This window comes from Heptranchias perlo, chromosome 21 (genome assembly GCF_035084215.1).
Source record: "Heptranchias perlo isolate sHepPer1 chromosome 21, sHepPer1.hap1, whole genome shotgun sequence".
Lineage (NCBI taxonomy): Eukaryota > Metazoa > Chordata > Chondrichthyes > Hexanchiformes > Hexanchidae > Heptranchias > Heptranchias perlo.
Genome location: NC_090345.1, coordinates 21,769,951 through 21,914,129, shown reverse-complemented (window position 1 = coordinate 21,914,129; position 144,179 = coordinate 21,769,951).

The window sequence follows — 144,179 nt, the reverse complement described above, 5'->3', positions numbered from 1 at the left end:
GGGGAGACAGGGAATGGGTGGAAAGATGAAATTGGAAAGTCTGGCAGCAGTGGGTTGTGAAAGGAGAATTAGTCCCATATCCCCCCTGCACCCCTTCACTCACTCGTACACGGGGAGATGGCAATGGCAAAGCCGCAGAAGTGGTGGTGATGGGTGGGAAGGAGGAAAGGAAGCAGAAAAAATGGGTGTCAGTGGGGGGAATACTAATGAGATGGTGTGGCAGGAACAACAGTGGAAGACAGTTGCAAAGGCTGGGAAGACCAAGGCTGGAGTTGATCACATGATTAACTCAGACAATCAAAGATTGTCAATAACCTCTAGAATTCTTTATATGCAGCAAAACTCTGTTAAAAATAACAGATCAGGGTGGACATAAATTCTTAAGTATAACAGATTTTGGCAGCAAAGTATTTGTCATGTGGCAATAACTTGAATCTATCTGAATTGTTTACAAATGTGAATTATGTTCGTCATGGGTGCCCCATCTGTGTGAGGTAACAACCAAAAATATATTTTTTAAGACTGTTCTGCTTTTTGAAAAGATACCTCTGATGACCTTTAGCCAGCATATGGATGGAAAAGTCATCTTCCCAAGAGACAGTGTACTTGGAAAACCATCAACAAAGATTGAAACAAGCCAGTTGTCTCTCTGATGAGAGTGACATTTCAAGGTCAGTGAACTCTTATTCATTCATGTTATTAATAAGGGCCAAGTCAATTGGTCTGTTGCAGGATAAAAATATCTGTAGATATCTTGTTATTTTCTGTGTTTCTTATTATTTCTTCATAGCGTAATAAATTTAAACACAAATATTGAAACTGGAGAAATACATTTATAGGTTTTAATTAGTGTGGGAAAATAGCCTTTATCTTTTTATAGTGAGAATGCAGCTACATTCCTTCGAACAACCTATATTAAGCTGTCATTGTGCTACGCAGTCACAAACATTTTGCATCTGTTTCATTTGGCATATTCTATGTCCAAATGATGTGCACAGATTAGTAAATATTTTAAAAACTAAACATTTAGCAGCACCAAATAACTAGTATAGTGGACTTTGTTTACCTTTCCTTCAGTTTTTCTGATTTTCCCATCTTACTCCTCCTTTTGTAAAGACAGGGACCCATTCTGAGGTACAATTTCACCAGCAGTGGCAGCCCTCTGGTATCTAAGTCAAGTGACCATTCTTCATGTACAGACTTGAACAGTGAATATTAGTGGGCTACTCACCCATCACCGGTGAATTTAATAGTACCCTCATCTGAAGTTTACGTACATGAATTTTTAAGTAGTAACTAGTGATGAGGAAGGGGAGCTCTGGCCAATTTTATTCTTCTTAGCTTGGTGACACTGTGGCCGACTGTTTACTGTTTTCTCACCTTTTCGAATTCCTTTACTTTGGCTTCCACACAGATTTAACTATTTGTATACTATTCTGATCCATGCTAATGTCCCCCCAATTGAATATTAGCAAAACTTTTGTATTGCTGAATACATCATTAGTTTTAATCTCTATTCATTTATCTTGAACAGAGGGCCGCATGAAATTTTCATCTCTGATTGTGCTGCTTCTATTGTAAACACTGTGAAGAATACAAGAATATAAACATTCTAGGAGTAAAGGCCATCTAAATAGTAATGGTCACACAGTATGAAAGAATGGAATATAGTAAATTCCTTTGAAAAATAATGGGGGGAATTTTAAGCCCCCAGGAAGGGCGGAAGAGGGGTTGGGGTGGGGGGTTAAATTGTTAAAAGTTGGAAACACAACCCCAACCCGCCTCCAACATGCCCACTTCCAGTTTTAATGGAGGAGGGTTGGGGGGCGGGCAGCTAACCTGCTCTCCAGAGGCAGGTCTATAATTTAAATATTTCAATGAGGCGGCGTGCCTCAAATTTTAGCAGGCTTTTAGATTTAACGCTTGCGGGCCGGGTTTCCCAGGGCTCAGGAAGCCTGACAGCTGGAGGGAGGCAAGAATGACTGGATCCAGCAGGTAAGTGCCTTTCCAGCACTGCTTGTGCGCCAGGAGCAGTGTTTCCTCCTGGCCAATCTAGCAAAGCTGCTTCCCTCCCCACGATTGGCCAGCCCCCTCCCCCCGCCACCATGATCCAATCTCATTCCTGACCCATGATCTCCCCCCGGCCTTCCCGATCTCCTGAAGGCATTTCTGATCACCCCCTCCCTCCACTTTCAGCCTTTCAGATCTTCCACCCCACCCCCCGGCCTTTCCGATCTACCCCCTGCACCCCCCCCAGCCTTTCTGAACTCCCCCCACCCCTCTGCTCCCTCCCCGCCTCCCAGTAAATATCAGGGCCAATGTGTCACTACTTGAATGCTAAATCATTTGGAAGTTTCCAAAACAAACAGCTGCAATTTTCACTCGGTGCGGGAATCGGGCGGGCGGGGATTGCACAGTCCCCAGCGCTCAGGTAACTTGTGGAGAGCAGGTTTTAGGAGGGTCGGACAATTGGGAAGGTAGGGAGCGCAGGGCAGGGGAGTCCTAAACTTTCCTTGTGGGGCCCATAGAAGCACTTTGCTCCTCCTGGTTCCACAAGGCAAGTAAAAAAGAGTTTTTAAAAAAAAACTTAGCTCTTTGGGCGTATTCTGACTTCAACTCATCTTCCCACTAGCTTCACCTAGCTGGAAAGCCATAACTTAGGCCGTCGGTTAAAATACTTATGACTGTCTATTCTTTTGCAGCAATTTTTGCCTTGTTCCTAAGCAATGCTTTTTTTGTATTCCTGACTTGTTTGCTACAGAGTTCATCTGTACAAGAATATTTTACCCTTGTTCACTTTTAGTGTACTGAAAGTGATTGAATCTAATATTCTAAATGCCTTACCAGACATTAAGGCAACTAATGATACATAATCCAAACCATTAAGGGTGGAATCTAAAGATGTAGTACACAAACTTCCAGTAATTCATTATTTGTTCTGAGTGTTAATCGGAATGATAAAGTAGATGTGACTATGGTAGTAAGCAAAAGCGATAATGGACTTTGCTTCTGTTATTTTCATTAGTTTCAGTTTTACTCACAGCCTCAACCCCCAAAGACCCTGCTTGTTTATGGCTGTGAAGGTCCTTTGTTAAGTAATGTGCATATTTGTGTCAGGGTAATAGAAGTGAAAAGTGAATTCCCATTCATAACGAAGGTAGCCATACAGATAGGCAAAAACAGCACAGCTATTGTTGAAAATAATCATTGGTGGATTTAGGGAATGATGCAAGTGAAACAGCTGCATTTCTGCCTTCTGACCTGATGTAACTTCAGAAGGTGGCCCTCCTGACCCCCCCTACCTACCTCAACTGGCTCAACTCTATATGGTAGCTCTTCTCATCTGATCCTATTCTTGGAGGTAGTATTCCCTCACCTGACTGACGCCTGAAGCCAGTCCTCCCCACTTATCCCATCACCTGATGGTCCCCTCCCCACATTACTTAACCTTGGATGTCAGTCCTCCTCACGTTTTCCGAGTCTAAGTTTGCCGATGACACAAAGATTGGTGGCATTGTAAGCAGTGTAGATGAAAACATAAAATTACAAAGCGATATTGATAGATTAGGTGAATGGGCAAAACTGTGGCAAATGGAATTCAATGTAGACAAATGTGAGGTCATCCACTTTGGATCAAAAAAGGATAGAACAGGGTACTTTCTAAATGGTAAAAAGTTAAAAACAGTGGATGTCCAAAGGGACTTAGGGGTTCAGGTACATAGATCATTGAAGTGTCATGAACAGGTGCAGAAAATAATCAAGAAGGCTAATGGAATGCTGGCCTTTATATCGAGAGGACTAGAGTACAAGGGGGCAGAAGTTATGATGCAGCTATACAAAACCCTGGTTAGACCGCACCTGGAGTACTGAGAGCAGTTCTGGGCACCGCACCTTCGGAAGGACATAATGGCCTTGGAGGGAGTGCAGCGTAGGTTTACTAGAATGATACCCGGACTTCAAGGGTTAAGTTACGAGGAGAGATTGCACAAATTGGGGTTGTATTCTCCAGAGTTTAGAAGGTTAAGGGGTGATCTGATCGAAGTTTATAAGATATTAAGGGGAACGGATAGGGTGGATAGAGAGAAACTATTTCCGCTGTTTGGGGATTTTAGGAGTAGGGGGCACAGTCTAAAAATTAGAGCCAGACCTTTCAGGAGCGAGATTAGAAAACATTTCTACACACAAAGGGTTGTAGAAGTTTGGAACTCTCTTGCGCAAACGGCAATTGATACTAGCTCAATTGCTAAATTTAAATGTGAGATAGATAGCTTTTTGGCAACCAAAGGTATTAAGGGATATGGGCCAAAGGCAGGTATATGGAGTTAGATCACAGATCAGCCATGATCTTATCAAATGGCGGAGCAGGCAGGAGGGGCTGAATGGCCTACTTCTGTTCCTATGTCAACTGGCTCCCAATGGAACCTCCTCACCCCACCTAAGTGCTGATGATAGCCCTCGTTTGATCAATTCCCAATGGAAGCCCGCTTCACCTGACCCAACTCCCGAAATTAATCCTTCTCACCCAGCCTAACCATCAATGGCACCTCTCTTCACCTGACCGGACTCCAGCTGGCAGCTTTCCCCACCCATCCGACTCTTGATAGCACTATTATTTAGCTAATCTGACTCCCAATGATAGCCCTCTTCATCAACTCGATTTTCACTGGCAATTCACACACTCCAACTAACGAACTTGCAGAAGACAAATCAGTGACAAGTTCATTCATTGCAGTGGATTAGTAATTCATTTATTTTATTCATATCTAGAAATTGCTGGCACTTATATTATTAACACTCGTAAATACCCAAACTTTCCATTTGAGAGTGATGGACTTGTCAGCTTTAAGCTCATTCAACTGTATCTGTAAGCTACCATTGGAAGTTGGGTCTAGTGAGGAGGGTTGCCTATGAGAGACAAGGCTATTGAGAAGACGGGCAGGAGTGGGGTTCAGGGAGGGGGCTGATATTGAGAGACAGACTGGATTCGGATGGCTAACAAGGGGAGGGGGGCTGGGTTAGATGTTCACGAAATATTATTTGTGCCAATTCCACTGACATCTGCTCACCTAAGAGTTGGATTAAAGACAATTTTTGTCAGGTGTCCTAATTAATTTAGGTGCTTTGGAGATGTTAAAATGGCTTTATTTAAAGTGTGTTGTGATTGGCTGGTTTTCTGTTACTACTATTAAATTCCCAAGTCATTAATTCACTGGAGAAAATAGGACATCATCAGTTATTTTGATAGCAAGTATTGATCGATTGAAATAATCATGTAAGTAAACTTTTCTTCCTAAAACAGGAAAGTATATCCCTTGGTAACCATGCATGGTTTCCAAGTACAGTTTGTGAATAGACTACACAATGCATAAATGTTAGAGGCAACTATTTATAGGCATATCTTTGTTTCCATCTAACTACAATATATTATGTACCAGAGTGGATTCACTTTGTTTGACAGGTTCTGTAAATTAAGTGCACATGACACATGAGAAGATCAAGTTCACAAACATATCTTTCAGTGTATAACATTCCTAACAGTTCTGAATATGAGGCTTCACTTAATATGTAATCAGGATGGGGCTGACTTTCCTCTGCATTACACCCTATGAGTGCAACCATTTCCATGGTGTAATGCAGAGGAAAATGGTGTGCAGAACCTTTGTGCCAGATCTCCACCCCATTTGCACTACATGTGCATTTCCGGTCATGAGTCGGGCAGTGATGGAATTATTGCACCTGAAATAAGTTTTACTGTTTGAATGAAGTTTAAAAGAGCTGCAAGTGACATTATTTGGGCCAGTGTGTCTGTGCCCTGCATTGTCATTGTCATTGCAGGCCATGTGCAGGCACACCCATTCTAGTTATCAATGTTGCATTTCAAATGCTCAGTAATTTAAAGAGATGAGCACCAGCTTCTATTCAAAGTGAGTAATCAATTTTTGGCCACTGAGGTCAGAACATTTCTAAAGGTTGCTGTTGCTGCAGAGCTGCACTGTCAGTAGAAGCTTCCAAGGAGAGCTTGGGAGTTCTGTGCTTCCACCATGGGTATCCCACATGGAGTCCATTTGTACATATGCTTCTTGGGAGAAGAGGAGGAGGAGGAGGAGGAGGAAGAAGAAGCATATTTGGATGAAAAGGGAGCAAAGCTTCATTGTAGGAGGAAGGTTCCTATCTGCTATCACTCTACCATCCAAATAAAATGGCCCTGTAAGAATTATCTGGACCTCTCAGAGGAGCAATGCCTTCAGAGTCTATGACTCATCAGCGAAGCAGTGATGGAGCTGTACACCAAACAGCTGAAGGATTTGCAGCCCAACTTCAGGCAGCAACGGCACTGGCAGTGGCAGTGAAGGTGACTGCACTCTGAATCTTTTCACCTTGTGCTCTTCCCAGGGAATCAATCAGTAACATGGTCAGTTTGCAGTGCATCATTGCATAAAGCAGGCGACTGATGCCTTGTTTGCCAGAGCATGCAGGTCCATAATTTTCCCCAGGGAACAACAGAGAGAAGCATAAGTTTTATTGAATGGAAGGATTCTCTGAAGTCCAGGGTGTCATTGATGGGACCAATATAGCTCTACATGGTAGGCCTCAGAGATCAGTATCCCTGCCCTCCTTAGCTGGTGATGGAGGTGACCTCACCCTCCAGCCAGCTGCTTCCTGCTCCTCTTGGACCACCTCCACTTGCTCCTGCATGGGCTTGATGGGCCGAATGGTCTCCTTCTGTGCTGTAACCATTCTATGATTCTATGATTCAATGTGTTCTGAGGATCATCCAGTGTGCATGCTCTCAAACCGATTTTCTAAATTCCCACAGGTAAATGGAACTGTGCCGGGCAGAGTGAGGTTAAGTGATAGTTTGTCAGGTGAGGTACTGGTTGAGTCCAAGTAAGGTTCTTAACCAACTTATTCTGCTATACCTGCAGAGATAGAAAGAGAAAAAGTATTAGGAGCACACCTTCATAACAAATTATTGACAAGCAGCCTTCATCAAACAGTTGGCTTGAAGCCGCTGATCTTTGCAAGCTTGTTTATTGGTGATTGTGTGACTGGATAGAATGGGGTGTAAAGAAAGGTTAAATGTTGTATTATCCCTGGCCTGGGATAATGCCGCCTTCTTCTCCAAGTCCCAGCTAAGAATTTTAAGGGCCTGTCTTTGGCTGGGGTCAGAGATTGCAAGATTGCTGCTCCCCAACCTCCCCCACCCCCCTCCCCCCCCACCAACCCTTGGTTGCCAACATCTGCCTTTTATGAGCTGCCTCCTCTTACAGAAGCAGAAGCATGCATTGGAAGCATGGCATCTCCCATCCCCATGTGTGAAGGTGGTCTCTGTAGGCATTATGATGTAGCATGAAGGAGTTGGCATGGGTTGTGCTGGGCAGCCTTCTGCTGAAGGAGGTGGTCCAAGGCAAGGGAGGTGCTGGAAAGTGCAGAGTACAATGTCATAGACACGCATGGGAAGGTGGAGAGAACGTGAAAGAATGCATTGGTCAGAAGGAAGAGCTCGGGATTGTCATCATTTATACAGAGCATAAATAGGAGCGGATGTTGCGGATACCTTGCTCCTCCTGGTGAGGTTGTTGAACTTTTTCTGACACTGTGGCGACATCCCCGGCTGATGTGGCTGGCAATATTCCTGTCCATCACCTCCTGCCATGCTCTTCATCCCATAGTTTTAGAGACCCTATGGCCATGACCAGAATATGCAAATGACCTGAACCTGGAATACAGGTAGGTTCAGGTCCGTAGCACATGCGTCACCCAAGTTGCACTCGGGTGGAGGGGAACGGCAAAATCAGCCCTGTTCTTTTTGAATTGCTCACTATACAGATGCTAGGTAAAACATGTTATTAAATATGTTCACAAACTAATTTCAAAATAAATATATTTTAAACGGTTCAATCTACTAATGTCTTTGGCAAAGAGATGGTTTGATAGACCAATTCGGAGATGTTGAGCAAATAAAAGAGAAAACCTTTTTTGAGCCATGCGATGGTAATGGAAGGCCAAAAAGTTCTATTATTCTCAGAATACATCTTAGGTTGGTTTGCTCTGCTTGGCCAACTGGAGGGAGATGCAGCCTTTGTTCCTGTGCAGTGGTTTATAAGAGAAAGCCACATGTAATTGAGGATACAGTTTCAGATTCTGCTTCTTTTCCCTTCCACATCAGCTCTGGGACAGAGTCCAGTGTTTTGCTGCTTGAGCTGCCAACGGCCCATGGCTTAGTCCTGGCACCCTGCCCATCAGCCATAGGGAAAATGGGTGTCTGTCATCCTTAACTTTTGTCAAGCTTCTTTAACAAAATAGCATATCTACCAGAAACTTAGGACGAACTATGTAAGAAGTATTTATTTGATTCAAATTGCCTTGCTTAACTCTTATAATGAGTGAAGCCTGCTAAAACTGCTCTGATCAGATATATTGTTGAGGTTATTTCCATCACCATCTGTCAGATTAATCTGCAGCATGGCATGTAGCCTGGATTATACTGAATGATAACCTGCTTTCACTGTCTTTCAATATATTGATTTTGTGCTTTTTATCTGACTTCTGTCTTGCACTCTTCTCAAACTTAGTAATAGACAGGGAGTCATTTTCCTTGCTCTTTAGCCCCGTTCCCGTCCAAAATGGGGATGAAAATTGGCCTCTAAATAAGCTGATATTCAGTGCAACATTATGGGAATGCTACATTGTTAGAGGTGCTGTGGTTTGAATGAGACATGGAGAGCGCCATTCTTTTGGATGGTCCAGTGATTTAGGTGGATGTCCCATGGGGCAATTTGAAGAAGACCAAACAGGTTGACTGATGAATGTTTTGCCCTTAATTGACATTGCCAAAAAGAGAATAACTGGTCATTTTTCTCATTTTTGTGGGACCTTGCTGTGTGCAGAACAGTTGCCATGTTGGATATAAAGCAAAAGGGGCTAAACTTCAAAGTAAATCATTACATGTGAAGTGTTTTAGGACATTTCTGAGAGATATTATAAGGCATTATATCGATGCAAGTTCATTCTTTCTTCTTTTCTTTCTCCACCTTGCAGCAGTCCAGCTCTTTGTGAAGTTGTGAAGGGCACAGCAGTCTATAATTATTCACGACACACAATCTGGAGCATACAGTAGATCCCTCCCTACATATCCAGACGATGAAAGTATGATTTTAACACTGCAATTGACCTCTCAATCACCAGACCAGTAGAGGCATATGCCTCATTGTAGCAGTACTTTGCAGCTGTTTGGCCATTCTTATTGGGGTCTTTATCCATGGGAGCAGGAGTTAGGCTTTGTCACCAGTAGCCATCTGTTGATTTGATCCTCTTCCCTGAAGAAGTCAGGCAGGGCTGAACTACAAACGATGAAGACATTATGGCAGCTTCCTGCATATTGGTTGTTGATGTACACAATCCTTTGATTGTTGTCAGATGCAATTTGGACATTCAGGGAGTGGAAGCCATTCTTGTTGAGGTATTTGAGACAGATGTTCTCTGGGCACCCTCAAAGCAATGTGGGTGCCATCAATTGTACCCTGGACCTTGGGGAAGCCAGAAGCCCCATAAAACTATATGGCCTTCTCTCACTGCTGCCTTGCTGTAATGCCAAAAGTGGTGAATTAGCCTATCTTCCTGTAAAGGACATCAGTGACCTGATGAATGCATCCTATGGCGGAGGTGGGGGGGTAATACTTTGAGGGCCGCATCCTCCTCAAATGGTACCTAACTGTACTTAGCTCCATGCTGTGTTGCTCCTCCACCCCCTCCATTATAACATCATACAATGGTTTGCCCATGGGAATACCATACCTGCTCCTGAAAAGCCCTGACTACTGGTGGGGGGGGATCCACAAAAATATGTTGATGGACTGACCCTGTCAGAAGTAAGTACAAGTATTTTTAGTTGGAAATCCAAAAAAGAAAACACTTTGAGAAGTGTTTCCCAGCGTTTGAACTCTCCAAACTCTTCAGGCACAAAGACTTCTCACTTCCACCTTGATCAGGTGATCCTGGCAGTTGCTGCACCTCATTTAGCTCAGTCTAATTTTCCCAGCATGCATTAGGAGTGCAAACCCAGGAAACTCGCAGCTGCTATGCCACTGACCCTCACTCTGACATATGCAAATAAGATCAGTAGGCAGGCGGATCGCAGGGATCGCTCAAAAAGCACGAAGAAATTCGCGGGTAATGTTTTAATAATGCAAAATAGGTGAAAACTTCTTCTACTTGAATTTCCTGCCTAAAAAAATTTCCTGCGCCATTTACGCGCTGCTAATGCAGTGAAAACGGTGAAGAAATTCCCCACCCCATAGTCTAGAAATGATTGTTGCTGATTTCAGTAGACAAATGCATTTGCATGCCAGCCCTCTGTCTGCTATTTTAGTGGAGGTGTAATACATTTAATGGGTTAGTGCCTCTGTTAAAATATTGTAAACAATTTTACAACACCAAGTTATAGTCCAGCAATTTTATTTTAAATTCACAAGCTTTCGGAGGCTACCTCCTTCCTCAGGTGAACGATGTGGAAATCGTTCCACATCATTCACCTGAGGAAGGAGGTAGCCTCCGAAAGCTTGTGAATTTAAAATAAAATTGCTGGACTATAACTTGGTGTTGTAAAATTGTTTACAATTGTCAACCCCAGTCCATCACCGGCATCTCCACATCTGTTAAAATAGTGGACAGAAGAATTTCATAGAAATGTATTAAGCATTCACTAATATCGTCAACGGTAAGTTCTAGTCAATTGAGTTTGGAGAAAAATCTAAGAGAATATCCTTTGTCAATTGCCACAAGTCTCTGTGACTGCTGAATCAACTGAACTTTGACTGTGGTAAGATTTTTAGGTAATGTTCAATGCAAATCTATAGTCATCCTGTTACTGGTTTCATCAGCTCCTTGCCTTTATCTAGCCCTTTTGAAGATCAGCGCTACAATTTATGAAACCACTTATTTTTCTAGGTATCTTTAATCCAGTTCATTAGTGGAAGGGACTGCGTAGATGTGATGGGCTAGATATTCCTATCATTGGTTAGGAATGATTGGAATTTTGCCTGATGACATTTGGGGACTCTTCTGTGTACTTTTTCAGAACAAGGAGGTGCGCTATTATCTTGACAGTACGACAAAGTCCAAGACAGATCTGTTTCATGAAACTTTTTAGAATCGCAAAGTTAGTAAAAATCAATAATAATCAATGATCAATGGGAGCTTTATCTCATTGCTTTGTGATAGGTCCAATTATTAAAAATCAGGCTAGTGTGCTTTATTAAGAAAAAATAATCTATTGGGAATTTGCCCTTATTTTTACTTTGTTTAGAGACAAGTATAAGGATCTTATTGGCATATGGTACCAATTTAATTAATATTTCATGACATTACTAGAGAACTACTTGAACGAACACCTGTATTGACATTGAACACATTTTGACAAGATATAGAATGCCTATAAAACACCTCCACCAGGAATTTCCTCAGGAGCTCTCCCGATCAGGTAATGAAACTTTGGCGGAAGAGCAGCAGAAACCCTGATTTCATGGTACATCTGTGGCTTCCACTGAAGTTACAGAGGCCAATCGAGAGAACCCCCCCCCTCCACCCCAGGAAATTCCTGGCATTTATTCGATGAATGTGATGCTGTTTAACTGTTTGACACTATTACTTTGTCCTGGTGTCATGGTCATATGTTCAAGCCTGGCCTGGGCCCTCAAGATCAGCCCACAACTGCCATTGAGGAGGCTGGCAGGCCTCTACCCACCGGGCATACTGGCTGTCGAAGGTATGCTGACTTTCTCTTGGGTCAAGGTCGCGAGGACTTTCAACGTAGGGAGTCTTCACCCATAGCCCCCACCCCCGCCACATAATTGGACTTGAAAGGGGTGGGCGGAGGCTCTGCTCCTTGCAAGGCCCTGCAGGAACTTCCAGAGCAGGGCAGGACCTGGCCTATTTTGCTGCTCTTCTGCCAAACTCTTCCCAGAGAACTTTTGAGCTGTGTATCTGCAATTGAGAGCAACTGGTTTTGAAGTGTAAGCTTCAGTTCACTGTAGGAAATAATGACAAGTATAGTTTTTTTAAAAGTAAAAGCTACTGTTTTATAAAACATACAGAAGTGCATATTTTATTAAAACAAAGATCTAACTCAAAGATTGTGCACTCACAAAATGCTAATTATGGACTACAAAATTCTTTTGAGTCCATTGTCTGCAAAAAATTATCAGTTCTTGGGGCTATACCATAAAATATTGCTCACAGCCCCTGCAGGCTTACTTGGACTGCCAAACCACATAAATACTGTATAGTGATGATGCAGCACATAGGGAAGCAGGAGGAACCCAGGCAAGTAGGGAGAACTGTTTTCCCAGTAACTCCAGCGAGACTCCCCGCAGAATTTTAGCTCCAACTACCTTCAGGAGAACATCAAGATAGGTATCTGTGGACAGCCACAGACTCTATAGTTACAGTGGACTTCACTGAACCATAATGACTCTGAAGTACGAAAAATAGCATAATATATAAAATGAGTTATATGAGATGAATTACTGAGTAACACAATTCCACATTCCCAATTTTAGCTTTGTCCTCATGGTTCACACCATCATATGAATCTCTTAATTATGTCACAGCCTTGTAATATATTCTAATCTGACTACTATTCTATGTATGTATTTATGCTTTGTTATTAATTATTGTTTTTTTGATTATAATTAAGGAGGTTCAAAGACCTTACAGCCATTTCTCAAAATGGAAGCATCAACTAGCAAGGATTCTTTTCAGTGTTTTATTCTGTAGCAAATCTCACATTTTTATGCTAATTTTTGTATCTGAATTTAACACATATGATTTGTAGGCCAACCTACATTTGGCAATACATGGTGCACTTTCCCATATGTGTTTCATTTCTCCCTTTCTCTCGTGTGTTTTTTTTCTTGCATTCTTTTCTCCCAATCCATAACTAAGATTCAAGAAACTGAGTACGGGATGGTGAAATGTAAAGGGAACTTAATAGGAACCATGCTTTGAGTAATCTAGTGTTTACCTTTAAAAAGGAAAGATTATGCTTTTGGTCTGAAGCATTTTGTAAGGAAAACTAATCTATTTTGATTGATTTGTTGATAATAAAAGCTATGGACCTCATCAAACTATCCCTGTTAGTGTGTAATGCCTTCACCTGTCTGCAATATGTTTTTTTCCCCCCACTATAAAGGAGTACAGGGTTAAAACATAAATTATTACAGCCCTTTATTATTGCTATGCCATTGCTAGCACAGGAGGCAGTTTGACATCAACTAGCCTCAATTTTATTTTATGCAAGCAGCCAATGGAATGAGATTTTCATCGTCTTCCCGTGAAGCTATCTTATGATAACTGATACAATTGAAACCCTAATGCACATCAATCTAAATTTCACACTGAAATATTTGTATTACCATCAATACCATATTTTACACTTTGGTCAGCTTTGCCAGAGTTTGTTGAGCGTGGTTAGGAATTTGTTGATAAAATGGGAAAGAGCTAGTTTGTGATGGTGATCGCTTGATAGCCAGAAGGGAGTACTTAGAATCATAGAAAAGTTACAGCACGGAAGGAGGCCATTCGGCCCATCGAGTCCGCGCCGGCTCTATGCAAGAGCAGTCCAGCTAGTCACACTCCCCCGCCCTATCCCTGTAGCCCTGCAAATTTTTTCCTTTCAAGTACTAGCCAGCTCCCCTTTGAAGTCATAATTGAATCTGCCTCCACCACCCCCCGGGCAGTGCATTCCAGATCCTAACCACTCGCTGTGTAAAAAAGTTTTTCCTCATGTCACCTTTGATTCTTTTGCCAATCACCTAAAATCTATGCCCTCTGGTTCTTGACCCTTCCACCAATGGGAACAGTTTCTCTCTATCTACTCTGTCTAGACTCTTCATGATTTTGAATACCTCTACCAAATCTCCTCGCAACCTTCTCTCCAAGGAAAACAACCCCAGCTTCTCCAGTCTATCCATGTAACTAAAGTCCCTCATCCCTGGAATCATTCTAGCAAAATTCTACTTTCACTTAGTTACATTGCCTTTCTGTGTTCAGGATAGAAATTGAGGGGAGGTGGGGTGGAACATGGTGAAACATATGGAAGCTCCAACACACTGCTCTATATGGAGTGAATTCATCACAGGGTGAGCCCCTAATCTCAATCATATCACTGTGACAAAACTACAAGGTTTGGTAATCATTACAAAAAGAGGAACACAGAAGTCCCGACATGTTATGACATTCACACACCCTTCCGAGCAGCTGGCTAAAAAATGACATAAGTAAAGGCCCTCTCATCCAATAAGGTTGTGACTTCAGGATACTCCATAGGAAAGACAAGAGAAAAAAAACAATGAAATAACGTCTCAAAAAATAATGAAGATAAAAAAATCCTTAGAACTTTGTAAATCATGTTCAGAAAATTAGTTGACATGAAGGAACATAGAACCAAAAATATATCAGACAGAGCAGATAAATTGTCTAGATACAAGGAAAATAAAAGTACCATATTTTCTCCATGGCAATTCAAAGGGTGATTTAAAACAAAATGAGAAAGAAATATTATAGGGTAGTGGATGAGAGTAGATATTGTCTACCTGGACTTTCAGAAAGCCTTTGATAAGGTACCGCATACTAGGTTACTTCACAAGATAAATGTAGTATCATGCATGTTGGTAGGGTCAACACAGAATACATGCATTATTTGCAGGGAACAATATTGAAAGAGGTTGAGAGAGAAAAAGATCTTGGTGTTATTGTGCAAAGATCACTAAAGGTTCATGACCAATGTAGAGAAACTACAGCTAAAGCTAACAAGGCATTGGGTTGTATTAATAGAACCATTCAGTATAAATCAAAGGACACTATTTTGACACTATACAGGTCGCTGGTCAGACCGCATCTAGAGTACTGTGCCCAGCTTTGCTCCCCCCACATGGTGGATGATATAGTGGCCTTGGAAAAGGTCCAGAGGAGAGCTACAAGAATGATTCCAAGCTTAAAGAACCTCAACTACTCAGATAGGCTCAAGGATTGTGGTCTACTTACTTTAGAGCAGCATAGACTTAGAGGTATGGAGTCATACAACACCAGGCTATAGTCCAACAGCTTTATTTGAAATCACAAGCTTTCGGAGCTTTGCTCCTTCCACCCCAGTCCATCACCAGCATCTCCACATCTAGACTTAGAGGTGACCTGATAGAGGTCTATAAAATAATTAAAGGGCTGGATAGCATCCCTATTGATAGATTATTCCAGTTTAACAGATTGGGGAGGACCAGAGGTCACGAGTTTAAACTATGGAAGATTAGGAATAGACTGGATGTTAGGCGGTTTTTCTTTTCCCAGAGAATTGTGAGCCTCTAGAATACATGGCTGGCTGGTGTGGTGGGTGCTGACTCTCTCTATGCCTTCAAGAGGGAGCTGAACCGGTTCCTGACTGGGGCAGAGATTGCATTATATAGAAGGTAAGTGTTTTTACACTTGGTCCATGTAATCTCCTGGGCTGGTTTCGATTGCCTGTGGGGGTCGGAGAGGAATTTTACAGAGTATTTTTTCGTTATTGGCCCTGGATTTTTTCTGTTTTTTTTTGCCTCTCCCAGGAAATTACATGGCTGCGGGTGTGGGTGTAACGGGGGGAGGTCGGGGTAGGGGAGAAGTGTTTTAGCCCTGATGATCTGGCCATCATGGTGTGGGGCAGGCGCGATGGACCAGCTGGTCTTTTACTGCCCGTCAATTTTGCGTGTTCGTATTACCAGCAGCTTTTTGTTTATTGCTAATCATGTATCTGAGAACTATGCACCCCTGGCAAATAATTCAAAGCTGGCAGTTATATGTATCACACATAATACAAGGCTGGAACAGTTGAGAGAAATGGAGCAACAGCAGTCTGATAGAGGTCAGGAGAACAGCTGTGTTTTAAGGACCCAGTAGTTCAAGATAATGGCGTCAGATCAACAAAGAAAGCTGGACTATCACGAAAACATGGCCCAGAGTTAAAAAAAAATCAGGCTGGTTGAATTCTCAGAAGGAGCAGAAGATTGGGATTCCTTTGGATTCGTAATCAAGACACTGTGTGACACTGCTTGAATTACTGCCAAGCGCAGGAATAAAACATGTTTAATATGTCTCATGCCTTATGCCCAGGCCCATGTGAAGACTCTTGGACTATTGCTATGAACTGCTTGAGATTTGTAGATAATCATGCAATTTTGGATGGGGCAAAGAGATTTGCCCAATGAGGTTCAGTACCGAGTTTACAGCGTTAAACATAAGTTGCATGTAGAGAATATTAAATATTCCATGTTAGCTGTAGTCCATCTGTAAATGGAAAATAAAATTAACCTTATAATAATAATGATGCGGATAAACTGCCACTACTTATATTTTCTGCTACTGGTTGGATTTGTGTCCATCAGTATTCTATTGTTATCTGAACATTGAAAAATCCTTGAGTTTGCTTCTATTTCTGAAGGATGTGATGGAGATCGGGTGATGGACCACGTACTGGATACTGCTATTGTGTTATTTTTCAGCTGGTTTCTCCCATATTATTGCTAGAAAGGCTAACACTTTTATGGTCATCTGGAAAAACAATTATATTTAATTGTAACTGATCTTTTTGAGCAAACGAGGATTATTTGAGACAAAGTTTTAGGTGTGCTGTGCAATCAGTACGGCAAGTGTTTTGGCATAGCATGATGTTACACAATTTGCTGCCTGAATACTGCAATTTTACACAAATCCTGAAGCAGTCAAAATGCTGGTCATACAACATTTTTATGTGTGTTTAAGTAGGACAGATTCCTACTTGGTCAATTTGAGTTGTCTCATACTTCAATCGCAATCAATTCCAACTAATAAGTGTTGAGCACCAGAGATAAATACATACATGTGCAAATCTTTCTCAGTCCATTTCCAGTGTGGAACTGTGGTTAATCAAAGCATTTCTATTTAATACCGAACTGCATGAGAATTCTACAGGCTGTTGTTGGAGATGGAAAAAGAACACTGTGAAATTATCATACTCTTTATGAAAACGTCATTGAGCCAGTGCATTATGATGCCATGTGGTAGCTTTCCTCAGAAGGAGGCTTTGGTCTTAATTGAATGAGGTATACACTAGGTGATGAAATTTGAAAGGAGGATATCTGGAATCCTTAAGCAACACTGTGACTTCCAGGACATGGTGGAAAAAGTGGGGAAATACAGGAAAAGAGCAAGGAAATGGGATTAGAGTAGATAGTTCCAGTTGAAGAACTATCATCAACACAGGTGCAATTGGCTTAATGGCCTCTTTCTGTGCTGTAATTTCTTTGATTCGATGACCCAGTGGGACTGCATCTATTTAGCATCAGTTTACTCTTTGATTCATTTTATGTCGGAACTGGTTAAACTGGAGGAACTCATTCTCTTTTCTTCCTTTGGTATTCTATGTTTTCTTGTAAGTACTGACTCATACTGGGGAATGATTCCACAGAAACCAACCAATCCCTATTGTACAAGTGCCACGCTTCATGTGTGAGCCCAGATATTGACAGTAAGAGTTATATTTTTCTCCACTGTGCCACCTGAAATCGTCGAGAAATTGGCAAAATCCAGCTACAAGGCCTATCACCACTTTTCAGCCTGATATTAAGTTTCCTCCCCCTGCCGGGAATGTTATTGCTTGTTCTTTCCCCACCTGCCACATGCAAACACCAACAGGGAGATTGGCGGGGGTGGGGGGGGGAATCAGGTTCCCAAAATATTTTCCTGCTATCTTTCCTTTTAACAGCTGCTCCCTAGGACAGCCAGAAGCCTGGTCATAGTCCTTGTGTGCTAGCGATGGGAAGGCCTAGAAGTGTCAGGATGGAGGGAGCTGGGCCTACAAGTGGTCTCCTCTCCCTCCAATTCAGCCCCAAACACTCGCCAAGGCTGACAAAAACTTTACTTAAATTCCTCTTTTGACTCGGCTGTCCCTCTAAGTGACCTCCCTTCCTCTTCTGATGCCGCAGCAGCACCCCCGCTACTATCTTACTGGAAAGAAGAAAATCCTGCCCCAAGTGTCAGTAAATTATTCAACTGAGGTGGCATCAACGCCAAGCTCTCACCAAGGTCCACGCAGATTTCAGAAAGTCAGGGAGGTAGCGACTGGGATCAGGAACCCTGGCTGAATTTTTCCCATGGCCAATTGTGACATTCTAATTGCTGTCTGACTGTGCCTTTCTGGTCCATATGGCATAATGCCCAAAGTACCACTATGCCATACAGGTGAGAAGGCATACTCACTAAGCTATCAGAGGAGCCTGCTCTTTTCTTTATGATCAGATTGTCAGCAATGACATTAGGTTAAGAACGTATCCTTGAATATTTTGCCTTTATATTTATAGAGATGGGATCTGACTACTGCCTACTTAAAATCCAAATATGTATAACATGTAAAATCCCACACTGTGAAATGAAATATTACTTATTCAATATTAATAACTTGCTAATAATATCTCTATGCACAACTTTAGTGCCACCATAATTTTATTGTTAGTCCATAATGTGTGTGCTGCTTAAAGCTTCTTACCACACGCTTTTCGTGGATGCAAGTGTGTGAAGTACAAACTCTTCAGCCTAATCTAGTGCTTCTCCTAAGTACCACCTGAGCAGGAGGAGTGCTTCAAATGGTTGTGTGTCAATATGAGCCTCTCAGGACTGAGGTGGCCCTCATCTCATGGTAGCTACGTCCGGCATTAAAATCCTGCAGCACCTTGCTCTTTCCTGCCCCCACGCAGATGAGCTTCTAGTAAGAGGCATTTCCAATACCTGCGATCATAGAATCATAGAATGATACAGCACAGGAGGAGGCCATTCAGCCCATCGTGCATCATCATTATTCAAATTATGCTGCCCTTAGAAACTACGGCGAGGTCAGAGCTCATGATATCAGGTAGGCCTATCACACTTCTGGAAAGATTACACCAATTTTTAGGTTTTGTCTACTAGATCAAAGAATGACCAGAGTGAGTAATTTAATGTATGGGGTCCTTGGAAAACAAATGGTTAAATAAACGTGACACACTTTTTATTATTTAGTCCAGCAGTGACAGATGTCTCTCGAGATAAAATTAGAATGATGCTACTTAAGATGATTTACCAGTTTAATATTTGCAATCAGTTAAACTTCAAAACTCACTGAGGCAACAGCAGCCGATCCACAGACATCAATCATGTCCCTCCGGATGGGATTTCAGGATTATATTTATGTTATGACATAATTTAATTAATTATTTGTGAAAAAATTGTATGTACCAAAACTACATAATATCACTAAAAATAATGTATTTAAATTTATTATCTGTATACATTTGTGATGGATGGTTCAATAAGTGACTAAAAATAGCCATAAAATAAATATAGTTACAAGCCTGGTCTCACAGCTTTCTACAGCTGTCATCCATTGTTTCTAAGTCCATTAGAGATAATGTTGCTCTTCAATGAACACCTAGTTTATTATGTAAAGATCATAACCTTCCTTCGTATGCTAGTATCATATGTGGTGAGGATATAGCTATCATGTGAGTATAGATACTTTGAGTTCATGCACTTTTGTAATGCGGGATAACAGCCCTGGAAAATAGCACCATTCTTCTCCATTTTTCACAGATTAAAAAATAGCCTATTTAAACTGTGTCATTATTAGTATTCCCCTAGGAACCTCCCTGACTGGCTCAGAATTAACTATCAATCTGTTATAAGCCAGCTGGAATATGGAGGAAGCATTAGGGTAACCATCCTCACTCATGATAAAAAAAATTACTGGCAGATACATTTAATAATACAACTATAAAAAACTTCTATAAAGAATACGGTTTTTTTGCTTTCTCTTTGGAACGTTCAGTGTTTTATTGGCAGTGAAAATCAACCCCGCTATCTTTAAACATGAGCTCATCTTCTCTAGTTTAAGCTTACGAAGCTAAGCTAGTCCTGACCTTTACAACCCACGGTGCTGCTATGAAAACACGGTCCACTCTATGTTTACAAAACGGAAAGGATATTGGTGAGGAGGTTAAATCCTGAATTGGTTAAAAGTGAGATGAGAGATGAGAGATATGCTAATAAATAAAAGGGAATTGTTAGAAATTAGTTAAGCTAAAGGAGGACAAGGTATTGGGACCTGAAGAAATGCATCCATGTATCCTGATGCATTTTGGGGGTTGAGGTTCACAAGACATTAAAATCTGCACGTCAAGTGGACAAGACTATAAAGAAAGCTAATGGAATACTGTGTTTTACAGCATGAGGTAAAGAATATAAAAGTGTAGATGTAATGGCGAATATATATAAAACCGTAGAAAGTTCACAGTTGGAAAATTGCATGTAGGAAGGATGTTGAAGCATTGGAGAGGATACAGCGCAGATTCACCAGGAAGCGGCCTGGTATGAGGAAGTACAAATATGAAAAAAGACTTAAAATTGGGGCAGTTTTGGTTAGAACGGAAAAGACTTGATAGAGGAGTTTAAAATTGAGAAGGGGTGGGACAGAGTAGAGAGTATAGAAAGAGACTGTTTCCAATGATTGATGGGTCCAAAATAAGGAAATGTAAATATAAGATTAAGTGTGAGAGATTTAGGACAGAGAGCAAGAGAAACTTTTTTACACAAAAGTTGTGAGGCTGTGGAATGCACTATTAGTGTGATTGAAGCATCATTTTAAAAGAAGGCTAGATATATAATTGATGGAAAGGGAATAAAGGGATATGGGAACAGAGCAGGAGCACGGGATTAGGACTACTGCTCATGAGGCAGAAAAACGGCCCCTTTTCAGTGTTATGATTCTATGTATGAGAGAAAGAGAGAGAGAGAGAGAGACAGCTCCTCTCAATCAACTCTCTCTGCCTTGCGTTTGTATGAAAATAATGGCCTGGAAATTTCTGGGGCCCCACTCTGCCAGTGTAAGTGCAGTAGATCCCAAATCCCAGGGACAGGATTATTTGCATAGCCGGGTTGGACTGGGCTGGCATGGGTGCCTGCAAAAGCTCATCAACACGCCCATGTCAGCTTGATCTGATTTGCCTCTTTAAGGTGGGGGTGTGCTTCACCATTCCACTTGAGGTCTCCCTGAGGCCCAAATGTGCCGAACAAAAAAAATCATTTTTAAAAGTCTTTAGCACACACAGGACCCATCATGTTATTAGAGAAGGTAATCAATCCCTTTTTGAATGATTATTTTATTCTAGTTAAGGTCTCAATTGGCATGAGTTTTGCTGACCCCTTTCAAGGGCATAAAGAGAGGAATTTCCCGGGGAAGTCCAGGAACTTTCCAACCTACCCCTTTGATGTGGGGAGGGAGAGTGGTGGGCAGAAGATCTGCTTGTGACCACCCTCCCCCCACCCCCATCCCCATCCCCATCTGAAATGTAAAGGTCCCATCTAAACAGATGTAAGGAATCTTACAACACCAGGTTATAGTCCAACAAATTTATTTTAAAATCACAAGCTTTCGGAGATTATCCCCTTCGTCAGGTGAACATTCACCTGAAGAAGGGGATAATCTCCGAAAGCTTGTGATTTTAAAATAAATTTGTTGGGCTATAACCTGGTGTTGTAAGATTCCTTACATTTGTCCACCCCAGTCCATCACCGGCATCTCCACATCATGCCATCTAAACAGGGCGGAGTCCCAGCAGAACTGGGTTCCAGCCTGTTCACCAGGCCTCCTGGGTGGAAATGTGACTTGCGCCCTCTTCCAACCCAGGAATGTGGGGGCCAATATACCTTTCATGATTTAATTAACCCACAAAGGATATTCCACCAATGTTGAATGAAGAAAAGGGCCAACTCTATTGATAGCCTGAGATGCTTATCAGCGATGTGAGAATTTCAGCAAAGCGGTCTTCCATTGTTCCAAAGCTGCATTAAATCAGCAGTGCTGGTGCCTTCATGTCTATGATGGGGCAGCCATGACAACCTTTTGCCCCTCCCTTACCTGCCTGCCCTGCCCTGCCCTGCGCAAAAACCTTGGGTTACATATTGAACCTTAGCAGTACAAAAATATTATAACTTAAAAAATCCAGCTCAGGCCACACAGGCAAAATCCAATTTGCCTCATTGCGGATAATAAAATTACTCTAAACATTTAAACATTGTTTGTAAAGAACAAGAGTGAACCGCAAAGAAATCCTCTTGTCCACCACCTTGATCCTCACTGTAACTGAAATATTACACCTCTTGGTTTATATATTAGTTTTGAGAGTGTGTACCTGTAACTATGCATATTCCTTGTTCATGATTTTCTGTTGCCAGTTATGCCCTCAAACCATGCATCTGAAAGAGACAATTGGGCAAGCAGGTGTTATGCTCCTTATCATCTTCTGTGCTACTTTTGTCCAGTTGCCAAGGGGTTCACAAGGGTGGTTGTTTTTGTATTTTCATCTCTCTTCCCTTGGAGAACTGTGTGAAATAATGGAAGGATTCGCAGGGTGATTAATAGTCTGACAGGCCACGGGTGTGAGCGCTCTTTCACCATAACCATCTTTATACCAGTCAATAGGGTAGTTATTCCTGTATGGCAGGAGAGTTTTATGGACTCCCACAACCCATAGTTTGAGAGTGGGGGATACCCACACCCACACCCACCAGACACGAGCATTTTGCTGAATGTCAAGCCAGAATTCAAAGCTGGTGCTCCAGTCTCCACTTCCTGGGACTGTCTGGAGCGGGGTTCGAACCCTGCACCTTCTGTCTCAGAGGCAGAAATGCTAGGGGTCATGAAGACTCCCTATGAAATACTTCCCTTTCCCTGAGGTGCCTATTTTTTTGACCAACACAACAGAGCCAACTCAGGAGTTTGGGGAATTGTACTTGAGCCATACCACCCTATTGCTCTATGCATTGTTGATCAGTGCCATGGGGCCACCCATCCTTTAGATTGGATTGAATTTCTCTCAAATGCTTGGAATAGACATTAGGCCACCAATATTAACGGGAAGGTGGGGATGGAGTGGGGTGGGGGGGTGTTATAGCAGCCAGGAAACCCTGAATTGCGGAGGTCCTGCCGGATTTAACATCAGGACCACATTTGAATTTTTTTCTCCGTTTACCGGCCGGCAGCCAGCCAGATTGAGAGGCTAGTTGGCTGTCGGGTGGGAAGGCCTGTACTAGAAGGCCGTAGCCAGGAAGCGGATAGGAGGGAGAAAGGGAGAGATCGTGGGTCGGGGGGAAGATGGGGTGAGAGACTTCGGTTCTTGGGTCGGGAGGGGCTTTGGATTGCGGGTCGGCCTGGAGATGGTGGGGGGGGGCTTTGGGATCATGGGTCAGTCTGGAGATAAGGTTGGGTGGGGGGGGGGGGGTTCTTCAGATTGCAGGGGAGTTGGCTGGTCACGGGGAAGGAGGCCGATTGTGGCAGGTTAGCTTGGGGGGCCGAAGGGAAGCACTCCTGCTCCTCCTGGCCCACAAGCAGCGCTGGAAAGGCATTTACCTGCTGGATTTGACCCTTCTCGCCCCCCTTCAGTAGCCGTTCAATGTGAAAGTCTTTTCAAATTTAAGGCACGCAGCCTCATTAACATATTTAAATAACTGACCCGCCTCTTGAGCAGGATAGTCGCCCACCCCCTAACCTGCCTTTGTTAAAACCAGAAGTGAGCGCATTCGAGGTGAGTTGGCGTCCGGTTTCAGATTTTTGAAATTTTAACCTACCCCCACCCCATTGTCCTGCCCGTCATGGGGGGATGGGTTAAAATTCCACCCCCTCAGTTCTATTCTAATGAGAGTCAAAATCTACTATCAACTGTCATACAAAATAAATGAACTAGGGCAAAATTGCTGCCAAAATCATCCTTCATCTTGTGATAGTACCTTAAGGGAACCTGAGAAATACCTCCTACAGGATAAAAGGAAATAATTTATCTAAATTATGAAACGCATTCAGATATTTAGAAACAGCTAAAGAATGACTAGATCACCCAGTGTTTAAGAATAGCACTAGACTGCATTACGTGCCAATAATGACCACTGACAGTAGGGTATTTGTTTGTTCGACTCTCTAGCACGGATGGTACAGCCTTATGGAGGATTACTCCAGAAGTGCGATGTTTGGCACAGCTCAGCAGCATCTGTACTCTTGGAATCCCGCTGGCCACAATTTTAACTGCTCACTGTAGTTAGGTGGCTGAGGCGCCTGCTGGAAACAGGCAGGAACTTCATGAATTAATGCAAATCGGGTTCTATTATGTCAATGGGACCCTGATTGCATTTTAACCTGGGCCTGAGCGAGAAAGCTGTTCTGGCTTTGCCGCCATTTGAAGGCAGGTCGGCAGCTGTCGGGAAAGAATAAAGAGGCCCTCCAGGATAAGTGGGAAAACTCTTCGTTGTGGGGCCAGGAGAAGCAGGAATGTTCCTCCAGTCCCCATAAGGAAAATCGTAGCCTTCAATGCCCCGGACTCCTCGCCCCACTTCTCTCTTGTGGGAACCTCTCGAAACCCCCTCCCCGCAAATTAACCTGCTCGCCGGAGAGCCTTACTTTGGCGCTGACTGGTGGCCTCCGGCTGCCTGAACTTCCTCTCTTGCCCGCCAGCCAGCTGCCCAATGCCATTTTTCGCCAATTTTGGGTGGGCAGCTGACCGGCAGCATACAACCGAGGCCCGGGAGTTAAAATAATCTGCATCTCAAACTTAAGCCTGTGAGTGCATTGTGCACTTGGCCTACCCCCCGATCACCTGAAACTCACTTGGGGGGTGGTGGGGGGGGGGGGTTAAAATTGACCCCCAAGGATTTAGATACGTTGTGCACTATAATTGCCCTGTGCTGTAAGCATGTGTTCTTGGTTTCAAGATATGCCTCTTCCTGTTTCATCAATTACTTCAATAAAGTTAACAATTCAATTTCCATGAAACTAGAGCTGGGTTGTGATTTTTCTTTAGATGCCATTTTCCACCGTCTGTCATCAAGGCAGTAGAACTATTTATTTGTACAGGTCAAACAACTGATTTCAACTGCTCAAGCAGTTTATTTAAATTATTTCAATCAACTTTGCATCAGATGGCAGTGGACCTGAACATTGAGCATTAGTGGCTGCGTATTCACACTCAGTTACCATTTAAAGAGGCTATACACCTGTAAATCTGAATTCAGGGTCTAATGTTTATTCCCCTTCACCTTTAAGGGATCGATGAGGAAAACCTGAAACTATTCGCAACTTTGAGAAACTACTTTAAATAAAAGCAAAACCTGGTTGGTATTATTGTCATAAATAGGACATTTTCCTCTGGGCTTGTGATTATTTAGCTGCTGCAAGCAGTGTGTAAACTGATAGCTGTTGCCTCAGAGAGTAATCAGGTATGAAGTCCACCCTTTGATCCTCTTAATTGATCAAATCGTTCTGTGCTTTCTTAATCCTCTTACACTTAAAAAGTGAAGTTTCTTGCACATTCAAAAGTAGGTTTCTTTGATGCTGTCCTGTACAGTGATATTTCCGTTGGTTGTAAACAGTAATTTTACTCTGTCTGGAGAGGATTAGAAGACTGACCATCTACAGCTGATGTTTCAGTAATTCTTTCCAATCTGGTAAACTTTGCTGAGTTCATTTGACATATGATGAGTGCATTGTTTTAATTGCTTCAGCAAATTAAATAAAGAAGTCTATTGTTTGTGGAAACCTGATGCACTTTGCTAAGACAATGAGGAACTAATATAAATGTAATCCATATTTATATGAGCATCTTCAGTTTTTAATTAGAGCTGATGACATGGTATGAACATTTATTGGCTGTTGTTTATCATTGAGATTCTAGTTTCAAATGTCAAATAGTGGAGTTTGAAGAAGTGATCAACAATATGAAATTTGTGTGACTTTTCAGGAAGATTCCTTGATTACAATTGGTTTGATGATTCCTGTGAGCAATCCCTTGTTCTGATCAATTTCTGACCAATGTTTCAAACTTGATTGAAGACACTTCATTATAACTGAAGGTACCTTATGAGAAATATTCCTAGCCAGGGCAAAACTGTTGTCATCCTATACACAAAAATATGGCTTGTTTCTTCATCAGATGAGAAAATTTCTTCAATAATTTGAAGCAATAATAAATAGCAAAAATATAGCTTCCATGTGCACTGCACCTGACAACGGAGGGCTGCCCAACTGATTAGCCACATTAGTACAGTAAACATATGTGTGCTATAGCTTAAGTGTTAAATTCTGTTGTGTTTCAGTGTGCTACTCGATAAGATGACGTTAATACCATAATTGCAACCAATTCTAGGTGAGCTTTAAAAGTTGGAATTGGAGGGAATCTTTACATCTTCATTTTTAACCTTTTTAATTTTGGTAAAGAGCCAACTCTTTGGATGGCACGTCCTAACATTGAGAATTTAGCCAGCATTTCTTTTCAAATTAATCAACTTAGACTTCTTCTCAAGTTAAAGCAAAGGCAGTCTGACAGCAATGTGATTTTATTCCTTTCAAGTTGGTTAAAAGCAGCCGGGCTGGTAGGCCCTAAATTAATGTGTATTTTTCAAGTTACTCTACATTTTACTGATCTTGAAAAGTGACCTAGTCCTGTTTTCAACCATTTTGGAACTGGCTAAAGTGGTTCTCATTCCTCTTGGAGTGAGCTGAGTCCCATTCAGCCACAATGGCTTGATGTTCCATAATGGGATTGTTTTTTTTCTTGGAAATGCACTAATAGGGGAACCTATTAAAATAAATCCCATAAACACACAGACATGAAGGTTTTAGATACATTGACTGTGATCTTTTTTATTTGTTCTTTGAGCCAAATCAGTAAATTGGTTAATTTATTTTAAAAAATGAAATGTGATAGAAAAGCTTGGAATTGGACTCAATTAATTTGACCCCGGACAAACTTTTAATGCCAACGACAAAGTGGAAACAGAATGCTGGTCTGTCAATATATCACAAATATTGCCAAAAAAAATCATAATAGTGACAGATGCCCAGTTATCAGCTTGAGCCAACTGTTTGCCAAACAAACTGAGAGTGCATTTAGCAACTTCAGGGGATGAATTTCTCTAGTCCCTATGTAGTGGAATTGTAAACATTTTCTTCTCTTATGCGTTTCAGATGTCACTACATATAGGAATCAGAATAATTCTTGGAACATCATAGAGATTGTTCCACTATCAAGTTAAGAAATGTCAGTCATTTCTTCTGTTGCAGGTACATGTCCATGATTTAGATCATGGGATGTCAATCAGCTCAGCTTAGGATATCCGCATCATCCTCTCACTGCTAGTGGAAGGGCTTCAGCCATTTTGTCCTACCATCCCGTTGAACAGATAGGGCTGCAGCCTTTTCCTATCATGTGCAAGTTGCCTTGGTGTCTTTCTCCATAGCTGGACACATTTTGATGAATGAAGCCAACTTCTCCTTGTTTCCTCTGAGATTCACTCCAGTGATTATTTTGGAAAGTGCTTCCATCTTGTTCTACATATGTCAAACCCATTTTATTCTTTACTTCTAGATCACAACTAATATGTTTCTAAATCAGCCTTGCTGTTGTTTTTTTGAAACCTGGGACGAGAAAACAGTTCTGAAAATGAATCCAAGGAAAAGAAAAAAAGGTTAGCCTTTTCAATGTTTATTCAATATTTTAAAAAATTGGTGAAACTTTCTGACCCTCTGCAATGTGAAGCATGGGAGATTCTAACTCCTGGGCCTCACCTGCACGGGTCGGTCAGTCTCCCGCCCGACATGGTGGGAAGCCCTAGCTGGCCAACGTCCAGCAGGAGGCCACCACCGGAGGCTGCCATCTGCACCTTGCAATGAGTTTATTGGTGAAGGAACTTTGCCAACTTGTAATGTTAACAGAGGGGCAGGTTGGACCATCTGCTTTCTTGTGACATTGAAAAGTAAAGTGCAGCTTCACACTGGCCTTAAGTTATACTGGACACAGAGTGAACTCCAAGTGGTGTGAGACCGCTACATATTTTAGTGCTCTCGGGATTCACATTGAGAACCTGACTCCCAAGTCATTCTGACATTGTTTTTTCTGATGGGTAGGTGAAACTGCTTTGTATCAATTAGAAAGTGCAGTATAATTGGACCCTTAGTTTGTAAGCCAGCTGCATATTATGATTTGAAATGTGTAGAGTGTGAAACTTTTCTTTGTAAAGTATCCCATCCTCCCAATGACATATTTCTAAAAAAAAATGCCATATGAAAGTAAAATCTGTTCATTTATGTTGTTTTGGCGCTGTGTTCTACTGAAATAAATAAAATAAATGATAAAATTGTACAACTTAAACAAGTTGTGTTAAAGCTTCAACTGGGTCAATATTTGCTTTATTAATGCCTAGTGAAAGGGAAAGATCTGCACAATTGTTTATATCTCAGTCACCCCTTGTGATTGTGCTTTTTGTCTTTAAACTGCTAATTTGAGATATCTTAGGAACAAACATATTATGTGGAACTGTGTAACATTCTGAAATTCCACTTCAGTATCATGAATGGGGAATGCTACCTATGGCCCATTGCCCACCATTTGTGGAATTACATTAATTAATCCAGCTGTCCCCTGGTAGATCTGTTCAAGATGTGCGTTTTCTTTGTGCAATCATTTAAATGACTAAAATCAAAGCATTTTTACAGATAAATGAGATGGGGTGTTTCTCTATAATGATTAATTTTGTGATGTGAACTTGTTTAATGGGAGTGTGGATCGAAGAACTGGAACACTGTGAATCAGCACATTGATCAACACAACTGATTCCACAATCTGTGTACCTGTCAGGGAAGGCTCCATGCTGGAACACAGCTTTGCAACATGTATCTTATGGTGTCAAACTAGGAGCTACCTGTAAGAATTGGGCTTTCTTCAAAGCCAATGTGCTGTTGGATTTGAAGCGGGTGGCCATTTACACCCATCAAAGCGTGTGTTGCTGATTCTTACACATTTTGTGGGCTCAGCTAATTTGAATATTGGCTGGGAGATTCCTGTCAGGCATTAGCCAGAAGCACAGTATTGGGCGGGGTGGGGCGGCAGGGGGTTGTGGACAGGAATTCATAACTGGATCCATGACTATTTAAGTGTTTGTGGGCAGAAGAACCAAAGCTGGCAGAGGAGCCAGATGGAGAATACGGCCAACCAAAAGAGAGGAGGACTGACTGTGAATTTTACTGAGGGTGAGCTGGAGGTAGTGCTGACAGGAGTATGGAGAGGCAGTGAGAAGTGGACAATTTGGTCAAAGGCAGCAGCAAAGTGGGAAGAGGAAGCTCTAGCCATTATTACAACCTCCTCCAACCCCTACATGGCAGTAAGAAATGTAATGATCTGGCAAGGATGGATATGTCAAATCCCTCTGCCAGGACACATCAGGCTCCTGCACTCCTATCAGACCGGATTGTTAAATCGATTTATGCTAGTCGGATCTTGCTCTTCGAATAGTGCCATGGGATCTTTTATGTCTACAGGAGATGGAAGACAGGATCTCATCCAAAAGACGGCACCTCCAACAGTGCAGTACTCCTTTAGTACTGCAATGAACAGTCAACCTACATTATGTGTTCGTATCTTTGGAACGGAGCTTCAACCCATGACCTTCTGACTCCAAGGCGAGAGAGCTACCACTGAAACAAGGCTGGAACAATATCTGCTTCTCATACCCCTCCCTGGAGGTGATATGGCTACTGGTGGTAGGGGAGAGTTGGTGGGGGGGTGGGGGGGGAGGGGGGGGCGACATGGAGGATCATGATGCTCAGTTGCACCATGATGGTATAAGTTACATAAGCATAGAACTAGGACTCCATTTGCTGGCCAAAGCTGTGCAGGGGTTGGGGCTGGGGGATGGGAGAGAGGGGTGCGAAGCTATTGCAAATGATATTATATGGATGTAAGAGCCTCATTTACATCCCTGTGACCTTGAATGGGCGAGTGCTCCTCTGTCATGGCAGAACGGAGAGAAGAAAACTTCAGTGGTGCATTCTGGAGCACTTCTCCGGGGCTGCACAATCCTACGCTGATTTGTGCACCTTCCCACCCACTTTCTCTTCTTCCCCAGCGTGAGAAGAGCAGAAGGCCTAGGCCATTACCTCCGCTACATGTTTGTACCTGACTGGGTACTGATAAAACATAAGAATATTTGCCTTCCAAAGCCTCAATCTTATCAGTATCACCTCTTTTCAGATTGATCAGTTCATTCATGGAACCGAGTTGTACACAAACAACACTCTTGGCCGTGCAGATTTTGAGGATAGACACCTGGTGCCCATTAGTGCTTCAGATGAAAAATCTGCCAAAATGAGTTCATGTGTGATTTTAACCAGTTTCTGCCTGCAGCAAGCTTTTTGCCTAAGTGGGTAGAGTTAAGAAATGAACCAGGGTCACAATGGTGAAAGGTATCCACCTTAGGCTATTCAAACTACAAAAAAAATAAGCAGGCAGGTGCAGTCTAGCTAACAGTGATGAATAGAGAATTATTCTGAAAAATATAAAGGGCTGACAAACACAACAAAAACATCTGCCAAACGTTCAATCCATCACTGTTTTAATTACTTCGACACTGTCTTACAGAAATAAAAAAAAATGCAACAAATATAACCAGCAGTGAAATGGTTAAATAGTCAGTGGGCCAGATTTTAACTCCAGGCATGTAATGGGCGGGCAGTTGCCAGACCGCCTGCTTGTTCCTGCCGGCGGGAGGCCTGGTCAATTTTGAGAGCCAGGCCTCATTACCACGCCACCAGTATAAACGACGTCGGTGTGGTAACGGGGCGGTATGTAGTGCAGAGCGATTTGAACTCACTACCACCCCGTTTCCTCAGGGCTGGCCGAGTTAAAATTAGCCCTGATGTCTTCATCAAGGAGGAAGAAGAGCCATGACATTATTATGCACAAGACACAAAAGCCGATTTTAAATTAGCCTGCCTGGCACAAATGGGGCAGTAGCCGCGCTAAAATATCTGTGCTGCACTTGCCACTTTGTTCCTATGTGGATCCCGCCTGCTGCCATATTTCGCGGGGCAGTCCACTGGGTTGCCTAGGCACCCTCCTGAATCATACTATATGATCAGGGTTCTATAGGACTCTGAATAAATTTTGAGGGACAACTGGACGGAGTGACGCTGTGCACGTTCTGCCCAGTTGAACCAGGCAGTGAAGCAGAAAAGTCTCCAAAAGGTAAGTACAGAATTATTTTTGTGGGGCCAAGAGCAGGACTGCTCCTCTGAGCTCCAGAAGAATACTGTGGACCGCTTCATGCCCCGAGCTCCCTCCCAGTTGCTGGACCTCCGGACAACTGGGCATTGTGATGGTCTGGAACCGTCAAGGTGCAGAGTGATGTCCATCCACAGCATGCAGCTTGCCAGCCGTATGGTAATGAGGCCCAGCCCTCGAAATGGATCGGACCTCCCGCCGGCAGGAACGGGCGAACAATCTACCAGCTGCCCGCCCGTTCCATGCCCGGTGTTAAAATATACCCGAAAGTGATGCATCTCAATACCATTTACATCGTTGGATCAAACGTCTGTAAAAAAAAATCCAATCAAATTTGAAGTTCTGTTCGTCTAGTTTCAGAACATTACAAACTAATAACACAGGAACACAGAAAAAATAAGAGACTACTCTGCCCATCTAGCTCATCCTATTAATTATAAATTTGCGCAGGACTCAAACCATTCTCAGCTTCCTCCTGTCTTGGGAGGAAGAATAGGATATCACAGGTAATTAAAGAGATGTTATTATATTTCTCCCTCACAAATGCATGTCATTCTAAGGCCTTTCCTTAATGTTCTGCAGAGTGTCATCGGCTAGAACTGGAGTTGTTTGTCTCCCAGCAGTTTTTTTCTTCCTTCTTGAACACTTGGGGAACCCCTGGTTTCTTCAGGGTATGTGCCTCATGAGCGCTCCTTGGAAAACAAATATTCAACAGCACTATTTTTTCTTCTGGTCACATAGCATTTTTACATTAAAGGAGCAGAGATACATTCTGTGGATAAATTAGAGGGCCCTGCCTATACACAAATGGTGCTATGAGTGCAATTATTGGCGCCTTATAGTCGAGGAATGCCACGTAACTGAAGCATTGGTTTTGCTTCTCCAGATGATGCCCAACAACAACAACAACTTGCATTTATAAAATACCATTAACTTAGAAAAATTTCCCAAAGTGCATCACAAAGATGCAATCAAAAAATTGAATGACAAGTCAAAGAAGGAGATAATAGGAGAGGTGGCGAAAAGCTTGTTTAAAGAGGTGGGTTTTAAACAGGGTCTTAAAGGCCGAGAGAGACAGGTGGAGAAGGCAGAGGGAGTTTGGAGAGTGCATTCCAACCATGGGGCCCAAGCAACTGAAGTCATGACGAGGAAGAGGGAGGGGATGCACAACAGGCCAGAGTCAGAAAAACAGAGTGTTTGGGGGTTGTTGGGCTGATGGAGGTTAGAGATAGGGATGTGCGAGGCTATGAACAAATTTAAACACCAGGATTAGAATTTTAAACTCGAGGCATTGGAGGACCAATGTAGGTCAGTGAGGACAAGGTGATGGGTGAGCAGGATTTGGTGTGGCTTAGGATTCGGGCAGCAGAGTTTTGGATGAGCCTAAGTTTACGGAGGGTGGAGGATGGGAGGCTGACCAGGACAGCGTTGGAAATAGTCACAGCCTTGGGCCAGCCCCGGGCATCCCACTCTCTATGCGGTGCCTATTTCAGGCCCAAAAACTGGCCTAAAGGAATTTCCGCTCCTAACAATCCTAATGCAATAATGCAGTGCTTAGGGCCCAGGCAGCTGAAGGCATGGCCGCCAATGGTGGAGCAATTAAAATCGGGGATACGCAAGAGGCTAGAATTGGAGGAGCGTAGAGAAATTGGAGGGTTGTAGGGCGGGAGGAGGTTACAAAATAGGGACTCAGTGCCAATTTTCTGCAGTGTTTATAAATGTATTTGCAGCAACAATTGAAACCTTTAAGAACACAAATAAATATATTTTTCCTTAACTGGCTTACACTTGTTCAATTCAGAGGAGGTGTTATGATGCCAGCATGACACTAGGGGTGTTTACACATTTGGGGAAGAGAGGCGAAGAGACATGAAACACCTTTGTTTCTCCACCTTTTCTCTTGGTGAGGGTTTTGCCAGCTTACGCACGCCCTGAGAATACAGCCAGGCAATCTGCTTCCTGATCTCTGCCACTGCAATTTATTTGTTGGCCCCAAAGAGTCGTGCAACGGCCTTCCCTCTGATTCTGTCTCTCACTCCTACTCATGGGGAAAGGACAATTGAACCAGCATCCCTCCAATTTGTGGTGGTCCAACATTGTAGGTAATAACTGTTTTGGCATGGATTTAACACTGTTCTGCCAGTCAGAATCCTTAGATGTAGTTATTAATCATAGATGTAACTGGCCTTGAATAATATGCTCCAGATACAATGCTCTTTAAACTGTTATTCACAATGGGGCATCTTTGATAAGAAAATAAGACATTAGGTTCTATTTTTGTTTTTGTCAATGTGTATAAAATGCACAGTCACATTTATGTATCCAAATATTTTGCATGTGGGCATGGTGCAGTTTGGAGGACACTGTATTTGCCAGTCAAAATTGCAATTGCAATGATTAGCTATATGCTTCTATGATGGACAGATGTAATGTCAAGGGCCTTAGAATATGTTACCACTTCAAACAGCCGAAGAAAGCAACAGCAGTTGTCAGAATGGGGTTATTGTCCTAATAAATATCCTAGGTTTGGTTTTACAGAAGTTAAAAACCTTAAGTAGACCAATTGGAATATTGTGTGCAGTTTCGGACAGCTCATCATAGGATCGATATGAAAACAACTAAAAAGATGCAGCAGAGATTCACTCGGATGTCATTCGAGATGAGATATTAGTTATGAAGAGCGACTTGAGAAGTTAGGGCTATTTCACTGCAACTGAGGAGGTTAAACGGTGAATTGTAGAGATTACTAAGATGAACTATGAAAGGGTAAGTAGTGATAGATCATTTCCATCGGGCAGCAATACAATAAGGAGATGGTTCAAAGTTAAGATAATGACAAAAGAATTTTTAAAAAATCTTTACACAGAGGATAGTTAGGATATTTAAAGTTGATTAAAGTTTAAGATGTCTATATTAAAACTGCATTGCAGTAATTTATCCTTGCACAAACTTCCCTGGTGGTTTGAGTGAGACTTTGGGGGTGATTTTAGGCAGCAATTGCAGGTGCGTTCGGGGTGGAGGGGGCCTCCGAAAATCGGGCAAATCCTGTTTGGGTTGAAGCCGGGTCCAACCCGCCGGCTTCCGAGTTTCCCAGGGACCCACCTGTGTGCGCGCGGGTGACCCGAAACCGGAAGTCCCACCGGCAATTAAAGCCGGCAGGATGACAATTAAAGATCCAAATGTACCTCATTGAGGTACTTAAGTCACTTTACCTGTGAAAGAGTAACGATTAGAAAGATTTTTAACTTACCTGGGCGACTTGTCCACCGCTTCTGATTCACGCCTGGTGAAACCAAACCTGAAGGGCCGGATCAGGCAAAAAGAAACTAAATAAATTAAATAAAAAAACATGCAATGATGTTAAAACACTAAATGCACACTCCTTTGAAACCTGCTCCGCGTCCGATGTCTCCCGCTCCGATGTCCCCCTCTTCACCATCCCGATGTCCCCCCAATCTTCCCCTCTCCTCCCCCACCCGGTCTTCCCCTCTCCTCCCCCCACCCCCCCCCCCCCCGGTCTTCCAGTCCAGCGCTGAATGATGTCTCGCTCTCTCTCTTTCTCTTACCCCCCACCTCGCGTTGCAGCTCCTGATGGCAGACAGCCTGTCAATCAGGCTAGCTGCCAGGCGCGAAACCCGGAGAGGATGTTAATCATCGGCAATCAGTGTGCGATCGCGTCGGAAACGGTAAGTTTGGTTCGTGCGGGTTTGCCACTCGCCCAATCGCCCCTCCTGCTGCCAACCCACCTCCCCGCTAATATCGGGGCCTTTGAGTTCAGAGGAAGCTGTTGTTGACCATTCCAGTAAATCAAGGCTGCTTCCAAATGATGATGCTACTTTATCGATGAAAAATTGGAACTGTTGAACAGAACACTTGTAGCCTACAGTATTGGCTGGAGACTGAATGCAATCTTTGAAGAGAGGAGTCAACAACCTTTGCACAGTGGGCTAACCCATAACAGAGGAAGAAAATTGTCCTATACTAAAAGAAGAGCTGCACGAACTTTTAGCGCAAAGGGGTATTTCTGCATCCATTTAACCCTCAAGGAAGACAGATCATGTCCCTTCTTGTGCCAGATATGTCAAAGGAATCCTGTTTTTAATCTTCATTCGTGAAATTCTATAATGGTCATTGGTGATGTGTTAAAAAGTAACAGTGCAAATCTAGCATATTCTGAATTGTAAAATTGTTTATTTTTAGTCTTTAATGTGATGCTGACTTTTATGGAGCCAGTGATCTCCTGTGATGTGGCCATATGCGCTGATTGCTGTGCCACATTGCCTGGTTTTTGGTGACCTTGAGACATGTACTGTATTCAATGGATCTCAGGCACTTTCACTGTACAATAAACAAAATCTTAAATCCTACAGAATGTTTTAGCGAGAGGAACAGGCTCCACCATAACAGGCAGTTATATTTCAAATTTGAATCAACACTGTTTATTATTTAATTACTTATTTTTCTGCTTGATACGTCCTGAATTGCATCTTTTGTTTCAGTCTAATTTCTTCCTGAATTGTCATTAATCTTTGTCAGACACGCATGAATGCCGCGATAGATGCCAATATACGTAAACACAAAGGAGCAGAAAATAAGTCTGTGTTTGTTTTGGAACATTAACCCTTTGAAACTGTAGCACTCTTTCTGCAACAAGACTACTGTACTAGGAATTGATGCTAGGATTTTCAGGACGTTGTTGCCTTATTACAATAGTTTTACCTGGTAGAAACAGTCATAACTCGATAAAACAATTTTCCTGGCACTGCCCACAGGGATAACTACCACATGGGTGGATTTGAGCAATCGAGGGGCGAGCTGGCAGAATTAGCAGCCAATCATTTTCAATCTTTCATTAAACACTGATGTTAGGGACAAATAGAAGGAACACCTATTTTTTAAAAATAAATAAAAGTTCTCATTTCCAAGACACAGCTGAAAATATGTCTTCAATAGGTCAAACTCCTGCAGTGTTCTTTTACACCATTTGATGTTGAGGTGTTTAAGAAGGAAGACTTTTTCCACCAGCAACAGGCCAGATGCTAATCTCTTCCATCACTTTATTTCATTTATTAAACTGGTGTTGAGAAAGTTCACTCCACTGGCAATAAAGATTAACAGTGATAGATAGTGGAACTGGGTCCTAATGGTGGCAAGCCCTCATCACTTGCTCACTGTAAATGAAATTTTCTGTGTCTACATTTGACACTATTATTTTACACTGGAGGAGAAATTCAACTCACGGCAGATTGTGCCTGAATGAAGGGCAGCCAGCAGTTGAAAATTTTGGAGGGTCGGGAGAGGCGGAGAGGTGGGAGGGGAGGGGCGGGGCGGGGGGGGGGGGCAGGGTGTCTTGGCTGCCTCATTGACCTCAAAAAAAGGTTTTGCTTTTATATTGTGGACCCAGGAGAAGCAGGCGTACTCCTCCTGGGCCCACAAAAAGACTTTAGCCCACTGCCGGCCCATTTGAGACCCTCCCCGGGAACGCTTTATCCTACCCTCCTGGACCCGACCTGCCAATTGGCTCAGCATAGGAGTTAGCTGATTTCCTGCCCTCCCTAACTGGCGAGCTGTAGAGGGGTGCCCCTATGGCACCTGCAGCTCGTTGGCGGCATTTAAATGAGGCCTCAATTTGACTCAGGCCTCAGACTGGCACATGGAGCTGTCTCTCTACGGACTTCGCTCCCATTTTGGGTATAAGTCGAGTTTTTCCCCCCATTCATTTGTAGATCTTGTGAAAACAAAAATGTTTGTATCATGAAAACTGAAAATGTTTTTCATTAATCCTAAGAGTTACCTCACCAAGTACTTTTGTCTAACTCATACATTGACATATGCAATTAACCGAAGGGAAGATTACTTTCTTTCACAGAAAATTATGGGTGTGTCTGAACCCACAGCATTTCTTTATTAATCATCAACACGTCTGAATATGGCAAGTCCTCTTGCAAGGCCCACAGTGAACACTATTACCAGGTAAATTGCTAGATAGTTTCAGGAGCCATTATGAGAAACAGTTCTGTTTCCTTGCCAGTTCTCTGCAAAGATCTTTGTATTCATTTACGGCAACATGATACTGGAAATCTACAGAGCCTTTGGCCAGCTTAAGAATCTATAATCTGTAATTCACTGCATAATAATTTTAATTTGTTATTTATGGTGTGTAATGTTTTCTGCACCTTCTGACAGTGAAATCTGTTTTTGCATATGATAGGGTTAATTAATTTACTTTATAATAATATCTTGGGGCCTAGTTTGTTATTCATTGGCTCTAGCATTAAATTAAGTGCCAAGTCAGTTGACTTTGTGACAGACTTGTATTGTGGCAACAAATCAATATTTTAAGTGTTTTGGCAAAACTCCATTCTAACTAGAAGCACTCTTGCACCACTCTAAAACAATCGGCAAAACAGCCATTTTGAAGTGAGAACATAAGAGAAATAGCTACAGTAAGTGAACTATTCTCCTGGAATTAATTCATTTATTTACTCTTTATTTTGTTTGAGTCTGTCACACTCTAACTTCCCTGTCACCCCCCCCCCCCCCTTATTCTTCCCTTTCTGATTTTACTGACCGATTCACCAGTTGCTGTTGAGAGTATGGCAGGTATGGCATCCACCGAATGCGCCGTAGCCAAACAGGAATATACTTTGTTTTTAAGGCATAAACATTCAATTATGCTAATCACTAGCACATCATGTAGCAAAGTACAGATTACCATGTATATTAGTGGAGCAAAGCAATGACAGGCGTATCATATAGTGCATTCAGTCTTTCCCCAGGAGACGAGTTTGCAAGTCTTAGTTGAGTTAGATACCACTTGAGTGTACCGACTGAGGAGTTGCTCAGGGATTGACGATGATGCTGTCCCAGCAGACAGGTCTGTCCTAACCTCCTAACTACGGAGGAAAATGTAAATATGGGGTGAAAAAGAAAGGAGAAAACAAGCCAATACAAGAGTATTGAAATATATAAAGCAAACCTGAGAAAGGAAAGTAATATTATGCAGAATCTTTGAATTTTTGGTAAACATTGTTTTGCTTAATAACTGTAAATGTGAAGAATGGTTATTTTTAAAATCATGTCATAAACAATAAATCACGTATATTAGAAATTATTCAGGGCAATGGAACACATCTTGAATTCAGTATGTCATTGAAATGTTTTTTGGTGTTAAGCATGGAAATTTTCAATCACCTCAGAGAAGTAGATGGCATTAACAAAATTTGATTATTATGGGATGTTATTTTCAAGATAAGATGAATCACACGCTTGCACAATTTATCAAAGAGACAGTTTTCCAAGAATGTTATTTGTAAAAGGATACATTTGTTGACTTATAAAGATCACTAAAGTAAAATTTGTGTTCCATTTGTACCTTGATATTGTGATTGATCAATTCAAAACCAATTAAAACTTAGCAATCACATCCGTTATGTGGTTTTATTAGGTTTTTCTAACATGGTATGACTAAATAGAAAATATTGAATGAAGAAAGAGCATTAGCAATAGATACTCTTTTATTTTATCCTAAGGTTTCAGATCCAACTTTTTCTTTCTCACATGTTTTCTCCTATTTCCTAAGTTTTCCTTTGCCATCCTTCACTTCCCAGTGGCAGGTAGCCTGTTGGCATAACTCTACCAATTTAGTTTGGCAGTTCGTCATCAGGACAGAGATGTCCAGAGCGACTTAGCTGCCAAGTGGAAAGTGGTGCTTTCATCCCTCATTTCTGCTTGGTGCCTCCTTGACAATCCTGCTAAGACTGGAACCCCACCATTTGGTGATTCAGAAGTTCATAATCCACATTCTACCAGTCCAGGAGGCAAAACATTATAGCACCAATGCACTGTACTGAATCCCCTGTAAATTCTACCTATTTGATTGCCAAGTATATCCAATAACTTGCCCTTTTATTAATACAGCAAAATACAGCATCTCTTGGGAAGCCATATTAAAAAGGCACATTATAAAGAGGGCATTTTTATACTTTATTATTTAGGCTGCGACAAGCATTTCTTGTTAGATGAGAAGCTGATATTAGACAATGTACTGACAAAATTAAGAAAAACATAGAAGCCATTCTAAGCAACTTTGATGAGTGACTAGACCATAAATTGAGTGGAAAAAAAATCAATCCACTTAATGTATGGGTTACACACACGCTGTCTGCTTATTTAAAACAAACTAGTTGATCTCTTGTGGTGTTGCCCATGATGAGTCGAAGGATTCTCTGCTTTATAACATAAGCGTGTTTATGCCATATAGACGGATAACGTCAGTGCCACTGATTTACAGTCACTGAATAAGTCAAATTCCATTTATATTAAATGGTATTTCTGAGATTTTTGTTGGTGCTCTGGCAATCAAATTCTACAACTTAATGCTTTATTTTATGAAAACAGTAAATAAGTGGTCTTCATTTTATATATATTCTTTACCTATTATTTAAGGGGTGAATTTCTACAAAGGTTCTCCCGCTCCTCTGCTGTAACTTCGGCAGACCAATCTGTATGGGCTTTACAGGTACCCAAACTAAAATCAGCTCACTCAGCACCAACCAGGGATTAAATTTTCGTTGACCAACTATTGATGATCTTATTCTGAGGCCATCCTTTTCCTGGTCTGGGCTAATGGGTTACCAATTCAATAATTACCAGCCATCCAGTTATTAGCTATCAGGGAATGGTAATGTTTACTGATATCATTGGAGGAAAGATGTTTCCCAGCTCCTCCTCGTGTGTGTGTGTGTGTGTGTGTGGGGTGGGGGGGGGGTGGGGGAGGGGGAGGGCGAGGGGGGAGGGGGTTTGGATGTATGTTGAGGATGGGGGTGGGACTGCATTCTCCGAGATAAAAAAGAAAGAACTTTCATTTATATAGCAGCTCATCACATCTCTCAGAAATATCCCAAAGCAGTTCACATCAAATGAATTACATTGTGCAGTGGGTAAACAGTAATTTAGCACACAGCTGCCAAGTGGAAGGTGGTGCTTCCATCCCATGAACAGCAATGAATTGAATGACCAGTTATTCTGTTTTTGATAGCATTGGTTGAGGGAGAATGTTGGCCAGGAGACAAGGAGAGCTCCCTACTCTTCAAGTAGTGCAATGGGATCTTTGATGTCCACCTGAACGACTGGAGCTCAGAACTGCATCACTATGGGAATCTTAATTAAAAGAAATTGACTTTCTTTCCTGTCCCCAACATTTGTCTCTGATTATCTCATCTTCCTTTCAAGATACACGACACTGTAAGTTCCTGATACACATACCTTTAAGCGCCTTGTCCTAGAACATCAGTTCATTTCATAAATAGTATGATTTCTAGCTTGCTGACCTAGTTTGAACAGACATTTCAGACAGGTGCATGGATTAGTTTGACGATAGATTATCTGTATTCATTCTGTAATCATTCATCTACTTTACTGGATAAAACACCGAATTCCTAGGAGATTACATCATAGAAGAGTGACAGATTACTGATCCTCCACTTGGCCCTCTACTGGTCCATGTGATTAAGGTTCTTTACGTCATAACTGTGGCTGAGTTCCCAACTCTGCGTCATAAATGCCTCAAATCAAACGTAAATATCAGGAAGTTAAAAGCACAATTGGAATGATCTTAAAATCCCTGCATAACTTACCCACTATTTTTACAGTTGATATTTATTGAAGATACATGCTTATTATACATTCCAAGCACTAATGGATCACCAATACTATATATGGGAATTATATTACAATTGGCGCTGTTCTCATACAGATGCTTAATGCACTTGCATCAAATTCCTCCCTGGGCGCTCGTTTATTTTAAATGGGTGAACACTTGCATTCAAATAACACAGAAAGGAATTTGGCACGATGGTAGAAATTATGAACAACACAGATCATAATTTCTACCGTCATATTACAATTTAATAACAGTTTCAGCCTCTGACATCTTGGAGGAGATACCTGGTTGAGACCCCAACACCTGTTATGAGCCTCTCGTAAGTAGGAAGACTTGTATTTATATCGCGCCTTTCATAACCTTATGATGTCTCAAAGCGCTTCACAGCCAGTGAAGTACTTTTGAAGTGTAGTCACTGTTATAATGTAAGGAAACGTAGCAGCCAATTTACACACAGCAAGGTCCACAACCAGCAATGAGATAAATGATAAGATAACCTATTTTAGCGGTGTTGGTTGAAAGATAAATGTGAGGCAGGCCACCTCCCCTGCTCTTCTTCAAATAGTGTCTTGGGAGCTTTTACACCCATCTAAGAAGGCAGGCAGGGCCTCAGTTTAACAGTCTCATCTGAAAGACAGCACTCCCTCAGTACTGTGCTGAAGTGTCAGCCTAGAGTATATGCTCAAATCCTGGAGAAGGGCTTGAACCAACAACATTCTGACTCAGAAACAAGAGTACTATCACTGAGCCAAGGATGATAACTAAGCATTTTATAGGCATATCCTTAATTGAGTATGACTGTGTTCAATGAAGTTTGAATGTGGAGCTTGCAACCAAGTAAAATGTTGCATTTTTCAACATTACAATTGCATCCTATTTATTTCTGAAGTATGTCCAATTTATTTAAAAGAAAACTTTAAGTTGCACAGGAGCTACTGTAGTCTTGGGAATTTTAAAAATGAAAGGGATCAGTCAGAACAAAGGATTATGTCGCGTGTCATTGTCACACACAGTAAGCTCCCATTATAGACTCCGTTATAATCAGAAGTACAGTTAGCCAGTTTATGCCATTCTGATGATCACTGTAAACATTCATACATTGATTTGACTTCTGCTTGCTTTTGATCAGGTGATATCACCTATCCCATCCTGGCTCTTGGAAATACAAGTTTTGAAACATTTGGGTAGATTTTTATCATCACCACTTGGGCAGTAATCTGGGGGGTGAATCATGCTCCCTTTATAAAACCCGTCTGACTTTCATTCCATCATGATTGGGAGAACCCCCATGGAAATTCAACCCATTCAAGTCAATGCAAAATGTATTTTTGTTTGGAAAATAGAATAGCAAAATAAAATTTTGCCACCATATTATTGTATTTAATGATTTGGTAGATGAATAGCAATGAAAAGAAAATCTAGAGTTGCCACAGTAGTCCTGTACTGAATATCATTATGGTCAAGACACAATGTAATAGAGTCTACTTAATTAAAATGTCTATTGTGTAAGAAGAGTTGAGAAGAATACATTTTAGAATTTTTCTTGAAGTTTTGAATATCCTATTTCTTAGTCCTTCATTTCTGGTGTATTCATGTTTGTTGTGTAGGTGAAGAAAACTGATTTCTTGATCACTGTTGCTTCACAAGTTAGTTGGAGGCAGATGTAGATTATCTCAAAGGCAATCTAATGCCAAGATGTCATTAGTTCTTGACACTTGGATGTCTCTTTATCAGCAATCTAAAACTGATGAAACACAGTTCACATGACAGGCAATGCTCAGTAACGTCAGGACATTATGCAATACCCAAAGAGGTAATATGAGGTGAGGGACTTACTATATTTTCAGTGGTCTTGTGATTTTTTAAAATCATACTTAGCTTTTTTGAGGGGTGGGGGGAGATGTGAACAAATATCCTCATCGAAGTGGAGATGTCCATATTAAAGAATATTTTTCCAATTTTTGTAATTAGTGTCAGCATCAAGCATTTGCAGGTGAAGTTTGATATAGGTTATATGCAAGATCAAGCTCCATCTAAATACCTGAGCTCCAACCACAAAGGAGCATCCCCTCCTGCACCAATGTAACATTTCCTATTTCCCACTTCAACCAATCTTATATTCTTTCTGAGACAGACTGGTAATTTCCTCTGGTAATGTACTAGATAACATATTTGCATATAATCCCCTTGTGCACTATGTGAATGGAGTTGTTAACGCATTAACCAGTGCACTACTGGAGGAAATTAAATCCCTTTGTAGAAAATTAGGAGCAGTTTTGTGCAGTGGTCTTGCACTTTCAATACTGCCTCAAATCCATTTCATAGAACTCTTGCACCAAAAGAGAAAGGAAACTTTATCCTCGTCAATCTGGGCTGCTTCAAATACAGACCCTAGAGATAAAAGGATTACCATGCACCTCTTTTGGTTCCATTTTTAATATTGTTTTTTTGCCCTCACTTTTTAGGTATCCCTAGACTATGCAATATTTATTTACTGGAAGTGCATACAACCTGTTCCCAGGCCTTTACCTATACCGTTCTTAATCTGGTCTTTATAGAGGATGGGAGGTAATTTTAACCCTTCCCACCCGACAGAAACCAGGCGGGTGGACAGTTAAAATTGCTCAGGCTAATTACCCATCCTGGATCTGCCAGAAGCTAACTATTCCTGATTTTAACCTGGTTTATTGAGTAGGTGACTAGAACAGCCACCCAAAGAAGGCAGGAGGATGGGGGGGGGGTCCTTCTTTATCTATGCATGTCAGGTTCCGATAATACCAGGTGAAGAGGATCGGGGCCAGAGGAAGCCTCCGGGCCCCACAAGGAAAGCCTAACCCTACCCCGCTGTGGACTGGTCCCCACCTTTCCAGTCGTGAGACTCCCAAGAGACTGTCCCAGCAGCCGATCCTGTCACCTGCCGACCTCCAGGCCATGCAATTTTCTGCCGTTTCCCGACGACTTCCTGCCCGGAGCTGGTGGGAAATCAATCGGCGGGATTTAACTGAGGTCCGGGAGTTAAAATACCAGGCTTTATTTCTGGAGCAGTGGGTGAGTTTCTAACTCACACCGCTACCCACCCGCCCAAAGCTCATCTGGAGTTGAAATCGGGCCTGACGTTTTCTGCTTTTATGTAAAACTTGGAAAGAAGCTGAAACCACATTTTCTTTCATTTTCTGCACTGTGTCCTGTTTTCTGCCCCACCTCCAAAAATGGGAGAGAAATTGGAAACTGCATTTTTACTTTAAAATCTACTGTTGCTTGTTACGGACGGTTAAGGCCTTGTTAATGAGCTTTCAGAGAAGGGAAAATAGAACAAACAGGAATTAGTTGAGCTGGAGTTAATTCAAGAATTGAGCAGCTAAACTGTTGGTCGGAGAATTTGTTCAACATGAATTTTGCTGCAATTGTTACATTCACTGGTTCAGTGATGCTGCTGGTAAGGGAGGAGTGCAGTCTGCACCGGATATTGAAAAGCTCAAGGTTTAGATGTTTAAATAAATCATTACAAGTGCAAAGAAGGCCAAAATTAATCAAAATTAATATAAATAAAATTTTCAATATAAACAGCACAGACAATGAACAATACAAAGTGCAGTTAACTTTTTGTTTCTGATATCATAACTCAGAGAATGATTACAAAAATAGAAGTAATTACTTTAGTTCTAATCTCATGGATCCATAAATCATTCTTTTAAAATCCAAAAATGGCTGTCTCAGTGAATTGGGTTGTACAAATTCTCTTCTCTGCTTAATTTCCTACAGTTTCTCACTCTCTGGGGCTGGATTGATGTGGAGATGCCGGTGATGGACTGGGGTGGACAAATTTACGGAGTCGTACAACACCAGGTTATAGTCCAATAGCTTTATTTGAAATCACAAGCTTTCGGAGCTTTGCTCCTTCGTCAGGTGACGAAGGAGCAAAGCTCCGAAAGCTTGTGATTTCAAATAAAGCTGTTGGACTATAACCTGGTGTTGTACGACTCCGTACATGGGGCTGGATTGACATCCTTGGATATAAATAAGTTAAAAGGCTGTTAATCCATTTGAGAGAGACAAAGTAAACATTATTGCAGGTGAATCGTAATAGAATCATAGAAAGGTTGCAGCACAGAAGGAGGCCATTCAGCCTGTCGAGTCCACGCTGGCTCTATGCAAGAGCAATCCAGCTAGTCCCATTCCTCCGCCCTATCCCCGTAGCCCTGCAGATTTTTTCCTTTCAAGTACTTATCCAGTTCCCTTTTGAAAGCCATGATTGAATCTGCCTCCACCATCCCCCCTGGCAGTGCATTCCAGATCCTAACCACTCGTTGTGTAAAAAAGTTTTCCCTCATGTCACCTTTGGTTCTTTTGCCAATCACCTTAAACCTATGCTCACTGGTTCTTGACCCTTCCGCCAATGGGAACAGTTTCTCTCTATCCATTCTGTCTAGACCCTTCATGATTTTAAATACCTCTATCAAATCTCCTCTCAATCTTCTCTGTTCCAAGGAGAACAACCCCAGCTTCTCCAGTCTATCCACGTAACTAAAGTCCCTCATCCCTGGAATCATTCTAGTAAATCTCTTCTACACCCCCTCTAAGGCCTTCACATCTTTCCTAAAGTGCGGTGCCCAGAACTGGTCACAGTGCTCCAGTTGTGGTCGAACCAGTGTTTTATAAAGGTTCATCATGACTTCCTTGCTTTTGCACTCTATGCCTTTGTTTGTAATTGGCCAATTTTCTGCTGGTAAGGCTAAAGAAATTCCATAGAATGAGTTCACACGGAGAAAAACTGAAATAATTCACATTTCTATACATTGCCGGTAAAATAAACTGTAGTGAAAGGCCTATCTTCCACTCCAAGAATTCCTCTCTTGATGAAATTGAAAAAATTAGGAACTCCCCTGGTGCAAAACATGAGTGTGAAGCCACTTTCAGTCATTGTGTAAAACTGAATATCTCTTTAACTGCTTTTCTCCTTTATTCCATCAAGGATTCTGATCTTTACCATATCACTTTCAGATATTGGATTGAGGGAATACACTTTACACTTCTTTGTAGTGTGGGTTTGTAATGTGGCCGCACCTCCCCCAGGCCTGGTCATCTCCCTGCCATTACTCGCCAGCTTGTCCTGCACAAAGAGTGGGACTGGATTAGTGTGTGCCCCTGTGAATGGGTTGTGAAGATTTGTAATGCAGCTTCATACAGTGTACATGCTGAGAGGGAGAAGCAGCAAGTTGTGTGCAAGAGGCGGAGGTGGTTGATCAAAAAGAAGTGCGTACAATGTGAAGTGTGAAACAAGTTACCAGAACAGTGTAACCAGATAGAAGTGGAATCCTGTTTGTGCTGATTTTGTGGGCTTTTTTTCATTTGTTCATGGGATGTGGGCGTCGCTGGCAAGGCCAGCATTTATTGCCCATCCCTAATTGCCCTTGAGAAGGTGGTGGTGAGCCGCCTTCTTAAACCACTGCAGTCCGTGAGATGAAGGTTCTTCCACAGTACTGTTAGGAAAGGAGTTCCAGGATTTTGACCCAGTGACAATGAAGGAATGGCGATATGTTTTCAAGTCGGGATGGGCAGGTGGTGTTGTGCCCTTGTCCTTTTAGGTGGTAGAGGTCACGGGTTTGGGAGGTGATGTCGGAGAAGCCTTGACGAGTTGCTGCAGTGCATCCTGTGGATAGTACACACTGCAGCCACAGTGTGCCGGTGGTGAAGGGAGTGAATGTTTAGGGTGGTGGATGGGGTGCTAATCAAGCAGGCTACTTTGTCCTGGATGGTGTCGAGCTTCTTGAATGTTGTTGAAGCTGCACTCATCCAGGCAAGTGGAGAGTATTCCATCACACTCCTGACTTGTGCCTTGTAGATGGTGGAAAGGCTTTGGGGAGTCAGGATGGGAGTCAGGAGTTGAGTCACTCACCGCAGAATACCCAGCCTCTGACCTGCTCTTGTAGCCACAGTATTTATGTGGCTGGTCCAGTTAAGTTTCTGGTCAATGGTGACCCCCCCAGGATGTTGATGGTGGGGGATTCGGCGATGGTAATGCCGTTGAATGTCAACGGGAGGTGGTTAGACTCTCTCTTGTTGGAGATGGTCATTGCCTGGCACTTGTCTGATGCGAATGTTACTTGCCACTTATCAGCCCAAGCCTGGTTGTTGTCCAGGTCTTGCTGCATGTGGACATGGACTGCTTCATTATCCGAGGGGTTGCGAATGGAACTGAACACTGTGCAATCGTCAGCGAACATCCCCATTTCTGACCTTATGATGGAGGGAAGGTCATTGATGAAGCAGCTGAAGATGGTTGAACCTAGGACACTGCCCTGAGGAACTCCTGCAGCAATGTCCGGGGCTGAGATGATTGGCCTCCAACAACCACTACCATCTTCCTTTGTGCTAGGTATGACTCCAGCCACTGTGAGAGTTTTCCCCCTGATTCCCACTGACTTCAATTTTACTAGGGCTCCTTGGTGCCACACTCGGTCAAATGCTGCCTTGATGTCAAGGGCAGTCACTCTCACCTCACCTCTGGAATTCAGCTCTTTTGTCCATGTTTGGACCAAGGCTGTAATGAGGTCTGGAGCCGAGTGGTCCTGGCGGAACCCAAACTGAGCATCGGTGAGCAGGTTATTGGTGAGTAAGTGCCGCTTGATAGCACTGTTGACGACACCTTCCATCACTTTGCTGACGATTGAGAGTAGGCTGATGGGGCGGTAATTGGCCGGATTGGATTTGTCCTGCTTTTTGTGGATAGGACATACCTGGGCAATTTTCCACATTGTTGGGTAGATGCCAGTGTTGTAGCTGTACTGGAACAGTTTGGCTAGAGGCGCGGCTAGTTCTGGAGCATAAGTTTTCAGCACTATAGCCGGGATGCTGTTGGGGCTCAAAGCATTTTCTGAATCCAGTGCACTCAATCATGTGGAGTGAATCAAATTGGCTGAAGACTGGCTGTAGCAGGCGCTGAGTGTGTGAGTGTGAGCAGGAGGAGGTTTTGCCGCAGTCTCGCGTGGTGATTGAAGGACAAGAATTTGCAGCTGGGGAAGTAAGATTTGGTGGTGTAACTGTGACCTAACCAATGGTTTGTACAAATTTGTTGTAACTTCTTGCCTCTTGTACTCTATGCCCCTATTTATAAAACTCAAAGAATTGTTTATCTTTTTCTTCTATTCCACAAGGTATAATAATACAAAGCATACACCAGTCTTAGTATTAGTTGATTTCATTACTCTACTCATTGATGCTCAGTACATCGTGACATTATTCCGAAATATACTTCGAATTCATTTCGTTCTCAGTATCTGAAATGAACATCCATTGAAGGCAGATGATTGCCATTACTGTAGTACAGAGGCGAAAATAAGCCCAAATGTGAATGCTTTCACAATGATCCATAAGCTTGGATCTCGATCATGGAATTTCCTAATTAGCAGCAAACTTGTTTATTGAAATGATACTTCTAGCTGGATACACTGTTTCATTGACTTTTTACGTGCCAAATATAATTATATGTGAGATATAACATATCACAGTGTGTTTGTGTTATCTCCTGTACAATTGATAACTAGCATTCTGTAGCCATGTGGTTTACTTTTAACAAGATACAAACGGAAGGGCTCAGAATCCAACTTTATCTTTAAAGTATTGTAGGTATCACTGCAATTACCCACTAGTCCAAGCTCCTTTCATCTTGTAAAATTACAGGACCAGATGATGGAAAAGTAAATCATAGACAAACGGAAATAACATTTCTGGCACCAGCAGGACCTAATTACAGAGATGATTAATGCCAACAAACAGTATTATTTGCCAAAACTCAATTTCCATTGTTAGGGATCTGATGAAAGTTTCATGGCATGCTTACTGTATTACGCAATGTGTATTATGAACATGTCCTGCAAAGACCTCTCAATGAGCAGATTCATGGAGTGTTCCATTTTGTATAGGCTTCCTGAATATGATGCGCTTAATCCAACAAAATGGAATAAAACAAATTTGAACAAAACTGGCCTTAACTGTGTGGGATAATTTTAACCTAACTCGCCCAGCGGGAAAGTGCCGGGATCAGATTGGCCACCCGTTTTACACCCTGTCGAAAGTAAATCAGGTGGGCTGTAAAACGGGCGACTGACCTGATCCCATCAGTTTCCCGCTGGGTGGGTTAGTTTAAAATCACCCCCAATTTATTTTATTCATTTTTTTGCACAAGACAATTGAGTATAGTCTTGATAAGAATTATATACTAACAGCAGTAATTGTTGCTGGTTCTGCTTTCACGCACATAATTAATAAAATTGTAATTGGATAAACCAGGCTGTACTGATTTATACAGACCAGAACGATGCCAGGTTCAATCCCCAATCTCTACTGATATCAGCCGGGTGTCACTGAGTTACAGAGGACACAAACTAAGTTTCCTACTCTTGATCACTGGCAAGTGAGCTGTGCTGGAAAATATGCTTGTGTGATCATCAGATGAGGACAGGATCACATTCAGCTGTGATGCTTCTCACCGTCAGGACTCACAATGGAAGACTGGCCAAAGACTGCCATTAGAGGACTGCTCACATCTGTATCCTAGCACTAATTAGAGCCTTTCAAGAGAGGAAAGAAAGAAAGAACTTGCATTTCTATAGCACCTTTCATGACCTCTGGACATCCCAAAGCACTTCACAGCCAATGAAGTACTTTTGAAGTGTAGTCACTGTTGTAATGTAGGAAACGTGGCAGCCAAGTTAGGGGGAAGGGGGAGGAAACCGGGTGGCGGGGTGAATTACAAAGATAAAAGAAAGAAATAATTATATTGTTCCTGCATTCTATCATTATTGTTAGGATGTTTGAATAAATGGATCATTGTTGCTTCTATGTGTTCATTCATTTTTGTGGAACAGGTTCTATGGGCACAATTTTAATAGGGAAAAATGGGGGGCAATCAAAATCACGGTTTTTGGGAGTGGGCTGGAACCTGCACATTTTTGAATCAGGCAAATCTGTGTGTGTGCATACAGCAGTCACCAGGAAGTCCCGTCCCCACTTAAATCCGGTGGGCTGATAATTAAAGGAGCAAATGTACCTCCTTGAGGTACTTAAGGTAGTTTATTTTTTTTGTGTATAGGATAGGTAAAAAGATTTTAACGTTACCTGGGCTTCCCATTCATGCCTGGATCAGTGAAAAAGAAACTAAATAAATTAAATAAAATTACATTTCCCATTGTAAACAAATTAAATAAACATACCTTAAAAACAATATTGCCTGGACCTCCCCCCCCCCCACAACACTGATCCCGATGTCTGCCCTCTGATCCCGATGTCCGATGTCTACACTCTAATCTTTGATTCCCCCCCCTCCCCAATCTCTATCCTAAATGCCGATGAGGTCTCTCTCTCTCTCTCTCTCTCTCTCTCTTTCTCCTTCCCCCTCCCCCCCTCGGCAGCCAGCCTGTCAACCCGGAAGCGGCTTTGATTGGCCTAATTAGAATTGCGATCGTCGCGACCCACCTACTTCCCTTCCGGGTTTGGCGCCCGCAAATCACCCCTCCCAGACTCTTCCCTCTGGCGTATTAAAATTATGCCCTATGTGTGGTCTTAGGATTCAAAACTGTTAGGGGAGCTATTGGCACAGCAATTTATTTGTAAAGAACATTAAAAGAAATTCTGATCAAGATTAATGTAACCTTACCTTTTATGTGCAGCACGGGTCCTCTTGTGAGCAAGGTGAAAATGACAGCCAGGAGTATGCACATCTCATATATTGACATATATTTTTCATGTTTCATTCTGTCTTGTTACTCCACCCCACCCCCATTTGCCTTGATCAAAATATGAAGCTAGTTGCCTTGGATTTTCTCCCAGTTTGCAGTCTAGGGTGCGCCAGGTTCAAAGGACTGAATGGCCTACTTCTGTTCCTACATTCCTATGTTCTGAATTGTTGATTGTCTGTCTGAATTCAAATTTTGGATTTGAAGATTGAAATTTGAATTCTGATTCGAGCCATACCTTTTGAACTGAATATAAATAAATCCACATGTTCATATTTATTATGCTGCATATAGATATTAAATAAACATTTCATCTTTAAAAGAGTTGAGTTTTACTTAAATATTTGCATAATTTCTTTAACGATATAATTGTGCAGCCTGTAAAAGGATGGGTTATTGTTGCAGTACTGCTCCTATCATTTTAGTCTCTGTTTATTTGGATTGCCATGAACTTTATCACAAGGCTAAGACAAATAAAAGAGAATATGTGTGGGTTGTGCCACAACATAAGGGCTCCTGTCTCTTGAAAGGCAATGCGGTTAATTTTATATTTATAAAATATGACCTGCGAAGGCCAGAGAACTCCAGCTCAAAAGGAAACATTGTGCAGATATTCACCCTCTTGAATTGAGATGCAGATTCTCCGACAAAGAAACCAGATGCTCTGCTCTATTCCCCTTCAGTTGAAACTTTCCCCTTAATCTTCAAGGCATGATAATCGTTTCTATAAGAAGATTAGGAGGGTCTCTGACACTGCAGAATGTTTCACAAAACTTGCCGAAAATGGCCTGGCAGATCAAAGCTCCCATTACTTCCTGACTGTTAACTGTGTCTTGTACAGCACATTTACTCTGAATATGGACAGATTGGTAACTACTAGAGACATTCTGTGATATTCTTATCACGTTGCCTGCTGACCTCTGTTAAACCAGATAGTTCTAACCATGTTCAGTGAGTACCAGTATGACAATACAATAATCTTTTTCCTTTAAGAAATGGCAAAATTAAAATGAACAATTAATTATGGATTGTAACTAATTTAGTTTAGACTACACAATTCTGATCTGTACAATTTTCATTGACTATTAACGTAAGTGGGATGTAAAAACAACTAGTTAAAAATTAACTAGTTTTATTAGGAATGGAATTAATATAATTTTTTAATGTTTGAATAGAGGTTAAATATTGCAAAAATATTTATTGCAAACCAAAGCTTAAAAGATCTATCCTTAACTATACTTGTTCCAATTCATTTTCTTTGGGACAGTGCAAATCATTTAGGTCAAAAATTGTTTGAATAGACTCTCCGAAGTTTTTTTAATGTATATAGATGTCTTTTTTTGACTAAAGTAAGAAAACTTCATTTGGAAGAAGCTCCAGTACAGGCCTTAATGGATTGAACCTTGTACAAAGTGAAACATATAAATAGTTTTAAGCGTATGTAGGTATTTGTTTTAAGAACATAAGAACGTAAGAAATAAGAGCAGGAGTTGGCCATTCGGCCCCTCGAGCCTGCTCCACCATTCAATAAGATCATGCCTGATCGTCTATCTCAACTCCACTTTCCCACCCTATCCCCATATCCCTTAATTCACTTCGAGTCCAAAGATCTCAGTCTTGAATATACTCAATGACTGAGCATCCACAGCCCTCTGGGATAGGGAATTCCAAAGATTCACAACCCTCTGTGTGAAGACATTTTTCCTCATCTCGGTCCTAAATGGCTGACGCCTTATCTTAAGACTATGACCCCTAGTTCTAGCCAGGGGAAACAGCCTCTCAGCGTCTACCCTGTCAAGCCCTCTCAGAATTTTATACGTTTCAATGAGATCATCTCTCATTTTTCTAAATGCCAGAGAATATACGCCCATTATACTGAATCTCTCCTCATAGGACAACCCTCTCATCCCAGGAATCAATCTAGTGAATCGTCATTGCACCCCCTCTAAGGCAAGTATATCCTTCCTCGGGTAAGGAGACTAAAACTGTACACAGTACTCCCAGTGTGGCCTCACCAAAACCCTATATAATTGCAGTAACATAGGAACATAGAACATAGGAACAGGAGTAGGCCATTTAGCCCTTTGAGCCTGTTCTGCCATTCAATGAGATCATGGCTGATCTGTGACCTAACTCCTTAGCCCCATATCCCTTAATACCTTTACTTAAAAAATATCTATCAATCTCAGATTTAAAATTAACAATTGAGCTAGCATCAACTGCCATTTACAGAAGAGAGTTCCAAACTTCAACCACCCTTTGCATGTAGAAGTGTTTCCTAACTTCACTCCGGAAAGAGCTGGCTTTAATTTTTTAGGCTATGTCCCCTAGTCCTAGACGCCCCAACCAGCGGAAATAATTTCTCTCTATCAACCCTATCAGTTCCCCTTAATATCTTGAAAACTTCGATCAAATCACCCCTTAATCTTCTAAATTCCAGGCAATACAACCCTAGTTTGTGTAATCTCGCCTTGTAATTTAGGGCAAATTATTGACTTGGTTAGGAAATTGGCTGAGCGGCAGGAGATAGAGAGTAGGGATAATGGGCAGGTACTCAAATTGGCAGGATGTGACTAGTGGTGTCCCACAAGGAGTCCAGGTATCATTCTAGTAAATCTACGCTGCCCTCCCTCCAAGGCCCCAGAACTGAACACAGTACTCCAGGTGTGGTCTAACCAGGGCTTTGTACAGCTGTAGCATAACTTTTACCCCCTTGTACTAGTCCTCCAGATGTAAAGGCTAGCATTCCAGTAGCCTTTTTGATTATTTTCTGTACCTGTCCATGACATTTTAATGATCTGTGTACATGGACCCCTAAGTCTCTTTGGACTTCCACTGTTTCGAGCTTTTCACCATTTAGAAAGTACTGTGATTTATCCTTTTTAGGTCCAAAGTGGATGACCTCACACTTGCCTACATTGAAATCTATTTGCCGCGGTTTTGCCCATTCACTTAATTTATTAATATCTCTCTTTAATTTTATGCTTCCATCTACACTGCTTACAATGCTGCCTATCTTTGTGTCATCAGCAAACTTGGATATGTAGCTCGCTATCCCATTATCTAAGTCGTTAATAAATAATGTGAATAGTTGAGGCCTCAACACAGATCCTTGTGGGACACCACTAGTCACATCCTGCCAATTTGAGTACCTGCCCATTATCCCTACTCTCTATCTCCTGCCGCTCAGCCAATTTCCTAACCAGGTCAATAATTTGCCCTCAATTCCATGAGCTTCAACTTTAGCTCATATTCTCTTATGAGGGATTTATCGAATGCCTTCTGGAAGTCCATATAAACAACATCCATAGATTTCCTTACTCTTATACTCCAAACCCCTTGCAATAAAGGCCAACATACCATATGCTTTCCTAATTGCTTGCTGTATCTGTATGTTAACTTTTTGTGATTCATGTACAAGAACACTCAAATTCCTTTGAATACCAATATTTACTAGTCTCTCACCTTTTAAAAAATATTCTGTTTTTTTACTCTTTCTGCCATAGTGGATAACTTTTACATTTTCCCACATACTCCATCTGCCATCACTTAACCTGTCTATATCCCTTTGCAGCCTCTTTGCGTCCTTGTCACAGCTTATTTTCCCACCTATCTTTGTATCGTCAGCAAACTTGGATACAATACACTCGGTCCCTTCATCTAAGTCATTGATAGAGATTGTAAATAGCTGAGGCCCAAGCTCTGAACCTTGCGGCACCCCACCTGCCAACCTGAAAATGACCCCTTTATTCCTACTCTCTGTTTTCTGTCCGTTAACCAATCCTCAATCCATGCTAATATATTACCCCCAATCCCATGAGCCCCATTCTTGTTTAACAACCTCTTGTGTGGCACTTTATTGAATGCCTTTTGAAAATCCAAATATACTACATCCACTGGTTCTCCTTTATCTACTCTGCTAGTTACACCATTAAAAAACCCTGATAGATTTGTCAAACACGATTTCCCTTTCATACAAGTGTTGACTCTGCCTAATCATATTTGGATCTTCTAAATGCCCTTTTACCACATCCCTAATAATAGATTATAGCATTTTCCCCACCAGTGACGTCACACCAACTGGCCTATAGATCCCTGTTTTCTCTCTCCCTCCTTTCTTGAATAGCAGGGTTACATTTGCTACTTTCCAATCCACGGGGACCTTCCTAGAATCTAGGGAATTCTGGAAGATCAAAACCAATGCATCCACTATCTTTGCAGCCATCTCTTTTAAAACCCTAGGATGTAGGCTATCAGGTCCAGGGGATTCGTTGGCTTTCAGTCCCATTAATTTCTCCAGTATTTTTTCTTTACTAATATTAATTACCTTAAGTTCCTCACTCTCATTAGACCCTTGGTTCCCCGCTATTTCCGGTATGTTTTTTGTGGCGTCTACTGTGAAGACAGATACAAAATGTCTCAGCCATTTCGTTATTCCCCATTATAATTTCTCCTGTCTCAGCCTCTAAGGGACCCACATTTACTTTCGTTACCCTCTTCCTTTTTATATAATTGTAAAAGCTCTTACAATCTGTTTTTATATTTCTTGCTAGTTTATTCTCATATTCAATTTTCTCCCTCTTTATCAATTCCTTGGTCATCCTTTGCTGATTTCTAAAACCTTCCCATCCTCAGGTTTACTACCCTTTTTGGCAACATTGTAAGTCTCTTTTAATCTAATGCTATCCTTAACCTCTCTAGTTAGCCATGGTTGGATCACTTTTCCCATGGTGTTTTTATTCCTCAAGGGAATGTATATTCGTTGAGAATAATGAATTATTTCTTTAAATGTTTGCCATTGCTTATCTACAATCATACCTTTTAATTTAATTTCCCAATCTACCTTAGCCAACTCGCCCCTCATACCTACCTAATTGGCCTTGTTTAAATTTAAGACCCTAGTTTCAGACTGAACGACATCACTCTCAAACTCAATATGAAATTCTATCATATTGTGATCACTGTCTCCCAGGGGATCCTTTACTATAATGTCTCATTACACATTACTAGATCTAAAATAACCTGCTTCCTAGTTGGTTCCTCGACATGTCATTATAGAAAACTTCCTCGAATGCATTCCATGAAATCGTCCTCCAAACTACTTTTGCCAATTTGGTTTGCCCAGTCTATATCAAGATTAAAGTCCCCCATGCTTATTGCATTACTCTTGTTACTTGCTCCTCTAATTTCCTGATTTATGCTCTGTCCAACACTATAACTACTGTTAGGGGGCCTACAAATTAGTCCCACCAGTGTTTTCTGCCCCTTGTTATTTCTTAGCTCCACCCATACTGATTCTACATCCTGATTTTCTGAGCTAAGATCCATTCTCACTACTGTCTTTATCTCATCCTTTATTATCAGGGCTACCGCCCCCCCACCCCAACCCCCCCTTTTTTCATTTTGTCTATCTTTTCTAAAAGTCAAGTACCCTGGAATGTATAATTCCCAACCTGGTCACCCTGCAACTACGTGTCAGTAATGGCTACTAAATCAAACACATTTATCACTATTTGTGCCATTAATTCTTCTATCTTGTTACGAATGCTTCATGCATTCAGATTTAGCACCTTTAATTTTAACCTTTTTATTATTTTTCCCTGATGTGACCGTAGTCATTAATGCCGTATTACCTTTGTTAAACTCTCTGTCCCTTCCTGAACATTGTTTATTTGAATAACTGTTGCACCCTTACTTTACATACAATTACACTATGCAAATATTAAGCTTAATAGCTGGTGAGTGAATGATATGATATCTTAAACTGTGGTGCAATGCAATGTGGAAGACAATAAACTGAGCTATAAATAATGGGTTTAAAAGTGCATTATCATTCTGAAAAGTGTCCTACAGCCACTGAAATCACACAATCATCATACAACATTCTCTTTGCAACACTAATTGCACTTGGCTACAAAATTTTTGAATAAAATTACACAGAGGTTCATTCTGCAGGGATAGGGCCAATTTTCCTGCCCCTTGCCCCCAGGGTACATCTAGGTACCCCGAGTACAAATGCCAGAAAAAAGGGGTGAAGACCTGTTTTGTCAGGTTTCCACCCTTTTATGTTGCCTGCTCACCTCTCAGCGCTCTGTCAAAGCAGTATGGGTGAGATTGGAAGCTCATCATGTGAGGAATCACAAGCACAAACCCACACCTTACCATTCCACGGTGTTGGGGCCCAAATGCACCATATCACTGCCCACACTTTCAAACGTACCTTCTGAGTTTTCTTATCAAAAATGTAAAGAATACATAACCCTTTCAAAATGTGCTCCACCTGACACATTACAAAGCAGTCTGTGGTTACAATGCCACTGGGATGCTAATGATATAGTTGAACCCCAATTTGCAAGTATTAACGAGGCTCCTGCCTGAGTCAGGCAGGCATCTCAACCGCCTAATAAAACGGCCTATTTAAAGCGGCGACAGGTGGCAATGGAGTGGGAACAAGGTAGTAAGTTTTCGGCTGTGATTTTAACTGTACGGCTACTGCATTACCACTGGATGGGTGAGTTGAAATCGCCATTGTATTCTACTGTTTTGGGTGTTTAGTTCATTCAACTTGCTTTGTTGATTGAGTGTGGAGTTTACTAATTCTTCTAGGTTTCTTTCAACTTCACCCATAGCTATTTTGGTATCTTTCATGGATTACTTGTGTCACCCAGTTTTTGTTCCTATGTGCAGTACTTTGCACTTGTTCATGTTAAATTTCATCTGCTGTTGTTGCCTATTTACTTATTTTGTGCAACTCATTTTATAGTTCCTGGGTTGCCACATTAGATTCAACTATCCTTCCTAGTTGGGTATTATCTAGGAATTTGACCAGTTTACAGTCTGTATCCAAGTTGTTAATGTAGGTTAGAATAAGTTGGGATCCCAACATTGATTCCTGGAACACTTGCCCCACCCTGACATAAGAACATAAGAACATAAGAACATAAGAAATTGGAGCAGGAGTAGGCCAATCGGCCCCTCGAGCCTGCTCCGCCATTCAATAAGATCATGGCTGATCTGATCCCAACCACAAATCTAAAGAACACAAGAAGTCGGAGCATGACCCGGCCACATAGCCCCTGGGCCCTCTCCGCCACCCACAGGGCATTGACCGATCCGAACTCAGCTTCATGTCCAATTTCCTGCCCGCTCCCCATAACCCCTAATTCCCTTTACTTCTAGGAAACTGTCTATTTCTGTTTTAAATTTATCTAATGATGTAGCTTCCACAGCTTCCTGGGGCAGCAAATTCCACAGACCTACCACCCTCTGAGTGAAGAAGTTTCTCCTCATCTCAGTTTTGAAAGAGCAGCCCCTTATTCTAAGATTATGCCCCCTAGTTCTAGTTTCACCCATCTTTGGGAACATCCTTACTGCATCCACCCGATCAAGACCCTTCACAATCTTATATGTTTCAATAAGATCGCCTCTCATTCTTCTGAACTCCAATGAGTAGAGTCCCAATCTACTCAACCTCTCCTCATATGTCCGCCCCCTCATCCCCGGGATTAACCGAGTGAACCTTCTTTGTACTGCCTCGAGAGCAAGTATGTCTTTTCTTAAGTATGGAGTATTCCAGGTGCGGTCTCACCAATACCTTATATAACTGCAGCAATACCTCCTTGTTTTTATATTCTATCCCCCTAGCAATAAAAGCCAACATTCCGTTGGCTTTCTTGATCACCTGCTGCACCTGCATACCAACTTTTTGATTTTCTTGCACTAGGACCCCCAGATCCCTTTGTACTGCAGTACTTTCCAGTCTCTCGCCATTAAGAAAATAACTTGCTCTCTGATTTTTCCTGCCAAAGTGCATAACCTCACATTTTCCAATATTATATTGCATCTGCCAAATCTCCGCCCACTCACCCAGCCTGTCTATATCCCCTTGCAGGTTTTTTATGTCCTCCTCACTCTCTACTTTCCCTCCCATCTTTGTATCATCTGCAAATTTTGATATGTTGCACTCGGTCCCCTCCTCCAAATCGTTAATATAGATTGTAAAGAGTTGGGGACCCAGCACCGACCCCTGTGGAACACCACTGGTTACTGGTTGCCAGTCCGAAAATGAACCATTTATCCCAACTCTCTGCTTCCTGTTTGATAACCAATCCTCCACCCATGCCAGAATATTACCCCCAATCCCGTGATTTTTTATCTTAAGTAATAATCTTTTATGTGGCACCTTGTCGAATGCCTTCTGGAAGTCTAAATACACTACGTCCACTGATTCCCCTTTATCCACCCTATACGTTATATCCTCGAAGAACTCAAGCAAATTTGTCAGACATGACTTCCCCTTCATAAAGCCATGCTGACTTTGTCCTATTAAATTATGCTTATCTAAATGTTCCGTTACTGTCTCCTTAATAATAGACTCCAAAATTTTACCCACCACAGAATTACTGCTTTTTACCCTTCAACCAATTTCTTATCCATTCCCAAGTTTTACCTCTAATTCCCAAAAACTTGAGCTTAAGATGCAGCCTTTCATGTGAAGTTTTGTCAAAGACATTTTGCAAGGTCGAGTGGCATCATGTTGTAAGGCTTTCCACAATTCAATTGTGATGTCACTGTGACAAAATGGAGCATTTTATCCGTTTGAACTTTTGTTCTGGTAGCTTGGGGTTAAAACCAGGTTTGCTCAAGTAAATAACCCAGCTGTAAATTTCATTACGATGGTTTATCCATTCTCTGAACATGTCACAAGCCCTTTCCTGATTCCCTAGACCTCATAATGTAAATTCTATCAGACTGTGGTTTAAACTATCAACTATGGAACAAGTTTATGAAACATAAGAGATAAACAGTTGCAAAGACATTACAGCAGATTACAATAGTTTACAGGATATATCTAGGCTTCCTCAAATATAGAAAATAATAAACCGACATAATCCTTCACATGTACTCTGATTAATCCAGAGCACGAGGTAGCATCTGGGATGACATTATTTAGCTTTTATATGTCAATAATGGTTCATTGCAAAATCATTTGTGTTGATATCATTTTGCTCGTGGGAGTGGGGGGAGGACTATTAAGATTAAAATAATTTGCAGTCAGGTGACATGGAGTTGAACATTTCAGAGATCCTTTGTGTCTTTAAGTATATGCTTGATTGGCAGCTTTATTTGATTCAATGATACACTTTTCATTTCCTTTGTTCCTGGTGAAACTTCAAAGGATACCAGTAGTATATTCTGGGATAATTGCTTCCATAATTTATAGTTTAAGCTGAAGTCTGAGGGAATGGTCTTAGGTACCAAGCATGAGATAAATATCTGTGTAAGAAGCCTAAAATTATAATAGTCAAATCCTCAAAAAAGTCAAGGAGGTTGGCCAGCAGGTTCTTCTCCTTTTCAATCCATGTTTCCTACTATTTATTCGGTTATCGTAATAAGGTCATCTTGAAGTTATTCCTCATATCTTTATTTTACTGATAATGATGTGAGAATGATGGATCTATGGTTGTCTGAATCGATTTTGTTATCTTTTTTGAAAATATACACCACATTAGCCAAATTGCAATCTAGTAGAACCTCCTTAGTGTTCATCAATACCTCACAAATCTCATTCTTTGTCTCTCTATAGTACATAGGAACAGGAGTAGGCCATTCAACCCCTCGAGCCTGTTCTGCCATTCAATTAGATCATGGCTGATCTGTATCTTAATTCCATATACCCACCTTGGTTCCATATCCCTTAATACCCTTACCTAACAAAAATCTAGCAAGCTCAGTTTTGACATTTTTAATTTTCAACTTTTTGAGGAAGAGTTCCAGATTTCTAATATCTTTTGTGCAAAGAAGTGCCTCCTGACATCACCCCTGAATGGCTTAGCTCTAATTTTAAGGTTATGCCCCCTTGTTCTGGACTCTGCCAACAGATGAAATAGTTTCTCTCTATCTACCCTATCAAATCCTTTAGTCATCTTGAACACCTCAATTAGATCATCCCTTAATCTGCTATACTCAAGGGACTACAAGCCTAGTCTATGCAACCTGTTCTCATAATGTAACCCTTTTAGCCCCGGTATCATTCTGGTGAATCTGCGTTGCACCCCCTCCTAGGCCTTCCTGAAATGCGGTGCCCAGGACTGAACACAGTACTCCAGATGCATCTAACCAGACCTCTGTACAACTGTAACATAACTTCCACCCCTTTGTATTCCAGCCCTCTTGAGATAAATGCTAATATTCCATTAACATTTTTAATTAATTTTGTACCTGTCGACTAGTTTTTCGTGATTTCTGTACATAGACTCATAAATCTCTCTGCTCCTCCACAGCTTCTAGCTTCTCACCATATAAAAAATACTCTGAATTATCTTTCTTTAGGTCCAAAGTGGATGATATCTTCAAACTTCCCCACTTTCCCCCATCTGCTACAGTTTTGTCCACTCACTTAATCTATCATTGTCCCATTGCAACCTTGTGCTCCCATCTACACTAAATGTGCCACCTAAGTTAGTGTTGTTAGTAAACTTGGATATATGGCTCTCTATTCCTTCATCTAAGTCATTGATAAATATAGTGAAAAGCTGAGGCCCCAGTACAGACACCACTAGTCACATCCCATCAATTGGAGTACATACCCATTATCCCTACTCTCTGTTGCCTACCTCCTAACCAATTCCCTACCCATGTCAATAGATTGTCTCCAATTCCATGCACTTTCATTTTTGCTAACCGTCTCTCTTGTAGAACCTAATCAAATGCCTTCTTTATATAAATAACATCCATAGACACTCCCTTATCTACCACATTAGTGAGCTCCTCAAAAAATTCAACTAGGTTAGTTAGACATGATGCACCCATTACAAATCCATGCTGACATATTTGTCCAAGTGCTCAGTCACTTTTTTTTTATTTGTTCATGGGACGTGGGCATTGCTGGCGAGGCCAGCATTTATTGCCCAGCCCTAATTGCCCTTGAGAAGGTGGTGGTGAGCCGCCTTCTTGAACCGCTGCAGTCCGTGTGGTGAAGGTTCTCCCACAGTGCTGTTGGTGAGTTCCAGGATTTTGACCCAGTGACGATGAAGGAACAGCAGGTGGTGTTGTTCCCATGTGCCTGCTGCCCTTGTCCTTCTAGGTGGTAGAGGTTGCAGGTTTGGGAGGTGCTGTCGAAGAAGCCTTGGCGATTTGCTGCAGTGCATCCTGTGGATGGTACACACTGCAGCCACAGTGTGCCGGTGGTGAAGGGAGTGAATGTTTCGGGTGGTGGATGGGGTGCCAATCAAGCGGGCTGCTTTATCCTGGATGGTGTCGAGCTTCTTGAGTGTTGTTGGAGCTGCATTCATCCAGGCAATTGGAGAGTATTCCATCACACTCCTGACTTGTGCCTTGTAGATGGTGGAAAGGCTTTGGGGAGTCAGGAGGTGAGTCACTCGCCACAGAATACCCAGCCTCTGACCTGTTCTTGTAGCCACAGTATTTATATGGCTGGTCCAGTTAAGTTTCTGGTCAATGGTGACCCCCCCAGGATGTTGATGGTGAGGGATTCGGCGATGGTAATGCCGTTGAATGTCAAGGGTACGTGGTTAAACTCTCTCTTGTTGGAGATGGTCATTGCCTGGCATTTGTCTGGTGCGAATGTTACTTGCCGCTTATCAGCCAAAGCCTGGATGTTGTCCAGGTCTTGCTGCATGTGGACATGGACTGCTTCATTATCTGAGGGGTTGCAAATGGAACTGAACACTGTGCAATCATCAGCGAACATCCCCATTTCTGACGTTATGATGGAGGGAAGGTCATTGATGAAGCAACTGAAGATGGTTGGGCCGAGGACACTGCCCTGAGGAACTCCTGCAGCAATGTCCTGGGGCTGAGATGATTGGCCTCCAACAACCACTACCATCTTCCTTTGTGCTAGGTATGACTCCAGCCACTGGAGAGTTTTCCCCCCGATTCCCATTGACTTCAATTTTACTAGGGCTCCTTGGTGCCACACTCGGTCAAATGCTGCCTTGATGTCAAGGGCAGTCACTCTCGCCTCACCTCTGGAATTCAGCTCTTTTGTCCATGTTTGGACCAAGTCTGTGATAAGGTCTGGAGCCGAGTGGTCCTGGTGGAACCCAAACTGAGCATCGGTGAGCAGGCTATTGGTGAGTAAGTGTCGCTTGATAGCACTGTCGACGACACCTTCCATCACTTTGCTGATGATTGAGAGTAGGCTGATGGGGCGATAATTGGCCGGATTGGATTTGTCCTGCTTTTTGTGGACAGGACATACCTGGGCAATTTTCCACATTGTTGGGTAGATGCCAGTGTTGTAGCTGTACTGGAACAGTTTGGCTAGAGGCTGGAGCACAAGTCTTCAGGACTACATCTGGGATGTTGTCGGGGCCTATAGCCTTTGCTGTATCCAGTGCACTCAGCCGTTTCTTGATATCACGTGGAGTGAATTGAATTGGCTGAAGACTGGCTTCTGTGATGGTGGGATTATTGGGAGGAGGCTGAGATGGATCATCCACTCGGCACTTCTGGCTGAAGATAGTTGCAAACGCTTCAGCCTTGTCTTTTGCACTCACGTGCTGGACTCCGCCATCATTGAGGATGGGGATGTTTGCAGAGCCTCCTCCTCCCGATAGTTGTTTAATTGTCCACCACCATTCACGACTGGATGTGGCAGGACTGCAGAGCTTTGATCTGATCCGTTGGTTGTGGAATCGCTCAGCCCTGTCTATGGCATGTTGCTTCCGCTGTTTAGCATGCATGTAGTCCTGATTTGTAGCTTCACCAGGTTGGCACCTCATTTTTAGGTATGTCTGGGGCTGCTCCTGGCATGCTCTTCTACACTCCTCATTGAACCAGAGTTGATCCCCTGGCTTGTTGGTAATGGTAGAGTGAGGAATATGCCGGGCCATGAGGTTACAGATTGTGCTGGAATACAATTCTGCTGCTGATGGCCCACAGCGCCTCATAGGTGCCCAGTTTTGAGCTGCTAGATCTGTTCTGAATCTATCCCATTTAGCACGGTGGTAGTGCCACACGACTCTGCCTCTAATGACAGATTCCAGTACCCAGGGTAAATGCTGATCATCACTGGGGATGTAATTGTCTTGAGCTCTTCTAGCCTTTCAAGGACCTCCATCACCTGTGTGTCAAAAATCTGGCAAGGAAAGAGTAAAAAATATAACGTAGTTAAACTGGTTTTATACGCCCTACAGTCATTAAAGTTTTATTTTGTTTTATATGCCTGTTGCAGAAGAACATTCTGTTTAATTCCCATCATCTAGCGGGGTACCCATTTTGGACTCCCACAGTGCTTCAGTGGGTGCCAAGTTTTCATTGAGTGTTCTCATAAACAATTGCACTTCTGCAGTGTTGTCATCCAAGTCATGTTTTGATCATAAAGAACTTTCTTTATGGTGGTTAGAGGTCAAATACCTATGTTTAATTTGGAAAAATAGAGGAAAAAAATTCAGTTGTAAATATCTGGAGACGTGTTGGACAAATTCCAGCCCTGATTTTAACTCGAGGCATGCTGAGTGCGGGCTAGGAGGGAAATCTTCGCAAAGAGTTCCGTGTGAAGCCTGGGCCATTTTAACTCCAAGGCCTGATTTGCATATCAGGTTGCTGAATCTGGCGTGAATGACGTCACAGCCCGGAGCCAAGCCATCACCGTAGACCTACAGAAATGGTCCCCGGCAAAGTACGTAAGGAAGGGGTGTGGGGTGGGGTGGGGTTCTGTCAGGTGCCCGATCACTGGGGATGGGCAGGAGACTGGGGTAGGGGATCCTTATGGGGCTAGGAGGAGCAGGAGTGCTCCTCTTGGCCCATAAAGAACTTACAAAAAGGGTTTTAAAAAAAATTAACTAACCTGGGCGCCCTGTGGGCAGGATGCTGCCTGCAGACAGCTTTTGTTGACACCTTCGAGACCACGCAGTCCTTAGTCAACCTGCACTTAAAATGGTGTGTGCATCCTGATGATATCATCGCCATTTAAATTAGGCCCCCACTTCTCTGGGGCAGGAGGCCTTCCCATGCCTGAATTCATACAAGTTAAGATGAGGCGGGGGGCGGGGGCAAGGGGGTGGGGACACGTCAGGAATGCAGTGCAACTCCCATCCTGCAGTCTTAATCCACCGCCTGCCCTGTTCCCGTGGGGGGGAGGGATAAAAGCAGGCATTGTATGTCTGTTTAATTTGCTCAAACGGTTTAATATTTTACTCAAATATTCATAAGTAATCTTTCAAAAGCCCCAGAAAAATCAAAAGATGTTTCTGGATTATCATTTGTTATCAGAAATATAGGGTTGCTTTAAATTTGCATAAGAGCTGATATTTGCATGGGAATTGGGACCTGCTTTTGAATTTCTATCCAAATTGTTTGCATATAACTTCTAATGGACCAGAATTTACTGTCAAAATAATGGTGAGGTTAATGGCGCTCAATGTTATTTATGTGCAAATCGTGCAGCAATTTCAAGTGAGGGCAGATGTGCAGTTAAATGTGAACATCCAGAAGTTATCTGTCCAAGATGCTCTGCTCTGCCATTAGCTTCGCGAAAATGGCGTCTCGCTGTCTGCCTCACCATTGAAATGCATTGAACGACGTGAAGTTCCTGTATTTGAATGGTAGATACAAACTAAACTCGCCACAGAAAGTTAGGGCTTGTCCATTTCAGTCTAAGTACCCTTTTTAATAGTGCGATAAGTCTTAATTACTGCCAAACAACCTCTCTGGCACAGAACTATTACAAGTGTGGAGTCTAATTCCTTCAGATTTTAATTGTTGTTGAAGATTTAAAATCAAACGTAAATTAAATTTTTAAAAACTTTTTCTTTCTGTCTCTTTTTTCTCTCTCTCTTAATCTAATCTTTCTTTCCCTCTCTTTATTTTGCTTTCTGTACCTGATCTAATATTGAATTCACTATTCTAATTTACACTTCCTGGATCAGACTCTGCGCTGTTCAATCCTCGATTCTTCAATCTGATTGATTAAGGAGATACACAGTTGCTTGCCCTGTTCACACAGATCTCAGGTGCCCTCTAGAGGGCGTCGTGCCATTTCTCTCTGCCACTTACAGCAACTTGCAGTGCAAAGTCTCATGGAAATTAAATGGGCAAGGGCAGGTCCAACTAATGGCGGGCGCTCGTCGTTTGCCGGCTGCAGTAAATTCCAGCCCAATATATAACAGACCGAGATCGCAGACCAGGCCTGTGGCAGTTCTTGTCACAGTATGGGCTGGTCAGCCTACTGGGGGAAATGGGGAGGGCCGGGGGGGGGGGAGGCCTCATTGACTGTAATGAACATTGGAGCATCAAGCACATTGGGTGGAATATTGAAGTAAGGCAGAGTGGTCAGACACAGTGGGTTCGTGGACCAGTCAAACAGATAGGGTTGAGGAGCTGGAGTCCGAGCTGCAAACATTGCGAGACATCAGGGAGGGAGAAAGCTATCTGGACATTTTGCTCCAGGAGTCAGCCACACCCCTTAGATTAAATACTTTAGAATTATCACGTGGTCAGGGACAGAAGGGTGTGACTGCTAGTGAGCCAGTTACGGGGATCCATGAGGCAGTATTGCAGGAGCCTCAGTCCTTTCACTTGTCCAATAGATTTGAGGTACTTGAAACCATTGTGGACAAGCGTGGGGACTGCGGGGAGGACGAGCAAACCGACCATGGCACCGTGGTACAGGAAGCCGTTCAAGTGGGGGGAGTAAAAAGGAAGGTGGTTGTAGTAGGCGACAGTATAGTTAGGGGGATAGACGCTGTTCTCTGCAGCCAGGAGCATGAGTCCCGAAGACTATGTTGCCTACCCAGTGCCAGGGTTAAGGACATCTCCTCCGGGCTGGAGAAGAACTTGGAATGGGAGAGGGAGGATCCAGTTGTCATGGTTCACATAGGTACTAAGGACATTGGTAGGACTAAGAAAAAGGTTCTACTGAGAGAGTGAGCAGCTAGGGACTAAATTAAAAAGCAGAACCACAAAGGTAATAATCTCTGGATTATCACCTGAGCCACGAGCAAATTGGCATAGGGTCTTGGGTTAGGGAGATGAATGCGTGGCTCAAAGTGGGAGAAGTGGGTTTCGATTCATGGGGCACTGGCACCAGTACTGGGGAAAGAGAGAGCTGTTCCATTGGGACGGACTACACCTGCACCATGCTGGGACCAGAGTTCTAGCGAATCAAATAACTAGGGAGGTAGATAGGGCTTTAAAGTAAATAAGGGTGGGTTGGGGAGGATCCCGATGGAGAGATATCTAGAATGCTAAAAGAGAAAAGACAAGGAAGCAGTGCAGGAAAGTGATTGGGGTAAGGATAACCAGATTGTGTCAGGAAGGGACAGAGCGTACTACCAAAAGAGTGCACTAACAAATAGGGTCCGGGTAAGAAAAAATGGTAATAAGACAAATAGGGCCATAGTACAAAAAAATGTTACGATGCCTAAAAATGTTAAAGACAAATATAAAAGCACTGTATCTGAATGCAGAAAGCATTTGTAATAAGGTAGACAAATTAACAGTGCAAATAGATGTAAACAGATAAGATATAATTACGATTATGGAGACATGACTGCAGGGTGATCAAGGCTGGGAGCTGAATATCCAAGGTATTCGATATTTAGGAAGGGCAGGCAAAAAGCAAAAGGAGGTGGAGTGGCGTTGTTAGCAAAGAATGAAATCAGAGCAATAGTGAGAAAGGATATTGGCTCAGAAAATCAAGATGTAGAATCTGATTAGGTGGAGTTAAGACGCACCAAGGGGCAGAAAATACTGCTGGGAGTTGTCAATAAGCCTCCAAATAGTAGTGGTAATGTAGGGGATGGGATCAAACAGGAAATTAGAGAAGCATGTAACAAGGGTACTACAGTAATCATGGGTGACTAATCTATATATAGACTGGCCAAAACAAATTAGCAATAATATTGTGGGGGATGAATTCCTGGAGTGTGTACGAGATGGTTTTTTAGACCAGTATGTTGAGGAGCCAACTAGGGAACAGGCTATCCTAGATTGGGTATTGTGCAATGAGAAGGGGTTAATTAATAATCTTGATGTGCGGGGTCCTCTCGGGAAGAGTGACCATAACATGATAGAATTCTTCATTAAGATGGAAAGTGAAGTAGTCCAATCTGAAACTAAGGTCCTAAATCTAAACAAAGGAAATTATGAAGTTATGAGGAGTGAGTTGGCTATGATAGATTGGGGAGCTTCATTAAAAGGCATGACGGTGGATAGGCAATGGTTAACATTTAAGGAAAGAATGCATGAATTGCAACAGTTATACATTCCTTTCTGGCACAAAAGCACAAAAGGAAAAATGGCCCAACCGTGGCTAACAAAAGAAATTAAGGATAGTATTAGATTCAAAGAGGAGTCATAAAAAGTCGCCAGAAAAAGTAGCAAGTCTGAGGATTGGGAGCAGTTTAGAATTCAGCAAAAAAGGACCAAGACATTGAGGGGAAAAATAGAGTATGAGAGTAAACTTGCAAGGAACAAAAAAGCGGACTGTAAAAGCATCTACAAGTATGTAAAAAGAAAAAGATTAGTGAAGACAAACATAGGTCCCTTACAGTCAGAAACGGGAGAATTTATAATGTGAAACAAGGATATGGCAGAGCAATTAAATAAATACTTTAGTTCTGTATTCACGGAAGAGGACTCAAATAACTTCCCAGAAATGCTAGGGAACCAAAGGTCTAGTGAGAAGGAGGAATTAAAGGAAATTAGTATTAGTAAAAAAAATAGTGCTGAGAAATTAATGGGACTGAAAGCCGATAAATCCCCAGGGTCTGATAATCTGCATCCCAGAGTACTAAATGAGGTAGCCATGGAAATAGTGGATGCATTGATTGTCATCTTCCAAAATCCTATAGATTATGGAACAGTTCCTGCGGATTGGAGGGTGACAAATGTAACCCCACTATTTAAAAAAGGAGGGATAGAAAACAGGGAACTACACACCAGTTAGCCTAACATCAGCAGTAGTAGCAAAAATGCTAGAGTCAATTATCAAGGATGTGATAATAGGGCACTTAGAAAATATCAACGGGATTAGACAAAGTCGACGTGAATTTATGAAAGGGAAATCATGTTTGACAAACCTACTGGAGTTTTTTGAGGATGTAGCTGGTAGAATAGATAAGGGAGAACCAGTGGAAGTGGTGTATTTGGATTTTCAGAAGTCCTTTGATAAAGTCCCACATAAGAGATTAGTGTGCAACATTAAAGCACATGGGGTTGGGGGTAATATACTGGCATGGATTGAAAATTGGTTAACAAACAGGAAACAGAGAGTAGGAATAAATGGATCTTTTTCGGGGTGGCAGGCAGTGAAAAGTGGGGTACCACAGGGATCAGTGCTTGGGCCCCAGCTATTCACAATATGTATCATGATTTGGATGAAGGAACCAAATTTAATTTTTCCAAGTTTGCTGACGACACAAAACTAGGTGGGATCGTGAGTTGTGAGGAGGATGCAAAGAGGCTTCAAGGCGATTTAGACAAGTTGAGCGAGTGGGCAAATACACGGCAGATGCAATATAACGTGGATAAATGTGAATTTATCCACTTCGGAAGGAAAGACAGATAATTATTTAAATGGTAATAGATTGGGAAATGTTGATGTACAAAGGGACCTGGGTGTTCTTGTACATCAGTCACTGAAAGCAAACGTGCAGGTGCAGCAAGCAGTTAGGAGGGCAAATGATATGTTGGCCTTCATTGCAAGAGGATTTGAGTGCAGAAGCAGGGATGTCTTACTGCAGTTATACAGGGCCTCGGTGAGACCACACCTGGAGTATTGTTTGCAGTTTTGGTCTCCTTACCTAAGAAAGGATATACTTGCCTTGGAGGGAGTGCAGCGAAGGTTCACCAGACTGATTCCTGGGATGGCAGGACTGTCGTATGAGGAGAAATTGGGTCGACTCGGCCTGTATTCACTAGAGTTTAGAAGAATGAAAGGGGATCTCATTGAAACATATAAAATTCTGACAGGGCGAGACAGACTGGATGCAGGGAGGATGTTTCCCCTGGCTGGAGGGTCTGGAACAAGGAGTCACAGTCTCAGGATATGGGGTAGGACATTTAGGACTGAGATGAGGAGAAATTTCTTCACTCAGAGGGTGGTGAATGTGTGGAATTTTCTACCACAGGAGGCTGTGGAGGCCAAGTCACTGAATATATTTAAGAAGGAGATAAATAGATTTATAGACACAGAAGGCATGTGGGGTGTGGGGAGTGAGCAGGAATATGGTATTGAGATAGAGGATCAGCCATGCTCATATTGAATGGTGGAGCAGGCTCGAAGGGCCGAATGGCCTACTCCTGCTCCTGTTTTCTATGTGTAAAGATGGTGGTGATGCATAGGTGCGGAAAGGGGTTAGACTGAAACAGGATCAAGAGGGGGAAGGGAACGAACAAGAGGACCCAAAACTTGCCCTGTGACCCGCCACCCCAAAACAAGGCTACAGACCTACCTGGATCCCTCCCCCTCCCCCAACCCAGAACCCTCTAAACTTTGAACCACCCAGTGCCTTCACCCCACACCCACCTGTGCAAAATCTAGCTTCTTGTCACTTCATGGCTCCATTACCCACACACTATTTTATCTACCACTTCCCACCGAACGGAAAGAAAAAAAATGAAACAAAGACACAAAAATAGTCACAAAAGAAGAGAAATAGAGAGAGAAAAGGAGAATAGGTCAGAAACAGAGAAAGATGCAGTAGCAAAAAGACAAGTGAGAGAACATACCCTCTAATTTAATATAGGCAATACCACAGGAGATTCACTAGCAATATATTAAGTCTTCAGCCTAGTGTGCACTTCCTGTTTGTCTCTCTTACTTCCAGAAATGTCACTCTTTCATTTTCACACTTTTGCAGTCACACTTTATTGATTGGCTCAAAGTGAAACAGCAGCAAATCAGAGCTGAGGAAATGGGAAACAAACAAACCAAAAGCAATTCGAAAAGTGCAAATGAGAAACTACTAGGGACTTAGGAAAAAAATGAATCCTAAATGATCAGTATTTATGCAGAATTTCCTCTCCACAGATTAAAGAGGCAGGTTAGGATCAGAAGGATTGCACACTATCTACAGAAGGAGATGGGCTGAAAGACATTTTCTTATTCCAAGCCTTCTTACACTCTGTGTTCCTTCTTCTGACATATATCCACCATTAATATGTTCGGAATCATATGTAGACTCCTCCTACATCCTGCCAGCTGCCAAGAGTGCCAGAATTTCCAGATAACATGGATGTATTCCCACCAGGGAATCAGTTGCAGATCACAAGTAGACAACTAGGAGACAGACATACCCACTAAACCACCAGAGGCTTAACAAAAGGGATCAGATGCCTGCTTATTACTAGACTGTCGGGAATCAGAAACAGACTGCCAATAATTGGATGTCTTTCACTGGAATATTAAGTTGGGTTTTTACAACCAAAAAATTGTACGCAAATCTTACCTTCATAGCTCTGAATCAAAGTGCGGATGGCAGCTGCTCACTGCTCATCACAAGAATGGGAAACTATTGATAGAATTGCCCATTCACAGAGGAACATTTTGTTTCTCTGTGCTTGTATTCCACCATTTCATTAAAAGGAACTGGGACATCAGAACCCAAACTAACTAAATTCAGGCATTTGGCAAATAAATATGAATTGATTACATTTCTTGCTGTATACTTTAAAACAATGTTATGTTTGCTTCCTTGGAAATGCAATAAAGTGGATGCTGTGTCAAACTGTCTTTGGATGCAATAAAATGGTTGTTGTGTTACACCCTAAGATACAGTAAAATAGGTGCTGTGTTGTGCTGCCATGCAATGTTGTAAAAGGAACACTGTTCTGAATAGTTATAAAAATGGTAAGCTCCACTGCAAATACTAATGCTGCAATGACTGTAAGCTTTGTGAGCATAATCCTTGTATTTAGTATATAAAAGCAGAAAATGCTGGAAATACTCAGTAAGTCAGGTAGCATCTGTGGAGAAAGAAACAGTTAACGTTTCAGGTTGACGACCCTTCGTCAGAATAGTTATTTAGTATTGTTTTATGAAGATTCTATAAAGTAAGTGTAGTGTGCCCTGCAACACAGACCATTAACTGTACAGTTAAAGAAAGAGTTTACTGTAACTTCTGCCCTATGCTTGTGAGAGCAATGAAGAGCATTATTGCAGATTGTGACTTTTATGTCAATCTAGGGAGGTTCCATCGAGTTACATTGAAACTACAGCACAGAAACAGGCCCAACTGGTCTATGTCGGCGTTTGTGCTCCACACAAGCCTCCTCCCTCCCTACTTCATTCAACCCTATCAGGATACCCTTCTATTCCTTTCTTCCTCCCTCCTGTGCTTATCTAGCTTCCCCTTAAATGCATTTATGCTATTTGCTTCAACTACTCCTTGTGATAGTGCATTGCACATTCTTACCACTCTTTGGGTAAAGAAGTTTCTCCTGCAAGTTATTATCTTAATGGCGAGAAACTGGAAAGTACTGCAGTACAAAGGGATCTGGGGGTCCTAGTGCAAGAAAATCAAAAAGTTAGTATGCGGGTGCAGCAGGTGATCAAGAAGGCCAACGGAATGTTGGCGTTTATTGCTAGGGGGATAGAATATAAAAACAGGGAGGTATTGCTGCAGTTATATAAGGTATTGGTGAGACCGCACCTGGAATACTGCATACAGTTTTGGTGTCCATACTTAAGAAAAGACATACTTGCTCTCGAGGCAGTACAAAGAAGGTTCACTCGGTTAATCCTGGGGATGAGGGGGCGGACATATGAGGAGAGGTTGAGTAGATTGGGACTCTACTCATTGGAGTTCAGAAGAATGAGAGGCGATCTTATTGAAACATGTAAGATTGTGAAGGGGCTTGATCGGGTGGATGCGGTAAGGATGTTCCCAAGGATGGGTGAAACTAGAACGAGGGGGCATAATCTTAGAATAAGGGGCTGCTCTTTCAAAACTGAGATGAGGAGAAACTTCTTCACTCAGAGGGTAGTAGGTCTGTGGAATTTGCTGCCCCAGGAAGCTGTGGAAGCTACATCATTAAATAAATTTAAAACAGAAATAGACTGTTTCCTAGAAGTAAAGGGAATTAGGGGTTACGGGGAGCGGGCAGGAAATTGGACATGAATTTAGATTTGAGGTTAGGATCAGATCAGCCATGATCTTATTGAATGGCGGAGCAGGCTCGAGGGGCCGATTGGCCTACTCCTGCTCCTATTTCTTATGTTCTTATGAATTCCCTATTGGATTTATTAGCGTCTAGTTTATATTTATGACCTCTAGTTTTGGACTCCCCCACAAGTGGAAACATTTTCTCTACGTTTACCCAATTGAACACTATCATTATCTTAAAGACCTCTATCAGGTCACCCCTCTTTTCCTTTCTACAGAAAAGAGCCCCAGCCTGTTCAGCCTTTCCTGATAAGTATATCCTCTCAGTTCTGGTATCATCCTTGTGAATCTTTTTTACAACTTCTCCAGTGCCTCTATATCCTTTTTATAATATGGAGACCAGAACTGTGCACAATACTCCAGTGCGATTTCCAGCAATAGCCATACCCTGAACTAGCCAGGAAATCTTTGCTGGAAATAACTGAGGTAATCCTGGAAGCTGTTATTCTGTTTATTCTTTTTTCCAGTGCCAATTTGGGGGGGAAAAATCATCTAACATTTAATGATTTAAACCTTGACTTGAACTGAATTAAATCTCCCCACATTTTTATTTTTCAATATTTGAAACTTGAAAGATAATGGCAACAATTCAAACTGCTATGGTGGAAATAAATAACCACAAGGATTATTAAAAGGCATGTTTATAAAAATGATTTTATTTGGTTTGAATTTTTAAAAAATATATTTTACAAATTAATCTAAATATAGGCCATTGACATAGAGACTGCAATCTAATTGGATCTGTTCATTATTGTCATGATGCTCCCTGGAATATGTAATGTACACTTGAACAAGATGCTTTATTTGTCTCATGTCTATTCACTCCCTTTGATTCTCATCACTTAAAGAGAGCAATCTGGATCAAAGGCTATTCCATTTACTTATCATAATGTTGCCAGACTACAGTGATATCCTGTTAACCCATCTTCATGTTGTCAGTGAAAACTAATCTCCAGGAGAAAAGGATCTCATCTGGAACATATAAATATTATTAGCTATAATCCTTTAGATTTGCCTGATAAGACATTTCTAATAGTAGTTAACCATGACTATTCTTGTTAATGAAATATCAGCAGCAGCTAATGGCAGCTTCCAGATTCTCCTTTTCTGATTAGCACTGGTGGTAGGTAACTGCCTGAGAGATCAGGGTAAGGGACTGGCCAGTCTAATAAGGGGTGGAATTAGTGACCCAGCATATGATTGTTACTTTCTTTCCAGAGTTTATAGCAGGTTAATCCAGCTACCAAAGGGCTTTATTTCCATCCCTACAAGCTAAATTTTTTACCTGCTCACAGTCAATGGAAATTGTGCCTCTTCCATTAAACATTACAGGAATTTGAAAGAAAGGGATAAAAAGAGAACGATTCACAAATAAGAATGCAACCAAGTTCCTGTATCGGTCTAAATACTATCCATTCATCTCTTGGATCTGGGATTAAATCCAGCCCAAAGTGATCGGAAGATAGGTTCCTGTCCCTGCTGCCTGTAAGCTAGTTTCTAGTGGGCATGAGTCCAATATGGGACTTGCTAATTTGGCTTCTCAACTGAGAAAGTAATAAGGATGGCTGGTGTGAGAATTGAAAATGTTACACTGGTACAGTAGGAGATGGTTTTCTGAGGTTGCCAGAAACTGCTTTAGCTTGCTCCAGATCAGCACGGCAGAGCTGTTTCATCCACAGCAAAGACATTTGCAACAACATAGGAACAGCACTACCATTGGTTGGCAAGATTGCAAATGCCCTCAATTGTTATGCCTGTGGCTCAGTCCCCTAGAACTGCAGTATCAGGCAGCCTATATATACATCAAAAAGGTGTTGTGTTGGTCACCATAGCTGTACTTTTATCTCCTTTCCCAATGAATATGACACATATATACCCAATGTTGACACATTGTTGAATTTTCCAAATTGCATGGGATCACTGATTGCTGCCATGTGTCCAAGCTGAAGCCTTTGAAAGAATGTGAGTGTGTTAAGGATTTTATTGTATGTTGCATCTTGACTGTGCACCATGCTGAGAGATGGGTATGCAAGAGATGCAATGAAAAAGCTGTAAGATTGTATGAAGGCTGAGCATGGGGAAGCAGTAAATGTAGAACACATTGAGAGGCTATACTTTACAATCTGTGCATGGTATTGTTGGTTAGTTTGACAGATTCCTTAAAGTATGCTGCCTTCTTCTGCCTCTGTTTCCAAGTACTTCAAGTACAGTAGATAGTGTTCAGCCTGGTTGCCATCTCCTGGTAGACAAGGTACACTGCTGCCCTCTGGGATGGGTGCCCTGGAGTGTCAATCAGAGCAAGCCTTCTCACCTATCTAGTGCATGGGATTGACGCTGCCCTGCCCATTTGCCACAGAGTCCATTTCATGGCTCAACAATATTAAACTTCCTGTTCTTTTTGGCCTGTCACTTTTATCTCCCCAGTATAGCCTTTGGAAAGGCTGACTAATATTTAAAAACTATTTTCAGCCTTGTTAAAAGCTGGATTAATTTTTACACCCACAAACCATCCCTCCCCCCCCCCCCCCCCCCCACCTACCACCACTTGGTCCTTTTTGTGAATTTTCCTCTTGCTCCTAAACCTGGTGGCTTATGTGACTTGGTTTCCTTTGCAGACCATTCCCTCCATAAAGGCTTCTTTTAGCTTCTTTCACTAGATCTCACCTAGCAAAGGCTTGCATCATGGCCTTTCCCTTTGCAGAAGCGTTCCTTACCCTAACTTGACTTCACCGTAGCAGTTTGGCTATCGCAGACCTGACTCCCCTACAGAGTCTGATTATTGTACCAAGGATTGAATAGGGTTGTGTTTGGACTTGGCTGCTTCAAGGTGGGGCTGGGAAGAAGGCTGTATGTTGCACACTTCCTTCCCTGCAGAACTTCGCTGTTCAACTCTGAGAAACATTGGCGAGCCCAAGTTTGCAGTAATAACTTGTTTCCCAAAATTCCTGCCCTGGAAGGGTGAAATGGTAGCATAAATTGGGTGGTGGGGTGGAATTTGGAGTGAGATCGGGTTCTGGCAGTTCTCTAACCGTTTTTTACCATTGAGCCAAAACTCTGACAGAGAAGTAGGGGGTTCCACCCCCTTTCCATCCTGACATCAATGAAAGGAGTAAATAAGGGATCGGCCATTTAGGACCGAGATGAGGAAAAATTTCTTGACTCAAAAGGTTGTGAATCTTTGGAATTCTCTACCCCAGAGGGCTGTGGATGCTCCGTCGTTCAGTACATTCAAGACTGAGATCGATAGATTTTTGGACACTAAGGGAATCAAGTGATATGGGGATAGGGCTGGAGGTGGAGTTGAGGTAGAAGATTAGCCATGGTCTTACTGAATGGCGGAGCAGGCTCAAGGGGCTGTATGGCCTACTCCTGTTCCTATTTCTTTTGTTCTTATGTTCTTATGTCTGGTAGGATGTATCGTGCAGGCATACCTGCTAGACTATCATGGAAGTGGGTACCTAATATGATCAATTGCCATTTGCAAAGCAGCAACTGAGAAATGAACATAAGAAATAGGAGCAGGAGTAGGCCAATCGGCCCCTCGAGCCTGCTCCGCCATTCAATAAGATCATGGCTGATCTGATCCTAACCTCAAATCTAAATTCATGTCCAATTTCCTGCCCGCTCCCCGTAACCCCTAATTCCCTTTACTTCTAGGAAACTGTCTATTTCTGTTTTAAATTTATTTAATGATGTAGCTTCCACAGCTTCCTGGGGCAGCAAATTCCACAGACAAAATGGCTGCATTTAAAAAAAAATCTACTCTTTGCAGAATGGCCAGTCTCCCAGATGGAATAGCAAGGTGCCACTCTGCCATTTCTGCCCAGAGAATGCTGAAAATGGTGTTAGTGCCTTCCTCCTTTTATGTTAAGAATCCCTTCCCCAGGATTTGGGATGGAGTCAACACAGGGGCAGAGTGGTGGCCAGAAGTCCCATTTTGCCGCACTACCAGTGGTGGAGCAGGGGTCAAGGAATTGTAGCTTCCTAGAATCTCAGTAACAAATATGGAAATTTGGCTTCTCTGGGTGTGTTTTGTTTTGAAAATTGTACCCATAGTACCTGGAAACAATGTATATCAGAAATTCTTCTAATTTTGGAACATATATTGAAAGCGATATTAAAAAACTGAGGATAAGTGGTAGGAATACTACAATTGGTGTTTGTGTCATTGAGTTATGCAGGAAAAAAGGAACCATGGTTCCTGCTCCTGATTGCTATCCTGGCACTCCTGCTGGAAAGTGAACATTGGATGAGGACAGGATTGGGCTTGATTGTGATCGGCCCACAGTTTACACAACCTGGAACATGGTTGCCAATGCTCAACCATGAAGAATTAACATTCTAGTGAAGTACTGAAGAATTCCCAGCACCTGTTGGAATGCGCCCCCCCCCCAACTCCCCTGCATGAATCCCCAATTTCAGAAAAACAAGGGAAGAAAAGAGAGGGAAATTGAGGGAAAAAAAACTGAGAATAACATAACCCCTACAAAAACTGATGGACCCAGAGTTCTTGATTAAGATCACTATCCAACGAACTGCTGCAAGTGCATTGCAGCCACTTGGGCAAAGTAGTAGAGAATGAGTAGCCCCCCTGGAGCTGTATCTAGCAAGAATCGATACCAGGAGAGGACGGGAGGGGAGAAAACTGGTGGAGGGAAAAGACTGAAGGGATTTTTTTACACATGAATATCAGTTTTTCAAATTGGTAGCCAGCTGCTGCAATGACAAATAGTTAAATGTAAATTGGAATTGGAGTGATGGATGATCAGATGTACAGGTCACAGGTCTGGCTTATATCCCAGGGTTTGCTAAAGTATCGGTTCTGTTGCTGAGGTCAGCTACCTCTGCGCCTACTGAAAATGTCACAATAATTCATAATGAGGAAGAAAGTAATTATGCCAGTAGTGTTATCTCTAAATAAAAACAGTTACTATTATTAGGTTTGCTTGGTAACTTTCAGTGGATTGATAACCGCTGAAGTCCCTACTTCTAATATCCTGGAGTTGGATTTTTTAGCTCCTGATATATCTGTGATAGTTGCTACAATCAATATTATAATATCTTTGCAATCAAGGCACTCTTAATTATAGATGTTCTTCGAGTTCCATAGTGCAACAAAAACGAAACAAAATAAATTTAGCGAAGCTGGTCATTTTTAATCCTTAAGCTGGCCCGTGTCAGAGTTCCAGTGACTGAAACAGTGTGGAATAGCTAAAGTTGTTAACACTGTAATTTTGTAACCTATGCAGAAACAAGTACAAAATGGTTGACACTGGACAATTGGGCAATCTTCACACAATCTGTGTCACCTAACTTCCTTTAGGTATCAGCTTTGGCTCAGTAGTTGCACTCTTGCCTCTGAGTCAGAAGGCTGTGGGTTCAGGTCCCACTCCAAAGACCAGATCACAAAATCTAGGCTGATGCTCCAGTGCAGTACTGAGGAAGTGCTGTACTGTTGGAGGTGCTGTCTTTCAGATGAGATGTTAAACCAAGGCCCCATCTGCCCTCTCAGGTGGATGTAAAAGATCCCATGGCACTATTTGTAAGAACATAAGAAATAGGAGCAGGAGTAGGCCATGTGCTCCTCGAGCCTGCTCTGCCATTCAATCAGATCATGGCTGATCTTCGACCTCAACTTTACTTTCCTGCCCAATCCCCATATCCCTTGATTCCTCTGGAGTCCAAAAATCTATCTATCGAAGAAGACCGGTGTCCTGGCAAATATTTATCCCTCAGCCAACATCACTAGAATAGATTAACTGGTCGTTATCACATTGCTGTTTGAGGGACCTTGCTGTGTGCAAATTGGCTGCTGCGTTTCCTACATTACAACAGCGACTACACTTCAAAAGTACTTAATTGACTGTAAATCACTTTGAGACGTCGTGAAAGGTGCTCTATAAATGAAAGTCTGCCTTTCTTTCTTTCCTTGTTCAATGAAGATGAGCCTTTAATTTTGCTCTGTGAAATTAACTGTCTCTTCTCATGGGGATACAATTTTAACCAAATGAGAATTGGGAAAGAGACAGAGAAACATGTCCTTATAGACTATATTGTTGAAGTCAACTCTTTATATTGAAGTTATTATGCCAAATGTTTATTCACTCTTTCAAATAACAATATATATATGCAGTGAGTTTAACAGTATCCAAAACAGAGGCCAGAATAAAATGTCTCTGTAAACACAAAAGGCACCGGTGAAGAGGTTAAATATACTACTATCAGCTCTGCCTGTCATTGTTGATGTTGATCCAAGTATTGTAGTCTTTTTTAATAGAACTCCAGGCACTACGTCAAGCTAACTGTCACATCTGACTAACTTAAATGGGGGTGCAAAGTCTTGACCAATCACATAGTCTAGAGTTTGATAAGGTGAAGGGTCATACTTCTTTCTATACATCAATCAGACCTGATTTAATTGAAAGGTTTTGTGAGTCCGCCTACTGAAGTGAATCATGTTTAGCAGTTAACACTTTGTCTTTTTGTTGAATAGCTTATTATTGCCAAGCATTTACCCTGTGTGAATTACACTCAACTGCCAAACAGAAACAATAGTCTTGGTGTCTTAATTTATTTTTTGCAAAACTACAAGATTGTGATTTGCTGCAATTTGCTTTGCCCAAACCTTAAGTTTGTCTGAACAGTGCTGCTGTGGGATATTAATGGAGTTTGCTTGTGTGGCAACACTATGGGCTCAATTTTAAAAGGGCGGTGGGATGGCAGTGGGGGGAGGGGGGTGTGGAGTCAATGGGCGCGCGGCAAACCCGACTAATAAAAACTTACCTTTCCCCACGCGATCGCAACTTAATTGGTGGCCGTTAATCTTGTTTCCGAGTTTGCCGTCCGAAAGCTGCCCCATGGGTGGACTGCACACCCGGATGACAGGCTGCTAACTGGAGCACCTGGATTTAAATGGATTTTGCTGGAGCAAAGAGCCAGAAGACCCAGTGGAGCAGCACAGGGGCAAGGCTGCTTCATGATTCAGCGAGGTTTCACTTCAGCTGCTACTGGCCGGGGTGAGGTGGAGGAGGCAACTTTTTACCCGACCGCCAGAAGGAAGTGCCCTGCCTCTGCCACTAAAAAGGCCTGGCTCAAGGTGGCAAAGGAGGTCACCAGCAGCAGCAACATATCCCGCACCTGGGTCCAGTGCAGGAAACTTTTCAATGACCGAACTAGGTCAGCAAAAGTGAGTACACTTGTTGATTCTCCTGCATTCCACGTTGCATATCACTCCCCCACCCAACTCATTCTGCACTGCCAAGACTACTCCATCACATCACTTCTCACACCCACTTAATGCTCATCATCAACTTACCTTCACTTCCTAAGCACTTCCTCACCTCCCCATTTGTGACCCCACCACTACCACTCACCCCAATCCTGATCCATTGTGATGTTTCTGTCTGATACTCACCCTCTGATGCACCTCTTTCATGGTCAGCCTCACCCAAAGCAATGCATTCATCGCCTGACCACTTCACCCTCACTCACTCACACATCTGTACTTTCTCCTCTTCTAGGAGAAAAGAGCGCAAAATGTACGCGAGTGGGCGAGGACTGGAGGGGGGCCTCCACAAATAGTGGTCCTTACAGACGCGGAGGAGGAAGCACTGGAGATCAGCCACACCCTCGAGTGCTTGTTCGTCGGGGATACCAAGACTGGCACCCCACAAACATCTGGTGACACAACTTTAACATTCATCACACGCAACGTGATTTGATGCTAACAATGCTTGCCATGTTGAACACCTCAGTATGCTCATCACAACATGACACATCTGTGCTGATTCTTAATATTGCCTTCTGTTCTCTTACAGGTCCTTCAATGACCACAGTGATGGGAGAGGGTGATTCCTCTCCCATCACTGTGATTTGATGTAATTGAACATTGTGGAGAGGTGCAGTGCTGCAAATTACTGAGCACTTGTTCAATAAAACTTTGCAGAGCAGCTGTTTTTCTTTCTTCAGTTAATGAAACACAAAGCACAGGGTAGTCAGCCGATATGTTGATTTGAGTTTTGTCTTTGTTCCTTCCCATTTTCCTGAAAGTCATTGGTCATTATGAGGTGAGGGTCTTTTTTTTAGTATTTGACTAATGCACATTTGTTGTTTGTTTAATTTAAATTGATTGTAAAAGTAAATTGGAACACAGTTTTCTTAAAATCTCCCTGCCCAATTTGTATTTCTGGTTAGTGTCAGTGCTACTTGTTTCCTTTTTGCCCCATTTCTTTTCATGGTAAAGTACCCAGGAAATGATCTAAGATTTAATTCAACAGAACTACATCAAAGACAGAATTCTCAGTGATCATCCTGACCTGTTCTGAGGATATTAATTCATACAAAGGTATCTCTGGTGACACACACAATCATAGAAATTCCACCATAGAGGGAGACTATTCCACCCATTGTGCCTGTGCTGATTCCATACAGGGAGATGGGTTTGTAGTAGCATACCATGCAGTGACTGTCTGACATACAGGGTGGAAGTGGGTGAAGTGATCCTGTCTGCAGCTTTGTGATTAAAGGTGAATGGCAGCAGTATGCTAATTTTCCAACTGTTCTCAGGTCTGCCACACAATATCATCTCAATGGTTCTCTTATGAGACCCTGGAAGTTAAGGGCTACCTTGTCCCATCAGCAGTATTTTTCAAGTTTAAATGACAGGATAACCCAATGCAGTCATGCCCAAAGTATAGGCCACGATGCTGAGGTACCTTACTCCTGGAACGTTAAGCTTATCATACCTAAACCAAGCTCATTCTTGTTTTCAAATCCCTCTATGGCCTCGCCGCTCCCTATCTCTGTAACCTCCTCCAACCCTACAACCCTCCTCCAACTCGAGCCTGTTATGCATCCTCCATTTCCTTCACCCCACCACTGGCCGTGCCGTCAGTAGTCTAGGCCCTAAGCTCTGGAATTCCCTACCCAAACCTCTTTGCCTTCCCGCCTCCTTCTCTCCTTTTAAGACATTGCTTAAAACCTATCTGTTTTACCAAGCTTTTGATGCCTGTCCTGATGCCTCTTCTTTGGCTCGGTGTTAATTTTTGTCTGATTATGCTCCTGTGAAGACATTTTACTACATTATATAAATGCAGGTGGTGAGTGTCTGGAACAAGCTGCCAGAGGCAGTAGTAGAGGCGGGTACAATTTTGTCTTTTAAAAAGCATTTGGACAGTTACATGGGTAAGATGGGTATAGAGGGATATGGGCCAAGTGCAGGCAATTGGGACTAGCTTAGTGGTATAAACTGGGCGACATGGACATGTTGGGCCGAAGGGCCTGTTTCCATGTTGTAACTTCTATGATTCTATGATAAGTTGTAAACAATTTTACAACACCAAGTTATAGTCCAGCAATTTTATTTTAAATTCACAAGCTTTCGGAGGCTCCCCCTTCGTCAGGTGAACGATGTGTTCACCTGACGAAGGAGGAAGCCTCCGAAAGCTTGTGAATTTAAAATAAAATTGCTGGACTATAACTTGGTGTTGTAAAATTGTTTACAATTGTCAACCCCAGTCCATCACCGGCATCTCCACATCTATGATAAGTTGTCATTGTTGTAAGCTAGAGCTGATGCTGGTGGGGCTCAGTTCCTCAGGCCATTTTTCTGCACAGGGAAAAAGAATGTGGCATTTTTCCTTAAATATCCTTGCAATAAGTAGTTAAATATAATCATATAACCATTAATATTCACCAACATTTTACTACAAGACTTTGAAATAGGTTCCACATTGAAAATGTAGTGAATATACAAAGAAGAGTGCTGGTGTAGCTCAGAAAACATTAATTGGTGTCACCTAAATAGTTTTCTACTGATTCTAATACAACTACTGCTGATTATTTGAGTTTGACAACAGACTTCCACTGACTTTCTGGTATTATTGTTTTCTATCTCCAACTATTTAGATGTGTAAACAATGTTTAGCAACTTGTTTACTTTTGTAACACTTTTTGGGATATCTCACTCTGGTTTTCTCTTGTCTCTCTTGCATCTTGTGCAATTAAGAGGGTAGAGAAGCCAATATGCTCCTATCAACTCTATCAATTCTGCTATTGGTTAGTGGCTAGGAGTTGTGCAAGATAGCCTGATGATAACCTTCCCTCTGATTTATTTTCCCTCCCATGAGGAAACCTTCACTCTTCACTTGATGGCCCCACAGAGGTGTGGCTGAGATTGGAAAATCAACAAAGTAGGAATTGAGCCTGCACCCCTCCACATCTCTTTTTTAAAATTAAATACAAGATTATGGGGGTGATTTTAATCCCGAAGAATGGGTGGGTTGGGGACGGGTGGGAGATGAAAATAGTTGCTTTTTTTGGGTCGCAGCCACAACATTTTCTGACTTTGCATTCCCAGTGGGAAGCCTGTACTTTTATGCGCCCACGATAAACCCTGAAGTGGAGCCGGGTTGCGGTCGAGACCCAAAAAATAATTATTTTCAACTCCCACCCGCCTCCAACACACCCGTTCTTGGGGGTTAAAATCACTCTCTATATATTAAGAACAGTTTTCCCTAGATGTCTTGGAATCATATAACTGTCAAACAAGCACTAAACAATAAACGCAATGCTAACGTTCAGTCAAAGACTTGTAATATGCGAAGGGAGTTGAAATCTTTTATTTGAGCTAATGCACAAATCCCAGTACAACCTTATGATGTCAGTGTACTGAATAGCATTATTTTAATTACAGACACTGTTAGCTGGTAGATGCAAATTAAATACAGAAGGTGTTTATGAACAAATTGTTTGATGTGTTCTAAACACTTCAGTAATCAGGTCAAATGTTGGTCAGATGATTGCTTGGGGCACTACTCTGGATCCTGACAAAATAGCTCCAACCTCACAGCAGCATCATCCACCGTGGCAGCGCAGAATTGAACTCCTTATATGGCACTATCTGAACTTTCAAACCTTTCTCTATTCCAGATTTTTAGTGAAACTACTCTCAATAAATCAATACATGACTCAACCATAGTTGTGGTTTCAGCAAAGAACTTTGATAAACTATTCAAAGTTCGGGTTCTCCCACTCGCTTAGCAGTTGCAGAGTTAGTTCTCAATAAGATAGTCTGAGTGTGAGTCTGCTCCGTACATTGTCAGTTCTAGGTACAGCATCTTTTGACAGCTGATTGTTTTATCTATATTGGAGAGAAAACAAATATTGTGGAATGACTTTTATATGTGATACTCATGGATAGTAACCATAAAGGTGATTATGAATAAATTGTTTGACAACTTCAAAGAGAAACTTTATGGAGACGCGACCTCATAGGAGAAAGTCAAAAACAAATTGGTGGGGAGGAGTAGAACAATAGAAATGTTTACAATGCAAACAATATGAACACCCATGTTCAAAATAGGGGAGAGGGATAAACCCGGCAATTACAGGCCAGTCAGCCTAACGTCGGTGGTGGGGAAATTTTTAGAGACAATAATCCGGGAGAAAATTAATTGGCACTTGGAAAAGTATGGACTAATAAATGAAAGATAGCATGGTTTTTTTTAAAGGAAAATCATGTTTGACTAACTTGATTGAATTCTTTAATGAAGTAATGGAGAGGGTTGATTAGGGTAGTACGGTTGATGTTGTGTATATGGACTTTTAAAAGGCATTTGATAAAGTACCATATAATAGACTTATTAGCAAAATTAAAGCCTGTGGATTAAAGGGACAGAGGCAGCGTGGATACAAATTTGGCTAAGGGTCAGAAAGCAGAGAGTAGTGGTGAATGGTTGTTTATCAGACTGGAGGGAAGTGTGCAGTGGTCAGTATTAGGACCACTGCTCTTTTTAATATATATTAATGACCTGAATTTGGGTATAGAGGGTATAATTCCAAAGTTTGCAGTTGACACGAAACTCAGAAATGTGGAGGATAGTAACAGACTTCAGGAAGACATAGACAGACTGGTGAAATGGGATGACACATGGCAGATGAAATTTAATACAGAGAAGAATGAAGTGATACATTTTGGTAGGAAGTATGAGGAGAAGCAATATAAATGAAATGGTACAATTTTAAAGGGGGTGCAGGAGCAGAGAGACCTGGGAGTGTATGCACATAAATCTTTGAAGGCGGCAGAACAAGTTGAGAAGGTTGTTAAAAAAGCATATGGGATCCTGGGCTTTATTAATAGAGACATAGAGTACAAAAGCAAGGAAGTTATGCTAAACCTTTATTAAACACTGGTTGGGCCTCAGCTGGTGTATTGTGTTCAATTCTGGGCACCACACTTTAGGAAAGATATCAAGACCTTAGAGGGTGCAGAAGAGATTTACTAAAATGCTATCAGTGATGAGGGACTTCAGGTATGTGGAGAGACTGGAGAAATTGGGATTGTTCTCCTTAGAGCAGAGAAAGTCAAGAGGAGATTTCATAGAGGTGTTCAAAATCATAAACGGTTTTGATAGGGTAAATAAGGAGAAACTGTTTCCAGTGGCAGAAGGGTTGGTAACCAGAGAACACAGAGTTAAGGTGATTGGCAAAAGAATCAGAGGTGACATGAGAAAACATTTTTTTTACCAGTGAGCTATCATGATCTAGAATGCACTGCCTGAAAGGTTGGTGGAAGCAGATTCAATAATAATTTTCAAAAGTTAAATACTTGAAGTGAAAAAAATTACAAGGCTATGGGGAAAGAGCAGGGGAGTGGGACTAATTGGATAGCTCTACCAAAGAGCCAGCACAGGCACGATGGGCTGAATGGCCTCCTCCTGTGCTGTATTATACTGTGATACTATGGATATGGGGTTAACATTTGAAAGATGACTGATTTAATGCTTAATGTCAGTACTTATTTTGTGAGTTAACATTATCTTTGCAACTGTCAAAATGTTTTTTGTTATGTGCTTGCAATGATATGATTTTTCTCTGCGTTTCGTGTAGAAATAGAGAAGGGCACACATTTCATCCTCTCTCCCCAGAGATATGGAAAAGTCTGGGCTGATGGCTTTTTATCTATGAATCCCATACTGGCTAACATAAGCGATGCTCTGCAGAGCAGGATATATCTTTGCAACTGTTTTTCTTTTTTGTTTAGGGACAGCATTCTTTCAATAGATGGCACCTCGCCAAGCATTTCAGTCAAGAAGACATAGCGTATTTCTTTATTGAGAATAGACACATATGGATTGTCTCACCAAATAGAGGATAAGCTGGTCAATATGATTGAAGGCAGTACACATAGTACAGATATTTTTGACAATGTTGCAAATTTTGGGTCATTTCTGGGCTTCATTTCTCACAGATCATTTAATTTGCAGGAGATGGGAAGAACAGTATTAATGCAGTACCTGCGGTGACACCACAATATTTTTCAGTTTTAGGGAGTTAACCTACTGCAATCTATGTTCAGCATGATATTCCATTGAAGAGCAGAGTATATATAGTGCACAATGATCTCAAAGCTGTGTTCCATTCCTCATAGTAGTAAAGCATGCTTACGCAAAAGGGTCAGATATTCAAAGTAGGCCTGATGGCTTTTAATCATTAAAATTAGGTAAATGCTGGAGTGAAATTGGCCTCCATATTTTTAGTGCTTTGTTAAGCCATTTCCAGCATGTTGCCCTTATAAAATTCTGGCATGCTTTTGCATCAACGTGCTGGAAACACTTTCAGATTACTTCATGAATACTTATTACTGGCGCAAAGCAATGATGTTTTGATGCCAATTAAAGTGGATAAATCAATGCCTTGAGGCATTGGAAGGCACAATGTGTTGATATGGGTGTTGATTCACTAACAAAAAATAAAATTTATCTTTTTGGGTTCAGTATGGTTAGCCAATCTTGCATTGAAGGAATTTATTAAAAAAAATAAAGCTTAGGAATTGCAGTCAGCGGTATCAATAGATGACAACTTTTTTATAACATTTATATAACATTCCTATGTCTGCTATTTTAGCAAAAGCTTAACCCATTTAAAATAAACAGTCATAAATGGTTTATCAGTTTAACAGTTAAAATTTATTAGTATTTTAAATGACACACTGGAATGAAATAGGGTGCTTTTCAAACAGCCTGTGGCTGAATCTATCATTGCATCACTGCAGCATTATGAGATTACTACTTTTCCTCAGTTGAGCTCCAGCACCCTCAGCAGGAGACTAACGTTACCTTTTAACTGTTTAGATTGCAACACTATAGAGAGCTATCATTGCATTCAAAGTGTTCTTAGAAAAAATATATTTTTGGGGAAGAACTGTTTCAATAGTGGCCTGTGACAGACTCAATAATCTGACACCTGAACCAGGAAGATCCACAGTACTCCAGAGCACTGTTGATAATTAACCAGCCAGTCTGATTCATTAATGTATCCTGGAGGGATAGACTTTTCACTGGGGGGGGGGGGGGCCTGCGATTCTTCCCACTCAGCTCCAGATAACTCTGCAAACCAATGAACCAATGTCCTAATATGTAGGGGGTTCCTGGTTGTACAAGCAGCGGGATGCTTATCAGTCTCTGTACTGAGAAGCAGCATGGTTTTAGCTGGTTAAATTCCAGCATTAACCCTGTGATTCCACTTGGGCGCATTTAAGTCTTGGCTCTTGCCAACATGTACCTAAGCTCTCTGGAGTTATATACTGATGATGGGGGCGGGAGGAGGAGATTCCTAAGAGGAGAGAGGATGCACTCCATTTTGGACAATTAGATACGCTACTAGTGAAGATTTGTTAATACTTGGTTTGGAGACTGATAAAGATGGTAATTGGTTTCTGCATATGTGTCAAATACCCAGTTGACTAAAAACAATTTTTTCCTGCAGTTTTTAAAATCTATGTAATGTGATTATGGGTTTTTCTTAAATAAGTTCTCTTGTAGGTTTTAGCAATGTAGGTAAAAGGAGATGAAATAATATTTTAACTCATGCACCTAATAAGTTATCTGCTTTCCATTAGCTCAGTCTACTAAGTCCTTCACTGAAAAAAGAACGATTCTGGCTCATAGTTCTGAAATGTGAAGCAGACTCTTATTTTCCACAACTAAAAACAAAGATGAATCTATCTCTAATATCTGTTTATACTAACCATCTGTCAAAGATGTTTAACTATATTATTTGTTTGAGTGTTCACGGTTTATTTACATTCAAAATTCCATTATTTTCCATCTGCCTTCTCTGTGCTTACTAAGTTAATTGTCTCATTTACTGTATGCTTTTTATAAGCAAGCAATGCAGAGTCTGACTTTGCTCCCACATTTGACACCGTCCATACCTTTAGTAGGCCCTTTTCCTATTACCCACATTGACTTCTCAAATTTAAGAAAACCCAGCAGGAAAAAGACTGTTTCTCTGCCCCAGGATTAAAAAGGTTGTAGGGCCTTTTAATAAAGCTTCAAGTTCAGCCCTTTTTCTGGACCCCAGTCTGTAAATCTTGTCAAAGTGATATACTAGACGTGTCTGTTAAGCAGGTCAAATTTCATGTGGAAAAAAATAATGAAAACTATTTCATTCACAATATGGAGCAGCCAGGCCTGAAGCACGAATTAATGGACCGAAGAGTTTATTAAGTTAAGGCAGGAAGCATGTCAGACTGAATGAAAACCATACAGAGTGAGCGAGACGACCCTCACTTCTCAGTGGGCGCTATGCCTGACTCGATGTGAGATACACAAAAAGGGGAAGAAAGTCAAGAAAGCAGCACTGTATGCACTTTAATTGAGCTCAAGCGCCCTCATAACATTTAAAGAAAGTTTTTGATATGAATGTAAAATTATTATTAACATGTCATTTTAAGTTCCATGAACAATTTGGAGAATAACAGATAGCTGAGAGGGTTTACACAGTCAATTGGGTTTCAGTGACATCACAAAACAAGCATCAATACACATTTTCTTCTGACTCCTGTAAATGTGTTGCACTCTTGAGCAAAACCCCAAGACATTATATATGGCTTTGTAAGGCATTTTTATTTTGTGTTTTTGCTGCTGCTATTGTAGTCAGCTACATTGCTTTCTTATGTTACAATAGTAATGGAGTTCAAATTAATGTTTTTTAAAAAATCTTGTAACAAGAAAAGATTTTACAAAATTATGAAGGTAGATCAAGGTTATAATAGAATAGCTGACACAAAGCAAGCATTATACTGAAAATTAATTGCCTTTCTTCTTCTGATTTATGATGCTTTGTATAAGTATTAATGTGTAACAATGTTCATCATGGAATTACTATGTAACGACAAATGCATTATTATAATTTGAGTTATAATGTAATTTAAAAGTTTTTCATTTACAGTACACACATAAATCTATTGTGGGGTACTATGTAGCAACAGAGATTGCTGTATTAAGTTGTTACTTAACAATTTAATGATTATTCATTATACTGAAATTAATTGTAAACAATTTTACAACACCAAGTTATAGTCCAGCAATTTTATTTTAAATTCACAAGCTTTCGGAGGCTTCCTCCTTCGTCAGGTTCACCTGAGGAAGGAGGAAGCCTCCGAAAGCTTGTGAATTTAAAATAAAATTGCTGGACTATAACTTGGTGTTGTAAAATTGTTTACAATTGTCAACCCCAGTCCATCACCGGCATCTCCACATCATACTGAAATTAAGGCATTCTTCAAGTTCTTGTAGAAACATGTTATGGCGGATCAGGCGAACACTTTTCACTTTAGAAATCCCAGTGAAGGGACGAAAACCTACAGTGTAGGACACCATAAAAGTTGAAAAGTGATAAGATAAAGTAGTGATTAGCTAGCAGCAAATTTAGATTTTAAGAGCCCATAGACTGTAGGATACCTGTTATATGATCCACGTATAATTCTTATCTGAGCATAGAATTCCAATATATAACTTTTTCCTCATTTGCTTCCACAGTACAGAATTTTTGATTCTGCTGTTATAGGTATGTATATGATCCTCATAAAATGACTTGCATTTCACTGTTCAACATGTTGAATGTTGTTCGTCCACCATCTGTCAGTCATTTTTGCACACACTCTCAACCTCTTAGAAAAGATAATAGCTGGTATAATTAAATTGTTTATTTAGATTCGTTCAAAGGATAATTGATTAAAATGTCTGAGGTAGAAGTATGACAAATTGGTCATTTTTTTCACATGTGGTCTATAGAAAATCCCGATCTCATCATAATCTTGACCCAAGGATAGCTTTCTTGGCAAATTAGTTATGCATTTATCAAGATTTAGCTGTACCTGACCTAGGTGGAAGGGTGTGAAGCTTGGATTGCCCTGTGTTAAATAAATCCACTTCAAAGTGTATATGAAGTTTCCAACAGATGGTTTCTTATTCCAGGACACACAGATACCTGTTATCAGATTTGAACTGTATTTAGATAAGTTTCATGGAACAAATTACCATATGGAATAGTGTGAGTGATGGCCATGCGAATTTCGGTCACAAAAGGAAGTCCTGGCAATGCAAACATTTAAAATTGATGCACAGAGTAGAAGTTTACATTGCTTAACCCAACGATAAAGTAATCTTTTTGGGGATGGAATATAATCCCCTTTTATCTCCTTTTACAGGTTGTTACATAGAATGTTTAGCACTGAGAAAGGCCAATCGGCCCAACTGGTCCATGCTGGTGTTTATGCTCCACACAAGCCTCCTCCCACCCTTCTTCATCTAACCCTATCAGAATAACTTTCTATTCCTTTCTCCCTCATGTGTTTATCTAGCTTCCCTTTAAAAGCATCTGTGCTATTCGCCTCAACTACTTCTTGTGGTAGCGAGTTCTGCATTCTAACCACTCACTGGATAAAGATGTTTCTCCTGAATTCCTTATTGGATTTATTAGTGACTATCTTATATTTATGGCCCCTAGTTTTGGACTCCCCCACAAGTGGAAATATCTTCTCTACATCTACCCTATCCAATCCTTTCATAATCTTAAAGACCTCTATCAGGTCACCCCTTGCCTTTACTTCTCTAGAGAAAAGAGTCCCTGCCTGTTCAATCTTTCCTGATAGGTATAACCTCTCAGTTCTGGTATGCATTTCTATAGCACATCATTGAACACGTCTCATGTTAACCCCATGTGTTCACTAGGTGGAGTTATGACCAAGGAATTTGCTCCATTGTAAACATAATGGGAAGATTTCCTACTTCTGTATTTCTTAGCAAAATTGTCAAAGAATTCTAAAAGAACAGACCTCTTAAGTTCCTCTGGAGGGCTAACATTTAAGGAATGAATGCATGAATTGGAACTGTTATACATTCCTTTCTGGCGCAAAAACACAAAAGGAAAAGTGGCCCAACCGTGGCTAATAAATGAAATTAAGGATAGTATTAGATCCAAAGAGGAGTCATATAAAGTTGCCAGAAAAAGTAGCAAGCCTGAAGATTGGGAACAGTTTAGAATTCAGCAAAAAAGGACCAAGAGATTGATTAAGAGGGGAAAAAGAGTGAGAGTAAACTTGCAAGGAACATAAAAGTGGACTGTAAAAGCTTCTACAAGTATGTAAAAAGAAAAATTAGTGAAAACAAACGTAGATCCCTTGTAGTCAGAAACGGGAGAATTTATATTGGGGAACAAGGAAATAGCAAAGCAATTAAACAAATACTTTGGTTCTGTATTCATGGAAGAGGACACAAATAACTTCCCAGAAATGCTAGGGAACCAAGGGACTAGTGAGAAGGAGGAATTAAAGGAAATTAGTATTAGTAAAAAAAAATAGTGCTGGAGAAATTAATGGGACCAAAAGCCAATAAATCCCTAGGGCCTGATAATCTGCATCCCAGAGTACTAAAAGAGGTAGCCATGGAAATAGTGGATGCATTGGTTGTCATCTTCCAAAATTCTATAGATTATGGAACAGTTCCTGCAGATTGGAGGGTGGCAAATGTAACCCCACTATTTAAAAAAGGAGGGAGAGAGAAAACCGGGAACTACAGACTGGTTAGCCTAACATCAGTAGTGGGGAAAAATGCTAGTGTTGATTTATAAAGGATGTGATAACAGGGCACTTAGAAAATATCAACGGGATTAGACAAAGTTAACATGGATTTATGAAAGGGAAATCGTGTTTGACAAACCTAATGGAGTTTTTTGAGGATGTAACTGGTAGAATAGATAAGGGAGAACCTGTGGCTGTGGTGTATTTGGATTTTCAGAAGTCCTTTGATAAAGTCCCACATAAGAGGTTATTGTGCAATATTAAAGCACATGGGATTGGGGGTAATATACTGGCATGGATTGAAAATTGGTTAAGACAGGAAACAGAGAGTAGGAATAAATGGTTCTTTTTCGGGGTGGCAGGCGGTGACTAGTGGGGTACCGCAGGGATTAGTGCTTGGGCCCCAGCTGTTCACAGTATATGGACAACATCCAGGCTTGGGCTGATAAGTGGCAAGTAACATTCACGCCAGACAAGTGCCAGGCAATAATCATCTCCAACAAGAGAGAGTCTAACCACCTCCCCTTGACATTCAAGGGCATTACCATCAACATCCTGGGGGTCACCATTGACCAGAAACTTAACTGGACCAGCCATATAAATACTGTGGCTACAAGAGCAGGTCAGAGGCTGAATATTCTGTGGCGAGTGACTCACCTCCTGACTCCCCAAAGCCTTTCCACCATCTACAAGGCACAAGTCAGGAGTGTGATGGAATACTCTCCATTGCCTGGATGAATGCAGCTCCAACAACATTCAAGAAGCTCGACGCCATCCAGGACAAAGCAGCCCGCTTGATTGGCACCCCATCCACCACCCTAAACATTCACTCCCTTCACCACTGGCGCATTGTGGCTGCAGTGTGTACTATCCACAGGATGCACTGCAGCAACTTGCCAAGGCTTCTTCGACAGCACCTCCCAAACCCGCGACCTCTACCACCTAGAAGAACAAGAGCAGCAGGCACATAGGAACAACACCACCTGCATGTTCCCCTCCAAGTCACACACCATCCAGACTTGGAAATATATCGCCATTCCTTCATCGTTGCTGGGTCAAAATCCTGGAACTCCCTTCCTAACAGCACTGTGGGAGAACCTTCATCACACGGACTGCAGCGGATCAAGAAGGCGGCTCACCACCACATTCTAAAGGGCAATTAGGGATGGGCAATAAATGCTGGCCTCGCCAGCGACGCCCACATCCCATGAACGAATTTAAAAAATCAATGGCTTGGATGAGGGAACCAAATGTAATTTTTTCAATTTTCTGATGACACAAAATTAGGTGGGATTGTGAGTTGTGAGGAGGATGCAAAGAGGCTTTAAGGCGATTTAGACAAGTTGAGTGAGTGGTCAAATACATGGCAGATGCAGTATAATGTGGATAAATGTGAAGTTATCCACTTCAGAAAGAAAACCAGAAGGCAGAGTATTATTTAAATGGTGATAGATTGGAAAATGTTGATGTAAAAGGGACCTGGGTGTCCTTGTACACCAATCACTGAAAGCAAACATGCAGGTGCAGCAAGCAGTTAGGAAGGCAAATAGTATGTTGGCCTTCATTGCAAGAGGATTTGAGTAAAGGAGCAAGGATGTCTTACTGCAGTTACACAGGGCCTTGGTGAGACCACATCTGGAGTATTGTGTGCAGTTTTGGTCTCCTTACCTAAGAAAGGATATACTTGCCTTGGAGGGAGTGCAGCGAAGGTTCACCAGACTGATTCCTGGGATGGCAGGACTGTCGTATGAGGAGAGATTGGGTCAACTCAGCCTGTATTCACTAGAGTTTAGAAGAATGAGAGGGGCTCTCATTGAAACATATAAAATTCTGACAGGGCTAGACAGACTGGATGCAGGGAGGATGTTTCCCCTGGCTGGGGTGGTCTAGAATGAGGGGTCACAGTCTCAGGATACGGGGTAGGACATTTAGGACTGAGATGAGGAGAAATTTCTTCGCTGAGAGAGTGGTGAACGTGTGGAATTCTCTACCACAGAAGGCTGCGGAGGCCAAGTCACTGAATATATTTAAGAAGGAGCTAGATAGATTTCTAGACACAAAAGGCATCAAGGGGTATGGGGAGTGCAGGAATATAGTATTGAGATAGAGGATCAGCCATGATCATATTGAATGGCGGAGCAGGCTCGAAGGGCCGTTGGCCTACTCCTGCTCCTATTTTCTATGTCTCTATGTTTTAGGAGTGGATCTGGGGCAGGAGGAACTGCCACCCCCCACCCCCCCACCATGGCTCTTCACTTGCGCTGTCCCAGATCCCAAGGCCATGGGTATTTGCATATTGTGGGCAGGCATACGCAACAAGAACAGTACAATTGGGGTACCCACCTCTGTAAATGGAGCAGCATTGCTGGCCCAAGAAGATGGAGAAATTGAAAAATGTTGCTGCTTTTTCTATCTGCGATCGATTACTTTCAAGAAACTGGGCTTTTAAATTTTAAATCTATGTTTCTGGGCCGTTAGCAAAGCTGGACACCAGGGACGCACAAGCATCTCTCACGCCCAGTGCTGCTGCGACACATCTGTCCTGTCGAGCATGATATCGCACAGGGAGCTTTGCTTTGTAAAATCTACTCCATGGTATCTGGGCAGGTTTCAAGCCCTCTTCCAGTCAAAGTAAGGAAACTTTGACCTGTTATCTGTCAGAATCAATAGATGTGTACCGTTTGGTGAAAAATACAGAATATTAGGAATCTTTAAAGGCAGCAATTTGATATAGATATTAAGTTTGCACATTCGCAGAGACCACAGTCTCTGAGAGTCCATGAAACAGGTAGTCAAACCTCCTTTTCAAGTATCTGTCTTCAGAAATGAATGCAGTTAAGGAGGGAAAATCTATGGAGTAAAGGTTGCACAACCAACAGCCTACTTTATCCTTCTGGTCATTCTGGAAAGCTCTTTCATGTTCTGTCCCTAAAAACAGAAGTGATGATTCTGAAAAATCTATAGTAAAGAATGGTCAGAGAAAAGGTAGGAAGCAGTGCTGATAGTAACATAAGAAATAGAAGCAGGAGTAGGCCATATGGCCCCTCGAGCCTACTAGGCCATTCAATGAGATCATGGCTGATCTTTGACCTCAACTCCACTTTCCTGCCCGATCCCCATATCCCTTGATTCCCCTAGAGTCCAAAAATCTATCTATCTTAGCCTGGAATATACTCGAGGACTCAGCATCCACAGCCCTCTGGGGTAGGGAATTCTGAAGATTCACAACCCTCTGAGTGAAGAAATTCCTCCTCATCTCAGTCTTAAATGGCCGCTCGCTGATGCTATTTTAATTTCAGGCACTTTTCATTATCAAGCTTGACTTTTTGGAAGGAATCTCATTAGTTGGTTATGAACTTCAGGGATTCTAGAAATTTGAATCTCTAGAATGAGAAAGAGACATGATCAAGGTGAACATGCTGATCTTGAAACCTAGAGCTTACTTCCCTCCCTTGTTTTGCATAAAGCCTCTAAAAAGTCAGTATAATATCAATCTGTAAATTGGGATAATCACCAATTTAGTGAACTATTTCATTAAAACCCAAAATATAAGGGGTTTATTAGATCTCCAACGTGTTTTACTGGATAGGAGATTAGGCAGCAATATGGTATGTCTTTTTTCTTGTACATGTCCTTTGTTGGACCTCAGTTAGAATACTGTGTCCCGATTTGGTCTCATTACATGGTGGGGGTATATTGAAGCTTTGGAAAGGGTGCAGAGGAGGGCCACGAGACTAATTGTCAGTCTAAAACAACTTAGTTACCCAGGTAGGCTTACAGAGCTGGGTCTGTATTCTTTAGAAAATAGACTCGGGCGATTTGTTCGAGATTTATAAAATAATAAAGGAACTAGATTGTGTTCATGTGGACCAATTATTTCAACTGGATAGGTTAGGCAGGACCAGGGGTCATGCTAACAAGTTACGTAAGGGCAAAACTAGTTTGGATGTTAGGCGGTTCTTCTTTTCCCAGTGAATAATGGACTTGTGGAACAGGTTACTGGCTCGAGTGGTGAATGTTGATTTGCTGCATTCCTTCAAGAGAGAGTTGGACCTGTTTCTAGCTCTGGCGGTGATCACTTGTTACAAGGTAGCCACCCTGTAATATAAATCAGGGGCAATGTGATCTTCTGGACTAGTTTTGATCGCCTAAACGGGTCAGAGGAATTTTCCAGATGTTTTTCCCCTAATTGGCCTGGGTTTTTAATCTGGTTTTCCGCTTCTTCCAGGAGATTTCATGGCTCTGGATGGGTAGAGAGCGTCTGTATCATGAAGCACTAGGCATCACAACAATATGGAACAGGCTAGATCGACCAGAGGGCCTTTTCCTGTCCGTCATTTTCATATGCTTGTACGTCCTTCTGCCTTTTTGCTGAATGCTGCATCAGACCTGTATTGCCTCACCTTGGTAGTTTGTGGTTAGCCAATGAAGGGCAGTTTTCTGTCCTCCAAACAGCCCTGCATGGCTAATGAAGGTTCTGGGAGGAAATTGTGGCAGGCTAGCAGTGCTTTCACATTGGTTGTTGGGACCTTCTTCCACAAAGCCGCCAACGGGAGGAAAATCTCGGCCGGGGTTTCATAAGAGCACTGTGGAAGAATAGATGAGAGAGACAAGATGGCTGGCCAGCAATCTTCAGGAACACTTCCTCTAGAATAGGACCAAGTGATCAAGATGGGCTCAGGATTCCAGTCACCAATATGTTAGGTAGTAAACCTGAAAAAAGGGAACTGTTGTAGAGAGTAAATTCTCTCTGGAGGAAATAAATGGTAAGGTGAAGCATTGATATGGAAAAGTAGGTTACTAAAGGGAAAGGAGGTCCTGATGTAGTTTGACAGATCTGACAAATTAAGCTCCTGCTGCTTCTTGTAAAAACTCATCCTCTGACTAACTCTAGGGCATACTCATTGAGTTTATTGCTGAATTCAGGCCAAGAAAGCACATCTGCTTAGGGATCTTTTATGATACCATTAATCAATAAAATATTTTCAGGTTCTCCAATTTTATGATGAATGAAAACCATTGGCAATTTAACCCTCAGACTGCTGGCAGATCTCAAGAAATTCCAGACATTCTCCATACCTTTGTCAGTTCAGTGTATGAGTGCGATTTTCAGTTCAGACAGTTTTAAAAATGTTATCTTTCTTTCTCAGCCTCCTTGGCCCCGTCCTTTATTTTGGAGTTGGGGACAATGTTGCAAAAATGGACTTTGGCTGAAAACCAGTTTCAAAGGCTGCTTTTCAGCTAATTTAGCTTGGAGGGTTATTGCATTATGCAGCACTGGAAAAGTGTTTTTTTTTTAACCTCTGGTAAGTAGGACGTTTCTGTCTGTCCCTCTACAAATCCTCTGCTTGGGCCTGTAGATTCCAGGTGGAATCACCAGTAAACAATGCAGGAGATTTTCTAATGTCACTCCTATAGAGTTACATAAACTTTAAATGTTCCTGCATGTTTCAGGCAACAGCTTCCTGCCCATGCCAGACATGCCCCAAGAAATGTATGTCAAGTGGAGCCGAGCCCCGGCATTAAGGCTCTCTGTCTTTTTTTTTCCTCTCCCTAACAGCCCAGAAACTGGTGAACACCGCAATAGGCAGAGGGAAATCTGCTTCCACAGGGTGGGTAGTGTGATCTTGTCCACATGAGGTAGCTCATCCAAAGATTCCACCTTTTTCTGTCGTAATTTTAAAAAAATGAAAGAATGATATAGATTGTCAAAGTCAAAAATGAAAAGTTCACTAATGTCTTATTTTATATCTCACCACTGGAATAATTCTAGTTTGGTAATTATTTCCTGTCTTGTTCTGATGTAACATGAGCTGTGTCTAATGAGCCATGACCAGGTAAGATTAAAACTTGAACATATCTTGATTCAAACTGTTAGCTACCATTTTTTAAAGAGAAATCAAGAGGACAATCTCAATAGAACTTTACAAAAGTCAACACTGTCTGGTATGATGCAAACTTTTTCAAAAAGAAAAGTGACCCATAACAAGGTTAACAGAGTTTTACAAACTGTGATCTGGAGTTTCCTAACTAACAATTCTACCAATTGGCGTACATGACTTTCCAACTGGGACAAAACTTCTCTCAATTAATGACTTCTCATTCCACCATAGCTGTTATTGGAAGTAATGGATAACATGATTAAAGATGGGAGGGGATCAATTTTCGTCTTGCTATTTTGCCCCACTTTTAGGCTTAAATGGGGCGGTAGCAGTGCAAATGTAAAAAAAATTACATGCAGCTGAACCTCGATTTAGGTGTCCAGCAGTCCTGCCTGAAGCAGGTGAAGGCCTCGTAAATATATGTAAATCAGAGTCAAATGATGATGTCAGGACCCTGATGCCATTTTCATCTCTACCCCTGATGCTACCATCAGTTCCTCAACCCACCTACAGACTACGGGCGGTACAACCCATGACGCTACCATTGGATGAGGACTTCAGCATGGTGAGGGACAGTTCACTAATGACATGGAGGATGGCAAGGAAGTGGGAGAGTTCCAACAGGTGCCCGCAGCCAGAGCCTGTCAGCAGCTCATAGAGGAATTGTATGAACATCCTTGAGAGATGTTATTTGTGGTGCCAGAGACTTCTGCATGGAGAGTCCAGCTGCATTGTCTATTGAGGTGACTACATGCTCCATGGATGATTGCAGAATGTCAATACCATGTACTAGAACCACACATAATTTGGTAATGGACTCCTTCACACTAGCCAACATGTTGTGGAAGCTCCCTGGTGGGCAGTCCAATGCATTGAGCAATTGATGGTACACAGGGAACATTTTTCTTTTAAAAGCTGGGCTCCTGAAGTCTGCATCTCTGTCCTCTTCAGCAGAGCTAGGATGTGAGCTTGACCTCCAGTGAGCTGTCTCCTCGACCGTTCTTTCCATCATCACTTGCTCTTGCTCGCTTATGCTAGGAGAATTGCCCAGTGCGGACCCCTCTAACTCACTATCTATAACTCGCAGGGTGCTTATTTCTGTGCTTGTGTTTGGAAGAGCAAGAGCGAATGATAGTGCATTTTCTCTGCCTCAGTATGCACTGCAGCAAGGCCTGAGATGTCCGATGGACATAGAAAGAGAGGAAAAGGACAAAGATTAGCACATATTGGCAAGGGTGAGCAGTAGTAGATGAGTGGCAGTGCAATGCACCACCAGGTTGTTTAGCTGAGTGTGTGTGTAAATATAAAGAGAGAATGAGAGAAAGATGCCCAGTCACGCTGCTGTGCATGGCCTCTCTCTTCCAATTATGGCAGTGGTGGCCTCCTCCTTCAGTGTGAGCATGTGCACCGAGGAAGGACTTCCTCCTGATCTTGCACTCTCCCTTCTGTTTGAGTGCAAGCTCCTTCTGCTTGGAAGTGGGTTAGTTGAAGGGTTTTGAAAATGTGTGAGGCATCTTAGAATGCTGTGCATGATGAGAGGAAGAAGCAGCAGGTAGGGGAAGTAGTTCTAAGGGCAGTATCATGTCCTGAGTGTGCAAGTGCAAGCAGAAAGAGGTGTAGTGAAGTGTCCGGCTGTGATTGAAGGAGAAGAATGAGAAATAGGAAAGGAAAGGATTGCTAATGCTGGGCCTAAGGTAGAATGGTGCAGGGCCATGCAGAGAGTAAGAGAGATATGAAGGGAAATCTTACCTTGGCAGTCCTGGTGAGGTCATTTAATTTCTTCCTGCAGTGTTGACAGGCCTTAGGTACAATGCTGCTGGCATTGAACTACTCTGCCATCTGTCTCTATTGTTGTTGGAAAATTTTCGAGGGCACCAGGAACCCATCAGAGAGGAGAGTACCTTCTTCCTGCTGCTCACTTGTTTCTTGATCACCTCCATCAAAAAATCTGGGCTCCTGGACAAAGTCATTTTGCTGGTGGATTCAGAAAATTGATTGCCACTAACCAGCATTGAAAAATGTACCTCCCCTTGAAGTAATGGCTGCCACACTGGATTTTCTGCCCTCCCAATTGGTGAAGTGCCCATAGAGCGTGTGATTGTTGCTGGAAACTCACTGATTATCTTAAAGTAAGGCCCTTCCACAAAAATGGATCGAGCCTACCGCTGACATCATCAGGCAGGTACAATTGACATCTGGTCTACTGCTCACCCAATCTACATTCCACATCAACATTGACCCCAATCGGTCCTCTAGTCCCAAGCTAATCACATATCTTTCTTCTAAGTTCAGCAGGAATCCTAACTCCTACCCCTGCAGATATACCAACAACAGTTCAAACCCTAGTAAATACTTTGTGAGGAGTGCTCCCCAGGGCCCTGCAAGGAATCATTGGGCCTTCGCAGCCCTAGCCCTGCCCCTCACTTCCAGCGCCAACAACGCATGTGGAAACCCATTCCCCTCAGCACTAACTTAATGCCGGGGACTGTTGCCTTGGGTTCTCGCCATCCTCGGGCTCCCATCTCAATTTCTGCTCCTACCTGTTGACCCTGACGTCCCACCGGCCGGTTTCGGGTGAGACAGTGTTGCAATATTTAAAATGGCCTGGGCCTCAGGCTGAAGGCTCCGCATGGGACATCCTCCTGCTCCGCACCCCGCCCACCCCGAATGTGCCCTGAGTTAAAATCAACCCTTCAGAATCCCGTATAGACTTATTAAAGGAAAGCAATGTTTGAAAACGCCACTGGATTTGGAAGTGGTGTATTCGCGGGATCAATCCACTTTTATTCTTGGTATTTATAGATAGTTTGGCCTTGAGCATAGGGAGTGCAAATTTTGATATTTGCTCATGTTACAAAAGTAGCTTTAGCAAACATTGAGGAGGACTGTAAAAGAGGACAGACAGGTGGCAGATGTAATTTGATGTGGATACATGTGAGTTAATACAGTTTGAGAGGAAAAACAAGAAATGGGAGTATACACTTAATGGAAAGACACTGAAGGGTGTGGATGAACAGCAAGACCTAGATGTTCAAATACATAATTTTATTAAGTTTTGATTGCACATAGATAAAGCCATAAAAAAGGTCAACCGCATTTTGTGTTTTATAAGTTTTGTACAAAATATTGGTTAGGTCACAGAGTACTGTGTGCAGTTTTGAGTGTCCCATTATAGAAAGGACATTAAAATCCATAGAGAGCATGAAATGTAGATTCATCAGAATGATACCAGGGAGAGATGTGAGATTCTAGGACTATTACCAATGGAGTAGAGAAGGCTAAGGGGAGATTTAATCAAGGTTTTTAAAATTATGAAGTGTTTAGATAGAGTAAATAGGGAAAAGGCGATTTCCTCTGGTTGGGGAGTCAGTAATGAATGGTCGTCAATTTAAAATTATCACTGAGAGTGAGGAGAGGTTTGGAGAAATTTCTTTACACAAGAGGGCTGTTGGTTTATGGAGTGCTTTGCCAAAGGGAGTGGTTGAGGCAGAAACAATTATATATTTTAGGACCTAAATATTTGAAGCAGAGGAAGTTACAGGACTATGGGGAGAGAGCAGGGCAGTGGGATTGCTTTAGCAAAAAGCTAACACAGACACATTGGGCTGCACGACCTCCTGTGCTGTAGACATCTATGATTCTATGGTTCTAAACTTTCAGCCTGGAAAGGAAGCATAAGAGGTGATCTTATAAAAGGTATATAAAGTAGTCAATGGTACAGAAAAGGTAAATCTGGAAAATTACTTTAAATTAAATTGTCACAATATGGGAAGAGGATAACACAATAAAAGGCCAATTTAGGACTCATAACACACAGTTTTTCTTCACATAAGAAGTGAACAATACATTGGAATGGACTTTCAGGTCGAGTCGTGGAGGTGACAACCCTGGAATCATTTCAAAAGCAATTGGAAGCTACAAAATAGGATCTTTCTGGATGGATGAACTAAGATGGAATGAATGGCCTACCTCATCTATTATTATCTTGTAATAAGTTTTCATATTGTACAAACCAACTTCTACCAGTTGATCATCAGGTGTGAGAGTCACAGTGCCACTGTTACCTTGATGTGACGTACGCTCCAGTTTTTACAGCACATAGTTTTTGGGAAGCATAACTGGACGAGATATTCTCCTTAGCTGGCTTTGTAATGTCAATACTGTATGCACTACTGAGGGAATATATTCCTTATTTGACCTTGCCAAATGTAAATTCAAACTTCTTGCACTTGTTGTCATGCCTACCAAGTGTTATTGTTTAGTCAAATTTTGCGAGTGAGTTAATTCTTTTTTACTACATTATGCAAACACAATGTAGAATTAGAGCAATTCACATTAATTGGACCCCCTATGTAGTTTGTTAAATTGAGCAAAAGACAAAGATTGAAGGATCAGAACATCAAACTTTTGGGGCTCGGTTTTCAGGTGAAGTAGCGGGTGTGTTGGGGGCAGGGGGTCTCCAAAAATCGCAGGAATCCCGAGCAGGTACGGAGCCTGGCTCCAATCTGCAGACTTCCGAGTTCCCCACTGTTGTGTCTGGGTGCGTGTGCGCCTCCTGAATGCGGAAGTCCCACCAGCAATTAAAGCCGGCGGGATGCTGCTTTGCATAGTTGTTCAGCTAGTTGAAGTACTTAATTGTCTCGACATTTTGGCAGGGGTGCGATTTTGAAGCATCCTCAGCGTGTTTCCCGTGCTGTGGGATACACTCCCTGTTGCAACAGATGTGTTTCAGCCAGCAGCCAGTGGGAGATGCAAATGCTTATTTGACAGGCAGGGCACTCTTATTGCAGCAGGGCACTCTGTCACTTCAGACAAAGTTTTGGCTGCAAGATCTTTGTATTTTCACTCAAAATTCTTACTTTCCATCCAAAACTCTGATGTTCAAACATATTTAACTACTTTGCAGACCCCCTCAAACTCACACCGTCAGAATGGGTACGCCATGGCTGCATTCACCACTACATCCAAGGATGAGCAACATCACCAGCCTCGCCAAGCACGGCGTCCACCTCCACCACGTGGAGCTCCACAACACAGTGCTGCGCCACAGGCACCTGCACAAGAGCACAGACGGCAACAGAGAGAGCGACGTCGCAGGAGGCACTACCGTCGCCACAGGGTCTACAGGCTGAGGCTCAGCTTCCTGGACCTCTCTGAGGAGCAGTGCATACAGAGGCACAGAGTCAGTCACCAGGTAGTCGCAGACATCTGCAGCCTCCTTCATGCCAAGCTGCTCCCGGCTGGGCCGAGCGGCATCTCCTTACCTGTCGCTGTCAAAGTCACCACTGCCCTCAACTTCTTCGCCTCCGGATCATTCCAGGGTGTCACCGGGGATATCGCCGGGGTCTCTCAGTTGTCTGCACGCAAGTGCATAAGGCAGGTCACCGACGGCTTGTTTCACAGGGCCTCACTGCGTCAACTTCCCCATGGACGACCTCAGCCAGATGGAGAGGGCAGTGGGATTCCACGCTGTGATTGGCTTCCCACAGGTGCAGGGTGTAATCAATTGCACCCATACAGTAATACGAGCATCTCCACATGAGCCAGGACTGTTCTTCAACAGGAAGGGCTATCTCTCCATCAACACTCAGCTCGTTTGTGACCACCGCAAAAGATTCCTTCATGTGTGCGCCAGACTCCCTGGCAGCTGCCACAAATCCTTTATCCTTCGGGAATCCAACATCCCGCCCCTCTTCCACGCACCGAACACCTTTAAGGGATGGCTTCTCGGAGACAAGGGATACCTCCTGCACATGTGGCTCGTGACACCTATGAGGAACCCCATCACCGAGCAACAGCGTCAATATAACGATAGCCGCATCACCACCAGATCTACAATTGAGCATGCTATAGGCCCGCTCAAGATGCACTTCAGGTGCCTTGATCATTCTGGGGGAGCGCTACAATATGCACCAGACAGAGTGGGATGCATTATAGTAGTCTGTTGTACCCTGCACAACAGGGCACAGCAGAGAGGGGTGCCGTTTGAAGAGGCCCCATCCATATCTGCCACCCACATGGAGGAGGAGGAGAGTGAGGAGGAGGAGGAGAAACCCAAGGGCAGAGCAGCAGCTCACCTGGCTGCTCGTGAGGTCAGGGAGTCACTGATATGTGAACGGTTCTCCTAACATCAGACAGTGTGAAGAGTCCAGTCCTCTCACCACCTGGATAGAGCAGCGCCCACACCACCCACCCACCCACGGCCCCCCCGCACCCCTCCCTGCACAAAACAGTCCTGCAACTACACATACACCCACTATAGAGTGACCCAATGGGTGGCATCAAGTGTGGGCGTTCATGGTGAACCTCATGAAAGGGCCTTATTACAGAAGCCAGTCAAGAATGGCCAAGACGTGGCAGTAGTGGTGACAATAATAATATTTAATGCGAGTTTAATAAAAAGCAAATATAAATAAAAAACATAACCAACCGTCAAACACCCTTGTGCATCCCCTTTGTGCTTACAAAACCTTCGCCTTTCGCTTCCGACTACTTCTATATGGTGCCTCCCCTGTGGCTGCAGCAGAGGTAGTGGCAGGTTGCTCTTGTTCATGCCCTGACCGATTAGATGCTTTGGGCCTATGCCCTGTGGGTTTTGGTGCCCGTGAGGGCCCCTCCAATGACTGCTCCACCTGCACCTGTGCAGGGGCAGACTCGGCCACCCGGAGAGGAGGCAGCATTTCGGGTACTGGTTGGGAGGGGGGCAACGGCTGAGACGTTGGGAGTGCTTTGAGTGGCATCCCCACTTCCATATCACCTTTCGCCATCATCCCTCCCCTGGGCCAGGCCCACACCACTCCTACCACTCTGCTGGACAACAGTTTGGAGGACATGTATGAAGCCTTATAAGGCCAGTGCTAGTGTATCTGCCTGCCTGTTCAAGGTGACAGAATGTTGTTCACTCTGACTCCGAACGGCCATTGTCAAGGCCTGAATGGACTCATTTGTGAGCCATGCTTGAAGCTCAACGGAGGCTAGCCTTCTCTTCATCGCAGACGTTCACGTGACAGTATCTCAGAGATGCCCTCACGTCCCTGTGACACTATCTCAGACAGTTGTTCACGTCCCTGTGACACTATCTCAGACAGTTGTTCACGTCCCTGCGACACTATCTCAGACAGTTGCTCACATCCCTGCGACACTATCTCAGACAGTTGCTCACGTCCCTGCGACACTATCTCAGACAGTTGTTCACGTCCCTGCGACACTATCTCAGACAGTTGCTCACGTCCCTGCGACACTATCTCAGACAGTTGTTCACGTCCCTGCGACACTATCTCAGACAGTTGCTCACGTCCCTGCGACACTATCTCAGACAGTTGCTCACGTCCCTGCGACACTATCTCAGACAGTTGTTCACGTCCCTGCGACACTATCTCAGACAGTTGCTCACGTCCCTGCGACACTATCTCAGACAGTTGCTCACGTCCCTGCGACACTATCTCAGACAGTTGTTCACGTCCCTGCGACACTATCTCAGACAGTTGCTCACGTCCCTGCGACACTATCTCAGACAGTTGTTCACGTCCCTGCGACACTATCTCAGACAGTTGCTCACGTCCCTGCGACACTATCTCAGACAGTTGCTCACGTCCCTGCGACACTATCTCAGACAGTTGTTCACGTCCCTGCGACACTATCTCAGACAGTTGCTCACGTCCCTGCGACACTATCTCAGACAGTTGTTCACGTCCCTGCGACACTATCTCAGACAGTTGTTCACGTCCCTGCGACACTATCTCAGACAGTTGTTCACGTCCCTGCGACACTATCTCAGACAGTTGCTCACGTCCCTGCGACACTATCTCAGACAGTTGTTCACGTCCCTGCGACACTATCTCAGACAGTTGTTCACGTTCCTGCGACACTATCTCAGACAGTTGTTCACGTCCCTGTGACACTATCTCAGAGATTCTCTCCCGTACCTGTGCCACTATTCCACTCATGCAGGAGTTGGACTCCTCCATCTTCTGTGCGATTGTGGAGAGTGCGCGTGGCACTTGTTCCGGCACCTCGCAAATGTGCTGCTGGCCCTCGATCATTCTCCTTTTAAAGGATGGCCTTCAGGGTTCAGCATCTGTGTCCAGCTGAGCAGAACCTGGAGCGGAATGCTCCCACCAACGCGGACTCTCCACAGCTGCCCCTGCCACCAGTGTCTGCTCATGCTCTCGTGTGTGGTAACTCACCATGTGCGAACCCAACTAACTGAGGACTAGGACTCACTGAGGACCTGCTGGTGGATGGCTGGCTCAGATGTGATGGTGCTTCCTCAGGGGCTGGCAGGTCCTCTGAAGAATCACCCATCACGGTGGTCGCTGAAGGCCCTGTAAGAGAACAGAAGGCAATATTAAGCATGGTCACAGATGTGTCATGTTGCGATGAGCATACTGAGGTGCTGAAGATGGCAAGGCATGTTAACATCAATTCATATTGTGAGTGCTGAATGTTAAAATTCTGTCAACAGACATTTGTCGGGTGCCAGTCTCGGCGTCCCCGACGGACAGGCACTCGAGGTTATGGCTCAGCTCCAGCGCCTCCTGCTCGGCGTCTGTGAGGACGACGATTTGTTGCTGCCCCCCTACGGTCCTCGCCCTCTGCATTCTGGGCTCTCTTCTATAAGGGGAGAAAGTACAGACGCGTGAGTGAGTGATGGTGACGTGGCCAACTGATGAATGCATTGGCTCGGGTGTGGCTGACCGTGAAAGAGATGCATCAGATGGTTTGTATGTGACAGAGACATGACATTGTATGAGAATTGGGTTAAGTGGTAGCATTGGGGTGACTAATGGGGAGGTGAGGAAGTGCAGGTAAGTTGAGGATGAGCCTTAAGTGGGTATGGGGAGTGATATAATAGTAGTGTTGGCAGCGCAGAATGAATTGGGGGGGTGGGGGCGGTGATGTGGAAGATGGGGACCTAGTTAGGTCATTGAAGCGTTTCCTGCACTGGATCCAGGTGCGGGAGATGTTGCTGCTGGTGACTTCCTCTGCCACCTCGAGCCAGGCCTTCTTGGTGGCAGAGGCAGGCCACTTCCTCACGTCCGCTGGGTAGAAGACATCCCTCCTCCTCCCCCCCCCCATCCAGTAGCACCTGGAGTGAGGCATCACTAAATCTTGGAGAAGCCTTTCCCCTGTGCTGCTCCATTGTGGTGTGTGGGTGTTTGCTCCAGGAGCAACCATTGGAGGACTGCCCCTTTACATAGGGCTCCTCCAGCTGACAGCCTGTGATGTGGGTGCGCAGTCCGCCCGCTGCGCAGCTTTCGGATGGTAAACCCAGAAGCCACGTTAAGTGGCTCCAATTGACTTGCGATCGCATGGGAAACGGACATTTTCACCACCACCCCCCCCCACCTCCCCACTAATATCGGAGGCCTTGGTTTCCATGAGCTTATGATTGGCACCAGTAACATGCCTTAGCAAAGGTGTATAGCAAAGCTGACTATGACCTTTGGTTGCGAGCTCTAATGTATACAACTACCATAAAGAAATCTAACTCTATTATGGCTGTTCGTCCTAGTACATGTGAACAAAGCAAGAGCTATGATGTATGCAAACATAATAATAATAATGAGTGGAATTCAACTGTGGTGATATAAGGTAGCTGAGATTTTGCAGCCAACATTATTGTGCATGCAACGCAGACACGAAAAAAACTACATAAAATGTGGCATTACCCCTATGTTAAGTAAACTGAATACGTGCACATATGAAGGTTCAAACAGCCAATTCCTTTCCAGATGAACACGATCTTATCTGTTATCTGATATAAAGAATCAGGCTTATTTACAAAACAGTAAACCAGAAACAAAGCATAACTTGTGAATCTGCTGCTCTTTCTGCTGGTATATGTTTGAGATAAACACCATCTAGGGATATTACATTAAAATTATGCTTTCGCACTCATTACAGAGAGCTGCCTATCTAACCATGTACAATTGTACTTTCAACTATTGACCTTTTAGACCTGCTGCTTAGAGGTTCAGAATCCTATATCTGCCATTAATATACTATTAGCCAAATTATTTTACTCTGTTTGTCTAATGAACTGTAATATTAGATGCTGTCATAAATTGAACAAATAATGTGGATGTGGAGCTGCAATTCACCTTATGAGCCTGGGTTTTCTTCTTGTTGGTAAGTGCAGAAATTCTGTCTACAATGTTGACCCTACCATGACCCCTGACTCGTATTTCTTCGTTGGGCTCATTAGACATGCAGGGTGGACTCCCAGTGAGATTCCGACCACCAAGCGGAAGCTGACACTGCCAACAAGGAAAATTAAAGAGGGCAGAAGAGCTTGAAAGAGTGGAAAAGGATTTTATTTAGGCCTCGTCTCCACCAGTATTGATAAGCGGTGAGTGGGGAAGGAGTGGGCAGTGACTGTCCCAGTGGAGGCCAGGGAGGAAAATTGAGGTCAGGCGTGAACATGTTTCTACATCTTAGTGCCCCATCTTCCCACCTTTTCCATGATTTCCGACAGAATAGCAGAGGAAAATCTATCTCATGATGTCATCAATAGAATAGTCCATTGACAGTACACCATGCAACAATGTTGGACATTTCAACAACAACTTACATTTCTATAGCACCTCATATACAGAGAGATATTTCAAATCACTGTACACACCAAACTAAAAGAAGAGGATGTACAGCAAAAGGGGAAAATATATAACAAAGGTTGGGAGGTGGTGGCAAAGGATGGTCAAAGAGAAGGATTCTCAGGAGGCTTTTGAAAGCAGAAACAGAAGTGGCAAGGCAGAAGGACTGATTGAGAAAGCAGTGATATATTGGCCAAAAGAACAGCCACCAGAGGCAATGGGGAATAAGGAATAGCAAAAGGTGATTGTGGGCGCATGGCTGGTGGAGATCACTGAGGTAAGGTGGGACAAAGCCATAGACTGATTTGAAAATAAGGACGAGAATTTGCTGGGGCATCAGGAGCCAGTGGAGTTTAGCAAGGACAGGGTCCTTGTTAGTGTGGGACTTTGAGCATGTAAGGACACAGGTTTCATAGTATCATATGGTGCAGCACAGGAGGAGGCCATTTGGCCCATCGTGCCCATGCCGGCTCTTTGAAAGAGCTATCCAATTAGTCCCATTCCCCTACTCTTTCCTCATAATCCTGTAATTTTTTTCCCTTCAAGTATTATTCTAATTCACTTTTGAAATTTACTATTGAAGCTGATTCCACCACCCTTTCAGGCAGTGCATTCCAGATCATTACAACGTGCTACATAAAAAATGTTTCCTCATGTCGCCTCTGGCTCTTTTGCCGATCACCTTAAATATGTGTTCTCTGGTTACCGACCCTTCTGCCACTGGAAACAGTTTCTCCTTATTTACTCTATCAAAACTGTTCATGATTTTGAAACCTTTTTAATTCACTGAAATTTACATTTGATTGCCCCTTTTCCTTTTTCATAACTATTCTAACCTAACGATATTATGATCACTGTTCCCCTGCTAAAACATACGCCACCTGCCCCACTTCATTCCCCAGAACTGGATCCAGCACTGTTTCCTTCCTGGTTAGGCTGGAAACATACTGTTCCAGAAAGTTCTCTTGAACACATTTCAGGAATTCCTCCCCCTCTTTGCCCTTTGCACTGTTACTGTTCCAGTCTATATTGAGATAATCACTACTCTATAGTTCTAGCATCTTTCTGTAATTTGCCAGCAAATTAGCTCCTCTATCTCCTTCCCACTATTTGGTGGCCGATAGTATACACCCAGTAGAATAATAGCTCCTCTATTGTTCCTTAATTCTAACCAAGTAGATTCTGTCTTTGGCCCCTCAACTACATCATCCCTTTCCAGTGCTACAGTAGTTTCTTTGATCAATACTGCCACCCCTCCTCCTTTCTTTCCTTTCCTATCTTTTCTTGTAGCCAGGAATGTTAAGTACCCAATCCTCCCTTTCCTTGAGCCAGGTCTCTGGTTATTGCCACTATATCATAGTCGCATGTGGTCACTTGAGCCTGCAGCTCACCAGCCTTATTAACCACGCTACGTGCGTTCATGCACATGCACTCTAAACCCATCTTAGATTTGCCCCCTGTCCGATCTCTCCTATTCCTGAACTATTCTTTACTCTAGTGCTACTTGTCCCTCCCAGTCCTATGTGCACCTTTATTCTCCTCTCTAATATTTCATCCTGATGCCCATTTTTTATTCATTCATGGGATGTGGACGTTGCTGGTAAGGCCAGCATTTATTGCCCATCCATAATTGCCCTTGAGAAGGTGGTGGTGAGTCGCCTCCTTGAACCGCTGCAGTCCGTGTAGTGAAGGTTCTCCCACAGCGCTGTTAGGTAGGGAGATCCAGGATTTTGACCCAGCGACGATGAAGGAATGATGATATATTTCCAAGTCAGGATGGTGTGTGACTTGGAGGGGAGCTCCTCCCCCTGCCAAATTAGATTAAACCCTCCCCCATAGCACTTAGTTAACCTCCCCATTAGGACATTGGTTTCAGCTCTGTTAATGCAACCCATCCACCTTGAACAGGTCCCTCCTGTCCAGAACTGGTCCCAATGCCCCAGGAATCTGGAGCCCTTTTTCCTGCACCATTGCTCCAGCCACGCATAAACTTGCCTTATCCTACTATTCCTATACTCACTAGCGCATGGCATTGAGAGTAATCCAGAGATTACTAACTTTGAGATCCTGCTTTTTAACTTCCTCCCTAAGCTCCTGAAACTCTGACTCCAGGACCTCGATCCTTTTCCTTCCTATGTCATTGGTTCCCACATGGACCACGACTCTTGGCATGAGTTGTAACTCGTGGAGGGTGGAGTCTGGCTAGGAGAGATCACCAAAGTCAAGTTTTGATAAAGTGTGCATTGGGATTTTGGCAGCAGAAAGTGTGATGTATAGACAGAGGCAGGCGACGTGACAAAACCACTACACTATAACTTGTAGTGTATGTTTAGTGTTTTAATGGGCACCTTGTCATAAAGTTTTTGGCTAATTTTTCTGTTTGTTTAAAACACAGAATTCCACAGGGTAAATAATGTAGAAATGACTTACTGTGCCACTTTTGATGCCACAATGCTTTTCTGGCTCTTATCATTCTCCCAAAAGGTTTGCCAAACATTTTTTTATGGCGACAGTACTCCTTTAAATATTTGCACATCATGGTTTTAATAAGCAACCCATTAAGTGTCAGACTTAACTATTTTGCTTCTAGTTGCATAGCCTGTTTGTTCTCCCCCATTAATGTTGTCAAGTTTGGACAAGAGAGAATTTGCAGGCACTAAACTCCAAGCTAAATTGGCAGTGTGAATTCTGCTAAGTTATGCATTCTGGATGCATGACCATCATCTCTATAGTGGTAGCTTTTATAATGGTATCCCTCCTACATTACTGCAATGTAATGGGTAGCCAGTTCAGCCTGAAGCCAGCACCTCTATTCTATGCCGTCAAATCTGACACTCTATTGGCACCTGTAAATCAGGCTTAACGGTGCACCCTTAACCCACATGAGATAAACTATCAGTCTCATGTTTCACTTTGAGGAGAAATAAAAATGCAGCTGCTCTAATCTATTTATATCCTATCCATTCTGGTTGCAAATTTTACCTCCGGTTTTACTATAAATGGTTTCTTCTTCTTGCTATCAATTTTAGCCTTTCAGACTACGGTGATTGAATACAATAGAAGTCTGTAAGAAAAAATGTTTTTCAGTTTTTCTCTCCTTTTCACCTCTCCTGTCCTGAAGATGGTGGGGCTAATTTTCCTGGCATTGGACAGGAGCAGCGCACTCGAAGTGTACTGTGCCTGTTTGGGCCCAGGTAGGCCCACAATTCTCCGATACGAACTGGGTGTGAGCGAGGCCCCACCAGTGACGTGGAACCATGCACAATTTACCATCGTGAGCTTGGGCAGGCTGAATTCTTTCCTATCTTCACCGAATGTCACCATATCAACACTTTTCACCACTTGATAGCAATCATCAGTGGAAAACTCTGGCTCTTCCTCCTCCCTTGCCTGGGGGGCATAGAGGCCAACTGTAATTCCCCCACTGCTGCTGGCCTAAGATCAGCCTACTCTGCATATATTAGGAATCAAACTTGGGATGTTCCTTGTCTCTATAGCACACCAGGCAATGCATTTACAAACTGAAATAAATGAAATGCGTGCATTTATTCCAATCAGAAATATAGGATTTTAAACGTTTGAAGCTCTGTAAAAATTCTGCAGAGGCAAAATTCGATTTCCGCGGTAGCGCAAAATGGGGAATAGTGAATTGGCATCTCGTTTACACCCCGTCCGATTTTTTTTTTCCCCTCCCTCCCCCCACGGACTTCAATGTAAAATAAAATAGGGTGGGATGTACAACGGGCTGCCGATTCGTGATTGTCCGTTTCCTGCCACTGCCAAAGTTGAATCTCACCAATCCCCCCCGCCCCGAGTCTTTCCCAAGAACTTTTTCCTGCTGAACTTTGCACTTAATTTTCACAAAAAGCTGCTCAATATTAACAAAGTTAGAGTTCTTCATCTCTTCTTACACTTCAGTGACGATTTCCAAACAGTTACTCCAATTTTATTGCGCGTTCACCAAACTAATACATTTGTTGGCAGCTCATAAATTGTTAATTTATACCTAAGGTATTATTTTGGCTTTATTACTCCAATTGTCATCCTCCTTATCATTTTCACTAGAGTGCCAGATATCATCCCTTGTCAGGTATGTCAGCAGCACTTTGCCACAGATGGTCAAAATCTCCAGATATTACAGTGTTATTACCTGAATTTTATTGAGAAAGCCCTGAAAATCAATGTGGTAATACTCATACCTTCTAATCCTTTAAGTACACTGCTAATCTTTTAGTGTACACGTGACTTCTATCATATACATTTATACAACTGAAGTTCTGTATTTTTTTCAATGCAAGAATGGTTCCAAATAAAACTAGAGAAATGCACAGAACTGTCGCTTGGTACCTTATTGTCACTTTTCTTTCACTGAGGATTTCATTTTCTTAAAGACAATGGGCTCAATTTTGAATTGGTGGCGGGTTGGCAGCGGGGGGAGGGGTGAAGGTGCGCGTGGTAAACCCGAATTAAAAAAACTTACCGTTTCCGACACGATCGCGATGTAATTGATGGTGATTAAAGTTCTTTCCGGGTTTTGCACCCTGATTGATAGGCTGGCTGCCGACTGGAGCTGCAACGCTGGGTGGGGTGGGGGGGGGGGGAGAGAAAGAGAGACAGCAAGATGTCATCCAACGCTGGAACGGGAGATCAGGGGGAAAGAGGGGGAGATCAGGGGGAAAGAGGGGGAGATCAGGGGGAAAGAGAGGGAGATCAGGGGGAAAGAGGGGGAGATCAGGGGGAAAGAGAGGGAGATCAGGGGGAAAGAGGGGGAGATCAGGGGTGAAGAAGGGGAGATTTGGGGGGCGGGAAGAGGGGGAGATCGGAAAGGGAGACATCGGACATCGGAGCAGGGGAAAGGTAGGTTGATTTTGTGTTTTAACTTTATGCAATGGTTTTTTATTTAATTTATTTTGTTTCTTTTTTGCCTGATTCGGCCCCTCATGCCTGGTTTCACCAGGCGTGAATCAGAAGCTGTGGGAAAGCCGCCCAGTTAAGTTAAAAATCATTGTAACTATTAATATGTCAAAAGTAAATTGCCTTAAGTACCTCACTGAGGTACATTTGGTTCTTTAACTATCATCCCGTTGGCTTTAATTGCCGGTGGGACTTCCGGATTCAGGACGCCCGCGCGCACGCAGGTGCATCCGTGGGCAACTCGGAAGTCGGCGGGTTGGAGCCGGCTTCCAAACCCGCTCTGCAGTTCCGCAATTTCCACAGCCCCCCCTCCCCCAATGCACCCGTAATTTAGGTTTAAAATTGAGCCCAATGTTTTTTGGTTTCTTCACTTCCCTTCTGTTTGGCAGGTCTGCCTGTTTTATTTCAAAAGTAATCATCAAAGCTGTACAGAACTCCCGAACTTTATCTCAAAAAGCAATATCGATGTGGTTTCTTGAAAAAATTTATTTTCCGACTGATCCAAAGAAATGTTTACCAGCAAGTAAATAAAAGATGGTAGATGATCTCTAAACACTATATAATCTGCTTTGATTAAACTTTATAGGAAGTCTGCGAATATAGAGAAGATACAGAGACAAGTGCAGGAGAATGTACTCCAGATACAATTTTTGATAGTTGCTAAACACATCCAATGTAATGATCAGAGCCTAAAGTGACATTCTAGCAAATGAACAAATTACTCCCAGTTAGATTTTTTAAAAATTCAGCTGTTGTTTGGCTCCATAAAAGGAAGTCCCATTTTCTATTTTTGTCTTGTTTCAACTTTTTCTCTAGATTTATCCCCATCAAAAGTAATAATCTCCAGCTCTAAATCTGTGTCCATCTTCAAAGAGAGCTTCTGGTTTGTCTTTTTCTTTTATGCCGTGCGATATTATCGTACAAATGCTTGCTGTGCTCACATCAAATTCCTTTAATTTGATTCTAACTGCAGCTTTAACCAATTTAAAATCAACGGGTTAAAGATTTTGTTAAAATGCTCCAGGAACTCAAGGTGCATTTGTACAATAAGATCACAGAGCCTAATTTCTATATTTTTTAAAATCCAGTATTTAATCCATTATCGCAGATCTTCTACATGCAAAGCACTTATTTTTGGGCTATTAGCAATACAGTGTGTGGGTTGTAAATTCTGATCATCAATTAAAATTCCTCTTCTTTTAGTTTGGCATGTACAGTGATATGGAAAAAGGCACATTTGCTACTGGAGTGGGTGTGAATATGCCTTGATAACAAAAGAAATAATGTAATTTTTGTTGCACTTGGGAACACTTGACTGCAATAGTTCCATTATTTTCCATTGGGCTACAAAGTGTACAAAATGCATATTCAAATCAAAGGTATATCCAGATACAAGGGTCACTAACTTTAGTGAGAATTACCACACAGCTGAACGAGTTGGAGCTCCAGACTGCAATGCCAACGCAAAAGTCAAGAAAATTGATTCTTTTCTTTTATTCTTCATTTAGTTTCCGCTGGCAAAAAAAAATCAAATATCTCCCAATGTTTTAATTGCCTGAAGTGGTCTCTTATTCCTGTTGTCCTCATATCTTTATTGCATTTAAGGGGCTTAATTTTGAAATGATCTGTGCCCATAGTGCAGCTGTATATTGGGTGCAGATGATCCACATTGTTTGGCACTAAAGCCTGAGGCCTGTTGTGCCCCCATACACCGCATGGTATAATGTGGGGTTGATGTGGCTCTGAGTGCCAGTGCTCCAGGCATGCACCAGCCTCATTAAGGCCTCAGAAAACATATAAATGAGGTCTGAGATAAAAACAGGAAATGCTGATACCACTCAGCAGGTGCGCAACGGGATCTTGATAAATTGGGCCAGTGGGCCGATGAATGGCAGACGGAGTTTAATTTAGATAAATGTGAGGTGATGCATTTTGGTAGATCGAATCAGGCCAGGACCTACTCCGTTAATGGTAGGGCGTTGGGGAGAGTTATAGAACAGAGATCTAGGAGTACAGGTTCATAGCTCCTTGAAAGTGGAGTCACAGGTGGATAGGGTGGTGAAGAAGGCATTCAGCATGCTTGGTTTCATTGGTCAGAACATTGAATACAGGAGTTGGGATGTCTTGTTGAAGTTGTACAAGACATTAGTAAGGCCACACTTGGAATACTGTGTACAGTTCTGGTCACCCTATTATAGAAAGGATATTATTAAACTAGAAAGAGTGCAGAAAAGATTTACTAGGATGCTACCTGGACTTGATGGTTTGACTTATAGGGAGAGGTTGGATAGACTGAGACTTTTTTCCCTGGAGAGTAGGAGGTTTAGGGGTGATCTTATAGAAGTCTATAAAATAATGAGGGGCATAGATAAGGTAAATAGTCAAAATCTTTTCCCAAAGGTAGGGGAGTCTATAACGAGGGGGCATAGATTTAAGGTGAGAGGGGAGAGATACAAAAGGGTCCAGAGGGGCAATTTTTTCACTCAAAGGGTGGTGAATGTCTGGAACGAGCTGCCAGAGGCAGTAGTAGAGGCGGGTACAATTTTGTCTTTTAAAAAGCATTTGGACAGTTACATGGGTAAGATGGGTATAGAGGGATATGGGCCAAGTGCAGGCAATTGGGACTAGCTTAGTGGTATAAACTGGGCGACATGGACATGTTGGGCCGAAGGGCCTGTTTCCATGTTGTAAACTTCTATGATTCTATGAAAGAGTTAACGTTTCAGGTCGATGACCTTTCGTCAGAACAGTAAATGAGGTCGTAGTGCCATAATGTGGTCTGAGAGTCTGAACAGCATTGCGCCCATTTAAAGTAAGTGCTGCATGCTTGGCCATGCAGCCATATTGGTTCCCTGAAGGAGAGTCTGTTTCATAGTTGCATTAAGCACCTGCATGTTGGCACAAGATACTTATGGATGAGAAGGCCATTTGGCCCATATTAATATATCCCATCCAGAACAACCCTACACTCCCCCTCATTGCTGCATCTAATTGTTTCTTAAATTATTCCAGAGATTTTGCCTCGATTATTCTGTCCGGAAGCCCATTCCAAGTGTTGATCACTCTCTGCCCAAAGGAGAACCACCTGATATCAGTCCTAAAGTTACCTTTTACCATTTTAAACCATGTCTTGTTTTATATAGCATTCTAGGTTACTCTTTTTCATCCCATTTACTATCTTATCTACCTGTATAAGATCATCTCAGACACTTCCTTTACAGGCTGAAAAGTCCAAGGGGTAGATTTTGACTTTGTGCGATAGTGTAAAATGGGTGATAGTGAATCGGCAGCCTGTTTTACATCTTTCCTGATTTTTATTTCCATCGACTGCACTGCAGTGTCAGCCTAAATTATGTGCCTAAGTTTCTAGAGTGGGGTTTGAATCCATATCCTTCTGACAGAGCAAGAGTGCTACCACTGAGCCTAGGCATTAGGCACCTTACCTACACAATGTAGTTATCTAATGAGCCAGGTGAGATCATCCAGTTCTTTCTATGGGAGTGCAAGTATCAGTTGTTGTTTTGGAATTCAAATTCACATCTCCTAGTCCACGATGCAGTGCACACTTTTATATTTTTAATACTGCGTAGTCAGTTGTATTGCTAACATCTCAAGTCAGCAGTCGGTGAATTTTGAGTCCCAAGATGGCTTGTATTTCAAGTCCATCATTTTAGTCGGTTCTAAACTAAGCTATAAGGGTGAACAATATCATCCTGTGATAGGAGAGAATTCCATCACCGGAAAGTGTGATTTATCCTCTAGATCCTCCCTCTACAGATCTGTCTGCTCTTGGGCAGTTACAGAGTCCTGTTGGTGGCAGTGAAGTAGAAGTCTGGTGCTGGGTCTATCCTGGACTTTTGGTTAAAGGAAGCAAGAGGGTCTTGTGAAGAAAGGTAACAGTGAATTTCAGGAGAAAAAATGCCTTACTTTTGTTGTTTGAAACAAAACACTTCTGTTGACAAACACCTCCTGTATATAATAAGTCAGGATGGCAGTGGTAAATCAAGTCACTATCATTGTATAAGTCACACTGTTATCATGGGAGCAACAGGTTTAGATAAAGATTCCATCTAATGGCCTTTATATAAATAAACAATGTGATGCACTTTGGAAGGAAGAATGAGGAGCAGCAATATAAACTAAATGGTACAATTTATAGCGGGTGCAGGAACAGAGGGTCCTGGGGGTTTAGGTACACAATTCTTTGAAGGTGGCAGGACAAATTGAGTCGGCTATTTATAAAGCATATGGGATCCTTTATAAATAGAGGCATAGAAAGCAAGTAAATTATGCTAAACCTTTATAAATCACTGGTTAGACCTCAGCTGGAGTATTATGATCAATTCTGGACACCACACTATAAAAAGGATGGCATGGCCTTGGAGAGGGTGCAGAAGAGATTTATCAGAATGGTACCAGGGATGAGGGACTTCAGTTACGTGGTGAGATTAGAGAAACTGAGGTTGTTATCTTTAGAGTAGACATGTTTTAGGGTAGATTTAACAGAAGTGTTCAAAATTTTGAGGGGTTTTGATAGAGTACATAGGGAGAAACTGTTTCCACTGTCAGAAGGGTCAGTAACCAGAGGGCACAGATTTAAGGTAATTGGCTGAAGAACCAGAGAGGAGATGAGGAAAAATGTTTTTACGCAGCGAGTTGCAATGATCTGGAATGTACTGCCCGAAAGGGTGATGGGCACAGGTTCAATAGTAATTTTCAAAAAGAAATTGGATAAATACTTGAAAAGGAAAAATTTGCAGGGCTATGGGGAAAGAGCAGGGGGATGGAACTAATTGGATAGAGCTGCAGCAGCATGATGCACCGAATGGCCTCCTTCTGTGCTATGATTCCACGAGGGTAATTTTAACCCCCACAGGATGGGCGCGAGAGGGGCGGGGGGGCGGGGTGGTTAAAGGACAAAGATAGAACAGGAGTCAAAGTTCTCAATTGGGGAAAGGCCAATTTTACTAAGCTAAGAAGTGATTTAGCAAAAGTGTACCAGAAACAGCTACTTGAAGGTAAATCAGTGTCAGAGCAGTGGGAGGCATTCAAGGGGAAGATTCAAGGCGTGCAGAGTAAACATGTTCCCACAAAGAAAAAGGGTGGGGTTGTCAAATCTAGAGCCCTCTGGATGTTAAGGAGTAAACAGGGTAAGATAAGGCAGAAAAGGAAAGCTTATGTCAGACACCGAGAACTCAATACTACAAAAAGCCTAGAGGAGTATAAAAAGTGCAGGGGTGAAATTAAAAAGGAAATTAGGAAAGCAAAGAGAGGGCATGAAAAAATATTGGCAAATAAAATCAAGGAAAACCCAAAGATGTTTTATAAATACATAAAGAGCAAGAGGATAACTAAGGAAAGAGTAGGGCCTATTAGAGACCAAAAAGGTAACCTATGTGTGGAGGCGGAAGATGTTGGTATGGTTCTTAATGAATGCTTTGCATCTGTCCTCACAAAAGGGAGGGACGATGCAGATATTGTAGTTAAGGAGGAGGAGTGTGAAATATTGGATGGGATAAAATTAGTGAGAGAGGAAGTATTGAGGGGATTAGCATCTTTGAAAGTAGATAAATCACCAGGGCCGGATGAACTGTATCCTAGGCTGTTAAAAGAAGCAAGGGAGGAAATAGCGGAGGCTCTGACCATCATTTTCCAATCCTCCCTGGATACAGACATGGTGCCGCAGGATTGGAGGACTGCTAACGTACCATTGTTTAAAAATGGAGTGAGGGTTAGACCTAGTAATTACAGGCCAGTCAGTCTAACCTCGGTGGTGGGCAAATTATTGGACTCAACTCTGAGGGACAGGATAAACCATCACTTAGAAAGGCACGGATTAATAAAGGACAGTCAGCATGGATTTGTTAAGGGAAGGTCGTGTCTGATTAACTTAATTGAATTTTTTGAGGAGGTAACAAGGAGGGTTGATGAGAGTAGTGCATTTGATGTAGTTTACATGGATTTTAGCAAGGCTTTTGACAAGGTCCCACGTGGCAGACTGGTCAAAAAAGTACAAGCCCATGGGATCCAAGGGAGAGTGGCAAGTTGGATCCAAAATTGGCTCAGTGGCAGGAAGCAAAGGGTGTTTTTGTGACTGGAAGGCTGTTTCCAGTGGGGTTCCACGAGGCTCAGTTCTAGATCCTTTGCTTTTTTTGATATATATTAATGATTTGGACTTAAATATAGGGGGCATGATTAAGAAGTTTGCAGGTGATACAAAAATTGGCCGTGTGGTTGATAGTGAGGAGGAAAGTTATAGACTGCAGGAAGATATCAATGGACTGGTCAGGTGGGCAGAAAAGTGGCAAATGGAATTCAATCTGGAGAAGTATGAGGTAATGCATTTGGGGAGGCAAACAAGGCAAGGGAATACACAATAAATGGAAGGATGCTGAAAGATGTGGAGGAAATGAGGGACCTCGGAGTGCAAGTCCACAGATCTCTGAAGTTAGCAGGACAGGTAGATAAGGTGGTTAAGAAGGCATATCGAATACTTTCCTTTATTAGCTGAGGCATAGAATATAAGAGCAGGGAGGTTATGCTGGAACTGTGTAAAACACTGGTTGGGCCACAGCTTGAGTACTGTGTACAGTTCTTGTCACCACATTACAGGAAGGATGTAATTGCACCAGAGAGGGTGCAGAGGAGATTTACGAGGATGTTGCCAGGACTGGAGAATTTTAGCCATGAGGAAAGATTGGATAGGATGGGGTTGTTCTCTTTGGAACAGAGGAGGCTGAGGGGTGATTTAATTGAGGTGTATAAAATTATGAGGGGCCTAGATAGAGTGGCTAGGAAGGACGTATTTCCCTTAACAGAGAAGTCGATAACCAGGGGACATAGATTTAAAGTGATTGGTAGAAGGATTAGACGGGAGCTGAGGAAATTTTTTTTCACTCAGAGGGTGGTGGGGATCTGGAACTCACTGCCTGAAAGGTAAAGGCAGAAACCCACAACTCATTTAAAAAGTACCTGAATGTGCACCTGAAGTGCTGTGACCTACAAGGCCACGGACCAAATGCTGGGAAGTGGGATTAGGCTGGGTGGCTCATTTTCGGCCAGCATGGACATGATGGGCCGAATGGCCTCCTTCTGCGCTGTAAATTTTCTATGATTCTAAATTGTTAAAAATGGGAAACCTGACCTGAACGCGCCTACTTCCAGTTTTACTGCGGTGGTTTGGGCGACAACTGAGTACCTCACTCCCGCGAGGCGGGTCGGTAATTATAATATGTTAATGAGGCTGCCTGTCTCAGATTTTGTCAGCCATTTGGATTTAACACCTCTAGCAAGGGTTTCCAGGGGCTCGGGAAACCCGGCAGCTAAAGGCAGGTGAGAACTGCCGGATCCAGCAGGCAAGTGCTTTTCCAGCGCTGCTTGTGGGCCGGGAGGAGCAGGTGTGCAAACCTGCCGCGATCCTCAAACCTCCCCACCCCGCCCCGATCTCTCCCTCCCCCCCGTCCTCTCTGGTCCCCAGCTGCGGCCTTGTACAGCAGGCTTTCCCACCCAGCAACGACCACCTTCCCAATCTGGCTGACTGCCGGGCAGGAAACTGAGTAAAATTCTAGTGAGGTCCTGCCGTTAAATTTGGCAGGACCTCACTAGGATTTTCCCATATTTCCCAGCTGGTGACAGGCACCCCCACTCCCTCTCTACCTCCTATGGTTCTATAGTTCAAACAGAATAGGTGTTAATCCAGATTTAATAAATGTATTTAAAAAGCATATTCATGATTTGTCATGGTACATTTTTTATTATGAACCACTCATTACTCACATGCTATGAATCAAGAAGGAGTTTTTTAGATTTATAACAGAGACAAGTTATAATAGCATTAACAATTTACTACAGCTGAGTCCAAATAAATGATTACCAGATCCAAACATAATTCTGATTCAGTCATAGAATTCCAATGCATCAAATCACTTCCCATTCATGCCCATTATATCTGAACAGATTTAGCTTCAGTTTGAATCACTAAAGTGACAAATATTACAAATTGGTACCTAAAGAAAAATGACAGTCTCTGGAAATCCTAATCCAGTTAGATCTTACTGCCTGATCATAAAGTAACATGTCTTGGCATCCGGTTATACAGTGCTCAGGATTCACTGTTTAATAATCAGTCTGCTGTGGCGAGGGATACTGGCTGTCCGCGCTGTTTTAAACTGATGAGAATGAACATTGCCGGGCTCTTTCATATTTTGGTTTGCGATCATTCGGTTATAGTAACCTGTGACCTAATAAAAACAAGAATGCTGTACGTGTGTAAGGGATTAGTCAACGGCAAGGCGAGGACTGACTAATACACTGCTGTTGGTTTAGTCAGCCAACAGCATGGCTATTCTAAATCCCTTGGCAAGCTTATGTAGGTCAGTAATGATAAAACATGACTGGTAAATTTTCATTTAGAGTGACTGCTACAGTTTAATAGATGGTAGGAAATTCATGTAACTTGAGTAATGTGCTTGACTACTGATGAGTGAATAATTGTTTTTCTAATAAAAAAATGTATTCATTTAGCAGACAGTAGGCTGTTGCTTTTCAAGTAGAAATATGTAGGGAATTAATTTCCCTGTCTTTTTTAGCACTATAGTGCTGCATAAATATTGTAGGCAATATTTTCAGCAGGAAGATTGGGCAGAAGCCATTTCTAACCAATTGTCATCACTAAATCGCTTCCCATGAGCTCCCTTGCACTTTTTGAACTTCCTTTTCTCCCACGACAGCAGCAAAAGCTGAGCCTCCAGTCTCAGAGCATCACGCCAATGGAACATGAGAGGTGACATCGGGCTGCCCAGGAAGAAGCCCCAGAGATGCAGCCAGCAGCACCTCCCTGCCAGGAGAAGAGGTGACCTCCATCCCATGGCTGATGTGTTGTTATGTTGTAGGATGTGCAGTGGATTGGGGGAATGTCCAAGGCCTTCTCATCAGCAATGTCAAAGTCCAGCCTTTGTTGTATGGTGAAGTTGTGAAGGGTACAGCAGGTTATAACTATTCATGACATGTGATCTGCAGCATGCTGCAGAAACCCTCCCAACCTGTCTAGACATCGATAGCATTCCTTTAAGATCCTGATGATCCTCTGGATGACAAATTTTATAGAAGCATGTGAATTATTGTAGTGCTTCTCTCCCACTGTTTGGGCCACTCTTTCTGCAGTCATTATCCATGGGAGCAGGGTGTAGGCTTTGTCACCCAGAAGCCATCTGTTGACCTGATTTTCTTCCCTGAAGAGGTCAGGGAGGGCCGAACTGTAGAGTTTGAAGGCATCGGGACAACTTCCAGCATATCAGGCATTGAGATGTAGGATGCTCTGCATATTGTCACACACAATCTACACATTGAAGGAGTGGGAGCCCTTCCTGTTCGTGTAGTTGAGGGCGTGTTCTGTGGGAGCTCGCAAAGCAATGTGGGTACCATCAATCCCCTTTAAAGTGGATGGTCCTATCTCACTGCTGCCTTACTGTGATGGCAAAGGTGACGAACTTGCCTGCTCTGCTGTAAAGAGTATCAGTGACCCGATGACTACATGCCCCGTACTGCAGCTTGACTGATATTGCAGAGATCAACCATTGCTGCCTGAAATGATCCTGTGCCATAAAAGTTGAGGGTGGTGCTCACCTTCATAGTCACAGAGAGAGTATCCCGACTTGGAAATATATCGACGTTCCTTCATCATCGCTGGGTCAAAATCCTGGAACTCCCTTCCTAACAGCACTGTGGTAGAACCGTCACCACACGGACAGCAGCGGTTCAAGAAGGCGGCTCACCACCACCTTCTCAGGGGCAATTAGGGATGGGCAATAAATGCCGGCCTTGCCAGCGAAGCCCACATCCCATGAACGAATAAAAAAAAAAGTTCGGGCAGATCATCGTGGCTTCAGGTTGCCATGCAGTAGATGACAGAGCTGTCCTGTTGCCTCTTTGCTGAAGTGCACGCTTAGAAATCATAGAAAATTACAGCATAGAAGGAGGCCATTCGGTCCATTGTGTCTGTGCCGGACGAAAAAGAGCCATCCAGCTTAATCCCACTTTCCAGCTCTTGGTCCGTAGCCCTGTAGGTTGCGGCAGGTCAAGTGCATATCTAAGTATTTTTTAAATGAGTTGAGGGTTTCTGCCTCTTCCACCCTTTCAGGCAGTGAATTCCAAATCCCCCCACTCTCTGGGTAAAAAAAATTCTCCTCAACTCCCCTCTAATCCTTCTACCAATCACTTTAAATTTATGCCCCCTGGTTATTGATCTCTCTGCTAAGGGAAATAGGTCCTTCCAATCCACTCTATCTAGTGCCCTCTTAATTTTGTACACCTCAATTAAATCTCCCCTCAGCCTCCTCTGTTCCAAAGAAAACAACCCCAGCCTATCCAATCTTTCCTCATAGCTAAAATTCTCCAGTCCTGGCAACATCCTTGTAAATCTCCTCTGCAACCTCTCTAGTGCAATTACATCCTTCCTGTAATGTGGTGACCAGAACTGTACACAGTACTCTAGCTGTGGCCTAACTAGTGTTTTATACAGTTCTAGCATAACTTCCCTGCTCTTATATTCAATGCCTCGGCTAATAAAGGAAAGTATTCCATATGCCTTCTTAACGGCCTTATCTACCTGTCCTGCTACCTTCAGGGATCTGTGGAAATGCATTCCAAAGCCCCTCATATATAAGCAACTCCTCAGTAAGGTTCTCATATGACTTGTGCTGCCTGTACTTTCTAGGTGGGGGTGGAGAGGGCGGGGGGGGGGGGGGGTGGGGGTGGTGGGAACATCTGATGGGCGGCATCCTTCTTAAATAACGTCTAACTCTCCTTTGCTCCATCCCGTGCTGCTCCTCTTCCTCTTCCTCCATGATGTGGAGATGCCGGTGATGGACTGGGGTTGACAATTGTAAACAATTTTACAACACCAAGTTTATAGTCCAACAATTTTATTTGAAATCTACAAGCTTTCAGAGGCTTCCTCCTTCCATGATAATAATAAGTGATGTTCTGTTTGATCTGTTGAATATCCAAATGTCATTTTGTTTTTCCTTTAAAAAAAAATTCTATTCATTGTGAAATATAAAAGTGCTTAAAATTAATCAGGATGCACAATTTTTAATTGAGAGAAAAAAAAATCAACATTTTTTTCTTGGGCAGCCCCCTAGAAATACACCACAAAGTCTATTCCATCAATATTCAGATTTCTCCTTCAGGCTTTCACGTACTTTTGTTTTTTATTCCACCAATACAAGTGAAGGAATGTTGTGTATACTAATTGCTTACTTGTAACTATTTAGAATCATTGGTTACAGCACAGAAGGAGGCCATTTGGCCCATCAAGCCTGTGCTCGATTGTTCTTGAATTGTTAGCTTTTTGTGGCACGTGTCTTTTTTTAAGTTGTTGCTCAGTTTTTGCTAGTTTTCTAGGTTGCATGCATATACAGTGAAAGCAATTCACTCAGTCCCAACCTCAAAAACACAAATGGATCTTTTCATCTGTATGCATTCAGTTCTATTTTTCACACACAACAGCAGTGTTTGTAGAATGCCAGGTCTGCCTTATCAGATTGTCTCTTTCTATTCAGACTTGGTAAACAAACATTAAAAACTTTTTTAGCTGATAAGAATCTGCAATACTGAATCAGTTTATAGTAAATTTCTCTATCTTTATCTCTGGTGAAAGCATATTAGACACTTTTGGAGCATTGGCATATCCAGCAGAGAGTATCACTGACTGAATATCATTCTTTGTCCTTCTGGACATGCTCCAAAATAATAGGGTCACTCTGTCCTGCTGATATTTTGATAGGATGTAATGGTTCAAGTTTGGTTTTCTTGGTGTACTCATCTGATTGGAAAAAGAGAGACAATAATTAATCAGCAGTGAAGTGCTGTAAAATGCAGGAACAGCACTCCCAAATCTACAGAGATTACTACATTTTGCAGGAAAAAAACTTTTGAAGTAGGACATGGTAACCTTACAAATCAATAGAGCTTTTGACTTATGAAATATTCTGCCTGGTTATAAAATGGCTGCCTCATTATCCCAACATATAAATTGCCATGCAAGCTGCATTGGCCATTCAAATTAAATTACAGTCCAATTAAGTTTTTAAAGCACATTTAACAAATTGCGATGGCATTTTTATAAACAGGAAAGAAATACAATTTTATTATACAATATATACTGACGTAGACAGAAAAACATACAGAAGAAGAAAGTTCGAATGCATAATCAAAGAGCTGGGTCTTTAGAAGTCTTTTGAAAAGAGGGTGGGAGATGACGTGGCAGGAGTTTTGAGGAGGAGAATTCCAGAGGGCAGGAGCATATGGGTCTAGGAATGGCCATTGGTGGCAGAGCAGGAGCAGCAGTAAGTAGGTGGAGGAGCAGGGACACAGGACTGGAGGAGATCATTGGGTAGAGTGGAATGAGGTCATGGATGGATTTCATGGTGAGAATAAGGAGCTTCAAACCATTTTTAAAAAATTGTTCACGGGGTGTGGGCATTGCTGGCAAGGCCAGCATTTATTGCCCATCCCTAATTGCCCTTGAGAAGGTGGTGATGAGCCACCTTGAACCGCTGCAGTACGTGTGGTGAAGGTTCTCCCACAGTGCTGTTAGGTAGGGAGTTCCAGGATTTTGATCCAGCGACGATGAAGGAATGGCGATATATTTCCAATTTGGGATGGAGTGTGACTTGGAGCGGAATGTGCAGGTGGTTTTGTTCTCATGTGCCTGCTGCCTTTGTCCTTCTAGGTGGTCAAGGTTGCGGGTTTGGGAGGTGCTGTCAAAGAAGCCTTGGCGAGTTGCTGCAAAGCATCCTGTAGATGGTACACACTGCAGCCACGTTGCCCCAGTGGTGAAGGGAGTGAATGTTTAGGGTGGTGGATGAGGTATCAAATGCTGCTTTGTCCTGGATGGTGTCGAGCTTCTTGAGTGTTGTTGGAGCTGCACTCATCCAGGCAAATGGAGAGTATTCCATCACACTCCTGACTTGTGCCTTGTAGATGGTGGAAAGGCTTTGGGGAGTCACTCGCTGCAGAATACCCAGCCTCTGACCTGCTCTTGTAGCCACAGTATTTATGTGGCTGGTCCAGTTAAGTTTCTGGTCAATGGTGACCCCCCCAGGATGTTGATGGTGGGGGATTCGGCGATGGTAATGTCATTGAATGTCAAGGGGAGGTGGTTAGACTCTGTCTTGTTGGAGATGGTCATTGCCTGGCACTTGTCTGGCACGAATGTTACTTGCCACTTATCAGCCCAAGCCTGGATGTTGCTGCATGCAGGCATGGACTGCTTCATTATCTGAGGGGTTGCGAATAGAACTGAACACTGTGCAATCATCAGCGAACATCCCCATTTCTGACCTTATGATGGAGGGAAGGTCATTGATGAAGCAGCTGAAGATGGTTGAGCCAGGGAAATTGCCCTGAGGAACTCCTGCAGCAACGTCCTGGGGCTGAGATGATTGGCCTCCAACAACCACTACCATCTTCCTTTGTGCTAGGTATGACTCCAGCCACTGGAGATTTTTCCCCTTGATTCATATTGACTTCAATTTTACTAGGGCTCCTTGGTGCCACACTGGGTCAAATGCTGCCTTGATGTCAAGGGCAGTCACTCTCACCTCATCTCTGGAATTCAGCTCTTTTGTCCATGTTTGGACCAAGGCTGTAATGAGGTCTGGAGCCGAGTGGTCCTGGCGGAACCCAAACTGAGCATCGGTGAGCAGGTTATTGGTGAGTAAGTGCCGCTTGATAGCACTGTCAACAACACCTTCCATCACTTTGCTGATGATTGAGAGTAGACTGATGGGGCGGTAATTGGCCGGATTGGATTTGTCCTGCTTTTTGTGGACAGGACAAAAAGCAGGACAAATGTGGAAAATAGCCCAGATATGGGCTATTTTCCACATTGTCGGGTAGATGCCAGTGTTGTAAATCTATTAGAACAGTTTGGCTAGAGGCACGGCTAGTTCCAGAACACAAGTCTTCAGCACTACAGCCGGGATGTTGTCGGGGCCCATAGCCTTTGTTTTATCTAGTGCACTCAGCTGTTTCTTGATATCACGTGGAGTGAATCAAATTGGCTGAAGACTGACTTCTGTGATGGTGGGGATATCGGGAGGAAGCCGAGATGGATCATCCACTCGGCACTTCTGGCTGAAGATGGTTGCAAACGCTTCAGCCTTGTCTTTTTCACTCACATGCTGGGCTCTGCCGTCATTGAGGATGGGGATGTTTGCAGAGCCTCCTCCTCCCGTTTGTTGTTTAATTGTCCACCACCATTCACGACTGGATGTAGCAGGACTGCAGAGCTTTGATCTGATCCGTTGGTTGTGGAATCGCTTAGCTCTGTCTATGGCATGTTGCTTCCGCTGTTTAGCATGCATGTAGTCCTGTGTTGTAGCTTCACCAGGTTGGCACCTCGTTTTTAGGTGCACCTGATGCTGCTCCTGGCATGCTCTTCTACACTCCTCATTGAACCAGGGTTGAGCCCCTGGCTTGTTGGTAATGGTAAAGTGAGGAATATGCCGGGCCATGAGGTTACAGATTGTGGTGGAATACAATTCTGCTGCTGCTGATGGCCCACAGCACCTCATGGATGGCCAGTTTTGAGCTGCTAGATCTGTTCTGAATCTATCCCATTTAGCACGGTGGTAGTGCCACACAACACGTTGGATGGTGTCCTCAGTGTGAAGATGGGACTTCGTCTCCACAAGGACTGTGCGGTGGTCACTCCTACCAATACTGTCATGGACAGATGCATCTGTGACAGGTAGATTGGTGAGGATGAGGTCAAGTAGATTTTGCCCTCGTGTCGGTTTGCTCACCACATGCCGCAGGCCCAGTCTGGCAGCTATGTCCTTCAGGACTCGGCCAGTGGTGCTACCGAGCCACTCTTTGTGATGGACTTTGAAGTCCCCCACCCAGAGTACATTCTGTGCCCTTGCTACCCTCACTGCTTCCTTCAAGTGGTGCTCAACATGCTGAGGGAGGGCGGTAGGTGCTAATCAGCAGAAGGTTTCCTTGCCCATGTTTGACCTGATGCCATGAGATTTCATGGGAGGCAATGTTGAGGACTCCCAGGGCCACTCCCTCCTGACTGTACATCACTGTACTGCCACCTCTGGTGGGTCTGTCCTGCCGGTGGGACAGGACATACCCAGGGATGGTGATGGAAGAGTCTGGGACGTTGGCTATGTCAGGCTGTTGCTTGACTAGTCTGTGGGACAATTTTGGCACAAGTCCCCAGATGTTAGTGAGGAGGACTTTGCTGGGTCGACTGAGCTTGGTTTGCCTTTGTCATGTCCGGTGTCTAGTGGCCCGATGCCGGGTGGTCCTTCCGGTTTTATTCTTATTATGACTTTTTGTAACAAGATTGTACAACTGAGTGGCTTGCTGGGCCATTTCAGAGGGCGATTAAGAGTCAATCACATTGCTGTGGGTCTGGAGTCACAAATAGGCCAAACCAGGTAAGGACGGCAGGTTTCCTTCCCTAAAGGACATTAGTGAGCCAGATGGGTTTTTACGATAATCCGGTAGTTTCATGGCCACCATTACTGATACTAGTTTTTTTTAATTCCAGATTTTATTTAATTAAATTTAAATTCCCCAGCTGCCGTGGCAGGATTTGAACTCATGACTCCGAATTACTAGTCCAGTAACATAACCAGTCTGCTACCGTACCATACTGGGCCACAGGAAGCCAGTGGGGCTTGGTAAGGTTGGGGTAATGGGGGTGCAATCATGTACCAGGGTTTCTGTCGATCTTCCGCCGAAGATACAGTGGTCAATCGGGCGAATGCCCAGAGGAAGTTCCCAGTGATAATTGCCATTTTGCAGTAATAATTCTCAGGCGGTTCAAGATGGCGACTCAAGACCCCTTTTTTTAGGGCAATAAATAGCAGCCATGCCACTGATGCCCATGTCCCAAGAATGATTTTTTTCAAAAAGGTGCCTCATGAACGGGAAGGCTAGATGATCTGTCTATCAGGATCACAATGAGATAGGCCCACTTGGACAAAAATATTAAAAAAGGGCCCCATGCCACCACCACTCATAATTTGAGAGAACACAGATGTCATCTGCGTTAGCACCTACTATCTCAAGGCCTCGGAACATTTATGCTGCCAATGAGAATCCAGGGCTGCCTGTCAATAAAATCTGCCTGCCACATGTGAAATGCTGTTGTGGAAATGAGCATTAATCATAATAGAGTTTTCCATCAGGCAGTTTGGGGGGTGGGGAAGGATTAGGAAAAAATGACATCTGTTTCACTCTGTTGTAGGTACGCCTGATATCTATAAATCAGTGCGGCATTTGCAGTAGTTCTGAGGGTTTTTTTTGTGAATGCTACTTTATTCGTCCCTTCAGTTCTTTTGGCAACCGCACCGCTTTCCAGCTGCAGGAATGGGCAAGTAACCTTTTTCCAAACTTCTTCCAGCACTGCTCTGATCTTCCCTCACTCCCTTACTTTAACACCTCGCTGTGTGTAAAGTTGGCTTCAACTCACATTGTACCAGTGTGTGTAGTACATACAGCACAAAGTGCTGTTGCCCTGTATGCTGCACCACTGAGCCACATTGCAATCTGTAGAGGAATCTGTACTTTGTTCTGCTTTTGGTAAATTTGTAATCTAGTTCTGGTTTTAATATTAATGTATTTTATGTCCAATATTTTGAGTATAAACATCAGTCTGATAGGGAGAAAAATCTTTTCCTCTTCTCCCAGTTATGTGTAAAAAGCAATTTTTCTGTGAGGATCAAGTTCACTGTTAGAAACACAAAGAAAGTAATTCCCCTATTATCAATGTGTAAACTGTACTTATAGAATCATAGAAGTTACAACATGGAAACAGGCCCTTCGGCCCAACATGTACATGTCGCCCAGTTTATACTTATTAATTATCATTTTTAAAACTTCCCTTCAAAAAGTACTGGTAAACTAGTATACCTATATTGCTCACAGTGAGGTTGTACTGTTGCAAAAGAGACACTAGGTAGTGGTGCCTGGGCCTAGGCCTAGGCCTATATTTACAGCTGGTGGCATATTGGTAGGTATGGGCAGCCCAGCTCTGGTACCATCTGATTTCCCTGGCATGCCTCCTTTGTCCTCTCCTGTGGTAGGGGAATCATTGAAACCAAGCCTCAAAGCCCAGATTTTAACCTAACCCACCTGGCAGGATTAGTTATGGAGTGATTGCTTAATGGTACCCGGGTTCTGGTCAGATGCCTGTTATAATTATGACCCACCGGATTTTACTTTCCACTGAAGTCAATGGAGAATAAAATCGGATGGGGTGTAAAATGGACGCCCTACCCAAACCCACCCCGTTCCCGCCAGGTGGGTTAAGTTAAGATCGGGGCTCGTAACTTGAACGGGAAAAAAATGAGTGTACCATTAAGCAATCACTTCTTAACAGGCGATAACCTTTCTGGCCTTTAACAACAATTTTGAAAGGACAAGAAGGAATAAGGTGGAAAAACAAGGAAATCATTATACCTTTATTTGAATATCTAAAGAAACTTTCATATTTTCTGTGCTAGAGGCCGGCAAGCTCCTTAACTACTTTTTCGGTCCCAGCTCACCCAGTTCACAGGGCAGCACTTGTGCTGCCAGGAATTTTTACCCTACAAGCACTTAAGAAAAACTCATTGTGATTTTTTCAGGTACCAGTATGTAAAATGTCTGAGTTTTATATCATCAATCACTGGCACCAAAATAAGCAAATGTAAATGTCTGTATTTGAAATGATAACTACAGGGCTTTCCGTATGCTGGTATTTTAATTCCTGTACCACTACAAAGGATAAGTGGTTTGTTCCCTTGAGTCTCCAATTACTCTGGCCCATCCCACTAATTTTGAATTTGAGATGTTGCCAGGTATGACTATAAGCGCTCATCTTCTCCACAGGATGACATCAATGGAACTGTTTGTAGAAAACATCAATTGTGCTTAAATTCTCAAACATTCCTCCTGCTAGAGGAAGAAATTTAAAATTAAGAGATGCTCTGGTTGCTTAGTTTTGGTAATTGTTTCCTGACCCAAGGGCTTTGGATTTATGTTGCTTGTCTACATGTCACTCAAATCCCTGGGTTAGGCAAAGCTAGGCCTTCTGAGAATGGGGGTGGAGGTAGAGGAAAAACTTGATATTGCCTTGGCACACTATAAGCATATTTTCTGTCAGCTAATCACAGAGCACTCATGAAGAACTTGGACATCCATGGCCTAGACCAACATCTCCACAGTCAGCTAGAAATGGATATGTGAAAGTAAAAAGGCCTTAAGGCTGCATTGGTTTAAAGGCCAAAAGCAAAATACAACCCTTTTAAAACTAGATTATCAGAAGGCTATAATGCAAGGTAACTGTCCAAAATAGCCTTTGGAAAACACTAGCTTCCTGCAGATGTTACACTTTTCCTCCAAACTAACCCTAGGGTAGTACTGGCCTGGTTCCAAGCCATTGACCACTCCCACAACACTAATCATTAAGAATTCATTACAGGTTTATTCACCAATGTATACTTAAAACAACTTGCGTTTATATAATGCCTTTAATGTAGTAAAATGTTCCAAGGCATTTCAAGGGAGCGTTATCAAACAAACTTTTACACTGGGCCATATAAGGGGATATTAACGCAGGTGACCAAAAACTTGGTCAAAGAGGTAGGTTTTAAGGAGCATTTTAAAGGAGGAGAGAGGTGGAGATATTTAGGGAGGGAATTCTAAAGCTTAGGGCCTAGGCAGCTGAAGGCATGGCCACCAATGGTGGAGCGTAAGAAACCAGAATTTTAGGAGTGCAGAGATCTCAGAGGGTTGTAGAGCTGGATGAAGTTACAGAGAGAGGGAGGGGGCAAGGCATGGAGGGATTTGAAAACAAGAATGAGAATTTTAAAATTGAGGGGTTGCCAGACCAGGAGCCAATGTAGGTCAACGAGCACAGGGGTGATGGGTATGATTGTTTATAGTGTTATCTGCTAATTGAAAAAACTTATATCTGACACAAAGTGTGTGTCATATAGTGGTTTACATAACTATTCATGCTTTATTGAAAATTATATTTATTAGAAATAATACATTTACAATTAAGCACAATTGAGCTGTGGCCTCATTGAAGAAGATAGATATAATTGGCACATGAAACAATCGTGTACAATTATGAATGAAGTAAACGGTATTGTTCCCACATAATGAACAAATGCCAAGGCCACAGTTCAGGTGTACACAGCTATAAGATTAAATGATCTTCATTGTAGAAGCGTACAATTTTGTGTATGTTTTTGGCTTTGTACCATATATTGTGGAAACTGCTAAGAGAACTCACATTTGTCTGACCAGTTTATTTTCAATGTGTGCACTTACTGCAGTGGATTTTCGAAACTATGTTTCCTTATAGTGAGAGTGGACATTTGGGCTGGAATGAGAACTGCATATTGTACCTGATACACTTCAAATTGTGTTATAGTTGGGTTGGGTCAAGCTGAGGGCATCAAGTCAAGAATAAAAGGCTGTATGGGCAAGGTCAGGAATGGCAATTTGTGAACATTTTGGCTAGCTATTTAAAATTCTCTAAACAGCTGGATTTACTTTACTACTCATTAAGTAGCTTGGTATTTGTTTGAGAAGTGTTAAAATGAGTATCCTGATTCGTTGGTTTCTGCTGCTCACATTTAGTGAATTCGTGTGACACAAAACTATCAGAGGGAAACAAGAGCATGTACCATTTTGACTGGAAGACATTATTTTAGGAAGAGAAAAACTTACACTATGACCTTTAATGTACTGTATGAAATTTTCTTGCAGGAGGAGATATTAAGGGAATGCAACTTAATGACCAGTGGCTTCCTCTTTAGCTCCTCTGAAGGGGTACGGTAGTGCAGTGTTTATGTTACTGTACTAGTAATCCAGAGGACTGGATTATAATCCAGAAAACGTGAGTTGAAATCCTACGGCAGTTTAAGAATTTGAATTCAGTTTTTAAAAATCTGGAAAGAAAAAGCTGTTATCAGTGACCATGAAGCTGTCAGATTGTTGTAAAACCCAACTGGTTCACTAATATCCTTTAGGAAACCTGCTGTCCTTACCCGATCTGGCCCTCTTTGTGCTTCAAGTCCCACACCAACATGGTTGACTCTTAACTGGCCTCTGAAGTGGCCTAGCAAGCTACTCGATTGTATCAAAAATTGGGCAATTAGGGTTGGGCAATAAATGCCGGCCTTGCTAGCGATGCTCACATCTCAAGAACAAGTAAAAAAAAACAGCACTGAAGTAGATTAATAACATGAAGAGACCAACACCATTCCTAACAAATCTAAAAGTTAAAGGTTGCAATCCTTTAACTTTTCTGATAAAACTGAATACAATGGATCGATCTGCCATATTATACAGTGGCACAAAGCAACATGTTAAGACAGAGAAATCTGCCGGTGGAAGAATGGTGAATCTTATCGAATATTGTTATCTGGCAATATTATCTTCAGGGCATGCTTTCAGGGATTTGTAACCCACTCTAGGATTATCCAAAAAAGATGAGCTAAGACTGTATGATACCCCTCCAGCAGACTCCTTTTGTGAACCACTAACTCTGAGATCTGTCTACTCTTAGTTGTTGGCAATATTATAGTATTGTATATTTCAAATACTACACACCAACTGGTCATTTCACTTTTTCAATTGTTTGTTTTCTAACTTTATCCTCTGCATGTTTTAGCTTCCTTCACTGTTCTTTCATTTTTTCTCTCTTTGATTCTGTAGTGTCCTGTTTACTTCTGCTCGGTTGTAGACTGGATTGTAGTCAATTTAGCAAATTTAGCTTTTCACTTTTCTTTATATAAACTTCTTTATTTAACCTCATTTTCAATCATCTCAGTCCGTACACACCTAGTGCTGTGCTGTCCAGGATTGATGTCTTTTGGGATTGGATCTTTGGGACAATGAATAAATCTTGGATCTTAAACCAAGCCGATTTGAAGCAAATATTTAATTCTTCACATTGTTTTCTAGTTTATCCATTTCAAACAAAAGCTTTGCAATTAGAGAATAGTACATAGCCTAAATGAAGATCATCCTGTAATTGGAATCAGGCAGTTATGCCATCACACAGATGAATAGCCAAGTCAATTAAATAAAATGTAGTAAAGCCCAGTTCATTGATCCCACTGATCAGAAAGGTTGGCTTGCAATTTTTTTTGCCAGCTAGCAAGCAAAAGCCTGTTTATAAGTCATATTCCCAGAGTTACATGTAGTATATATGCATGAAGCTATGACTTATGCACCAGGTTTTACAGTTAGCTATCAATTTCTCTGTAGGGTTTCCTTGGAATATTGTATATTCTTTTTCACCATGTTAGTGCTGTCTCCACAAAAAGGAAGGGCTCTAGTTCTGTCCTCTAGTGATGGCCTTAGCCTTAACTGTTTTGTACGTGTGTGGGCTTTCTGATTTACAAATATTTTAAGAGATGCCAAGGCATAAATTGTTCACATTTTTTTTTAAAGAAACCAAAAATTCCTGAATTTAAAGTATAAGTATATATCATCACTGAAATCATGCATTTGAAGAATAATTATTACATTTTTTAAAATATGAAAATAAATAGATTTCTAACAAAGCCACCACCCAAGTAGTTAATGTGTTTGCTTGAAATCTGTGCCTCAGTACTGCAATTGTGAAGGTAGCTCTAAGGAAACCATTGCTTGACATACAGCACTCAGATACATGGTGGTTTGTCCTTGCACAAGTACATATGGCCCATTTAAACTTAATTACTGGTAATTAAATCAGAAATATTTATGGTCATGATGTACAAAATTGGTTTTAGTTGACCAGAAACCAGATTATTGAATGTAATTTTTTGTGGCTCTGTATATGAAGTTTCCCTGGGGGACAGTATATGTGACAGCATGGCTATTTATTCAAAGATATTTGAAACCTTTTGGATATTATTTTGTGCCACTAGGGAATGCAGCAGCCTGTACAAAATGATAAGTTATTTGAATTTTATGATTTGCCAGCTAGAACAGTCTAAAAGAAACCTTACATTTACTAACCACTTACTCAGTGGTGGCTCCTATTTTCAATACAAAAGTCATTGCTGAAGAGTCTCAGGAGACCACAGTCTCTATGCTCTTTAGTACTGTCTGAATGTACTGGCAGCTAGATTATTATTATTACATTTTGCTGCTGCTAAACATTAAAGATGTCTGGTAGGCATTTCAACTAACAGTCCTCTTTGCAATGGAATGTGATTCTGAGAAAAAGACCTGGAAATGGAAATTGTTTACAAAGAGAAAACGCGTAGGCAGTTTTTGATATTGTAATTTTTTCTCCTGCTTTTCAACCCCACCCCCACCCCCTCCATCTATGTTTTAATCCTCTATCTGCCTGTGGACACTAACACTGGACATTGTCAATGTTTGGTACATTGTTACCCTGCAAGGAGGCATCTTGTGCCAGTCTTTCTAACAGATGACCCAGCCCAGATTGGCAAAATTTCCTCACCCTCATCCTAGGTAGATTCAAAGTAGGACCATCAGTTGAAGCTAAACTTGTAGATGAGGCTCTTACACATTGAGGGAGGGAGGCATTTTCCTCTGTTAAATTTTAACAAAAAGTTAGATATGAGTAACCAGGGCAGCAAGATGTAGGAAGCAATGATTGATTTTTCACCCATCTGTACTGCTGCGTTGAGTCTTGCTCTCATCATAAATTGTGTTTATAGAAATTAGAGGGGGACAAAAATTGCATATTAACTATGATTAGGGGTTGTTAAAGGCCAGTGAAGAGCAAATCATGCAGAATTGCATAGGGGAGCACGGGGGATATAAGTAAATGATAGGTTCTGGCATTAGTCAGTTCAAGAAATTACAAGGTTTTGAATTATCACTAAACTATTGATAGGAATGATAGTGCAGAGGACTTTTAGCCCCAATACATGATGCAGTGTGCACTGTTGTCATGTGGTCACGTGACTTGTTAGCTGCTTAAGAAGTCAGAAAGGAAATTTATTACAAATGCATTGTGATCAGCCAGTCTTCTGATATTCCTAATAATGAATTGGATTCCAGAAAATCAACCACAGCCAAATTTGTATCATACAGACATATTTACAAAGAAACAGGGTCATTAGCTCTTTTATTGAGAAAGAGGGAAATATAGCCTAGTATTGTCTGGGCTAGCTAAGGAAAGGAATTATTAAAAATGATGTATCGGAGTTACAAGCAAATTTCAAATTTAACATTTCTCCTTATCAGCAGTATTCCCTTTCCCCTGTTCTTTTTTCATATCTATTTGCAAATTGTGCTGTTTGTACTGCAGTGTTGCTACTTCACAGCATTTAGTAGGATTTTCATTTCTTTATATGAAGATATAACTCTGAGATCTCTGCGCTTCTCCAATTCTGGCCTCTTGCACATCCCGGATTTTCATCACTCCACAATTGGCACCATGCCTTTAGTTGCCTAGGCCCTCAGCTCTGAAATTGCCTCCTTTAAGATGCTCCTTAAAACCTACCTCTTTGATCAAGCTTTTGCTCACCTCTCCTAATATCTCCTTATGTGCCTCAGTGTCAAATTTTGGCTGATAACATTCCTGTGAAGCGCCTTGGGACGTATATAAACGCAAGTTGTTGTTGGCGATAAGCCGTAATTTTGTGAAGAAATCAAGGAGGTAATTTTAACCTAACTCACCTGGTGGGAAACTGACGTGATCAGTTGGGCCGTCCGTTTCACGTACTGCCTGATTTATTTTTCCATGGGGTGTGAAACAGGCAGAAGGGGCACGATTTAAAAAGGAAAGTGCGGGTGCATTGGGACAAAGAAAATCGGGATTTTTTGGAGTGGGCAGGAATCCCAGTTCAAACTCGTCATAGAACACGCACGATCCAGAGTCATCTGGGTGCACGCACTGTTCCCAAACCCAGAAGTCCTGCTGGCTTCGATATTTAAAGCAGTAAATCATGTACTTAAAATACTTGAAATGTCCATCAATCCAATTATGAAGGCAAGCGATTTCAACGCTGCCTCAACGTGTTTCCCGTGCTTTGTGAAACACGCCATGGGAAAGTAGTCCGATTGCAGCCAGCAGCCATTTGGCCATTTAAAGCCCTATTTGACAGATGGGGATAAAAGGTCAGTTATTGCAGCAGGGCACTCAGTTCTCTCAGGCAAACTTTTGGCCGCGAGTTCTTTGTGCTTAGACTGAAAATTCTTGGTTCACACTCAGAATTGTTCCGTTCACACATACTTACAAACTTTTTGGACCCCCTCAAACTGACACCATCAGGATGGGGGCCGTGATGGCTGCATTCACCAATACATCCGAGGAGGAGGAACATCACCATTCTCGCCCGGCATGGCGTGCACTTCCGCCACTTGGAGCTCCACAGTGCAGTGCTGCGCCACAGGCACCTGCAGAAGATTAGAGAGAGGAACAACAGAGAGACCGACGTTGCAGGAGGCGCTACCCTCTCCAGAGCGTCTACAGGCCGAGGCTCAGCTTCCTAGACTTCTGAGCAGCAGTGCATACAGAGGCTGAGAGTGAGACGCCAGGTGGTCGCAGACATCTGCAGCCTCCTTCATGCCAAGCTGCACCCGGCTGGGCCTGGCGGCATCTCATTACCTGTTGCAGTTAAAGTGACCACTGATGTCAACTTCTTTACCTCCAGGTCATTCCTGGATGCCACCAGTGACATAGTCGGGGTCTCTCAGCTGTCTGCCCACAAGTGCTTAAGGCAGGTCACCGACTGTTTCGCAGGGCCTCGCAATACGTCAACTTCCCCATGGATGACCTCAGGCAGACGGAGAGGGCAGTGGGTTTCCACCCTGTGGCTGGCTTACTACGGATACAGGGTGCAATATGATACTGCATGCATATAGCAATCCGAGCACCTCCACACAAGCCAAGACTGGTCATCAACAGAAAGGGTTATCACTCCATCAACGCTCAGCTCGTTTGTGACCACCGCAAAAGATTTCTTCACATGTGTGCAAGATTCGATGGCAGCTGCCATGATTCATTCATTCTGAGGGAATCCAACACCCCCCCTCTTCCACGCACCAAACAGCCTTAAGGGCTGGCTCCTCCGGGGACAAGGGATATCCCCTGCACGTGTGGCTCATGATACCTCTGAGGAACCCCATCAGCGAGCGACAGCCTCAATACAATGTCAACCACATCGCCACCAGATCTATAATTGAACATGCAAAACGACTGCTGAAGATGCAATTTCGGTGTCTCGATCGTTCTGGGGGAGTGCTTCAATACGTACCAGCGAGAGCCCCATGCCCTCATCCAGCATCCACATCTGCCATCCACATTGAACATTAAGGAGCCGTCACCACCACCACCACACCACCCCCCCATCCCCAAATCGGCACAGCAGTGGCTCACTTGGCTGCTCATGAGGCCAGGGAGTCACTAATATGTGAATGCTTCGCATAAGGAGATCACGAAGTGAGAAGAGTCCAGTCCAGACCAGACTACCTAGAAACAGCAACGCCAACACCATTCCCCTTCCCCCTCCTGCACAAAACAGTCCTGCAACTACACATACACCCACTGTAAAGTCACCCACTGGGTGGCATCAAGTCTCGCCATTCATGATGAAGCACATGAAAGGACGCTATCGCAAAAGGCAGTCATGAATGGGCAAGACGTGGCTGTAGTGGTGAGAATGATAACATTTATATCTTTTTGTTAAAGTCACAACAAATGAAAAACATGACATTCTGTCAGACACCCTTGTGCATACCCTTCGTGATCACAAATCCTTAGCCTTTCTTTTCCTACTGCTTCTACGTGGTGCATCCCCTATGGCTGCAGCAGAGGTAGTGGCAGGTTGCTCATGTTTATGCCCTGACTGTTTAGATGCTTTCGGCCTACGCCTTCTGCGTTTTGGAGCCCGCGAGGGCCCAGCCAAAGATGGCTCCACCTGCACCTGTGCAAGGGCAGACTCGGCCACCTGGAGAGGAGGCAGCATTGCAGGGACTGGTTGAGAGGGGGGCAACGGGTGAGATGTGGGAGCGCTTTGAGTGGCATCCTCATTTCCGTGTCCCCTTTTGTCATCATCCCTCTCCTGGGCCAAGCCCACATCACTCCTACCAGCCTGCTGGAGGACATGTGGGATGCCTTGTAAGCCCATTTGTAAAGTTTCTGTTTGCCTGTTTAAAGCGGCAGAATGTTGTTCACCATGAATCCGATTGTCAGGGCCTGAAAGGAACTCATTTGTGAGCCGTGCTCGAAGCTCAACATAGGCTAGTCTTCTCTCCATCACTGACATTCCCGCACTTACCTGCAACACTATCTCAGAGATTCCCTCATGTACCTGTGCCACCATTCCACTCATGCAGGAGTTGGACTTCTCCATCCTCTGCACTATTGTAGAGAATGTGCTTGGCACCTGTTCCAGTACATCGCAAAAGTGCTGCTGTCCCTCAACCATTCTCCTTTTAAAGAACAGCCTCCGGGGTTCAGCATCTGCGTCCAGCTGAGCAGAACCTGGAGAGGAGTGCGCCCATCGACGCGAACTCTCCATAGTTGCCTCTGCCACCTGGATCTGCTCGTGCTCACTTGTGTGTGGTGACTCACCAGGTACCAACCCAACTAACCGACTGCTAGGACTCATCGAGGTGTGAGTATCTGCACTGGTGGATGACTCACTAGGATATGACGATGCGCCCTCGGAGGCTGGGAGTTCCTCTGAGGAATCGCCCTTCCAGTCACTGCAGTTGTTGAAAGGCCTGTAAGAGAACAGAAGGCAATATTAAGCATCATCACAGATGTGTCATGTTGCGATGAGCATACTGAGGTGTTCAACATGCCAATCATTGTTAGCATCAATTCATGTTGTGTGATGAATGTTAAAGTTGTGTCACCAGACGTTTGTGGGGTGCCAGTCTCGGCATCTCCGACGGACAGGCACTCGAGGGTGCGGCTGATCTCTGGGGCCTCCTCCTCTGCGTCTGTGAGGACCACTATTTGTTGTGGCCCCCCTTCAGTCCTCGCCCTCTCGCGTGCATTTTACGCTGTCTTCTCCTAGTAGGGGAGAAAGTACAGATGTGTGAGTGAATGATGATGAAGTGGTCAGCCGATGAATGCCTTGCTTTGAGTGAGGCTGACCCTGAAAGAAGGGCATCAGAGGGTGAGTATCAGACAGAGACATCACATTGGATGAGGATTGGGGTGAGTGGTAGTGGTGGGGTCACAAATGGGGAGTTAAGGAAGTGCTCAGAAAGTGAAGGTAAGTTGAGGATGAGCCTTAAGTGGATGTGAGGAGCGATGTGATGGAGTGGTCCTGGCAGGGCAGCAGATGCGAGGGGGGCGGGGAGTGATGTGCGACTCGGAATGCAGGGGTAGTGTACTCACTTTTGCTGACCTGGTTAGGTCATTGAAACGCTTCCTACACTGGACCCAGGTGTGGGATATGTTGCTCCTGCTCGCGAGCTGCTCTGCCACCTTGAGCGAGGCCTTCCTGGGGCAGAGGCAGGATGCTTCCTCCTGTCGGCCGGGTAAAATAGTTCCCTCATCCTCTTCACCCAAGCCAGCAAGACCTTAAGTGAGGCATCGCTTAATCTTGGCGCTGCTCCATTGTGTCTCCTTGCTCCTTGATTCAGTGAAATCCATTGGAGCAATGGCCCTTTAAATCTAGATGCTGCAGCTGACAGCAGGACATGCGGGTGCGCAGTCCGCCCACTGCGCAGCTTTCGGACGCCAAACCCGGAAACAAGGTTAATGGCACCAATTGAGTTGTGATCTCGTTAGGAACGGTAAGCTTTTATTATTTGGGTTACCCACGCGCCCATTCATCCCCCTGCTGCCATCCCACCGCCCTTTTCAAATTGAGCCCAAGGTGTCAGCTTCCCACCAGGACGGTTGAGTTAAAATTACTCCCAGCATTCTTCTGAAGGTGCTGTAAAATATACTATTCAGTTGTATGTGGACTTCTGATGTAATGCAAACTATTATGGCTTCCTTGTTGATAATTATTATGTTACAACTTTTTGAACAGCTTATTACCAAGCACTACCTTCTCTCTGACACTAACATCAGGATTCAAGCCAGGCCTTGGTGAGATTGTTGCGGCCGCCACCAAAAAATAATTATCTTTTTCAGTTACTGTGGGGAGCACCCCCCTGTTCCACAGCACTCCTGATGACTGATCACACCCTTCCCTTTCTTGTTCTCTGCGCTCAACCCCTCCCCGCCCCAGGACTTACCTGAGGGCTGCTACTGGTGAGGTAAACAGCTCAAATTCAATCCCTAACGTCGGGCGAGCTCGCCATTATTATTATTAAAGTGAGGCCTGAGGCCCAATTTTGGGTGAGCCTCTGACATGTGCGCTTGCCTCCAGCAATGAGCCGAAAGAAATTTCCACCCCACAGTATTTTAATGTTCTGTGAATAACATTTTTAATTTATTTTTCATATCAAGGCCCTCTCCTCAAACATTTTAAACATCACTTACTGCCAAGAGAACTTGCCCAGCAATTTGCTTCAGAAAAACATCAACAACAGAATAGCTACTTTCACCCAGTTTCTACTCGTAGATCAGATTCACTTTGAATACATTGAGCTGAGGTCGGTCTGCATAACACTGACCTGGACATTCTCTGTCCAATGTATACACTCGTGTGTCAGGTAGTATTGAAGGCTGGTGAGGATTGAATCAGAATGTTTATACTAGCTTGATTTAAGTATGTTTTTCTAAGCTATCTTGAAAGGCTATTAACAGTCCATTTTCTAGTTGCAAACAAGAGAGTAGACTATGCTACATTCTGCTGTATATAAACCTTTTTGTTTAGATAGCAGTATTTTCAGTAATTTAGATATCTGACAGCTGAGTCCACCACAATAGCATAATGAATATAATTCTGAATAATGTCAATCTTAAGTTAAACATGTTATAAAGATCCTTAGGCTATGTTAGATCATACTAAATGGTACTGATTGCAAAACCAAAGCAGACCTGTTTTCCCTGGCATCTTTGCTAATGGATATAAACTGAACAGATCTTTTGGGCAGCAGTATTTGTCAACAAGCTCAGGCTCCTCTCAAAAAAAAATAATTTCTGCCACCAGAACTTTAAACTGAAACTGGAGTGGGGTGGGTGCAGATTTTCTTCTCTGATGAATTGTCAGTCAGTCAATCATTTTGCACCATCCATATAATCTATCTAATTTAAAATCTTGCATCTAGCATGTTTGCTTCATGTTGCACCTTTCAAAGGCATCACATCTGAAAATGTGATTTCAAAGGTATCAGACGTACTACACTTCAGAAGTGCCACATGTCCAGAGCATTACATATCTGTAGGCTAAAAAATTGCGATTAGTGATGCAGTAGGGTAAATGGTTATTTGAGGCAAACATCCCAGTGACTAAATGTGAATGAATCAAAAGCAGCAAAAAGTACCAATGAGGAACTTGTAAGGAAATTGAGCAAGCAAATGCCTCAATATTTTTCAAAGCTACAATCAGCAAGAACTATAAAACTGATCAGTCAAATTGGTCAAATAATTTCTTCACAAAGTTTTTGATCTCCATTTTCCTTCTTTACCCAAATTAATATACACAGCTAGAATATACATTTAAAAGCATAACTATGAAATTTGTTATTTCATGTTAGAAATACCTTTAATAACTTCCCCCCAGCTTAAGCTTGCCACAGTTTCTGGGGCCTGGAGCTTGTGTTTGAACTCTCATCTTGGGTGATGGGGATTTCCAGCAGCTATGGACAAATTCTGCACATCAGAGAGAGCGAGAGAGAGAGACTTTGAAATTTAATTCAAATTGTCATCTATTAGCTGTTGCTGGATTTGACTTCCTGGCTGCAGCTATAGAGCAGCAGGCAAATCTTAAGCTTCAGGATCATTGCCATGATCCTCTCCAGGGTTGTCTGGCCCAACTCTTTCACTTGTATGTTGACCCCTCTTCTGAGAGCAAAATTGTGCAGCATGCAACATTCTGCTATCATTTTGGATACTTTTGCAGGGCTGTACAATAGGACACCCCTAGATCTGTCTGAACAACAGAATCTTCGGCATGATCTATTTATATTCACGTAATTATATGAGCCATGTGCCTCATTATATTTTATTTTAGTTGCAGTGTGTGGGTTTGGAGTGACTCAGGAGGGTATCCCTAGTCTCTCAGGATCAATCTATCTGATCTAGATTTCCATTAAATATTGATGGCACTGTTACCTGCCATGGGATTAAAGCATCATGGCAGCTTTCAGAGTACCTGGCATCCGCCTGTATGATCCAACTTGTAAATTGACTGAATAGAACTTTCTCCCAGTCATAAAAGTTAAAGCATTGGTGAAAGGTCCCCACATGACCACACTGACTGCAATCGTTTTCAGAGTGTGGCCATCCACAGGCCCCAAGAGGAGGCCACAAAATGTTTAACATTTATCAGGTAGCTCAGAGACTGCCTGCTTCCTCACGCTAAGTCTAGGCCTGCTGCAGCAATTTTGTGACCCCAGTTCAGCATGACTCCCCAAACAGAGGCCGGCAACATGCTAATGATCCTGGGGCTGGAAATTGACCATGGTCAGGGAGACATCGCCATGGTAGCGGAAGTAAAAGCCCACCAGAGATATGTCCCAATCAGATATCTAGGCGAATTTACTTATGTACTCAATTTATTTATTTTTTATTTTTAATCGTGTATTAATTGTGGGTATGGCACAATTGTGGTTCATCACTCTTCTCATTTTAAATAGGTTTGTAGCACAAAAACTCTTGGGCCTCACCATTCAGGTGCAGGGACTACTCCCTGCACCCACCATGTGCCTGACATTCTAGGCAAAACATATATTGAACTTACACCGTATTCTAAAACTCACATGACAGCACCACGGGAGATTCCTTGGTGTCTACCCATAATATATTGAAAATGGTACCTCATCACAATCCAGACAATGCACTTTCTTGAATATACAAAATATTACACTTAAAAGTACCTATGAAGAATCCTGCTGGCTGCTTCTTACCTGTACCTGAACTGACAAAGCACTTTACAATTTGTAAAGTTCCCTGACCAAACAACAAATAAACTTGAGTTTGAGTCACCTGAACTTGCATTTACTGAACAACAATTAGACTTTCATGCCTTTAAGGGGACAGGGCTTCACTTTAGTAAAATAGTATATTGCACATTACATTGTATAAAATTTCTGTCCTGATAAACACGTCTTACTGTAAGCAACCTCATGGAAGATCCATTCATAATATAAAAACATATTGAGATGCTTCTGCCACACTTTGGATGTCA